At 53.1% G+C, this 118141-nt stretch overlaps 10 protein-coding genes across 15 annotated transcripts in view; 4 read left to right on the forward strand and 6 right to left on the reverse strand.

The window, feature by feature from the left end:
* The window catches only part of CD209 (CD209 molecule), a 2788-nt gene extending 1967 nt beyond the window's left edge, over positions 1–821 (forward strand). Inside the window, exons 7-8 of the mRNA XM_060092315.1 lie at positions 158–270; positions 680–821. Coding sequence (XP_059948298.1) covers positions 158–270; positions 680–821 — 255 coding nt within the window. The remainder of the gene's footprint in view (positions 1–157; positions 271–679) is intronic.
* Positions 822–5229: 4408 nt separating this feature from the next.
* CLEC4G (C-type lectin domain family 4 member G) lies at positions 5230–9093 on the forward strand. The gene is made up of 9 exons (XM_060092316.1): positions 5230–5284; positions 5627–5728; positions 6053–6106; positions 6297–6359; positions 6496–6600; positions 7991–8080; positions 8299–8447; positions 8554–8669; positions 8955–9093. The coding sequence occupies exons 1-9, from the start codon at positions 5230–5232 to the stop codon at positions 9091–9093; spliced, it is 873 nt and encodes a 290-aa protein (XP_059948299.1).
* Positions 9094–23623: 14530 nt separating this feature from the next.
* TRAPPC5 (trafficking protein particle complex subunit 5) lies at positions 23624–25841 on the reverse strand. 2 transcript variants are annotated; one of them, XM_060092318.1, is made up of 2 exons: positions 25798–25841; positions 23624–24244 (listed from the first exon to the last, which is right to left on the reverse strand). In XM_060092318.1, the coding sequence occupies exon 2, from the start codon at positions 24230–24232 to the stop codon at positions 23666–23668; it is 567 nt and encodes a 188-aa protein (XP_059948301.1). In that variant the 5' UTR covers positions 24233–24244; positions 25798–25841; the 3' UTR covers positions 23624–23665. The 2 variants fall into 2 exon arrangements, with proteins under 2 accessions (XP_059948301.1, XP_059948300.1); XM_060092317.1 differs by lacking the exon at positions 25798–25841 and adding an exon at positions 24371–24576.
* Positions 25794–29306, reverse strand: MCEMP1 (mast cell expressed membrane protein 1). The gene is made up of 9 exons (XM_060094484.1): positions 29234–29306; positions 28857–28940; positions 28218–28340; positions 28013–28063; positions 27811–27936; positions 27461–27529; positions 26144–26208; positions 25946–26025; positions 25794–25902 (listed from the first exon to the last, which is right to left on the reverse strand). Exons 1-9 carry the CDS (start codon positions 29304–29306, stop codon positions 25794–25796), a joined length of 780 nt encoding a protein of 259 aa, XP_059950467.1.
* A 6542-nt stretch (positions 29307–35848) lies between these two features.
* RETN (resistin) lies at positions 35849–37145 on the reverse strand. Its single transcript, XM_060094485.1, has 4 exons — positions 37009–37145; positions 36721–36848; positions 36287–36364; positions 35849–35988 (listed from the first exon to the last, which is right to left on the reverse strand). Exons 1-4 carry the CDS (start codon positions 37143–37145, stop codon positions 35849–35851), a joined length of 483 nt encoding a protein of 160 aa, XP_059950468.1.
* Positions 37146–49156: 12011 nt separating this feature from the next.
* On the reverse strand, positions 49157–57482 carry STXBP2 (syntaxin binding protein 2). Of its 4 annotated transcripts, none has more exons than XM_060094261.1 (19): positions 57382–57482; positions 56058–56107; positions 55698–55779; positions 55122–55198; positions 54917–54995; positions 54727–54830; positions 54171–54319; positions 53915–53999; positions 53697–53827; positions 53498–53605; positions 53154–53211; positions 52990–53055; positions 52813–52893; positions 52244–52382; positions 51646–51755; positions 50733–50828; positions 49904–49989; positions 49630–49787; positions 49157–49308 (listed from the first exon to the last, which is right to left on the reverse strand). In XM_060094261.1, the coding sequence occupies exons 1-19, from the start codon at positions 57416–57418 to the stop codon at positions 49223–49225; spliced, it is 1782 nt and encodes a 593-aa protein (XP_059950244.1). In that variant the 5' UTR covers positions 57419–57482; the 3' UTR covers positions 49157–49222. The 4 variants fall into 4 exon arrangements, with proteins under 4 accessions (XP_059950244.1, XP_059950245.1, XP_059950246.1 ...); XM_060094262.1 differs by lacking the exon at positions 57382–57482 and adding an exon at positions 56586–56649; XM_060094263.1 differs by lacking the exon at positions 52813–52893.
* Positions 57483–62352: 4870 nt separating this feature from the next.
* On the forward strand, positions 62353–64180 carry PCP2 (Purkinje cell protein 2). The gene is made up of 4 exons (XM_060094486.1): positions 62353–62400; positions 62970–63102; positions 63329–63453; positions 64061–64180. The coding sequence occupies exons 1-4, from the start codon at positions 62353–62355 to the stop codon at positions 64178–64180; spliced, it is 426 nt and encodes a 141-aa protein (XP_059950469.1).
* Positions 64181–64244: 64 nt separating this feature from the next.
* On the reverse strand, positions 64245–65826 carry LOC132486690 (protein PET100 homolog, mitochondrial). Its single transcript, XM_060094265.1, has 4 exons — positions 65727–65826; positions 64884–64970; positions 64700–64732; positions 64245–64394 (listed from the first exon to the last, which is right to left on the reverse strand). The coding sequence occupies exons 1-4, from the start codon at positions 65751–65753 to the stop codon at positions 64311–64313; spliced, it is 231 nt and encodes a 76-aa protein (XP_059950248.1). The 5' UTR covers positions 65754–65826; the 3' UTR covers positions 64245–64310.
* A 212-nt stretch (positions 65827–66038) lies between these two features.
* XAB2 (XPA binding protein 2) lies at positions 66039–75592 on the forward strand. The gene is made up of 19 exons (XM_060092319.1): positions 66039–66111; positions 67217–67365; positions 67666–67789; positions 68020–68217; positions 69142–69276; positions 69356–69520; positions 70820–70964; positions 71441–71592; positions 71679–71798; positions 71924–72055; positions 72161–72292; positions 72396–72509; positions 73752–73914; positions 74018–74208; positions 74429–74551; positions 74636–74807; positions 75020–75149; positions 75282–75385; positions 75480–75592. Exons 1-19 carry the CDS (start codon positions 66061–66063, stop codon positions 75539–75541), a joined length of 2562 nt encoding a protein of 853 aa, XP_059948302.1. The 5' UTR covers positions 66039–66060; the 3' UTR covers positions 75542–75592.
* Positions 75593–77047: 1455 nt separating this feature from the next.
* CAMSAP3 (calmodulin regulated spectrin associated protein family member 3) lies at positions 77048–91702 on the reverse strand. Of its 2 annotated transcripts, XM_060092320.1 has the most exons (19): positions 91555–91702; positions 85626–85879; positions 85204–85326; positions 85025–85120; positions 84808–84840; positions 83898–83945; positions 83496–83634; positions 82746–82885; positions 82567–82660; positions 82433–82487; positions 82209–82282; positions 81847–81916; positions 80306–81761; positions 78998–79137; positions 78610–78917; positions 78154–78253; positions 77639–77751; positions 77442–77560; positions 77048–77353 (listed from the first exon to the last, which is right to left on the reverse strand). In XM_060092320.1, the coding sequence occupies exons 1-19, from the start codon at positions 91700–91702 to the stop codon at positions 77048–77050; spliced, it is 3816 nt and encodes a 1271-aa protein (XP_059948303.1). The 2 variants fall into 2 exon arrangements, with proteins under 2 accessions (XP_059948303.1, XP_059948304.1); XM_060092321.1 differs by lacking the exons at positions 83898–83945; positions 84808–84840.
* Positions 91703–118141: the final 26439 nt, after the last annotated feature.

The raw sequence follows: 118141 nt of genomic DNA on the forward strand, positions 1-118141 counted from the left end.
ACATGTGAACACATACAACTGGAGTAGGGGCTACAGGCTAGGCTGTGAAAGGAACTTCCATGGGAGGCAGGGGACCACGGGAACGTGGGCAGACATGGGACGCGTGGCGTTCAGGGATCTTCCTCCTGATACCCCTCTCCCCCACTCCCACCCCCAGAAATTCCTGAGGATTTGGTATGTCAGATATAATAAACCCACCTGGATTGGCCTCAGTGACCACCACAATGAGGGTTCCTGGAAATGGGTGGACAACAGCCCCCTCCAACTCAGGTGACCTCCCAGTGACAATGGTCCGAGGGTGTGGGCAGGGACACCCCTCCTTCAAAGCAGGGTTTCTCAGACTCTGGGACTGGAAAGTCTCACCTGAGGAGCTTGGTGAAGATGCAGAGTCCTGCCTTCATTCTGGGGGTGGCAGTGGTAGTGGTGGGGGCCTCGGATTCTGTAAGCCTGGGTAAGGGCCCAAGAATCTGCATTTTAACTTTGCCAGAGCTGATGCTAATGGAGGTGGATTCTAACCCTAACCCACATTTCCAAAACCCTGCCTCCAAACTCCTCACCACCCTCTGGCTGGTTCTTGGCAATTTACTGCCAAAGCCCAGGGACCAGCTCCTCCAAAGGGGGGCCTGGGGGGTGGCCTCTGGGAGGAGTAGGGGGCTCAGAGCTCTCATGGGGTTCACAGCTTCTGGAAAGAAGGGGAACCCAACAACCACAAAGATGAGGACTGTGTGGAATTGTACAACGATGGCTGGAATGATGTCAAATGTAGCACACAAAACTCCTGGATCTGTGAGAAGCCCCCGGCTCCCTGCCCAGCCCTCTGAGGGTCACTGCCTCCCCCCCACCCCACCCTGTCCCAGTTTGCAGAGATCAGGCAACTGAGACATGTGGTCTGCTGGTTTCTCTCAGGCCCCACCTGTTTCTGTTTTTCCCTTTGGTGAATTCCCATCCCCCTCCTGTACGGAGGTCTTCGAGATCCTGAGGGAGATTCTGAGACCCCCTTATCCTCTAAGACCCATCCCACTGTAGGCTATAGACCATCTTTTTTCATCTGTTGATGGTCTCAGCCCCCCCTCGCCCCCCCCCATGACATCCCCTTAATAAAGTCATACATTGCATTATGTGTCCCATTGAACTTATTTTTGTTCCTTGCCACTGTTTGTTACTATAGTTTTTTTTTCCAGTTACTATAGTTTGATAATCTGTTTGATGTACATTAGGACATTGTCTTTTTTCAATATGTTTTTCTCTACTACTGTGCATTTTATTTCCCAGATACAGTTTTTTTGTGTGTGTGTGGTACGTGGGCCTCTCACTGTTGTGGCCTCTCCCGTTGCGGAGCACAGGCTCCAGACGCGCAGGCTCAGTGGCCATGGCTCATGGACCCAGCCGCTCCGCGGCATGTGGGATCTTCCTGGACCCGGGGCACGAACCCTCGTCTCCTGCATCGGCAGGTGGACTCTCAACCACTGTGCCACCAGGGAAGCCCCCAGATACAGTTTTGAATCAGTTTGTAATTTTGGTTGGGAAAGTACATATATACAATACATATAGGTATGTATGTGTCTGTCTAGCTATCTATGTGTTCATTGATTAATGAACCAATTATTTATTCAGGTACTTTATTTTTTGTTATTTATTAAAATTTTTTTAAAATTAATTAATTTACTTTTGGCTGTGTTGGGTTTTCATTTCTGTGCGAGGACTTTCTCTAGTTGTGGCAAGCGGGGGCCACTCTTCATCGCGGTGCGCGGGCTTCTCACTATCGCGGCCTCTCTTGTTGCGGAGCACAGGCTGGATGCGCAGGCTCAGTAGTTGTGGCTCACGGGCCTAGTTGCTCCGCGGCATGTGGGATCTTCCCAGACCAGGGCTCAAACCCACATCCCCTGCATTAGCAGGCAGATTCTCAACCACTGCACCACCAGGGAAGCCCCATGTGTTACTCTCGATTTCCTCTTTTAGAGCTGTTAGCAGTTGTCTTATGTACTGAGGTGCTCCTTTGTTGGGTGCATATATATTTATAATTGTTATAGCTTCCTCTTGGATTGATCCCTTGATCATTATGTAGTGTCCTTCCTTGTCTCTTGTAACATCCTTTATTTTAAAGTCTATTTTATCTGATATGAGTATTGCTACTCCAGCTTTCTTTTGATTTCCATTTGTATGGAATATCTTTTTCCATCCCCTCACTTTCAGTCTGTACGTGTCCCTAGGTCTGAAGTGGGTCTCTTGTAGACAGCATATAGATGGGTCTTGTTTTTGTTTCCATTCAGCAAGCCTGTGTCTTTTGTTTGGAGCATTTAATCCATTCATGTTTAAGGTAATTATCAATATGTATGTTCCTATGACCATTTTCTTAATTGTTTTGGGTTTGTTTTTGTAGGTCCTTTTCTTCTCTTGTGTTTCCCATTTAGAGAAGTTCCTTTAGCATTTGTTGTAGAGCTGGTTTGGTGGTGCTGAATTCTCTTAGCTTTTGCTTGTCTGTAAAACTTTTGATTTCTCCATCGAATCTGAATGAGATCCTTGCCTGGTAGAGTAATCTTAGTTGTAGGTTCTTCCTTTTCATCACTTTAAGTATATCATGCCACTCCCTTCTGGCTTGTAGAGTTTCTGCTGAGAAATCAGCTGTTAACTTTATGGGAGTTCCCTTGTATGTTATTTGTCGTTTTTCCCTTGTTGTTTTCAATAATTTTTCTTTGTCTTTAACTTTTGCCAATTTGATTACTATGTGTCTCAGCGTGTTTCTCCTTGGGCTTATCCTGTATGGGACTCTCTGTGCCTCCTGGACTTGGGTGGCTATTTCCTTTCCCATGTTAGGGAAATTTTCAACTATAATCCCTTCAAATATTTTCTTGGGTCCTTTCTCTCTCTCTTCTCCTTCTGGGACCCCTATAATGCGAATGTTGTTGCGTTTAATGTTGTCCCAGTGTTCTCTTAGGCTGTCTTCATTTCTTTTCATTCTTTTTCCTTTATTCTGTTCTGCAGCAGTGAATTCCACCATTCTGTCTTTCAGGTCACTTATCCGTTCTTCTGCCTCAGTTATTCTGCTATTGATTCCTTCTAGTGTAGTTTTCATTTCAGTTATTGTATTGTTCATCTCTGTTTGTTCTTTAATTCTTCTAGATCTTTGTTAAACATTTCTTGCATCTTCTCGATCTTTGCCTCCATTCTTTTTCCGAGGTCCTGGATCATCTTCACTATCATTATTCTGAATTCTTTTTTTGGAAGGTTGCCTATCTCCACTTCATTTAGTTGTTTTTCTGGGGTTTTATCTTGTTCCTTCATCTGGTACATAGCCCTCTGCCTTTTCATCTTGTCTATCTTTCTGTGAATGTGGTTTTTGTTCCACAGGCTGCAGGATTGTAGTTCTTCTTGCTTCTGTTGTCTGCCCTCTGGTGGATGAGGCTATCTAAGAGGCTTGTGGAAGTTTCCTGATGGGAGGGACTGGTGGTGGGTAGAGCTGGCTGTTGCTGTGGTGGGCAGAGCTCAGTAAAACTTTAATCCACTTGTCTGCTGATGGGTGAGGCTGGGTTCCCTCCCTGTTGGTTGTTTGGCCTAAGGCGACCCAACACTGGAGCCTACCTGGGCTCTTTGGTGGGGCTTATGGTGGACTCTGGGAGGGCTCACGCCAAGGAGTACTTCCCAGAACTTCTGCTGCCAGTGTCCTTGTCCGTTGGTGGGCCACAGCTGCCCCCCACCTCTGCAGGAGACTCTCCAACACTAGCAGGTAGGTTTGGTCAGTTTCCTGTGGGGTCACTGCTCTTTCCCCTGGGGCCCGACGTACACACTACTTTGTGTGTGCCCTCCAAGAGTGGAGTCTCTGATTTCCCCAGTCCTGTCGAAGTCCTGCAATCAAATCCCGCCAGGCTTCAAAGTCTGATTCTCTAGGAATTCCCCCTCCCATTGCCGGACCCCCAGATTGGGAAGCCTGACGTGGGGCTCAGAACCTTCAGTCCAGTGGGTGGACTTCTGTGGTATAAGTGTTCTCCAGTCTGTGAGTCACCCACCCAGCAGTTATGGGATTTGATTTTATTGTGATAGCGCCCCTCCTACCATCTCATTGTGGCTTCTCCTTTGTCTTTGGATGTGGGGTATCATTTTTGGTGAATTCCAGTGTCTTCCTGTCGATGATTGTTCAGCAGTTAGTTGTGATTCCGGTGTTCTCACAAGAGGGAGTGAGAGCACATCCTTCTACTCCGCCATCTTGAACCAATCTCGAACTTACCTTTTAATTATGTTCATTATTGACTGTCTGTCTCTCCCTACCCCCTACTGGAATGTTAACTCCAAGAAAAAAGGAATTTTCTTCTTTAGTTCATTGATGTATCCTCAGTTCCTTGATCGATGCCTGGCATGTGGTAGGTGTCCTATATTAGTTGAAAGAATGAATGACATTTGGAGGGTTTTGTGCTTGGGGATGGTGCCAAGGCTTGCCATGCATAACCTCATTTCTTTATCACAGCATCCCTTGGAGGGAGGCCTTGTCACTGTCCCCCTTTGCACAGAGGAGAAAAACAGAGGCTTCTAGAAGCTGCACATGGACACCCTACACACACACCCAACAGTAGAGTCCAGAAGCTTAGCTGGCCTCCATGGAACAACTGGCTGTGTTCTCCCTTCTAGTCGAAGAGGACTGAATGAAGGTCAGGGTCAAAGGTAGCTTCTGGCAGGCACCTGCAGGGGAGTGGAGGAGCCATGAGCAGCTGGCGTGGGGTTGGTGGGGGGGCACACTGGAAGGGGCTTTCTCAGGTACCCGCAGGGAGCCGCCTTGAACTTGGCTGGGTTCAGCCTGTCCCTCTCAGGAGGAAGGCAAACGCCAGACCTATAGGTGATGCGGACCGAGCTCCAAAGTGAAGCCCCAGCAGAGCCTGGAAATTGTTGCTGGAACACGTAGCTGGTGAGGGCCAGGGCTGGGGCTGGGCGCCCAAGAGGCTGGGAGCCCAAGAGGCTGGGACTACACACACACACACCCACACACACTTCACGTCCCCCATTCCTTCTACTCTCCCTCAACTCCCCTCAACTCCCCACTTCCCCTCCCCACCCCACCCTTACTGCAGCCCAGCCCAGCCCAGCTGAGCCCAGAAAGGGCCCATCGCTGTGATTGGTCAGTGGTTCTCTGTACCAGGAATTGAGACACAGGAGAAGGGAAGGAAGGAAGAGGGTGGGTGGGGCGGGGAGAGGGATGGGGCTACTTTTATATCTACTCCCAGAGCTGGGTGCCTGATCACCATGGACACTGCCGGGTACAGCAGGTGGGATGGCAGGCTGGAGGAGGTCTCAGGAGGTATGAGCAATGGGGCTGCCTCACAGGTCCCCTTGGGTCCCTCTCTGACCAGTGGTTTGGGGTTTGATGGGAGAATGGAGAGGATCAGCCAAGAGAAGGCCTAAGTAGTGAGTGCAGGAGAGACACCACAGGCCCTAGAGCCAGCTGGACCTGGATTCAAATTTCAACTCCGCCACTTAGGGGCTGTGTGACCACAGACAAGTTACCTTACCTCTCTGAATCTCAGTCTCCTGGGAGGAACCAAAGCATCCAGGGCTCAGTCCTCAGGGCCCAGGGATCCAGGGTGGTCCTGGTACCAGAGGAACTCAGAAGGAACTCAGGAATCCATCCGTGTTATCCCAGGGCACTGGGGACGCTGGGGACAGAGACCCCTCCTCCTGGCCGTGGCTGTCTTGGTGGTCACAATCCTGTGGGCCCTCGTTCTGAGCGTCCTGATTTCCAGGGGTGAGTGACTGGATGATGGGGGAGGTCATGTCCAGCCCCCCTGGGGACATAGACCTTTTCTCCGTCCCTGAGCACACCAGCCTGGTCCCAGGCCCTTGCCTGGGTCTGAGTGTGAGCACGAGTTTGTGTGCTTACCCTTCCCCCTCCCCATATCCTCAAGTCCACGTGTGTGCATATGTGCCTGTGAATGTGTTTGTCCTTTGTCGGTGTGTGTGCACATCACGTGCGCTGCACGCCTGTCCACCCACTCTGTGTGTCCGGTGATCAGGGTCCCTGCACCCCTCGGGCCGCGGGGAGAGTTCCCGAGTCCCCCTCTCTCCTCAGCCTCCACAGAGCGCGGGGCGCTGCTTGGCCAACAGAATCTGCTGAGGACAAACTGTACGTGCAGAACAGAGGGTCTTGGGTCCCCAAAGTTCGGGGGCAGAAGGGTCTTGGACCCTGGTGTCGGGATAGTGGGTGGGTCGGTGGGGACCTCACAGTCCGCAAGGCTGGCCCTGGAGTTGGGCAGGGTCCTGTGAGTCCCCGAGGGTGACCTGGAGTGTGTGGGGCGGACGGGGGATCGTTCCAGCCTCGAAGCAGACGGCGGTGCTGGGTGTCCTGAAGGAGGAGGTCCGAGCCTGCAATAGCTGCTGTGAGACTGGTGGACAGAGGGGGCGGGGCTTGTGGCCGGGATTGGAGGAGGCGAGTGGGAGCGGGGCTCCTGGCGCGTAGCGGGGGCGGTGGGCTGGTCTCAGATGTCCCGCCGCCATTCTCGCCCCCCTTCCCAGGCCTGGGGACTCAGGCGCAGCTGCAGACCGTGCGCACCAAGCTTAGAGAGGCACAGTCGAAGCTGATCCAGCAGGAGAGCACCCTGAAAGAACTGAGCGAGCGCGGTGAGGGCGGGACATTGCCATGATCCCTCACCCCTCACCCCGGCTGTTACCCTACCCTTGATTCACCTCCGGACCCCTCTGTGACCCCCACCTGTCCTGTGATCCTGACCATTGACCCCAGTCGTGTCCTCCATCCTGCCCCTGACCTCTGGACTCTGACCTTGACTGCAACTCCTAACCCCAACCACAACTGGACCCTACCCAGCTATAACAGTCCTTGACCGTCATGTCATTCTTTTTTTTTTTTTTAACATCTTTATTGGAGTATAATTGCTTTACAATGGTGTGTTAGTTTCTGCTTTATAACAAAGTGAATCAGTTATACATATACATATGTTCCCATATCTCTTCCCTTTTGCGTCTCCCTCCTTCCCACCCTCCCTATCCCACCCCTCTAGGTGGTCACAAAACACCAAGCTGATCTCCCTGTGCTTTGCGGCTGCTTCCCACTAGCCGTCTATTTTTGGTAGTGTATATATGTCCATGCCACTCTCTCACTTTGTCCCAGCTTACCCTTCCCCCTCCCCATATCCTCAAGTCCATTCTCTAGTACGTCTGTGTCTTTATTCCCGTCTTACTCCTAGGTTCTTCATGATCTTTTTTTTTTCTTAGATTCCATATATATGTGTTAGCATACGGTATTTGTTTTTCTCTTTCTGAGTTACTTCACTCTGTATGACAGACTCTAGGTCCATCCACCTCACTACAAATAACTCAATTTCATTTCTTTTTATGGCTGAGTAATATTCCATTGTATATATGTGCCACATCTTCTTTATCCATTCATATGTTGATGGACACTTACGTTGCTTCCATCTCCTGGCTATTGTAAATAGAGCTGCAATGAACATTGTGGTACATGACTCTTTTTGAATTATGGTTTTCTCAGGATATATGCCCAGTAGTGGGATTGCTGGGTCACATGGTAGTTCTATTTTTAGTTTTTTAAGGAACCTCCATACCGTTCTCCATAGTGGCTGTACCAATTCACATTCCCACCAGCAGTGCAAGAGGGTTCCCTTTTTTCCACACCCTCTCCAGCATTTATTGTTTCTAGATTTTTTGATGATGGCCATTCTGACTGGTGTGAGATGATATCTCATTGTAGTTTTGATTTGCATTTCTCTAATGATTAATGACGTTGAGCATTCTTTCATGTGTTTGTTGGCAGTCTGTATATCTTCTTTGGAGAAATGTCTATTTAGGTCTTCTGCCCATTCTTGGATTGGGTTGTTTGCTCAATAACAAAAACAAACAACCCAATCCAAAAATGGGTGATGTCATTCTTGACCTTGGCAATGACCACGGAAGTGGATGCTGACCTTAACTAATCATGACCTTATTATTGATGCTGAGCCTAGCTATAATCTGGACTCCTTTTACCTCGCAGTGACCCAGAGCTTGGCTGAAGCCGGTAGGGACCGTGAGAACATCCGCAGTGAGCTCTTCCGAGCGCTGGAAGGAGTCCGGCTCGGGAACAGTGAGTACGACCCGGAGGGGTGAAGGGGGGAGGCGAGGACAAGTGGATCCCGCCCTTGGGCCCCAGGGTTCCCTGATCCGCCTGGCCCCACCCTTTGACCTTGGCCTGGTCTCAGTGGCTCCGACTCTGAGCCCAGGGGTCCAACACTCCCCTCCCCAATCCTCACCATATGCTCCATTTGGGAGCAAATCACCTCTTTGATCCTCGCCACCCTGCAGGCTCCTGCGGGGAGTGCCCCAAGTCGTGGCTGCCATTCCAGGGCTCCTGTTACCTTTTCTCCACCCAACGGGCCACGTGGGTGGAGGCGCAGCGCCACTGCGAGGGCGCCAGAGCGCACCTGGTGATTGTCGGGGGCCTGGATGAGCAGGTGCGCAGCTCCGGCTTTGGGGGGCGGGGAGAAGGAGTTTACCTGAGGCGGCGTGGTTGGGGGCGGGGCGGGACGGACGCGTGGCTCAGTCTCCCCTCTTGCCCAGGGCTTCCTAAATCGGAACACTGGTGGCCGCGGTTACTGGCTGGGCCTGAGGGCCGTGCGCAGGGCGCGCAGGATCCAGGGCTACCAGTGGGTGGACGGAGTCCCGCTCAGCTTCAGGTGAGGGAAGGGACTTGGGGAGGCTGACAGTTCAGATCCTAGGAGAAGCGCTTCGGCCAGATCTCAGGGCCTCCTTAGGGATGGGCGGGCTACACCCCAGGAAGTGACTAGGGTTAAATTCTGGGGTTAGAAAGTTATATCTCAGGTGCGTGTGCTCAGGTTAGACCCTCAGGATGTCTAGGTTAGCCCCAAGTAATAAACAGGCTAGACCCCGGAAAGGAAGGCTGGACCCCATGGCCATCCTCAGCCTAGCCTCCCAGCAACACCTCCGCCAAACCATTGCAGCCACTGGAATCAGGGGGAGCCCAATGACTCGCTGGGGCGCGAGGACTGCATCATGATTCTCCGCACGGGGATGTGGAATGATGCACCGTGCGACAACAGAGACGACAGCTGGATCTGTGAGAAGAGGCTCAGCTGCTGACCTCCCCCAGTGCCCCAGAGTCACGCCCACTGGCACTTGTCCAATCGCCTGAGCCGCTCACCGTCCTGGCCCCGCCCACCACCATTAATTTCCCACCCCACCCACAACGTACGCCAGTAACCGCACTCTGAAACCTCCGCTCCAGCCTCACTGCAACCCTTCACCCATGGACCTCACCTAGTCTCCACCCGCTCCAAAATCTGAGCTCCCCAGCCCTGTGATCTGACCCTATTGCCCTCCCTAACCAAGATCAAGTAACTCAGGGATGGAGCTGTTTGATTTACTTGTATTTTACCATGCAGGTGGAAGGCCTCAAAGATAGGGATTTTGAGAGCTTTCTTCGCAGCCCGAGGGAGCATCAATAAATGAGAAATGAATCTTGGCTTCTGGCTCTGGTTAGCTGTTCTAAGCTTTATCTCAGAGACTCTGATGTCACCCATGTGAGTGACCCTGACCTCAGGGGCCTATGATGCCCCCCAAACCCAGTGGGTAACCTGCATTGGGCCAGGGGCTGTAGGGCACTGGGGACACAGGAATGAGTCTGACCCCCATCCCTACCCCTGGCACAATGTGACCAGTGACTCGATTGAGGAATACATGAAGGAGTGATATGATGCATTTGAAGGAGCCACCTGTGTCCCCAGGGAGAGGAACTCTGCTGAGATGCTGCAGTGCTGGCCCTGTTCCTTGAGGAGACTGTCACCCTATTGTGGAGACCACAGGCAGCCTGACACAAGGCCCTGAGACAGGTGGGAGAGGGGCTGCCTGGATCTGATGAGCATGTCCATTTCATCTCAGGCACCCAGGTTCTGTGGGATGTTCAGGAAATACACCCAGAGAAGATGGACTTTCCAAGAACAATGGGATTTCAGCACATGGAACTGGGAAGGGAGGGCTTTGCAGGCAGAGGGTGTTGGAAAGTGTAAGGTATGGCTGAACCCATTTTGGGGGTGTGGGGTGCACACAGCCTAGCTTTATCAACTGGAGACTTTTGATCTGAATTTACCCTGAACTCCCAAAGCTTCCTGCTCCCGTCTTGGGGACCTGGGGGCTCTCCCAGAATTTCCAGTGGAGACGGGTCCAACTGTCCAACTGAGGGGAGTGACAGGCTAGCAGCTTTTAGTTCTGTGCAGAGCTGAGTCCAGAACCAAAGCTGCTCAGAGCCCCCAAGCTGCCCAGCCCTGAGAGCATCCACTAAGCAGGAACAGGAGGGAACAGCACCTAAACTCCCTGGCCAGGCAGAATCTTTCAGTGCTGTAACCAGGAACCCCCCAACCCTTCTCTGAATCCTCTAAACTGCAGCCCAGGGGACTTCCCTGGCAGTCTAGTGGTTAAGACTCCACACTTCCACTGCAGGGGGTGCAGGCTCGATACCTGGTGGGGCAACTGAGATCCTACATGCCAAGTGGTGTGGCCATAAATAAATAAATAAACTCCAACCCAGAGCAAGGCACTGACCTTTCCCAGGAGCCATCTGACTTCTGGGCAGATAAAATACCTAGTAGACTGTTGACCAGACTGATGAATTTCCAGACAGTCAGCTTGGAAGAGTATGAGTTTCCTACTGCTGCTGTAACAAATGCCTACCAACTTGGTGGCTTGAAACAATATACAACTATTCTACAGTTGTGGAGGTCAGAAGTCCAAAATTAGTTTCATTGGGACTTTCCTGGCGGTCCAGTGGTTAAGACTCCATGCTTCCACTGCAGGGGGGCATGGGTTCGATCCCTGGTCGGGAAACTAAGATCCCACATGCTGTGCAGTGCAGCCAAAAAGAGAAAATAAAGAAACAAAATTAGTTTCACTGGACTGAAATCAAGGTCACGAGGATCAGGCTCCCCCCAGAAACTCCATGTGACCCAGCAATTCCACTTCTGGATAGATATCCAAAAGAACTGAAAGCAGGGTCTTGAAAAGATATTTGCATACCCATGGTCATAGCAGCATTATTCACAATAGCCAACAGGTAGAAGCAACCCAAGTGTCCATCAATGGATGAGTGGATAAACCAAACATACTCATCCATATAATGGAATATTATTCAGCCTTAAAAAGGAAGGAAATTCTGACACATATTACAGCATTATGCTGCGTGAAATAAACCAGTCACAAAAGGACAAATACTGTTGTTTAATGGGTACAGAGTTTCAGTGTTGCAAGATGAAACAATTCTGGAGATCTGTTGCAGAACGATGCAAATATACTTAACACTCCTGAACTGTCCACTTAAAAATGGTTAAGATGGTAAATTTTATGTTATGTTTATTTTACAACAGTTGAAAAAAAATTTTTATTTTAAATGCACTTATTTCAAGCTTACAATTTAACAAGTTTTGAGGAATGTATACAGCTGTGTAGCCACCACTGCACTGCAGATATAGAACATTTCCGTCACCTCCTAAAATTCCCTCTTGTCCCTTCCCAGTCAATCCTCACCTCCTCCCCTCCCCCAGGCCACCACTGACCTGCTTTCCATCACTATTGATGAGATTTTTCTTTTCTCAAATGCCATATACATTGAATCGTACAGTGTGTAGTGCTTTGTGCCTGGATTCTTTCTCTAGGCATATAGTGTTTTTGAGATTCACCCACGCTGTTGTAGTTTGTTCCTTTTCATTGCTGAATCAGCTACCATTGATTGGCTGGACCACCATCTGTGTATCCAGTCACCTGTTGACAGATGTTTGTGTTGTTTGAATGTGAGAATATGAATCAAGCTACTGTGAATCATCTCATACAGAACTTTTTATGGATTTCAGTTTTCACGTCTCTTGGGTAAATACCTGGGAGTGGGTCAGATAGTAGGTAAGTGATTAACTTTGTAAGAAACTGCCAAAGAGTTTTCCAAAGTGGTTGCACCCTTTTTTGCATCCCCAATACTCAGCGATGTCTCCAGGCTCTGGTTGCTCGGGGAGGGTATTTTTGACCCAAGAGAGGCTTTAGCAGTTCTAGAACCAGGTGGAGGTGCTTATCTAGAGAAGAGCAGGAGGGGCGGAAATGAGGCTGGAAATTGAAGCTGATATTGTGGGAGGGCAGGAAACACAGGTTTACACGTGCCTGATAGCACGTGTTTTCATGGGAAGATGAGACGGGGAAGGGGGCTGGGAAGCAGGAGGTTGGGGAGGGGTCTCTGCTATTTGGAACTACGGCCCCCTGAACAGAGACAAATAGAAGAGTTGTTGACTGCACCCCAAAGAGAGGCCTTCTGGGGGTGACAATAGTGGTGCTTCAGCAGACCAAGGGGGAGGCTGGCCAGAGAGAAGCTGGAGAGGGGGGAGCTGATGGGAGAGCAAGTCTCTGTGAACAAGGAGCAATTTCATTCATTCATTCGTTCATTCATTCAATGCAATCACTTTCTCACCCAGAAACATTTCTTGTGCACTTACTGCATGCCAGGCACTGGAGTTCCAGTGGAGAACAAGAGGTAAAAAACCTTAGACTGAGTGGAAGCAGCCACCCACAAAATCGTATATACGCTATGTACCCATTTATATGAAGTTCTAGAATAGGCAGAACTACTCAAGCTTGGAAAATTGTGGGCACAATGGTTCCCCAGGAGCAGAGGCAGAGACTTCCTGGGAAGGACCATGAAAGAACTTTCTGGAATGATGGAAACATTCTGTACCTTGATAGAAGTTTGGATTACACAGGTGAATGCATTTGTCAAAGCTCCAAGAAAACACTGCTGGAATTTGTGTATTTCATTCTAAGTTATTTTACTCAAAAGGGAAAAAAGGTAGGAGAGCAGCCAGTGAACTTTGACCTCTAGTTCACGGTCTGTGGGTTGGAGCATTTGGGGGGGGGGATTTAGTATTGATATTTAGGGGGCTGGAGTGGGCTAATGTCTGCACCTTACTTTGAAATGCATGAAAAATAAAATGGATTGAGGGGTGGATGGATGAACAGATTTGTAATCAAGCAAATATAGACAGTGTTGATTGTAGAATCTAGGGATGGATTTTCATTCTAAAACTCAACTTTTCTGTATGATTGAAAATTGTCATAATGAAATGTTGGGGTTCAGGTTGTGGTTGCTGCCTTCTTGGGGCTCACAGTCTGGCAGGTGATGAAGAGGAGGTGATGAGGAGAAATAGAAGGTGGTGTGCCCACGTGGTGAAATTGGAAGTGGAACATTCTGGAAAAGCAGTCCCCCTGCTCCCTGCACTCCTATCCTAAGGAGTGAGGTGGGGGAGGGAAAGCAGGGTCTGTCTTGGAGAGGCCAAAGGGGCTTGCGCTGGGAAGCAGGGGGTTGGGGGCAGAAGAGACCCCTTCCGGTCACCCTCTTACCCTTTCCCAGTATGTGTTCTTACCAACAGCCCCCTGAGTGACCACATGACCCCACTGTCTGGGGCTGAGTCAGCAAATCAAAGATGACCTTGGAGCCCAGCCAGGGTTTCCTGGATGGAACGGCCCTATCTGTCACCCCACTTTCCAAGGAAGTGAACTTGGGACAGAGTAGCTTGTCGTTTCCAACCTCCCGCATCCCTCCCCCCAATTCCAGGAACCCCCCTGGGATCCTGAGGCATCTTACTGGGTTGGCTGAGGTATCTGGGGAAGCCCTTAGGGTAGGACAGAACATACACTCCTCCTGTCCCCTTGGCAGCCCCTTTGCCATCCACCTCACCACCCCGCCCTCAACTCTTCCCTCTCCTATGTCCCCACGTCCACTCACAGATGGCTCAAATGGATGGATTTGGCAGATGCAGACAGAAGGACCACAGTCTAGAACCTGTGCTTGCCACTTACTCGATGGGTGAGCCTAGGCAAGTGACTTTGCCTCCCTGAGCCTCAGTTTTTGCATCTATCAAATGGGAACAATAATAACATCTACCTCCTCAGGTGCTGTGGTCAGCTGAAAGATGACCCCCAAAGATGTTTCCGTCCCAATCCCTGGAACCTGTGAATAGGCAACCTGACAGGGTGAAAGGGGCTTTGCAGGTGAGATTAAGTTAAGGATCTGGAGATGGGGAGACGACCGTGGACTACTCGGGTGAGCCCAGTGTTATCCCAAGAGCCCTTATAAGAGAAAGGCAGGAGGATCAGAGCCAGAGAAAGGTTGGAAGATGCTACACTGTTTGCTTTGAAGATGGAGGGAGGGACCACAGGCCATTGAAAGTGGGGGGCCTCTAGAAGCTGGAAAAGCTAAGAAAACATTCTCTCTAGAATGTCCAGGAAGAGGGCAACCCTGTCCAAGCCTTGATTTTAGCCAGTGAGACCTGTATTGGACTTCTGACCTCCAGAACTGTAAGATAATACACTTACATTGTTTAAAGCCAGCCAGTTTGAGGTAATTCCTTACAGCAGTCATTAAGAAACTCCTACAGATGCGATGCCTGTAAAGCACCTACTGTGTGCCTAGCCCTGAGCCACGGGCTGAGGACTCGGTGGTGACAACAGGCACTGCCCCTGCCCTTCTGGAACTCGTGTTCTAATGGGCACCATACAAGATATAAGCAAACCAGACACCTTCACAGGTGGGGATCATAGAGACCATTGACAGGGTGACTGAGGGGCTAGGGGCCGCTTTAGCCGGGACCACTTCTCTTGGAGGGCAGAGAACTGGAGGATGAGGAAGGGCCAGCCAGAGGGCTCAAAAAACAGAAAAGTGTGCAGATGTGGCTGGAGCTCAGCAAAGGAACAATGCAGGCAAGGAAGGTGCCAGCCACACAGGGCCCTGCTGGCTGCAGGGAGTTTTCTTCCAAGAGCCTTTGTGCTTTGTGGCGGGGGTGGTGGTGGTATTAATAATGGGAGATATGTGACAGCGATGTGTTTCGGGAAATAGTGCTAACAGCGCTCCCATTTGTTGCTGGCTTCTCTCTATCCTGTGGAAGAGACTTTTTTTAATTGTGCGGAAGGACTTATGCACACGACAACCTACGTGGGAGAATTGTGCATATCACCACTTTACAGATGAGGAAACTGAGGCCCACAGGAGAAGCAGGTGGAGCTGGGAATCCATGGCCTTCTCTCACCCACGCGGGTTGTGGGGAGTCACCCAGTCGGGGGAAGCAGTGACCAGGTATATCCAGAAGAGGGCAGCACTCCTACTGTCCTGACCAACCTAGGGAACCAGCCCGCCGAAGAGCCAGACGGAGCAGAAAAACCTCACTCACCATCCTAGCCCAAAGTCCTTAAGGTCTAGGGGCCTGGTCCCTGAGGGACTGAGGACCTGGGGTCCTGGATTTCTAGGTTCCTGAGGGTCAAGACTGGGATCTTGGGGGAATTCGCTGGTGGCCCAGTGGTTAGGATTTGGCGCTTTCACTGCCGTGGCTGGGATTCAATCCCTGGTCGCAAACTAAGATCCCGCAAGCCATGCAGCATGGCCAAAAAACTGGGAATAAACAAACAAACAAACAAACAAATAAATAAAACAAAACAGAGCCAGTGTTAAAAAAAAATTAGGGTCTTGGCTTCCTGGGTCCCTAAGGGGCTGGGGGCCTGGGGGCCTGGATTTCTGGGGTCCTGAAAGTCAGGACTGGGGTCCTGAAATCCTGGATCTCCAAAGGGCTAGGGGCCTGGGTCGCTGAGTGTGGGGCTTGGGGTCCTGGCTTCTTGGGTCCTTAAGGGTTTGGATTCCTGGGTCTCCAGGAAGGTCAGAGCATGGGTCCCTGATGGTGGAGCCTGGGGTCCAAGATTTCTGTATCTCAAGGGGGCTGGGAGCCATCCTCTAGCCTGGTCCCCACACAATATCTCATCCTCTCAGAGAACCATGGGCAATGTCAGAGAGAAACCCCCGAATCTCCCAGTGCAGTCCTGGAATGCTCTCAGGATTCCCAGGGTGGGCTGGCTCAGTTCCCTGGTCCCTGGTCCCCGGGGACGTGCTGGGGCCTGGAGGGGCTGGAGGGAGTGGGCATTGGGCCTGGGAGTCTCTCCAGAAGGAAGGATGTGGACAAGCCAGCCTCTGTGTCCCCCTCATCCTGAGCCCCCCCTCCAAGCCCTCCCCACCCAACAACAGCACAAAAAAACATCAGCCACGTGAGGCTCCAGGACGTGACGATGCAGAATCAGCCCCTTCCCATCCCACACGTGCCTTTCCTCTTCCTGCTGACCTGCTCTCTGCGTGGATGATGGTTGGGAAGGGGAGTAAGGAGGGGCGCATCTGCCTGTGAGCTCAGGGCCCCTCCAGGAAGGGTGCCCAGGTCCTACCCGCGGGGAACCCCGGGTCCCAGGAGAGGCCCACCTAACACAGATGGACTGGGTAAGGGGAATACAGAGGACTGTGGGGTCTCAGAGAAGACCCCCAGCCCGGCCTCTGAAGTCAGGGAGGCCTCCATGCAAACTGTCACTGCAGGCCAGCTTGGCACCCCAGGAGTGGGAGCTGCTAGTGCAAAGGCCCTGAGGTGTAAGAGTGCACCTGGGGAGTCTTGTAGGAAGTGGGGGTGGGGGAAGGTGTGGCTGGAGAAGCTGAGCAGCAGCAGGTAAAGCCCTTGAACTCCAGGCAGGGGAGGCATGGAGGGTTGGAAGCGGGGGGAAGATGTGGTCCTGTGGCTGATGGAGAGGGGGCTGCCACCATTGTCCAGGAGGGAAGATGATGACCGGGGATGGGGTCGTGGAAGAGGAGAGACAGGACCAGTCAAAGGATAAGGAATGTGGCTGATGGGGTGGGGAGGAGGCAGGTGGTGGTGGGCAATGCTGTGCTCAGCCCGGGGCAGAGGTCGCATCTGGGCTCACTCAGCTCATCAAGCCCGCCCCCCTAGATTTCCTCCAACAGACCCTGCTGCCCAGGGGATCCCCAGGCGTGTGCAGAAGGGGAAGGTGGCAGCTACACGGGGCCTTGCAGGCTCTTCTTTGCCCTTTGTACGTGCTGTTTCCCCTGCTGGGGATCCCTCCCTCTATCCATGAGCTGGGGTCTCATTTTCTGCAGGGGTTCCAGCTAAACATTACCCGCTCAGAGAGCTTTCCTGGATCACTATTTAAATAGTGCCTCTGACACCCCCTCCTCCTATCTCCTTTATGTCTCTGACATCCGTCACCATCTGACATTTGTCTGTCTCCCCGGATAGAACGTCAGCTCCAAGGGTAGAGTTTTTGTGTGTGTGTGTGTGGTACGTGGGCCTCTCACTGCTGTGGCCTCTCCCGTTGCGGAGCACAGGCTCCGGACACGCAGGCTCAGCGGCCATGGCTCACGGGCCCAGCCGCTCCGCAGCATGTGGGATCCTCCCGGACTGGGGCACGAACCCGTGTCCCCTGAATCAGCAGGTGGACTCTCAACCATTGCGCCACCCAGGGAAGCCCTAAGGGTAGAGTTTTTGTCCAGCTTGTTCGTGACATCAGCCCCAAGGGCCCATCATGGTGTCCAGTGTCTCACTGGATGCATGAATGAATGAATGAGTGAATGACAGTGATGAAATAAAAATTCACATTTTAAGGGGAGACAAGAAAAATTTAAACATAAAATCTTTCCTCTGCCCTTTGGTCTCCTCCCTCGCCCTCTTGTGTGCATCGTGCATCTGCATTAGGCGTGAACCAGACCTCCCCAACGGCAGAAATACCTGCTCAACCATAAAGATCAATTTTCTCCTTCTGGCGCCAGCCTTGTAACTCCTTAGACGGTGACATTCCTTCCACAATCTGTAAGGGGTCACGACGAGCCACCACTCGCCTTATAGGTGCAGACATCTTCGGTGAACTTTCCATACAATGCTAATATACCATTTTCTTTAAAGATAGAGATGGATGGGCTTCCCTGGTGGCGCAGTGGTTGAGAATCTGCCTGCCGATGCAGGGACACAGGTTCGAGCCCTGGTCTGGGAGGATCCCACATGCCATGGAGCAACTAGGCCCGTGAGCCACAACTACTGAGCCTGAGCATCTGGAGCCTGTGCTCTGAAACAGGAGAGGCCGCGACAGTGAGAGGCCCACACACCACGATGAAAAGTGGCCCCCGCTTGCCACAACTAGAGATAGCCCTTGCACAGAAACGAAGACCCAACACAGCAAAAATAAATAAATAAATTAATAAACTCCTACCCCCAACATCTTCTTTAAAAAAAAAAAAAGATAGAGATGGATGCAGAACAGACTGGTCAGACAACCTGGGGCGATCCTGGGCAGTACCTAATGGTAGTTCTCAGCTTAAATACTTACTTATGACCTTATTAATGCCACTACCTATATTACTTGTATTCTGCCTATTTTACCAGATTATTGTTTCTTTCATTACCAAATGTGTAATCGAGGGACTTCTCTGGTGGTGCAGTGGTTAAGAATCTACCTATTAATGCAGGGGACATGCTTCAAGCCCTGGTCTGGGAAGATCTCACATGCTGCACAGCAATTAAGCCCATGCACCACAACTACTGAGCCTGCGCTCTAGAGCCCACGAGCCACAACTACTGAGCCCATGTGCACAACTACTGAAGCCCACGTGCCTAGAGCCCATGCTCTGCAACAAGAGAAGCCACCGCAATGAGAAGCCCACGCACCACAGCAAAGAGTAGCCCCCACTCGCCGCAACTAGAGAAAGCCCATGTGCAGCAATAAAGACCCAACACAGCCAAAAATAAATAACTAAAATAAAATAAATAAATTTATTAAAAAGAAGACTTTAAAAAAATGTGTAATCGAGCCTCAGGTAGATTTAATCATGATTAGGTGACTTGAAACGGTTGATCAAATATATAGTCTTATAAGATCAGTGATTTTAATAGTGTAACTCTAGCTATGGGAAGAAGCAACAGAGGGAACCATTTCCTGGACCATAACGAGCTAGTAAGAGAGGTAGTCCAGAAGCTTTTGGCTACTGTAACAGTCCACTAATAGCACACTGAGTGCCTCTATCCATGAAATCTTTGCCAGACCTGGAATGAGCATTCCTAGCACCATGGGACAAATTGGTCACGAAATGCCTCCCAAACTTTGGTCAAAATTAAGACCGAAAGGGAGGGGATTGTAAAACAAAGAATGTTTATTGCCCACCATCCAGTTCTACAAGAATCAAGTCATTAGCCACTGCAGTTGCCGACCTACAACAAGAAATTCAGGGCGAAGATCAGGATGAGGCACTTTGTGCTGTAGCAAAATTGGCAGAACTGGCCATCGGATAGACAGAGATTTCCAGAAGACAGTTTTATGAACTCAGTTTCTTGCATCATCCCATCCTTAGGAAACCACTAAAACCATTAACTAAGATATCTGTTCGTCGAGAACAGCAGCAACCTTCTACCAAGATGAGTACTCAAATATGAAATATGAAAAAGAATATATATGTATAACTGAGTCACTTTGCTGTATAGCAGAAATTAACACAACATTGTAAATCAACTATACTTCAATAAAATTAAAAAAAAAAAAAGATGAGGGACTTCCCTGGTGGTCCAGTGGTTAAGACTCTGTGCTTCTAATGCAGGGGGTGTGGGTTCCATCCCTGGTTGGGGAACTAAAATCCCACATGCCACGTGGCACAGCCAAAAATAAAAAAATTAAAAAGTTAAAGTTAAAAAATTAATAAGAAGATGACTGCTCGATTGCACGAACCCTCCTTCTCCAAAATCACATCTATACTGGCCTCCCCCTTTACCTCTTCGGAACAGCCCTCAGAGCTCTCTGAGAGACTGTCTCCCAGGTTATAATCCTCAGGTTGGCTCCAATAAAATTCTCCGTTTCTTTCTTAGATTGACTATTGATGAGTTTTTTCGTCGCATGAACGAACGATGCACAGGAGATGCACGGGGCTGAACACAGAGATGTGGGAAGTAGCAAGGATTGGGGGTGACTGAAGCCGGGCGGTGGTACAGAGGTGGAGGGAGAGGTCCTAAGGGGAAACTGAGGCCTGTGGGGGATGGGGGGTGGGGAGAGGAGGGCCAAGTCCAGCCCTCCTCCCCTCCTCCAGCAGGAGGGCTGCTGGAGGAGGGCCCTGCTTCTGTCCATCAAGCCCTCTTTGGAAACAGTTCTGCAGAAGACCGGTAGAGGGCGTACGTGTGTGTCTGTATGACCGTGTACTTGCGCGTGTGCATGTGTGTTGCATATCTGTGGTGTGTCTCTATGTGCGTTTTGTGTGTGTATGTTTTGGTACATTGATATGTGCGTTTGTGTTTATGTGTGCATGTGATTACGCTGTGTGTATCTGTGTGCACATTGGGTGCGTCTATCTTGCATCTGTAGTCCCACTGTGTGTTGTCTCTGTGTGTTTGTGTGTGTGTTGTGTGTACCTCTGTGCATTTCTGTGTATTTGTCTGTGTCTGTGTATATCTAAGTGTATGCGTTGTGTACGTGTGTGGTTTGGTGATATCCTGTGGTCTGTATCTTTGTGTGTGTTGTGTAGATGCCTCTGGGTTGTGTCTGTGTGCACGTGGGGCATGTGCAGTTTTGCATTGTGTAGGTATCTGTGGTTGGATAGTGCTGTTTGTCCGTGTGTCTGAATCTTTTTTTTTTTTTCTTGCGGTACGCGGGCCTCTCACCGCTGTGGCCTCTCCTGTTGCGGAGCACAGGCTCCGGAAGTGCAGGCTCAGCAGCCATGGCTCACGGGCCTAGCGGCTCCGCGGCGTGTGGGATCTTCCTGGACCAGGGCACGAACCCATGTCCCCTGCATCGGCAGGCGGACTCTCAACCACTGCACCACCAGGGAAACCCTGTCTGAATCTTTGTATGTGTGTTGTGTGGATGTCTTTGCATGTCGATTTGTGCTTTTGTGGCGTGTGTGTGTGTTGTGTGGGTGTCTAAATTGAGTCTTGGCAGGAACCTAGCATCACGCAAGTCGTTGAGTCCCAGTTAGAACATGTAGGGCCACTGGGCACCAGTATGGCCTCGGGCTGGGGCGCCTGGGCCTGCAGAGTTGTTAGAAGCTCTGAAGCTCCAGATTCCATCACAGGCCCAGCCTCTATCCAGAACCCCATCCTGTGGCCTCCCCACAGCCCAGCAGGACTTGTTCCCAAACTTTCTCTCCTCCTTCCTGTGTCCTCACTGCCCAGCTGTCCACCCACACTGGTCATTTTCCATAGCATCTTCCAAGCACCCACCCCCACGTCCCTCCCATCATAAAGGCCATCTCATCTCAAACCGACCTGCTTCTCTCCATCCCCATTGCCACTGCCCCAGGCCACCTCCTCTGGCTCCTGGACCAGGTGACAGCCCCCCGCAGTGTCCCCACCCCCACCTGGCCTCCATGAAAGTCCCCCAGGGTCCCCACCTCCCAGGCCTCCTGCCATCTTTGCCCACCCAGTGGCCCCCAGTGACCTCTCTCTGTTGCCCACCTGACAACTTTCTCCCCTGCTAAAAATGTTCCTCGCCTGTCACCCAGCAAAACATGCAGTAGGTTCAGGTCCCCATAATTAGCCCTGATCAAGGTTGAGAGGGACATTTGGGGGCCCAGAATGAACAGCCTCAGGCCACCAGAGTCATTCATTCAGTAGACATGTACTGAGGGCTACCTGTCCTCAAGCTGGGGACACAGCATGACAGATGAGGTAACACGGTGCCTGCTCTCTTGGAGTGCACGGTCCGGGGACATTCCAGCCAGGCCCCTCCCTGCTCGGTGGACAGCCTGGCCTAGCCCTGGTTGGTAGGTGGAACATGGGGGCACAGGTGGACGTCTTCCTGAGAGGCAGAGTATCAACCCTGGAGTTGGAAAGCAGCCCGTCCAGGAGTTTGGCCCAGGGTGTCCCCCCGCTGAGAATCCCTGGGCGCAGTGATTGAGAGTCCACCTGCCGATGCAGGGGACGCGGGTTCGTGCCCCGGTCCGGGAGGATCCCACGTGCCGCAGAGCGGCTGGGCCCATGAGCAATGGCCACTGAGCCTGCGCGTCCGGAGCCTGTGCTCCGCAATGGGAGAGGCCGCAGCGGTGAGAGGTCCGCGAACCGCAAAAAAAGAAAACAAACAAAACACACTTGTTCAGGTCTTGGCCAAGGGCGTGAGGGGGGAAGCGAAAGTGTGAAGACATTTTCCCCTCCAAAGTCCTGAAGGGCTTTCATTGGGGTGGCGGGAAGTGTGAGGAGTGATCAAGAGACCAAGGGTGGTGGTCAAAAGGGCAGTTTGCCTGAAATGTAGTTACTTTCCTTTGTCAACAAGGAACGTGTGTTCAGGTAATGGGATCATGTGTTTAGAGATGAACCGCAAACTATTTTAAGCACCCAGATGACTTTCAAGTGAACCTGCCTGTTTCCCCTAGAGAACCAGGTCTCTCAGGCCAGGGTTCTCAAAGTGAGGCCCCTGGAGTTAACAAAAGTTCCTAGGAACTTGTTAGAGATGCAAATCCCCGGCTCACCCCAGATCTGCAGCATTGGAAACTCTTGGGGGGTGGAGGGGGGCAGTCGCCCCAGTTTGCACACAGGAATCCCCTGGGGACCTCGCTAAAATGCAGGCTCTGAGAGGGTAGTCTGGGGTGGGCCTGAGGGTCTGCATTTCCGACAGGCTCCTGGAGGATGCTGACACCGAGGCCCGGGACCACACTTTTGAGTAGCAAGGGTTTAAAAAAAAAAAAAAGGGTTGGGGACTTCCCTAGTGGTGCAGTGGTTAAGAATCCGCCTGCCAATTCAGGGTACACGGGTTCGAGCACTGGTCCAGGAAGATCCCACGTGCCGTGGAGAAACTAAGCCCGTGCGCCACAACTACTGAGTCCACGTGCCACAACTACTGAAGCCCGCGCGCCTAGAGCCCATGCTCTGCAACGAGAAGCCACCGCAATGAGAAGCCCGCCCACCGCAACGAAGAATAGCCCCTGCTCGCCACTAGAGAAAGCCCGTGTGCAGCAACGAAGACCCAACGCAGCCAAAAATAGAATAAATAATAAATTAAAAAAAAAAAAGGTGTGGAGGGTTGACAAACAACCACCCTCTGTCTGTTTTCTAGACACACAGCTACACCCACTCCTTAACCTACTGCTGTCTACAGTGCAAGTAGTTGGACAGAGGCTGCTGGGCGCAAACTATTCACCCTCTGGTCCTTTACAGAAAAAGTGTGCCAGCCCCTGGTCTAGAGAGTCTCCCTTGGCCTGATCTCTCCACCCTGATACTCCCCCCACACCCACCTCCTCAGCCGAGGGATGGCCTCCAGCTGCGATTCCGGAAGGTGCCAGCATTCTCCCTACTGCAGCCATACCAGCAACTCCTTGGGCCTGGTTTATCTTCCCTCTGCCCCCACCCCACCTCCCCATTGTACTATAAACACACTTGGGGGGTCTTCCCTGGTGGCCCAGTGGTTAAGACTCCGTGCTCCCAACGCAGGGGGCCCGGGTTCGATCCCTGGTCAGGGAACTAGATCCCGCATGCCGCAACTAAGACCCTGGAGCAGCCAAATAAATAAATAAAATATTTTTAAAGATAATAATAATAAATAAAAACGCTTGGGCCTTGGCATCCCTCAGCAGCCTGAGGCAGGGGCCTGGGTCAAGGTGGGTGTTTTCGTTTTGTTTGGCCACGCTACGGGGCTTGCGGGGTCTTAGTTCCCTGACCAGGGATTGAACCCGCACCCTCGGCAGTGAAAGTGCCAAAGCGCCGAGTCCTAATCATTGCACCGCCAGGGAATTCCCGGGTCAAGGTGTTGAGCGGATCTCTGAGGCCCTCACACAAGACACAAGACACGCTTGGGAAGGGGGCTATCTTCATCCTTTATAAGGATTGGGGGGGGGGGGGCGGAATCAGCGGCCCTCCAGGGCCCGGTCTCGGGCGATGACCGCCTCCTCGAACTTGATCATGAGCGTGGTGCCCTTGTGCCAGTGCGCCGTGACCTTGGCGGGGAAGCCACTGTGCGTGAGCACCGCCTCCACGATGCCAGCCGTGAAGCTGGCGCAGTTGAGCGTGCTGTTCTCCTTGGGCACGGAGATGTACGTGTTGATGAGCGGCTCCCGCTCGATGATGTAAAAGGTGCGGGCGTCGTCATTGGCCTGCTCCAGCTTGTCGGCCTCCTTGCCGAAGAGCGCCTTCCACACGGCGCCCTTAACGAAGAGCAGGGCGCCCAGCACCTTGGTTTCGCGCCGGGCGCCCTTTTCGCGAGCCACCAGCGCATCCAGAACGCGGGCGCCCACCTGGCGGCCTAGCGCGGCCAGGCGAGCCTGCAGCTCCGCCACAGAGAAGACGCGGCTCTGGCAGTGCTGCACCAGCTCGGAGAAGAGCAGCGCGAAGGCGCTCAGGCTCACCTCGGTGCGCGGCCGGGCCAGCGCGCGCTCCAGCAGCGCCGACTTCCCGCGCGTGAAGCGCGCCTCCATGCCGCCGCTGCCCTGCGGGGAGACGAGAAAACGTGGGTGTCAGAGGCGGGAAGGAGCCCCTCTCTACCACCTCCCTGTGCGCTCCATCAGTGATTTCCCACGTGGGAAGAGATGAGTAGAAGGAAAGGAGGTACCCACCTGAGCGTAAAGCATACCTCCGTTACGCCTAGCCAGCGACGGCCAAACGGGAGAGGGGGTAGGCTTGTACCTTAGGCGAGGAGAGGATTTGGGAGGGAGAGGGGTGGAGGGGGAAGGTGGGAGGAGAGACAAGAGGGGGACCAGAAGGGGGCGCTCGAAACCACCCCTCGAGTTCCAGGTGATCCTTGTGCGTTCAAAGCACCGTGCTAAGCCCTCCGCCGCCTGTACGAGTAACCAGAAAACTAGTGCGCGGGGAGGGGGGCGTCAAACCTAGGGCAGGAAGGGGACGAGGATGGGGGCCGTGAGAGTACACTTGCAACTATCCCTCCCCCCGCCATGCGCTCCAGCAGCAACAGCGCTGACTTCCCTGGGTGAAGAGAACTTCCCTGCCTCTCCCCTGCGGAAAGTCAGAGAAACTGGGAGAGAGGAGTAGCGGGTGTGTGGAGACCAACGGCCAGGAGGGTTGGGGGCTTGGGGAACAGGCAAGACACATGGGGCAAGCCAGGAGAGGATGCTGGGAACCCTTCCAAACCCGCACCCTCGGGCAGCACCAATTTGTCATGCACGAAGCATGCCTCTTTGAGTGGGCCTGCGTTTGTAAAAAGACTGGAGGGGCAGCCAGAGAAGGCGTTGGGAACCCCCCACCCGCGTGCTTTCCAGAAAGGTAGCTGCACCGTGGAAAGAGGGAGGGGGCAGACTGTCGGACCCGGGGGTTAGGGGAGCCAGGAAGGGGGGCAGTGATCCTCCCAACACAGGGCGTGAAGCCACGGCTGTCGGTGGCGAGAGACCCGGAAGGGGGTTGCTGGGAGAAAATCCCTAGTGGGTGCTGAGACCAAAAAAAAAAAAAAAAAAAAAAATAATGTGGATCAGCGATGGGAATGGCAGCGGATGGGGCGGGGCGGGGAATCCCAAGGTCTCTGAGACACACACACCCCTGCTAAGGGTGGGTTCGGCAGGGGTAACTGAGAACCCCGCCCCCACTACGCAGGCACCTGGCCAGAAGCCGGAAGGGTCTGGGGATGCTGAGAGGGCCCCAACCAGGTCTGCGTGGGGGATGAAAAGACCACGGGAGGGGAATCTCAAGAGCTCCAGGACGCCCCTGCCCCGGTGCGCAGCTGCCTACATGGGGACTGCCCAGCGCGCGAGAGGGGAGGGGGGAGTGTTGAGACCCCTCCACCCGCCTGCCATGGGGTTGGTGAGCTAAGCCGTGGAAAGACCGGGATCCCGCGACCCCGGCCCCGGCATGGACCAGGCAGAGGGATCGGGAAGGAGCCCACCCTCCTCATGGTCCCCCGGGGTGGGCCGAAGAGGGATTCCGGGGATCGTGGACGCCGAGACCCTGACCCAGGACCCAAAGACCCGCGGAGAGGGGTCGGGGAACGGACGCGGCACGGCGCCGGGAGGGGTGGTGACGGGCGGGGTCTCACCGGGACTTGCGGCAGCCAATTCGGCCGAGCTGCTTTACGGCGCCGTAAAAGTCCCGGCGTGCGCAGGCGCCGAGGCGGGACGGGCGGGGCGCGCTCTGTGATTCCCTAGAGTGGCCGCACGGGGGTGCGCGTGTCCGTGCGACCCTACAGAGGGGTGCGGCCCGGGCCGGGGGCCTGGTTGGCCTTGGTTGGCCCGTGATCAAGGGGACAGCGGCACGGGTCGTCCATCTGCTCAGGAGCACACATTTGATGATGGGCACACGTCTCTGTCTTAGGAACATGTGCGTCCTTGGGCATATGTCTACTTGTCTCGGGGGCACACGTATGCTCATGCACACACACTCACCTGTCTTAGGGACACACATATGTCCATGCGAACATGTCCACTTGTCTTAGGGTCCATACGCATGTCTGTGGGCACAAGTTCTCAGAGGACGTACATCCATGAGCCGTGGGCATAGTACACTTAAGGACATGTGCCCTCATGAATACATGCCCTGTGGACAGATACATTCACAAGCACAGTACATACTCAGGGGCTCATACATTCGTGGGCCCATGAACACTTAGGGAGACATTGGACATCTCAGGCCACAGACCCTCATGGGCACACACTCAGCGGCGCAGGGACTTAGTCGCTCCCAGGGTACACATTCATGGACACACTGGGACCCACTGCGGACATTGGTTCTCCTGCCCCCAGGGTTCCTGGCATTACGTCCACGTGTTCACCGTGTGACCTTTCTCATTCTCCGAGTCTGAACACTTACAGACCCTCCCTACCAGGTTCCAAAGCTCCCCAGCCACACCAATAACAGATCTGAAAGCCGCGTTGTTTCCCCTTGGCCTTTATCATCATGAATCGCGGAATGTGAGGGCAGAAACAAATGGACACATGCGGGTCCATGCTCTGAGCACCCTCAGTGGCATAATCAGGCACACTCGTGTTGACACACACCTGTTCAGGCCGGCACAGCGTGACAGGTGGGTGTGACAGGGCACACGCCCACAATTACAGTGATACATTCCCATGGTGTGCCCACCCCACCCACTCACACCTCCATCACACAACATCCCGCAGGACACACATGTGTTTATGCTGAAATGGGCACGTGTAACACGTGTCACCAACATGCACACCCACAGTGACACACTACTGTGGTCGCCACAGCCACCCACGGTGACATGCATTACACTCACAACACGCTGAAATACACATGTGCATCACATGTACAGTGACATAGGGGTGCACCCCATACTCGCTGTGACTCCCACCTTCAACATTCACCCATAACACCCTCCTGTGGGAAACACTGAAATACCCGCCCTCCGTGAAGTGCTAACCCCGACACACAAGCACATATGCACACACGCAACTCCACAACACATTCACCAAGACACATGATTTTCTACACGTGGGATGAAGCACAGCTTCAGACCAGGCTGGGGCCCCCATTTCCCATCTTGACTGAGAGGTGCTATCTTGTCCTCCGAGGTGTAGCCAGGGCTTTGATGTCTTTTCTTTTATTGAGGTGTGGGCTCTGCAGGGTGGGGGCGGGGGTGAACGGTGGAGACCCGAGGTCAGACAGATCCCACTCTTGAAAGAGAACCTGGGGCCAAATCCAAGGGGGCCCCTCATCCGCCTCCCCTGGGCCCAACTTACTTGGATTTGGCATCTTCAACATCTGGAGGATTTTCTGTAATGTAGCCTTGATTTCGTTTATGTTTGAGACTGGGGAGAGACAGGAAAAAGCTCAAGTGGGGCTTTCTTAGCTTTATTGGAAGCCTTCTCCCTGCCCAGCCCCCAACCTGGGGTGCCACACAGCCCATGTACTTGGAGTTCCCATGCATTTATATACTCCCCAAGTGACTTGGAGGGTGACATCCATCACCTCTCCAAACCTTGTGCTCTGGAAGGGCGGGACCCCTGCTGTCCCCTCCCCCGACTCCCCAGCACCCAGCCCAATATTGGGCATGGAGGCAAATTCGCCCAGTGGAGGTCTATAAGGGCACCTGTCGCCAGCGTCCTCAGTTTCTGGTTCCCTTCATGGACCTTGCTCTTGACCGTGTCAATGCCCTGCTCGACATCGCTCCAGCGCTTCTTCTCCTTGTCCTGGCACTCTCTCACTGAAAGGGAGACTGAGGGTGTGGATCAGGGTTGTCTGTGTCACCTCTGCTCTCCCTACCGCCACCCCGACCCAGGTCCTTCCCTCACCGTTCTGGAGCTCCCTTCTCAAGACCAGCAGCTCCTGGGACATCTCGGAATCTGTTCAGGATGGGGTGGGGAGGCAAGAAAACCTTAGAATCGCCTCAGGTCTGCAGTTGGGAGCAGCGCTGGACCGCCCCAGCTCCTGGGAACCCCTCCACACTGCCCCAGCCCCTTCCTCCACCACCAAAACAGAACAAAACACCTCACTCACTCTTCACCAGGACCAAGGCTAAGAGGACGATGCAGGACAGAGCGAGGAGAACATACAGACTCATCATGGCTCTAGGCAACCAATGGGGGACCTGGGCAGGGTTGGAGGGTGGCTTGGACTGGGCTGGAATGGGGTAGAGGCAGGACAGGTCATCTCCAGGGCCCAACACTGCCACTTAGACCATCAACACTGACTGTAGCACCAGCGACAGCTCTTCACCTACACCCACTGTTCCCGATACCATAAGCAGCTATGGCCATCAACAACACTGCCACCAACATGCCCCCCTTAACATCCCTGTCACCAACACCCACCAACATCAATACCCGTTGTTACCAGCATTGTTTCCATCACCAGGACCTCATCAGCACCCTCATCAGCTCTATCTAGGTGGTTCTGTCCCGATCCACTACGTGGTCCCCTACTCACTATCACCAACACCCAGACCTTCACCAGCACCCCCACCGGCACAATCACATCATCATTATCACCACCTCCTCAAAGCTACCCCCCACCGCTGTCACACACAAGCCTTGACGCCACCACACCCCACACCATTGACCCTGACCTCCACACACTGCCCCTTGTCCCTCCCATGGGCCCCTCCCAAGGCTGTGTGATGTGGGCTAGTGGGCTTACCCTTACTCTTGGGTGGTGAATGACTGCCCTTTGGCTGGTGCTGGGTTTTGAAGGTGATATTCTCATAGGCAGGGTCATCTGCACCTGTGGGCAGGTCAGTGAGAGTGATTGAAGAAAGCTGCCGAGAGCGCTGGGATGGGGGTGAGGGTGGGAGAGGGGCCTCAGACGTCTGGATTCATGGAGCCCTGCATGCAACAAGCTTCTGGGTGTACAGATAAGGAGTGGGGAACTAAGATCTACATCTTGATTAAGTGGAGAGGATGTGAGTGAACATTTGGGTGATAAACAGACACACACACACTCTGGGTGGGGGAAGGAACCCTCTGGCCCCCACTTTCAGCTCTTGACCTCTCCCCTCCCCACCCAAGGTGTCTAACCTTCTTTATTGGCTGGGGACCCCCATTTCTTGTCTTTGAAGGCCGCCGCCTGCATCTCGATCTCCTGGTTCATGTAGCTTTCCTCAGCCTCTGAAGTCCCCAGCCTACCAATTTGTCTACACACAACCCCACCCGCCAGAAAGCTTCTGGGCAGATGAGGAAGTCTCTGGGTTGGGGTGGAGGAGAGGAAGGAGAGGTCAGTCTCCTCTTTTCAGGGATGCAGGACCCTCCCACCCTGGGACATTCTCACCCCAACCCCGGCTAGAGAGGGATCTTAGGAGAGGTCTCAGGGAGGACCAGGAAGAGATGCCCATAGACCCAGAAACAGAATCGGATGGTCAGGAACTTGGGGTAGAGGTGTTAACTAATGCAATGGTGATCATCATATTGCAATATACAAATGTATCACATCAACATGTTGTACATCGTAAACTTATGCAATGTCCTATGTCAATTATAGTCAATAAAATAATTTTTTTTAAAAAGAGGATGGTCAGGAACTTTACAGGAAGCTGTGTGTGTGTCTACCTGGATAAACCTCATCTTCCCATCCCTCTTGCTCTCACGGGAGATGCTGTGGCTCCCCAGAGTCCCACTTTTGGGGGCAGGGGCATCCAGCCTTGGAGGCAGGATTCCTAGGTCCCCACACCTACCTTCCCGCTGCCCTAGTCCCAGCCCTCAGCTCCACCCTGAGAAGTTCTACTTCTTCAGGGCCCCTTGGAGGAGAGGAACGGATATGAGGCAATGGAACTAACCACTGGAACTCCACCCCTACATTTGGGACTGACGCCAGACATCACCTTGACCTAACCCCGGAAGTAGTTCATCCTCCACCTGGAGACCCCTGACAGAGAAACACTCAGAAACACACCCACCCGCATCCACACATCTGCTCGCCTACCCAGACCCACACACACACTTGCACACACACACTCCTGAATACCCCCAGTCGCATATCTGTTCACGTGTACACATGGCATGCTCATTTGCATGCTTATACATATTCATGCACTCACACTGTCTCCACTCTGTCTAGGTGTCTTAAATCTCTCTTTGTGTCTATCTGACCTTGAGAACTGGGGATTAAAATGAGACAAAGTATATAAGGAAGTTTTTCTTTAAGTCTAGAGCGGTGCCTTCTGATAGAGTATAATGTGGATTTTTGGCAGGGTTTTTAAAAATTGAAGTATAGTCAGTTTATAATATTATGTTAGTTTCAGGTGTACAGCATAGTGACTCAATATTTTTATAGACTATACTCCATGGCTATATTTCCCTGTGCTGTACCATATATCCTTGTTGCTTATCTACTTTATACATAGTAGTGTGTATCTCTTAATCCCTTAAGCGTACATTGTCCCTTCCCCTTCTCTCTCCCCACTAGTAACCACTAGTTTGTTCTCTATATCTGTGAGTCTGTTTCTGTTTTTTAATATACATTCATTAAAAAATTTTTTTTATATTCCACATACAAGTGATAACATACAGTATTTGTCTTTCTCTGTCTGGCTGATTTCACTAAACATAATACCCTCCAAGTCCATCCATGTTGTTGCAAATGGCAGAATTTCATCCTTTTTCATGGCTGAGTAATATTCCAGTGTGTGTATGTATGTGTGTATATATGTATATTTATATACATATATACACACATATATATCACATCCTCTTTATCCATTTGTCTGTTGATCGAAACTTGGGTTGCTTCCGTATCTCAGCTATTGTAAATAATGCTGCTGTGAACATTGGGGTACATTTATCATTTCAAATTAGTGTTTTCAATTTTTTGGATATATATCCAGGAGTGGAATTTCTGGATCATATATTAGTTCTATTTTTAGTTTTTTGAGGAACCACCATAATGTTTTGCATTGTAGCTGGACCAATTTACATTCCTACCAACAGTGTATAAGGGTTTTATTTTCTCCACATCCTTGCCAACATTTGTCATTTGTAGGCTTTTAAATAAAAGCCATTCTGATAAGTTGAGGGGATATCTCACTGTGGTTTTTTTTTTTTCACATTGATATTAGTTTTATTATTTATATCCAAAAGAAGTACAGGATGTGTGATATCAGAAAATGAACAAGACTAAATATTTAGGTCAATCACTCTAAGCCAGGCAGGGAGGGGAAGAGGCATCATAGTTCTAAGAAAAGAGTTATTTGAAAGACATAACATAATCATTTTATCTTTGCTGTAGATTAAAGTGAATATTACCCATGATAAGAGCAAGGCCTTTAGGAAACAGGACATTTTTATAGAAAACAAAGATAGGGCTGGGTAATCCTGAGGATTCTTTAATTTGCATTTCTTTAATAATTAGTGATGTTGAGCATCTTTTTATGTGCCCATTAGCCATCTGTATGTCTTCTTTGGAAAGATGTCTATTCAGGTTTTTGGACTATTTTTTAATCAGTTGTTTGTGAACCACATGTTTATTGAGACATTTTACCTTTTTTGGGGGGGGGTACTAAGTCTTCAAAACCAAACGTGTATTTACACTTAAGGCACATTTCAACTTGGACTGGCTACATTTCACTGCCATATTGGACAGTGCTGGTCTAGAATATTATAATTTTTTCCTGTTACTGAACTCAGGTTTGGCATATCACCACTCAAAAGCCGATACTCGAGAGACAAGTGTTGGTTGAAAAGAAAAGGTTGCTTTATTCAGGAGGCCAGCAACCTGGGAAGAAGGCAGACTCATGTCCAAAAGACATCTCCCAGCTGCCGATCAGGGGGCAAAAGCTTTTAAAGGGGAGTTTCAGGGGTGGATACATGGAGGGAGGGGGCTACATGCAGAAACAGTAGAGTCGGCTCTGACAATCACCTTGAAGTTGGTCATGCAGTGGTGTGATCAATGTCATCTGGATTGTTTTAAGTACAGTTAATCTTCAGTTCCAGGGTTGGTTTGTTCCCATTTCCTTGAGGCCAGTTCTCAAAATTGTGTAAGATGGGGCAGCTTATGTCATGGCTACAGTCTGGTCATCACATAGTTAACTTCCCCCACCTGGTAGGGGTTTTGGTATCCACTAAGCAGCTCAAAGCCTATGGCTCAGAATATTATCTATAGCCCTTGAGGAGGAACTAAAGGTCCTGACTTTGCTGAATGGCAAAACTATTCTTTTGTCCTGTTTGACTGTTCTTCTTTGCTTCTGCATGTTTTCATTTCTCTGATTAAATTTATTCTTTGGCTAAACTTTTTCTACAGACAAGAGGCAGGCAGAGGACATGGGGGGAGGTGGTGTCTGTCCTGGGAAGGCCCCGTAGGGTCCTGCTCTGTTACACTCCCTTTGGAAAAAATAAGTTTAAAACTTTCTATGTGTGGAAAGTGAGTATGTTTTAGGTTTAAAATATGTGATTAAATTCTAGATAACTTTGGAATGGTCCCTGAGATCTGGCTGGTGAGGATAATGTTCTCTTTCCTAAAGTATTGCCAATTTTGTCTGTTCAAGGACGATCAATTTAATAATGATTAGATGCCAGCTCCTCCATCTCCTCTTACAAAGAAGTCAGCCATTGAGAGATGTGACCCCGCCCCTGATGATGTAATAGCCACAGAAGAGATGGACCAATGGGGAACTGGCTCTGCTCTGGTGGACAGGCAAAGGGGGTGGGGCCGTGGCATTACACGTTTCCCTAGCTCCGATGAGGCTAAGACCAGGCTCCAGCCCTCTGGACTTTGAGAAAAAGGTAGCCCCAGAACTGGAAATCCACAAGCAACCATGTCATGGTGGCCTAAGAGGGCTCCATGGGGTTGCCTGACCAGATCCTTTCATGGAGCAACAGTTTCAATTTTCTTTTAAGAGAGAAAATGTGTCCTAACCAGGTATTGGTTTAGGGTGAGCACATGATCCAGGCCCAGCCAATCAAAGTCCAAAATTTGACAAAGGGGTGGGCAAAATGAGCCAGACTCAACCAATGAGACTCAGGCCGAAGGCTTTTGGGATTCTTTTGTTTGCTTGCTTATTTTGGTTGTGCCAGCATGCATGCGGGATCTAGTTTCCTGACCAGGGATTGAACCTGAGCCCCCTGCATTGGGAGCACGCAGTCTTACCCACTGGACCACCAGGGAAGTCCCCAAGCCTGAGGCTTTTATTGGGTTAACCAAGAAAAAGGGCATTCACTCTTTTTTCCCCTCTGTCAGACTGCCAGGATATAAGCCTGGTGCTGTGACAGGGGAGAACTTGCTTGAGAGTGAAGCCAACACTTAAGGAGAGCAGACCTGACAGGGAGTCGGGTCCTGGAGACATTATCTGAGACCCTAGATCCAGCCATACCTGAGTCTGTTGTTCTAACCCTGAGCCTCTCAGTTACATAATCCAGAAATGTCCTTCCACTTTTGCTCGAGCTAGCTTGACGGGGGGGGTCTGCGGCACCTGCAACTAGCACAGTCTTGGCTACTACAGGGGGCTGGGCAGTTGGCAAATGAAGAAAGAGGCTTAAGAAGGGGCTTTGCCTGTCAAAGTCTGCACTCTGAGACAGGAGGATGACTGTGTTGGAACTGAGACCTCTAAAGAGGCTCTTCTTGGGGTCCAGATACAGGGGGACAATTGTGGGTCTTGGAGACAAAGAGGCACTCGCATCAGGGTCAGGGGACAGTGAGGGAGCGGGATGGACAAGGTACTACACTCGCCCTCTCTGGTCCTTAACACTCTTCTGACTCAGTGGTCCCACTCCAACCCCATGGCCAAGGTGGGGTGAGGAGGGAGGACCTGGGAGGGGAATCCCTGGATTGGGGTCTGGTGGGCTCCATGGGCACCAGAAGTGTTTGTGTGATCTCAGCTCATGACTACCATGATCAGACAGATGGGTGTACCATCATAGGGGGTGGTTGTCAGTGGGAAGAGAGTCCAAAACATCCTGAAAACCACAAACCCACCCTGTCACCCATTCTTCAGCCTCTGGAGTGTGCTGCTGGGGTCTGTGACATTTAAGTCTTGGGTCCCTCTTAAGACTGGGTACTGGGGCTTCCCTGGTGGTGCAGTGGTTAAGAATCTGCCTGCCAATTCAGGGGACATGGGTTCGAGCCCTGGCCCGGGAAGATCCCACATGCCGTGGAGCAACTAAGCCCGTGTGCCACAACTACTTGAGATTGAGCTCTAGAGCCCACGAGCCACAACTACTGAGCCCACGTGCCACAACTACTGAAGCCTGTGCACCTAGAACCCGTGCTCCATAACAAGAGAAGCCAGGACAGTGAGAAGCCCGCCCACCGCAACGAATAGTAGCCCCCGCTCACTGCAACTAGAGAAAGCCCGTGCACAGCAACGAAGATCCAACACAGTCATAAATAAATAAATAAATAAATAAATAAATAAATTTAAAAAATGACTGGGCACTAAGTGTTCTGAAGTCTCTGTCTGCATCTCTCAGGGGCTGGATTTTGAGACTCCTGGGTTAAGATTCTCAGGAAACCGGACGTTGAATCACCTGGATTTGTGCCCACAGCAATGCTGAGGATTTGCCTTCTAGGGCTTTGACTCCAGACTGAGACCAATGTCATCCAAGCTGGGGTGGGGACTTGATGTTGGAAGTACGAGTGTCTGTCTAAGGCATACATGTGTCTATGTGTCCCTAGGTCCTTCTCCACAGTGGGCATGTGTGTCTGTGGGCGCAGTGTCTTTGTGTGACAGTGGTAACTGGGTTGTGTACTGTGTGTGCACATGGCCATGTGTAACTGTGTACATAGGTGTAGTGTGTGTACCTAGGTGGTGTATTCACCTATGTGTGTGGTTATTTATTCAAGACATTTTCCTGAGCACCTACTATGTGCCATGCTCTCTTCTAAGCGCCAGGATACACCAAAGAGCAAACAAGTCCCCTGCCCTGTGTTTTCATATTTGAGTGTTCATGAGGGGTACGAATGTCCCTTGATGCAGGTGGGGAGTGAGGGATGGCGCTCAGGACTCTGGACTCAGCAATGGATTCAGGGATGCACCCTGACCCTGGGGCTGCTGGTGGCTTGAGGCCCTGGAGTGTATGTGGGGTAGGGGGCGGGGGGGTTCCTGTCCTGTACAGACCCAGATCCCGATGAGGCTTCATTGTGAGCAGTGGGGGAGAATGGCCCAGCAACTTCCCAGGAGGCCCGAGACCCTAGGGTGACCGTCAAGGTGGCCTCAAAGGTAACACTCTCGGGACCTCCCCGCTGGTCCAGTGGTTAAGACTCCACGCTTCCAATGCAGGGAGCACGGGTTCGATTCCTGGTCGGGGAACTAAGATCCCACATGCCCACCCGGTGTAGCCAAAAATAAGTAAATAAACATTACACTCCCTTCCCCTCCTGAAGAAGGCCATGAGCCTTGGGTGTGGTTGTCATTACAGGAAGTTAAGGCCCCATTTTCGGAAGTAGAAGTGGCGGACAAGGGAGGGGGGGGGAATGGGGCGGAAGAAAGTCACGGCTGTCCCCCACCCCCCTCCCTCTGGCGCCTTGCTCTTTTTGAAGATGCCGGTTCAGTCACCCGCACCCCACAGAAGACAACAGCACAGGGACCGGGCTTTCTCCATCATCTTCTCGGAGGTTTATTTCCAGCCCCGCCCCTCTGAGACAGGACCCCGCCCCTCCGAGGCCTGGCCACGCCCCCAGGCCCGCGCCCTTCCGCAAGCGCAACCTTAGGCTATTCCGGCCCGCAGGCGACAGCAGCGAGCTCCGGTCCAGTCCATGCCGGCGCACTGACAGTGGCACGTGGTCTCGGCGCGCACGTCCCACGAGCCACAGGCAGAGCCACAGGTGCAGGCGGTGACGGCGAAACCTGCGAGGGGGAGCGAGAAGGAGAGAGCTTGGACTCTGAGCCAGAGGCTGCGGGCCTGGGGTTCCAGGGGGCTGGCAGCGTGGGCGGCGGGGAGGCTGGGGGCCTGGACACCAGTGTCCTGAGGAAATGGGGTCCGGGAGTTGGGGGAAGGGGCAAGGCTGGGAGTGCAGACCAGGACATTACAGAAGTAGAGGCTGAGACTCTGTGGTCCTAGAGAAATAGAGGCTGGACGTAGGGGAGGGGGTTTTGGGGTACTGAGAACAGAACTGAGAGCCTGGACCACGGGTTCTGTACTCACCTGAGGGGCAAGTGACCAGGTGCCCCCTGGAGGTGACACTCCGGCAGTCCAGGCCAATGTCCCTTACTGCCTCAGGAACTATGGAAGGAGTGACCGAGGTAACTGTGAAACCGAGCTGCCCCTCCTCCAATCTCATGCTGCCCAGGCCCTGGTGGTTTGGAGGTGGGCAGGGGGCTCAAGAAAACGCCCCTGGGGAAGGCCCAGGGGGTCGGGAGCTCATCACCTCCCAAGATTCTGCTTTGAGGTGGGTGTTTTGGAGGGAGGAGGGTTTGGAGCTGTTGTTAAAGGTGGAGCTGGGTGGGAAATGGCGTTGGGTTGGGTTGGGGTTGAGATTTGGTTGGGGTTGGAGTTGGGGTTGGCTTGATGTTCGCTCCATGTCAGGGATCAGAGGGGCCCCTGAGGCCCCTGCCGAGGTTGGATGCGAGGGTGCTCACTTAGGGAACTGATGAATTCCTGGATCTTCTCACTGATGGCTTTATCCATGGGACACAGCAACTTGCCACACACCAGCAGCCCCAGGACTGGGAGGAGGAGGACAGAGAGAGCCTTCATCCTGTAGGTGCTGCAAGAGGGAACCGAGAGACCCCAGCTGCGTCAGCCCCTCTCCAACCTGGGAAGGGTCAGGCCCACAGAATGTGTGCAATCGGGAACCCTGGGTCCCCACGGGGGACGGGGCTGGAGGCCTAGCTTTGCCCTTAAAGGCGGGAGCAACTGTCACTTACCCTCTCCGTGGACTCAGCAGGCCCAATTTTGGACACGAATGACGTGCCTCTGCCTCAGCTCTCTCTTTAAGGCCTCCGAGTGTGGGGCTTCCTGTCTTGGCTAAGACCCCTGGCATCCTGGGCCTCCCTTCCCACATCCGGGGCTAAAAGGAAGCCCCCAGGGTAGAGTCCAGGGACCTAGTGGTGCCACAGCCTCTCCTTCGAGAGCCTTCCCTTCCCACATCCAGGCTGGGACTGGTCCAGAGGGTAGAACCTGGGGGATAATTCCAGGAACCATAGTCAACGGGGCAGGGAGAGATACAGGAGCTTGCACGGAGGGCAGGGGGCACACAAATGTGACCAAAATAATGTCCTTGTTTGAGAACTGCATGCCATGTTCATTCCCAAAAAGCTATCACCATAGAAGAGATAGATAAAATCATGGTTTATTCCTTTGATAGAATAATCGACAACTGAAGTGTGCAAACTATGGCCCATGGGCCAGATCTAGCCCACCATCTTTTTTTTTTTTTGGCCACACTGAGCATCATGCAGGATCTTAGTTCCCCAACCAGGGATCGAACACCCATGCCCCCTGCAGTGGAAGCACGGAGTCTTAACCACTGGACTGCCAGGGAAGTCCTGCCTACCATCTATTTTTGTATGACTCATGAGCTAAGAATGTTTTTCACATTGTTTGGGTTTGTTTTGTTTCCAATATGGATGGATTTTTTTTAAAATTGTGGTAAAACACATGTAAAATAAAATGTACCATTTTAACCATTTTCAAGTGTAAATTCAGCAGCATTAAGGCAGTGTGACCACCGAGGCAGACACTGGAATGCTGTGGCCACAAGCCAAGGAATGCCAGAAGCCACCAGAAGCTGGAAGAAGCAAAGAACCGACTTTTCCCTAGTCTTTAGAGGGAGTATGGCTTGATTTCAGACATACAGTGTTGTGTAATCATCACCCCTGTCCATTTCCAGAACTTTCTTTTTATCATCCTAAACTGAAACCTTACCTATTAAACACTAAGTCCTACTTCCTCTTCTTGAAGCCCCTGGTAATCTCTAATCTAGTTTCTATTTCTATGAATTTGCCTATTCATATAGCAAATAAGTGGAATCATACAATATTTATCATTTTGTGCCTGCCTTATTTCACCGAGCATAACATTTTAAGATTCATCCATGTTGTAGCATGGATCAGAACCTCATTCCTTTTTAAGGCTAATATTCAATTTTATGTCCATACTGCATTTCGTGTATCATCTGTTGATGGACAGTTGGGTTGTTCTCACCTTTTGGCTATTGTGAAGGATGCTGCTATGAACCTAGGGGTGGCACAGGATAAAGACACAGACGTAGAGATGGAGTTGAGGACACAGGGAGGGGGAAGAGTAAGCTGGGGCGAAGTGAGAGAGTAACATTGACATATATATTCACTACCAACTGTAAAATAGATAGCTAGTGGGAAGCAGCTGCAGAGCACAGGGAGATCAGCTCACTGCTTTGCGACCACCTAGAGGGGTGGGATAAGGAGGGTGGGAGGGAGACGCAAGAGGGAGGGGATATGGGGATATACGTATGCATATAGCTGATTCACTTTGTTATACAGCAGAAACTAACACAACACTGTAAAGCAATTATACTCCAATAAATATGTTAAAACTTTTTAAAAAAATAGCTTTTGAAGGATGCAAAAGAAGTGGGCAGCTCTAACTACAGGCAGGGTGAAAAGCAGAGAGAATGTGTGGAACCCCCTGGGGCTCCCCAGGGACTCAGTTTGAAAACCCTTAGTTCAGTAGCAGGAAAGAGTTATATATGGCCTGATAAAGAAATGTTCACATATTGAGGTCTGGGGAAGTCATTCTGGCTTATACATGAGTTAACGTGAATTTTGTGCTAGCTAAAACAGCCTGCTTGTGGCCTATGAAAACTACATTGTGCATCTGCTTTAATTATTAAAGAAAAGGGCACACTGACCAGACGTCAAGAATGTCCATGTTCAAAATAAAGATTAAAGCCCCTCTTCCTGGGATGCCAGGGCTGGTCCTCCTTTGATGATAAGACTCCCTTCCAGGTGCCAAGGTCATACTGACTTGCTGTGTACATGTTGGTCTGTTTTTCTGAAACCTTGAAGGAGTGTGTCCCTGACTTGTTTGATGTTCTTTGTTCTTAGAAGATATAAAACTGTGCTGAAGACCCTGCTTCTCCGGAGCAGTTTCTCAGAGTTTTCCTCTGAGAAGCTGTCTTCTGGGCTATAGTCCTCAGTTTGGCTAAAATAAAACTCTTTCTATTGCTATTATTGATTGTTTATTGATTATTGTCATCGATAGCCCCTTAATTCTCTTTAAAAAATCCCTTTATTCTCCCTGATTTCTACCAGCAAAACTGAGCTCTAGTGACCTTTTACATCTAATACTACTTAATACAATTCTAGAACCAGGTCTTTAAAAAGTACAATAGGGCAATCACATACCTACAATTTTTAAAAATCAATCTTATTGAGGTATAATTTCCATATAATAAAATGCATCTATCTTAAGTGTTCAGTTGGATACATTTTGACAAGTCTATATACCTGCATACTGCATGAATGTTCTGTTTTTCCCAAGTATTGCTTTTAAAAAAATCAGGTATAATTTACATACGACAAAATTCGCCCTTTTTACTGAGTTCTATGAGTTTTGACAAATGCATACAGTTGTGTAACCACTGCCACCAAATACTTATAATTTAAATTATAATTGAAAAAAAAAAGAAGTTTCCCAAAGATCTGAAGGAAAACTGTCCTGAAGTCACAGAGAAGGAGATTTTTCTACCCATACAACTGGTTTTCCTGTGCACTGCAGATCTTGTGAATATTCATAAGTGTTACCAGCTTGTTCTTACCTCTGTTAATATACATCTGTCCTTGAACTAATTCTGAACAAAGAGGCCTGTATCACTCAGAGGACTGGAAACTGTTACCACTTCTTGTGAAACTGACTTCTAGAGGCAACCTACGCTTCTGATTGGTTGCCTTGCTACATAACTTGGCCTAGTGATGATGTCGTAATGACAGGTAGCTCTGCCAATCAGAAGAGAATCATTGACACCTGCTTCCTGTCCCACAAGAATGACAGAAAATAAAAGTAAAAGCCTTGATAATTATTAGAGAAATGCTATCAAAACCACAATGAGGTACCACCTCACACTGCTCAGAATGGCCATCATTAAAAAGTACAAACAATAAATACCATATATATATATATGAACACTGTATCACTGTGTTGTACACCTGAAGCTAACATGACATTGTAAATCAACTGTACTTCAATAATAAAAAACAGAATAAAATTTAAAAAACTGTTGGTGGGATGTAAATTGATACAGCCACTATGGAGGAAAGTATGGAGGTTTCTTAAAAAACTAAAAATAAAACTACCATATGACCAAGCAATCACACTACTGGGCATATACCCTGAGAAAACCATAATTCAAAAAGAGTCATGTACCACAATGTTCATTGCAGCTCTATTTACAATAGCCAGGACATGGAAGCAACCTAAGTGTCCATCGACAGATGAATGGATGAAGAAGATGTAGCACATATATACAGTGGAATATTACTCAGCCATAAAAAGAAACGAAATTGAGTTATTTGTAGTTAGGTGGATGGAACTAGAGTCTGTCATACAGAGTGAAGTAAGTCAGAAACAGAAAAACAAGTACCATATGCTAACACATATATATGGAATCTAAAAAAAAAAAGGTTCTGAAGAACCTGGGGGCAGGACAGGAATAAAGACACAGACGTAGAGAATGGACTTGAGGACACGGGGAGTGGGAAGGGTAAGCTGGGACGAAATGAGAGAGTGGCATGGACATATATACACTACCAAATGTAAACTGGATAGCTGGTGGGAAGCAGCCACATAGCACAGGGAGATCAGCTCGGTGCTTTGTGACCACCTAGAGGGGTGGGATAAGGAGGGTGCGAGGGAGACGCAAGAAGGAGGAGATATGGGGATATATGTATATGTATAGCTGATTCACTTTGCTATAAAGCAGAAACTAACACACCATTGTAAAGCAATTATACTCCAATAAAGATGTTAAAAAAATTTAAAAAAAAGGGGAATAGTGTGGAGGCGGGAGGGAGAGTCTGACCACAGCTTCCTGACAGCCTCCACCTCGTGCCCCATGTCACAGATGGGAAAACTGATGTTGGGTGAGGTTGAGTCACTCCCGAAGGGGAGATTTCAGATCCAGATTTGTTGGATGCCGAAGTCCTTATTTATTTATTTATTTATTTATTTATTTATTTATTTATTTATTTGGCCGCAGGTCTTGGCTTGTAGGATCTTACTTCCCGGACCAGGGATTGATCCTGGGCCCCCAGCAGTGAAAGCACTGAGTCCTAACCACTGGACCGCCAGGGAAGTTCCTCAAAGTCCTTACTTTTAACCAAGGCATTTTTCCACCCGTACCATGAGGTGGGGGGTACATGGAGTAGGCAGGGTGCTGGGGGAGAACACATGGAGGGTAAAGTAAGGGGCAGGTAGGAACAGTTTCCTAGAACCCCTTCTGACCAGCCCAGCTCTTGGGGCCCTGCCCACCCAGGATGAGCTGTCTCCCCAGCCCCTTCCTGTGGTACCTGCCCACTCTCCCCTGCCCAGCATATCCAAGCAACAAGAGCAGATGCAAAGGAGCTTCAGAGATGCTCTGGTGGTGATGCCACGGAGGCTGCAGCCCCCTTCCTGGGAGTCCCAGCTCAGCCACTGACTAGCTGCATGACTTTGAGCAAGTGGCTAAAGCACGTCTGGGCCTCAGTTTCCCCATCTGTAAAATGGGATTATTCTCAGTGATTACCTCATGGGGCCTGGGTGACAATTAAGTGAGTACTCCCACCCCCGCAGCTTTATTGAGACACAGCTGACATATAACACTGTGTGCGTTTAAGGTGTATTACGTGACGATCTGATACATGTGTTATGTTGAAACATGATTACCACATAAGGTTAGATAACATCTCCATCACCTCATATAAGTACCTCTTTGCGTGTGTGGTGAGAACACTGAAGATCTACTCTCTTATCAACTTTCCAGTACACAATACAGTGTTACCTGTAATCACCATGCTGTCCATTAGGTCCCCAGAATTCATTCATCATCTAACTGAAATTTTGTCTCCTTTGACAAACATCTCCCCCACCTCCCAGGCCCTGGTCACCACCATTCTGTTCTCTGCTTCTATAGCTCAGCTTTTTTAGATTTCACATATAAATCTTAAAAACAAAAACCGATAAAACAAACCAAACTCACAGAAACAGAGATTGGCAGTTGCCAGGGTCTGGGAGGTCGGAGAAATGGGTGAAGGTGGTCGAAAGGTACAAACTTCCAGTTATAAGAGGAATAAATTCTGGGGGTGTAATGTACAACATAATGACGATGGTTAACAATACTGTATATTGTGTATTGAAAAGTTGCTGAGAGAGAATTTAAAAGTTCTCACCACATGCACACGGCAACCATATGAGGGGATGGATCTACTATCTAACTTCATTGTGGTTGTCATTTTGTAATGTATTGTCGACGAAAATAATAAACTATAATAGGAATAGAAAAGAGGGGATTTTTTGTTTTTGTTTTTTTTTTTGGGCCGTGCCACAAGGCTTGTGGGATCTTAGTTCCCCGACCAGAGATCAAACCCGGGCCCACAGTAGTGAAAGCGCCAAGTCTTAACCACTGGACTACTAGGGAAGTCCCAGAAAAGAGTTTTATTTGAGCCAAACTGAGGACTATAGCCTGGAAGACGGCCTCTCTGATAACTCTGAGGAACTGCCCCAGAGACGCATGGTTTTCAGCGCAGTTTTATATCTTGTCAGAACAAAGAACATCAAACAAGTCATGGAGACACTCCTTCAAGGTTTCAAAAAAAAAAAAAAAGAAAAACAGATCAGCATGTACACAGCGAGTCGGTATGACCTCGGCGCCTGGGAAGGGAGTCTTATCATCAAAGGAGGACCAGCATTGGCATCCCAGGAAGGGAGGCATTTAATCTTGATTTTGAACATGGACATTCTTGACTTCTGGTCATTGTGCCCTTTTCTTTAATAATTAAAGCAGATGTACAATGTAGTTTTCATAGGCGACAAACAGGCTGTTAGCATAAAATTCAAGTTAACTCATGTATAAGCCAGAATGACTTTCCCTATATCTCAGTGTGAACATTTCTTTGATCAGTATATATGTATTAAATCACTACGTTGTACACCTTAAGCTTATCTCAACGAAGCTGGGGGAAAACCAGATTCCACATTTAAGTATTTGCCTGTCTCCATCTGACTTATTTCATCCAGCAAGTACTTTATGTAAATCTATGTAGACGATACAGAATGAGGCACGGTATGTAGTGGATGCTTCAAACGTCGCTTTTTTGGGGGAGGGGGATCAATATTTCCCAGAATTTCCCCAGCCACAGACAGGGATCAAGGCTCTGAGTGGTCACTCAATGTGGAGGGGCCACCAGCCAGGACTTCCTCTTCCTGTCCTGTCCCCTCAATACCTCAGCCCTGGGGACCCCATCTCAGCCCAACAGGAACAGAACTTTGCCACTTTCAGGGCTATTTCCTCACCTCCAGGAGCCTTTTCACAATATTCTTGGCAGTAGCTGTTGGTTAACTTGTGTTTTCACATTTTGAGCAACTTTACAGAAAAAAAAAGTGGGGGGGAAGCTTGCCTTGCTTCCTTGACATCTGCTGGGTTCCCTGGGGCCACTCAGCCCCTCCCCCAGAGGCCTCAGGCAATTCTTGCTTTGCTAGGGTCCTGGGGATTTCACCATCCCACCTCCACCCCTCTCTGCCCAGCCGGCAGCTCCACCATGTCTGGGACCCTCATTTTTTCATTCTTTTTTAAAGCAGCTTTATTGAAGTATAATTTACATACCACATTCATCCATTTCAATTGTACAACTCAATGATCTGTAGTAAGTTTCACAGGGTTGCACAGCCATTACCACAATCCAATTCTGGAAATTTTCTATCGCCCCTGAAAGGAATGTTGTGCTCCTTTGCAGTCACTCTCTATTCCCACCCCCACCCCTAGGCAACCACTTTCTGTCTGTAAATTTGCTTATTCTGGACATTTCCTATAAATGGAATCGTACACCATGTGGTCTCTTGCATCAAGCTTTTTTACTTAGCATAGTGTTTTGAGGTTCATTAATGTCATAACATGTATTTTGGTCCTTGACTGAGCTGCATTCCATCGCCTGGATGTACCACACTGATTTCCATTCACCGGTTGATGGGCATTTGGATTGTTTCCACCTTTTGGCTATTATGAATAATGCCATGAACATTCCTGGACACGTCTTTGTGTGGATGCATATTTTCCTTTCTCTTGGGTGAGTTCTTTTTAATGCAGGGTCAGTTTCCATTGTCTAAATGTACCGTAAAGTATTTAAACTTTTTTTAGTTTTTTTTCTAAAAACTGAAGTAGAGGGCTTCTTTGGTGGCGCAGTGGTTGAGAGTCTGCCTGCCGATGCAGGGGACACGGGTTCGTGCCCCGGTCCGGGAAGATCCCACATGCCGCGGAGCGGCTGGGCCCGTGAGCCATGGCCGCTGAGCCTGCGCGTCCAGAGCCTGTGCTCCGCAACGGGAGAGGCCACAACAGTGAGAGGCCCACGTACCGCAAAAAAAAAAAAAAAAAAACCAAAAAACTGAAGTAGAGTTGATTTACAATGCTGTGTTAGTTTCAAGTGTACAGCAAAGTGATTCAGTTATACACACACATATATATACATATATATTCTTCTTCAGATTCTTTTCCATTATAGGTTATTACAAGATACTGAGTATAGTTCCCTGTGCTATACAGTACGTCCTTGCTGTTTACCTATTTTATATATAGTCGTGTGTCTATGTTAATTCCAAACTCCTGGGAATTCCCTGGTGGTTCAGTGGTTAGGACTCAGCACTTTCATTGCCGTGGGCCCGGGGTTCCATCCCTGGTAGGGGAACAAAGATCTGCACAGTGCAGAAAAAAAAAAAATCAAAAAAACCCCCAGAAATCCAAACTCCTAATTTATCTCCCCCGCTCACTTTTATTTTTTAGAGCAAATTCAAGACCACAAACCTTTCCCTCCTGTTAACTTGGATGAGATATTGCTCTAGAAGAGCCCCCTGCCCTGCACAGCACGGGCTGAGAACTCTCTCTGGTATGATGTGTCCCCATGTCCCCATGTCCCCACAACCAAGAGCATCAGTGCTCACCCCAGGGGTGCCCTCCTGACCTTCCAAAGCCCTGATGCTGACCTGAGGAATCCTTTTTTCTCACTTTGTGGAGTCCTCCTTCTTGGCACATCCTGAGAACCACCGCCCAGCCGGAGCCAGACCGTCTTACAGTATTAAATAATAATGATGTATTATTGTATTAATACTATACTATCGTGGTATATATTAATATATTATTATTGTGCCAGTCAGTGGTTCCTGGATGTTGCCTCTAAGCTTATACCATGACCACCGGTGACTCTGGGGTCTGTTCCCACCCCAGGCCTCCCCTATGAGCTCATGTGTCCAGCTGCTTCCCGGGGATTGAGCGACCTAATCCACACCCACAGTAACACGTAACAAAACGCGCTAGGTTGTAACTTTCCATACGAACCAACTTCAGTAGTTGCTGAGAGTCCTTTCAAGAAGGATCCCAGCTGATTCCAGTGGGAGGAATGACAAGTTTGAAAATAATCTTCAAGAGATATTGGCAATAAATAAATAGGTAAAATTTTAAAGTACAGAAAAAAAAATTGGGGAATTCCCTGGCAGTCCAGTCGTTAGGACTCCGCGCTTTCACTGCGGTGGCCTGGGTTCAATCCCTCGTTGGGGGACTAAGATGCCACAAGCCTCGCAGCGTCGGGGAAAAAAATAATAAAATTAAGTTTAAAAAAAGGGGGGGGGAGAGATCGGAAGGAATCCATGGCTGTTAAAACCTTTATGTGGAGAGTTGTTGGAAACCAGGGACACCTCCCGCCCGCCCCCAACCCACCGACCAATCGTAGGGGAAATGACATCATGGAGCTCCTGACGTGAGGCTTCACAGGACGCAGAGAGAGGGTGGATTTTACCCTCACACGAGGGTTTTGAGAATTCTGTGTAATGCATGTGGAGGGCTTGGCAGGATGCCTGGGACGTGGTCAGGGCCTGACACTACCGGCTGCTGTGGCCCATTTTCGGGGGCGGGGATGGGGGTGGTCCGTGAATATTTGTAGAATCAAAATGTCCCGAGGTGGGAGACTTTACAACATCATCTACGTACAAATAAGGGCCAGAGGCCGAGGCGATTTAAGCAACAGGGTTTCGCTGGCGCTGAGACGAGTAACTTTTATTATGAGTTATTGAGTAACTCATGACCTACTCCCTCTCCCCCGCCCCCGCCGTCTCTAATTAGGGTCACCCAAGCTCGGGTTACATACGCTAAAGATCAAAGCAGCTGGCAAATTCAGCCACAGCGCCCCCTGGCGCTCGGAGCGCTGATCTACCTAAGCGGGTCCCGGAGGAAAACCGCGGCTTCCCAAGGAGGAGCGTTTAAAAGTTAAACTTTTTAAAAAATTAATTAATTGATTGATTTTTGGCTGCGTTGGGTCTTCTTTGCTGCGCGTGGGGGCGTGGCAGCTACTCTTCGTTGCGGTGCGCGGGCTTCTCATTGCGGTGGTTTCTCTTGTTGCGGAGCACCGGCTCTAGGCGTGTGGGCTCAGTAGTTGTGGCTCACGGGCTTAATTGCTCCGTGGCAGGTGGGATCTTCCCCCACCACGGATCGAAACCGTGTCCCCTGCATTGACAGGCGGATTCTTAACCACTGTGCCACCAGGGAAGTCCCTAAAAGTTAAACTTTTAAAACCATCTCCCTCCCACTCCGTCTCCCAGTCGAAAGGCTTCCCTGCCAAGGCCGTGGCGGGTGTGGGGGGGTGGCATCCAGGGCCGGCCGTCTCAGTGGTCTGAGATGACCCACTTTCTCCCCTGCACTTCATCTACTCGACAGACTTGCACGTCCATCTTTCTGCCCTATTACGCGTTTCGCATAAATCTTAGTAGAATTGCTGAATCGCAGGGGTTTTTGCTTCTCCAAGGCCCTGCCTACAAAACCGTCCGTGCGATTTTTCTGGGAAGAGTGTCTTTAGATTTCTCTGAATTCTCAAAAGGATAGGTGACCTCAAAATCAGGGCCAAGTCTTCCGTGGGCAGGGAAGGAGGGCCTCAATTGTCCTGTGTCCGCCCACGCCCCCCTGGTCCCAGTCTTGGAGGGGCCACAACTCCAGAGGTGACAGGATGGAAATGAGTAGCGCTCCACTGGGGGGCGCTATACCCAATTTACCCGCCCACCAGGGTCCCCTCCCCAGGCACTCATCCCAGTTGAGCCCCATCGCCAACATTAGACTTGGGGCCCCCACCTGACCCTGTTCAGATCCTTTCTGTAGTTTCCTATCACCCCAGCAGGGGCCAAATCCTCACTCAGGCCCCAGGTGGCTCTCAGACCTTGTCGTCCCTCAAGACCTTTCCCTCTGGCTCCATTCCGCTCTCTTGCCTTTGCCTTCACTGTGCCCTCCCCTCCCTTCCCAGACCCCTCTTCACTTTCATTCTCTTAAGTGCCACCTCGTCCAGGAAGCCTTCCCAGGCTGCCCCTGACTGAGTGGATTATCGTGTTCTTGGGGCTCCCACAGCCACCTGTGCCACAGACTGCCGGCCTGGCTGTGTGTCTGTGCCCCAGGGAGAAGGGCCTTCATCTATCTTATTCAGGCTGTGAGATTCACATCTCACTTTAGCTGAGTGTTATGGGCGGAACTGTGTCCCCAGAAAATTCATATGCTGAAATCCTAACCCCCATGCTTCAGAATGTGACTGTATTTGGAGACAAGATTTTTAAAAGATAATTAAGTCAAAATGAGGTCATTAGTGTAGACTTTAAGCCAATATGACTGGTATCCTTATAAGAAGAGGAGATTAGGGGCTTCCCTGGTGGCGCAGTGGTTGAGAATCTGCCTGCCAATGCAGGGGACACGGGTTTGAGCCCTGGTCCAGGAAGATCCCACATGCCGCCGAGCAACTAAGCCCGTGCACCACAACTACTGAAGCCCATGCGCCACAACTACTGAAGCCCATGCACCACAACTACTGAAGCCTGCACGCCTAGAGCCCATGCTCCACCACAAGAGAAGCCACCGCAATGAGAAGCCCGCACACCTCAACGACGGGTAGCCCCTGCTCGCTGCAACTAGAGAAAGCACGCGTGCAGCAATGAAGACCCAATACAGCCAAAAATAAAATAAAATAAATAAATTTTCAAAAAAGAAGAAGAAGAGATTAGGACACAGACACACACAGAGGGAAGAGCATGTGAGGACACAGGGAGAAGACGGCCATCTACAAGCCAAGGAAAGAGGCCTTAGAAGAAATGAACCCCACCAACACCTTGATCTTGGACTCCGGGTCTCCAGAACTGTGAGAGAATAATCTCTGTTGTGTAGGTCACCCGGAATGTGGCACTTTGTTATGGCAGCCTTAGCAAACTAACACACCCAGTGAAGGGTCTGATAAGTCCTGCAGTTAGGAGCCCCTGTGAACAGCCTGGAGAAAGTGGGGGCGGGGAGGAGGATAAGCAGGGAGAGTTCTAACTCTCTGGGGTGGGAACTGGGCATCGTTTGCTGTGATCCTGTCCTCACACAAATGCAGATTCTGATCCTAGGAGCCTGAGAAGACCCCTGGCCTTGTGTGGCCCCAGGCCCCACTGAGACAGTTCCTGAAGGGCTGGGGGTGCTGGGATACAGGGCCTGTTCTGCTTGTTAATACTACTACTGATGGTCCCATCGGAGCAGCCGAGATAACCCTAGTACCAGTAGAGGAGGAGCTGCTGTCATTTTCCCGTGCCATCAGCTTTCGGCGCCATTTCACCTCCTCTGCAAAGCCACTGCCGTCATTGGCCCCCCGTGTTTTTGGAAGGGGGACCCAAGAAGTTGGCCAAAACCTAGCAGCTAGTAGATCTTGGAGCCAATATTCAAATTAGGGCTTGGGATGCCCTCTGGAAGGACAACAGGGTGGGGTGGGGCCTGAGGCACAGGTCAGGGAATGGGACCCAAGGGTGGCAGTCCCCGTCTAGCTCCCATGGAAGGAAAGTGAGGTGGGTGCAAGCTGGCAGAAAGATGGGAGTTTATTTCTCTGAAAAGGGCGGGGGGCAGGGCAGGCGGGGGCAGGAGGGTCAGGGCAGGGAAATGTCCTCCAGCTTCTGGTCCAGCGTCTTGAGGTCATCCAGGAAGCGGGTCGGGGTGAGGATGTGTGAGGAGCCTGGGTAGGAGGATGGGGCTGGGGGAGCGGCCTCGGCCCCTGACACCCCCCAGGTGGGGTGCTCGGGAAACCAGGCCCTGACCCTAAGGGCTCAGAAGGCTCACCCCTCGGAAAGAGAGGGGTCCACTCCTAGGTGACCCCTTCCCTGGGAAGCCAAGCCCTAGCCCCTCAGGTATCCGGTATCCTCTCACCCAGGCCCTGCGGAGGCTCTAGGCTTTGGGGACCCAGAAGGCACGCAGCTGTCAGTCCCCCAGGGACCCACACACAGGGGCAGGCTCCCGGCCCCACCCCAGCCCAGGGGCCCCAGTCCTGGCCACTCACCAATAAGTACCTCCCACTTGCCATCAGTGGCCCTGGTCACCTCATAGGCGGCCCGCATCTCTGACATCGCCACACCGCCCATGATGTAGATGATAAGCCGGGGCCCTGCCCGTGCCTCCACGCCCGTCTTGTTCTTGTGCCAGTGGCCGAAGCGGGCGCTGTCCGGGGGAGACAGGGAAAGGTCAGTCTCAACAGCAGACCACCACCCCTATACCCAAGCCTCACCTCCCACAGGCCTGGGCACAGCTGGGGCGGGGGTATCCCTGGGCCTCACCTGACGGCAGCCTGGGAGCTGGGCGTGGGCGCAGGGTCAGACACAAAGGGCCACAGCTTCCGGTCCAGCCGGTCCTCCACGGCATCCTGGGGCCAGAGGAGGAGGCTGAAGAGAGGGGCCCGGGCGACGGGGCCCAGGGTCTGGAGCCCCCTCCACAGGGTGTGTACATGGTCCAAGATCCTGGCAGACAGGAGCCACCATCTGTGTCTCCAGCCCCTTGGCGACCCAGGACCCTGGGCCCCGAGCTTCTTAAGGACCCTGCTCCTCCTCAGCCCCTCAGAGACCCAGGAGTGTGGACCCACAGACCCTTGGGAACCCAGGATTCTGAGCTCCCTGCCCCTCAGGTACCCAGGAGTCTCAGCATCGAGTCCATGGGGATACGGGGGCCAAGGTCACTGGCCTCCAAGCAGGCGGAGGTGCCAGGACTCCACACAGACGGCAGGAAGCCAGGAAGCCAGGTCCCTGGCCTGGTCCTTTGTGTTGCTGCTGCTTTTGGTTCCCAGAATGGGCAGGGACTGGCATGGGGAGGACAAAGGGGGACCCAGGGGGCTTTCTGGGGGGCAGGAGCGAATAGAGGGGGACAGAGGAGGGGATCAGCAGGTGGAGAGGAAATGAAGCTCCCCTACGAGGGACCTCTGACACCCCACTTCCTCCAGTGTGGGCTTGGGATGCCCCCATGACAGCGCAAATTGGATGCCACAGGGATGCCCATAATGAAGGATTTCCCCTTAAGCCTGGGGGCTTAGGACGGTGAGCAGGAAGAGGGCTGAGCATTGCCTGGATAGGGGCGGGGGGTGGGGGTCAGGCCCCAACCCCCCAGCAGCGGTACCTCCATCACATCCTTGATGATCGGGGTCCAGCGGGACAGCTGATAGGTGGGCTCCGAGCGCTCCCTCCGCTCCAGCCGGCTTGCGGTCCCACAGCCCTAAAGGCGGGGCGGGCCGGGCTGGGGTCAGTGGGGGAATCAGGGAGAAGGAGGCGGGTCATAAATGGGGCTGGGGGCTTGTCGGACTTGGGAAGGTTGCAGACAAAGATGGAGAAAGGGCACAGAGAACCAGAGAGAAAGATAGAAGGAGGGAGGGAGACAGAGAGAGACAGACACAGAGAGAGCGAGGAAGGGAAAATGAGAGAGAGGGAGGAAGAAATAGAGAGGCAGTTAGACAAAGATGCGACAAAGAGAAAGATCAGGGCTAAGAGAGAAAGATGGAGACAGATGTGGGAGGACGCAGAAACAAGGGAACTGAGAGGTGGCGGACAGGGCGACAGACAGGGCGCCTGGGAGAGAGACGGAGGACCAAGTGGCGAGGCGAGAACATGAGAGATGCGCGTGGCCAGAGGCGGAGGCAGTGTCAGGGGAAGCGGGATGTGTGGAGATCAGAGCACAGGAAGCTGCCATGTGTGTCCCGCCCAGGTTGGTGGCCCTCAGACCTCGGGGAGCCCAGGGTCAACTGTGTGCCCCATGCTGATGACCCGGCTATCCGCCCCCGGGACTCGGACCGCATGGACTGGGGCTCTGACTATGCCTCGCCCGCCCTGTTTCTATGACCGCCGAGGCTGGGGACAGCCCTGGTGCCCCCCGGTCCCCAGACCCCACTCAAGCCTCCAACACATCATGCCCTGCATATCCCTGCCCTGGTGAGGTGCCCTCCGCCCCCAGTCACTGCCCTCTGACTCAGTGCCTGCTCCCCAGGCAGCCCCACCCCCATATCCGCCTCCCCCTCCCAGTCTCTGACCCAGCATACCCCGGGGTTGGTGACAGTGCCCCCCAGCTGCTCCAGGTTCTGAATGAGGCTGCTGTGTGCCTGCACGTTGGCGTGCTGGATCAGCTTGGCCAGGTTCTCCTCGCTCACACCTGGAGGAGGCCGATGGGTGGGCTGACGTGGATGGGATGCTCACAGGGTGGGGGGGGAGGGGAGGGGGGGAGGACAGAGGTGGCCATGCACGCTTCTGGGTTGAGGGGCTTGCGGTGGGGTGAGGAGGTGCCAGAACCATGACAGGAGCAGCCTACAGTTCAGAGGCCCTCGGGACCAGGGGAGCCACCCAGGCTGGCGCGGGGGGGTTCCTGATGTTAGAATTCTGGATGTGAATCCCAGAGCGGGTAGTAGACTGGGGGATCCTCTGGAATCAGTTGAGGGGACCAAATTTGGAGACGTCATAGATTTGCAGCCTCTCCATGCCAACGGAGGCCAATGGAGGGAGGCCCAGGGTCCAGAGTGGTATCTGTGGGGTTTGGGGGTCATCCCGAGGACAGGGCAACTGTGGGGTTTAGAGAGTCCCAGGATCACTGGAGACTGCGGTGAGTGGCAGTACACCAAGGCCCCCCCCTTGCCCCCTACCCACCATTCCGTAGAAGAATGTAGAGCAACAGAACCCGGATCTTGTCGTAGGCTGGCACCGCAGCGTCCAGAAGCACCGGCACGATCAGCTTCATGGCGTCCTTGATCTTCTCGCCCTCTGCGTCAGAGCCCATGGCTAAGTCCTGTGGGGCATGGGGGTCAGCCACTCTGTGGGGGCACGGGCCAGGGCAGGGCCATCCCAGGGGCCTAGGCAAGACCTTTGGGCTTCATTTCATCGGACCACCAGGTCTCTGAAGGTTCTACACGTGTTTGCAGAGAGACCCCACCCCTCACACAGGCCCGTCCTCTCCACAGGCTCCACCCCCTCGCAGCCCCAGCCTCTTCCTCACGGGCCCCACCCCTCACACAGGCCACACCTCTCCGTAGGCCCCGCCCCTTATGCTGGTCCTACCTTTCCATGGGCCTGGCACCCCCACAAGCCATACTCTACTCCAGAAAACGCCCCTCCACAGGCCCCGCCTCCCTCGCAGGCCCCGCCTCCCCCATAGACCCCGCCCCCACATGCCCAGCCTCCCCTCCACAGACCCCACCCCTGCCCCAGGCTCACCCCACCTGCTCCACACTGCACAGCTTCTCCACACAGCCCTTGAAGTGCTTCATGCAGTCATCGGCTAAATGCAGGTGTGTAGAATACTGAGGGGCAGGGGTGGGAATTGGGGTAACAGAGGCTGAGCCAGGGTGGAGAGGGGGTGGCAGTTGGAGGGGGGTGGGTTCCCAGCCCCCGCTCACCTTGTTCAGCTCCTTCTGGTATTGTGGCATCTTTTTCAGGATGTGGGACAGGTCTTTGATGTTGGCCTGGGGAGAGGGAGGAGCGTGAGCCAGGCCCTGCCTACCAGAGGCCAGGGATCCATCTTGGGGGGGGCGTGGCGTTCCTCCCAAGCTGCCCACTCTACCTTGTCTGTGGTCAGCCTCTTGCTCTCACAGAATGTCTTCAGGAGCTCCGTGACCTTCCTGGCAGTGAGAGTGGGCAGGGGGGAGGGTGGGGACCAGTGCCAAGACCGTAGTTTGACAGCAGAATGGGGGGGCATCACATGGCCAGGGGATGGGAGACAGGAGACACAGGCCACGTGCGAGCCCACACTGGGGCCGCACCGGGGAGGCCAGCGGAGGGGTGTGGCTCGTGGAGGGGCGCTCACCCAGAGCGGGAGGCCACGTACCCGGTCCACAAAGGGGTGGGAGGGGGTGGGGACCACGCGCGGAAGGGCCCACAGCCCCAGCGCCCACCACGTGCCCGTACTTGGACACATCTGCGATGTGCATGTGCCGCAGGTCCACCCACAGGTCATCGTCCTCGTCCAGCAGCACGGCCTTCTCCCGGGCCTCGCTGAGCCCCGTGGTTTCATACCTGGGGGAGCGGGAGACATGAGGGTCGGGAGCACTGGCTGAGGACCCAGGTCCGCAGTGATGGCAGATGGCGAGTCCCGGGGTCCACCCACCTGTACGTGTCCTGCTCGATGTCCAGCAGGTCATAGGCCATGGCCTGGAAGGTGAGCTCATGCAACAGTGGGGACACGGGGTCGGCCGCCCGGTCCATGATGAGTAGCTGTGAGCGACTTTTCTCAGGGCCCTGGGGTGGAGGGGGTGGGCAGGAATGAGGACATTGACCCTGACCCTGGCTGGGCCCACCCCCCACCTCCCCAGAAAGCCCCCTCACCTCGCCCAGACTGGGAGTGTCTGCCTTGAAGGCGTTCAGCTTGGCTAGGACGGCGTGGGCCAGCTGGGCCGTGTCCTCTGGGCCCCTGGGGGTGGGGTGGGCAGATGTAGGGGGGGGCTCAGGGTATGGGGTTGGGGAGGGCCAGGCGCAGACTGGGGGTCGGGGATGGGGTTAGGGACCAGGGTGAGGACTGGGGCTGGGGTTGGAAACAGGATGGGGTCAAGGTCGGAGGGTGGCATCCAGGTGGGGTCCCCACTTGTGGTAGCGGATGGCCGGGTACTCTTGCAGTGTGGCGCACAGGGTGGCGATCTGCTGGGCCAACGCTTCGAGCTGCCGTGCCCGCTCGCCGGCCCGGAAGGGGCAGTAGAGATTGTAGGTGCTGTGCGGGGCATCCAAGGAGAACACCTGGGAGGGCACAGAGCCGCCGCTGGAGGTGTACCCCTGCCCAACTCCAGCAGCCGCCATCTGCCACTCCCTGGGGCTTCCTCTGGTCTCTGGAGCCTGCTCTGCCATCTAGGAGGCAGGCCTGGGGCAGCCCCCAACTCCTGTCTAGAGGAGGAGGTGGAGAAATACCTCAGCCCCCTCCAACTTGGGTGGGACGACGCTGAGGTGAGCTCTATGCTGCCCCCTGCCGTTGCCCAGTGGGACAGTACTCCGGGTGCCACAGCGCTACGAGCTCATTCCGCCCGGTGTTGGCTCCTTTGCTTTCTGATTCAGTGTCCCCTTTACTTGTCTCGGTGCCTGTTTCTGAGGGAACCTGGGACGTTTGGTGACAGACCCCCACCCCTTCCCAGGACTAGGCTGGGCTGTACCTGAGCCTCGTATGGGAGGAAGGCAAGATGGATCTCTTTCAGCGTCTTCACCACCTTCGCCAGCCGGGAGCGGCCCAGCTCACAGAACAGGGGCTCGGGGCAGGCTGGGGTGGGCAAGAGGGGGCATCAGGCCAGGGCAGCCCACACACCGCCTCGCCCTGACCCCCACCCCACTGATGTCCTCACTCACTGTCGGTGAAGAAGACGTGTGCCGCTTTGTAGGTGAAGGTCGGGGTCCCCTGGAAGTCTGCGATCAGGGCCTGCACCGACTGAAGAATGCGGATCACTCTCCAGGCCTGGCCCCTAGACTGACCATCCCCTGCCCCAGCCTCCAGCCAGCTGCCTGTCCCCCATACACTGCAGACATGCGCACACACACCCGCTCACATAGGCACCTTCTCCGTGGGGCTCAGCAGATAAATGGCCTCCAGACTGGGGATGGGTTCTCGCCGTTTGTTGATGTCCTCCACAACTAGCAGGAACAGAGGAAGGGGCACATGTGGATGGCAGTGGGGCCAGGGCACATGGGGAGTCTCTGACTCAGGGAGCGGGACACTTGGGAAGGAGGGTCAGATCCTGGGGTGAAGCAGGGGGACTGCACTCCCTAAGGGTCCGAAGCAGGAGGTGCACACCCATGGGTCACACGGCTAAGAGCTACATGGGCAGGGTCCTGCACATTGGGGGGTCACATAGTCATACCCCTCGGGGATCGCCTGTAGAAAGCCATCCATTCTGGACATCATGCACTGAGAGTCCTACATGGGGTTCCACACACAGGGGCTGCACAGCCAGGGAGGCTGACCCCTTAGGGATCACAGCCAGGGAGCCCTGCATGGGCAGTCTGCCTATCATGGGCGCCCAAATCAGGGCTGTCTGTGCAGTAAGCTGCATATTTGGGAGTTCTGGAGAATTTGAGGGGATCCCACACTCAGGTCCCATCTGGGCAGCATGGGGAGGGTCTGTCCACTCACTGGTGATGCCCTCAGCCAGGATGTCTGACATCTTGCAGCAGGACGACAAGATGCGCATACTCGGGTGGTCCATGATGAGCACCTGTCCAGATGGATGGACAGATGGACCGGTGGACAGACATGAGGGCGGGAGAGGCTGAAGCTGTCTCTGAGGAGGGGCTGGGGCAGTGGGCAGGCCTGACAGCTTCAAGAGCTGGTTGAACACGAGGACCCAGGACACCATCCCCAACCCACCCCATCCCAGACTGGCCCACCTGACCCCACCTCTTTGGACTAGCAACCTCCTTAAGGAGTTAGAGGGAGTCCCACATTCAGGGCCCCCCACATGGGTTTGGACAAGGCATTCGGTCTCACCCCTACCTTCCACTCCCCATCCTTCTTGACGCTCCGAATGACTCCACTCAAAATTTCTGCAGGGAAGTGAGGGGCAGGCTCAGGATGCCAGGTGCTCTGGCCCCACCGTGCCCCCAAACCTTCTGGGTCCCGGGCTGGACCTCCATCTGAACTCACATTTACTCCTCCCCACCCCCGTCCTGTGAGGTAGCTCCTATAAATTGGAGCAATTTATAGACAGGGCCACTGAGGTTCAGAGAAGAGAAGTAAGTTGCATAAGCACCCTCAGCACTTAAGTGGCGGGTGCCTGAGGCATAAGTAGCCACTGGATAACTATGCTTTAGATAAACGAGTAACTGGAAAGCCAAGACTCACATAACAGGTCTACCTGCCTCCAGAGCTGGGCTCTCAGCCTCCCTATCTGCTACTCAAGTACTCCTGGCCTGTATATTTCAGCCACACCCTCATTCCACCTCCATCAGTTTCCCCTGGACCAGAACACAGGACCCCTGGATCCCTGGTCTGAGGCATGCCTGGCTGTGGTCATCCCATTACCCAACATCCAGCCTCAGTTTCCTCATCTGTAAAATGGAATCAGCGATTCTCCTGTCTCCCCATTAACTCCTATGTAGGAGGCACCTTTTTCAGCTGGGGTTTTGGGGGTTTGAGCCACACTGGGCCCTGCCTAGTGGAGGGAGTAGATAGGCAGCCCCGCCCAGCAAGAGTGTCGTGTCCACAGTTATCATGACGGCCAGGGCGGAAGGAGCCGCTGAGGCCGGAACTACCGGAGGTGGGGGAGGGGGCGACCTCCACCCCTCCCCCAAGAACCCAGCCTGCGGGGCCTGGATGCCTGGGTCCTCACTGCATGGGGCTCTTAGCGACCGGGCAAGGAGGAATGCGTCCCCCATCCATGGACCTGGATAGGGGCCCGGACGCGTCCCCTGAGCACTCTCACCACCTGGGGTCGCTGACCAGCGCACCCAGGCCCGGCCCCCGTCCGCACCAAGGGCCCCAAGAGTCCAGCTCGCCGGACTTTGCCTGGCTCAGAGATCCGGGAGTCTGGATGTCCAGCTGTGCCCTCCCCCCGCTGGCACCCAAGGGGGCCCAGGAGTCCCTGCCCAGCGCCTGTCTACGCCACCCTTAGTCTGATTCCTTTGGGTCCCCGGCGTTCTGTCTCCCAACTTTGTTCCGCTCCCTCAAGGGAGAGACGGGACATCCAGCTGAGGCTAAGTCTCCGTCCTCCCCCTCGAGCGTCAGGTGCTCGACGCCCAGCCAGGCCCCCAGCTCCCCGCCGCTTGGGACCCAGAGTCCGTGCGCACCCGGCCCCCCGCCCCCAGGGGGTGGCACTCACTTTCCCCCACCACCGCCTTCAGCCCCGAGGGCGCCATTTTCCCCTAGGGGCGCCGCCGCTTCCGGGTCTGTCCCAAGGTGGGGGCGTGGCCCTGAGCGTCATCCACGTGGACTCCGCCCCGCGGGGCCTGGCTCCCGCCCCCTGCGCACCTGGCCCCGCCCCGCCGTCGGTTTTCAGAGTGGAAGATGGGTTCCGTGTGGAGCCGACCCGCGAATGAGTCCACGCAGACGCGCACGAAGTCACCGGACGACGCACTCACAGACGTGAGCTCAGACACACTTCCCTAGCTTGTGTGCAGCGAGAAAGTGGGATCGCAAGGCAGTAATAACCTCTTCATCTTCCTCAGGCACAGCTCCACCCTGCCCGAAGTTTCTCTCTGAAAGATACTGTGTGCCCACCCGGAGCCGCGGGGCCACAAACCCGTGACCCACTTATCTAATGTACCCGAGTTTAGCAGCAGCAGCGGGCTTAGGCAACACTTGATAAACTGGGGAGGAGGCCTGGAGGGATGGTTGAAGCTAAGCCTGCACCTACTGTGTGCTAAGGACCCGTGCCAGGTTCTCAGTCGATCCTGCCAGAGACCCTGACGGGAGATGCGGGATAGACAATGAAACAGCGGCTCGGCCGGACCCTTGTCCAAGGCCACGTGATGAGTAGGCCTATTGCAATCTGAAACACGAGTCTGTCCCGGGAGGTATGCTGGTCATGGCCTTGCTGATACGCACGTGGATTCAGTGGCGTGCTCAACCGCTTGCATACTCTCTCTCTCTCTCTCACACACACACACACCTCAATTCAAGCTCGACTAGAAATTTCAGGGCCTGCCCCTGCTGTGCACCAGCAAAGAGCTGACACCTTGTCATGCAAAGGGCCTAGTCCAGCAGCACCTCATCCTTTAAATGAGGATTTAAAGTGTGACACACGTGTGTGAATGCAGAGTCCTAAGCTGGTTCAGTCCCGAACCCATGCTTTTATTTGGCCATGTTTCTTAAGAGTCGGCCAGGTGCCAGGTCCTCTGCCACTTTCATGGGACAGGCATGGGACTGACCACAGTGAATAAGACCAGAAAGCCTGCCAAGCAGCACTTAAAGTTGAATGGAGGAGGAGGGGATAGAAAATAATCGGTTCTGCCTTAAGGAAATAAACAGTGACCTGATAACAAGTGCCACGGTGGGGGGCGCTTTATTGAGGGTGGTGCCAGAGGGGTACCCTATGGGTGTGGCCTTTAGGCTTAACCCTGAATGACATCAGGGAGCAACCATGCAGAGAGAAGGGAGGGATGAGCTCAGAGGAGTGGCTGGAGTGAGGTGAGGTTGGAGGGGCCACGGAGGCCAGACCTCTGTGGGACGTGGTAGGACTAACCCGATTTGCCTTGGATTGAGCGGTTCACAGGACCCAGGACTTTCAGTGCTAAAACTGCGACAGTCCTGGGCAAACCAGGATGGCTGTTCTCTCTGTGTAGGAGTTTGGGGGTTTCTTTCCTTTTTCCTTTTATTTCTTTCTCTTTCTCTTTCTTGCTCACCTTCTCTTTCTCTCTCCCCCTCCCTCCCATCCTCGCCTTTTCCTTTTCTTTCATAGTTTTATTGCAATATAATTCACATACCATACAATTTGATCACCGAGAGCATACAATTTAATGGCTTTTACCATATTCACAGTTATGTATCCATCACCAGTCAATTGTTTTTTTAAATTTATTTTATTGACATATAGTTGATATACAATGTTAATTTCTGCTGTACAGCAAAGTGATTCTGAGAGTATACATATATGTGTATATATATATATTTTATTTTATTTATTTATTTTATTTTATTATTTTTTTTTTTTGTGGTATGTGGGCCTCTCACTGTTGTGGCCCCTCCCATTGCGGAGCACAGGCTCCGGACGCGCAGGCTCAACGGCCATGGCTCACGGGCCCAGCCGCTCCGCGGCATGTGGGATCCTCCCGGACCGGGGCACAAACCCGTGTCCCCTGCATCAGCAGGCGGACTCCCAACCACTGCGCCATCAGGGAAGCCCCCTATATATATATTTTTAAAAATTATTTATTTTTGGCTGTGTTGGGTCTTCCTTACTGCACACAGGCTTTCTCTAGTTGCGGCGAGTGGGGGGCTAATCTTCATTGCCATGCACGGACTTCTCATTGCGGTGGCCTCTTATTGCAGAGCAGGGCTCTGGGCGTGCTGGTTTCAGTAGTTCTGGCTCATGGGCTCAGTAGCTGTGGCTCACGGGCTTAGTTGCCCCATGGAATGTGGGATCTTCCTGGAGCAGGGCTCAAACCCGTGTCCCCTGCATTGGCAGGCAGATTCTTTTTTTTTTTTTTTGCGGTACGTGGGCCTCTCACTGTTGCGGCCTCTCCCATTGCGGAGCACAGGCTCCGGACGCGCAGGCTCAGTGGCCATGGCTCACGGGCCCAGCCGCTCCGCAGCATGTGGGATCTTCCCGGACCGGGGCACGAACCTGCGTCCCCTGCATCGGCAGGCGGACTCTCAACCACTGCGCCACCAGGGAAGCCCTGGCAGGCGGATCCTTAACCACTGCGCCACCAGGGGAGTCCCTATGTATGTATTCTTTTCCATTATGGTTTATCACAGGATATGGAATATAGTTCCTTGTGCTGTGCAGTAGGACTTTGTCGTTTATCCATTCTATGTATAATAGTTTGCATCTGCTAATCCCAAACTCCCAATCCATCCCCCATTCCCCCCCCCCAACTTTGGCAACCACAAGTCTGTTCTCTATGTCTGTGAGTCCATTTTTGTTTTGTAGATAAGTTCATTTGTGTCATATTTTAGATTTCACATATAAATGATATATGGTATTTGTCTTTCTCTTTCTGACTTACTTCACTTAGTATGATAATCTCTAGGTCCATCCATGTTGCTGCAAACGGCATTATTTTGTTCTTTTTCATGACTAATATTCCATTGTATATATTTATCACATCTTCTTTATCCATTCCTCTGTCAACGGATATTTAGATTGCTTCCATGTCTTTGACTATTGTAAACAATGCTGCAATGAACACTGGGTATATCTTTTCATGTATCTTTTCAAATTATAGTTTTGTCTAGGTATATGCCCAGGAATGGGATTGCTGGCTCATAATGTAGTTCTATTTTTAGTTTTTTGAGGAAACTCCACACTGTTTTCCATAGTGACTGCACCAATTTACATCCCTACCAATGGTGTAGGAGGGTTCCCTTTTCTCCACACCCTCACTAGCATTTGTTATTTGTAGATTTTTAAATGATGGCCGGCATAACCAGTCAAGTTTAGAACATTCCCATGATCCCAAGGTGCTCGGGTTTTCTCCTGAGGACAATGGGGGCCAAGAGAGAGAGTTCTGAGCAGGGGAAGGAGGGGACCCTTGCAGCTCCTGGGAGGAAGGTTGGATTGCAGGGGCAAAGGAGGGAGCTGGGAGACCCTGAGGAAGCTGGGACCACCTCTAGCTTCTCAGCCTGTCCCCTGGTGGTGAGGCTCTGTAGGGTCTGCCACCTCTCATTATACTCAGTGAGGATGACCAAGGTCTTCTGCTGTTATGGGCTCAAGGCTGCTCACAGAACAAAAAAGTGTGTTGAAGTCCTAACCCCCAGAACCTTAGAACGTGCCCTTATTTGGAAATAGGGTTTCTGCAGGTGCAATTAGTAAAGATGAGGTCGTGCTGCAGGAGGATGAATCCCTACATTAACGTGACTGGTGTCCATGTCTTATGACAGCCATGTGAAGGACACAAGGGGGACATCTTTGACAACAGAGGCAGAGACTGAAGTCCTGCTGCTACAAGCCAAGGGACACCAAGGACTGCCGGCAACCACAAGAACCCAGCGAGAGGCAAGGAAAGACCCTCTCTTCCATGCTACAGTATAGCCTTGCCAACACCTCGATTCTGTACTTCCGGCCTCCAGAACTATATGACAATAAACGTCTGTTGCTCTAAGCTACCCAGTTTGGGACACTTGGTTAAGGCAGCCTGGGAAACTAATATGTCCGGGGAGGAGCAGGACATCACGTTGGCATCCAAGTCTTGGGGCCATGGAGAGGGTGTGAATGGGGGCTCCGGATGGTGGAGGGCTGCCTGGGGAGGAGGACCAAGCTTTTCATTTGAGCAGAGGTGATGAGAGCGTGGCCCACGTATTCCGAGAAGAAACTTTAACTGGTTTCCAGAAAGGCATCCTGGGGATGGGGTGGGGTGCAGATGGGATCCTCCCAGCAGCATCCTCTCCTGGGGCACTGAGGGAGAGCCATAGCTGCTCAGCGGAGGGGGCAGGGGCTTTCCTCCCCAGGAGTCTAGCCTCCAGTCCCTAGGCCGGGCTGGGGGGAAAGATCAGAGGAGACAGACCAACCTGGCATTGGCGGTGGGGAGACAGGAGCTACCAGATCTTCCTGTTTTGGGAGTAGGGGGTGGACAACCAGACCAGGGGACAGTGAGTAGAGGAAGGGTGGCCAGGAGACAGAGGCCAGCCGGCGGGGCCTCAGGGGTCCTCGGGCCCAGCTTCCCCTCCTCCCACCACCTGCGGATGGCAACTGCCTTTCTGGCAGATATCGGTGGGCAAGCTGGGTAGCTTCAGACCTCACCTCAGCTGCCCTATGGCCCTGTCCTCTCCCTATGGGACCCAGCCAGCCCAAGCTCCCCACTGTGGGGGCGCTGCTTTGGCCAACTGCTGCACCCCACCTGAGAGTCCTTGGGGCCCAGCGAGTCCTGCTGGGCCAACCATGTCCGAACCCAGGTCACCCTGCCTCCTACCCCCCAAGGCAGCCCCGGCCTCACGCTGCAAAAACAATTATCTGGATCATCTTTATGGGGCTTAAGCTTGGGTGAGAGCAGATGGGGCGTGAGCTGGGGATTTGGGGCTGGGTATCCACTCCCCGCCATGTCCCAGTCTCTTAAAAAGCCTTCTCTGGCACGGGGCCAGGGCAGAGGCCAGTGGAGAGGTGGACAGGACCCAGGTGAGGGGAGCAGGGACAATGATGGACCAGGAAGAGAAGGATGGGGGCTTGGCCTCCTGCGACAAGGTGAGCAGGCCCCACCGCCCCCCCACACCGCCAACTCAAGGACCCGTGAATGACAAGGCTAATTAGTTTGTAGGGCACCTAATTAGCAACTGAGTCTCCTGGGACCCCCGACCCAGTTGCCGCCCAAGAAGGTGCTAGTGGGCGGGAGGGTCCGAGTGCCTAACCCAGCCCCAGGGCAGAGGTCAGGGCTCTTAGTGCTGACCCCCTGTGAGGTGAGGGACGCTGGGATTTAGGAGCTGTCAGGGGGACGTTCCCCTGGCTCGTGTCCCAGCCCCCGGGCCACCCCGCAGTCAGGCCCCAATCTAGGACGGTGGCCCTCTCCCTTGGGGCAGCACCACGTGACACGGCACTGCTGGTGGAGCCCCTGGGGCGGGGGCCGGGATTGAGAAGGAGACTCATGTCTCATTTGGAGCAGCTCTGCAGAGCAGCACATCAGCGGGCACCATGGTGAGAGCCACAGAAGGGGCAGGGCAGGCCCGGGGATCGGGGGGGAAGCTGGCCGGCCAGGAGGGGAGTTGAGGGTTCCTCCAGCTGAAGAGCCGGCCGGACTGAGTGTGTCTGTCCCCCAGGCGGGCTCCCCAGACCAGGAGGGCTTCTTCAATCTGCTGAGCCACGTGCAGGGCGGCCGGATGGAGGAGCAGCGCTGCTCACTGCAGGCGGGGCCGGGCCCAGACTCCGAGGGCCGTGAGAGTGGGCAGGGAGGTGTGCGGAAGTGGGCGTGATGGGGGGGCGTGAATGGGGCAAGTGGCCATCTGGGGGACCAGTGGGCAAGGGTCTGAGAAAGTCAGCAGGCAAGTGGGGACAGAGATGCCTGTGGGTTGGGGGCAGATGTGAGCATGCTTCCTGGAGAATGTGAGTGGGGATGGAGGGATGGGTTGGGGGCCTCCAGCTGGGCTGAGTTCTTCCCCACGGCCTCTGCTTCATGCAGAGAGTGGCCCTGCACCCGAGATGGACAGTCTCATGGACATGCTGGCCAGTACCCAGGGCCGCCGCATGGATGACCAGCGTGTGACAGTCAGCGCCTTGCCTGGCTTCCAGCCTTTGGGCCCCAAGGTAGGTGATATTCTGCCAGGGCTGAGGAGAGACCAGCCACACTGATCCCTCTAACCCTGCCTCCCACCCCCACCCCTAGTCACCATCTGCCCCTGGGGACGAGCGCCTGGTAGGAGCGCCCACCCTGCGCACTTGCCAGTCACAAGACCCCGGCCAATCCAATACCCCAGTTCAGAGGTAGGACAAAGGCCCAGACAGGGCTGGGAAGAGATCAAGGTCATGCAGGGGGCGTGTTAAAGTCAGAGCTGTGGCCAGAACTTGTGGCTCCTGCTCCCAAGTCTGAGAACTTCAAGGAGGCGAGAGAGAATAGACCCGCTCCTGGGAAGACACCTTGAGGGTGGAGAGCACGCGAGATCATGCCCAGGACACATCCAGACACCCATGTATCCATGTCACACGTACTCACCCACAGCTTGGCTTCTGATCAAGATCCCAGGGACGTCCCCAAGACCCACCAGCTCCCAAATACCACCCTAAATGTTGAATAACTGAGGAGTGGAGATGCTCAGGGATGGTGGGGGCAGATGGGGGGAGGTGGGACTCTGGTTGCCACCTGCACTGGCCAGCACTGCCCTTGGCCCTCTGGCTGACCCCTCTGCATCCACAGGATGGAGTACAGAAACGAGCCGGGACTCTCAGCCCCCAACCCCTCCTCACCCCTCAGGACCCAACTGCACTCAGCTTCCGTCGAAACAGCAGCCCCCAGCCCCAGACACAAGCCCCATGAGGGCCTGAGGCGTCCTGGGCCCCACTTGGCCCCCAAAAGCAGACAATAAAACACTTCCACAAGCAACGAAGAACCGTGTCTGTGTGTCATTCTGTGAGTGGAGAGGCAGGGATTCAGGCACTTGGAGGCCTCAGGACCTCTGCTGGGCAGCACGAAGGAGCTTTTCCTCCCGCTGCTTCCGTATCCTTTCTTTGAATTCTTCTAGCTCTCGGCGCTGGGTAAGGGAGTGAGATGGAAAGGAAGGAGGGGCGTACACACCTCAGGGCCTGGACCTCTTTCTCAGCACCCCTCCCCTTAATCCCCCAGACCACCACTTCACAGTTCAGTGACTACACTGGAAGCCTGTGCCAATTATAACCCAAGTCCAAGTAGGGTGAGCTTCAACCTTCAGGGAGAGGGCGGTAAGGAAATCACGTGTCCCTCCACTCTCGGTTCCCTGCCCATGACTGAGGGTCCCATCATGGCCACAGGAACCCACACTCTTCCTTCCTCTGGTGGGAGGAAAAGGAGGTTGCTTACCTTGTCTTCCTTCTCAGGGGGCCACAGCTCCCTCTGTAGGGACAAAGTCACAGCTGGATACACAAGCCAGGAGCCTCCAGAGCCCAACACCCAGGGCAGGGTTGGCTCAGGGGAGGCAGACACTGGTCCCCATCAGGTTGGTGCCCCATACCCTCCCCCACCCCCGGAATGAACCTGTGCCCACCTTGCGCTGTATGACATAGTCCTCAAACCACTCGGCCTGATTGGCAATCCAGAACATAGCCACAGGGAAAGTGAGGTAGATGGTCATCTGGAAGGGCAGGGGCGAGATAAGAAGAGCCAGGAGTCACCTCCACCACCCCAAAACTGTGCAGAGGCTGCTTAGAGCCTGGAGGACCATCCCCTGACAGAGACCAGTGGTGCTTCCCCAGCGCCCCCAGAACCCCCAAACTCCCATCAAGGGTACAGAAGCCACACACCTTAAAGTCTAGCCTCCATAATCCAAGAGTCCCTTCCAAAAGCCCCCTCCGAGTCCGGGAGACTCCCTCTCAAAGAAAGAAAGACACACACACACACACACACACACACACACACACACACACACACACACACACACACACACACACAGTCGCCCCAGGAACAGAAAAGCTCGTACTACAGTAAAGGTATCTCTTTGAGACCTCATTATCCCACCCCCAGTTAGATCCCGGAGCACACCCAGACCCAGGCCTCATTCTTCAGATTCTACTCCCCTAACTCTAGGAGTATGTCTACGAGAAAGACGCACACCCACTATGACCCCGAGAGCTCCCCCAGAACCTGAAGCCTTCCTTCTTAGAGCCCACTCCCCAGATCACCCTTCTCAGAAGGCTTTCCTCACACCAGCCCTCCCAGAGCCCCGAACCCTGTGCCCCCTTCTCTGGGGTTCCAAACGTAAAGGTCCCTCTCAAATCTCAGGAGCTTTCGCTCCAGAGCCACCTCTCTCAGAGGTCCCCCTTTTCAGAGCCTCCTCCTCAACCAGGAAGACCCCGCGCCCAGACCTGCAACCGCTCCATTGCTCACTGACCCGAAACACCTCCAGCTTCACCCCCATCTCGCTCTTCTCAGGCTTCAAAGCCGCTTCCGCCCAAAGCCAACCATCCAGCAAGACAGCAGCTCACTGGGAGTCCGAGGGTTCCACTGCTGAACCTGATTGGTCCGATGAGCATCGTGACAACGTCATATTCGGGCGCTTCTTCTCTGCTTCCGGTAGCTGGACGTCTACGTGAAAGTCAACAACGCAGGGCGCGCAATCGGGAAAGGTTCAACCAATAGGAAGTGGGCCTGGTCCGAGGGGGCGGGCCTTCAGCAGGAGACATCATTATAACGCGACTCCTGCGCGTACCTGGAGTGCCAGGAAAATGGTGGTGATGGCGCGCCTCTCGAGGCCCGAGCGGCCGGATCTTGTCTTCGTGAGTCCGCGGCGGGCCCGGGGGTGGCCTGCCTGGGGGCACTGGGGCTTAGATACCTCAGGAGATTCGGACCTGGCAGCCCGGGGGGTCTAGGCCAAAGTTATGCCGGTCTGAGGGCAGGAGGACCCTTACGGGCCAGAGACCGGATCATGATGTACGGACCAGGCTGGTCAGAAGCAAAGGTCTGGTGGTAGAGCCCAGGTGACCTGAGCAAAGAGCAGGTGGTTGACGTTAAGGGCCTGGCGTCCCGGGCCTGGGGCGGAAATGGGAGTGGGCGAGAAGGGAGACTCGCGTAGCTCAATCTTGAGAGGCCTGGTGTTTGAAGTAAAGGCATGACGACCAGTCCACGTTTCTGGTTTCAGTGGTAAAATCTTGGTGTCTTGGGTAACGGTCTAGGTTTGGTCCTGAGCGTTATAGTTTTTGGGATAAGGGCATGGTGTCTGGACCGGGAGAACCCTGGAATCAGAAGTAAAGACCGGGTGATGTGGAGCTGATCAGACGATGGCCCGTGGAGTCCTGAAGAGTCAAAGGCTTGGTGTTTGAAGTAGAAGCCTGGCATCTTCACTAGATTCTTGGTGTCTCGAGTTAAAGGCTAGGCATCTTGTACATACCTTTTTTTCTGAGATAAGGGTCTAGCTTCCAAGTTCTGGGGCAGAGTTGAGCTAGACTCTGGCTAGTGGGGGCCTGAGGTGCCAGACGTCTCGTGTCTGGGAAGAGGCATGTTGTGAGGAGGTGACACTTGACGTCTAGGGCAGAGGCCTGGCGTCGGACCAGGGTCTTGGTGGCAAAAGAGTGTGGTGATCTGGGCCAGAAAGTGGATAGCTTGATTAGGAAGGCCAAAAGAGTGATGTCTGGCTGACAGTCTCATATCTGGCCTAGAACGCTATGACCAAGGAGTCTGATGGTCTGGGTCAGATTGTAGGCAGTAGATATTATTCTGAAGGGTCTGGACCAGATTCCTGGTATCTGGGTGTCTGGTGACTGGGCTCCCGATGGTGGGGAGTGGGATCTGGGACCTGGGAGGGGTCTGGAGTTTGGAGTGGAGTGGTGCTGCACAAGGCTCTGAGAACAGGTCTGTCTTCTCCCCGTACCCCGGCCCTGGCAGGAGGAGGAGGACCTCCCCTATGAGGAGGAAATCATGCGGAACCAGTTCTCCGTCAAATGCTGGCTCCGCTACATTGAGTTTAAGCAGGGTGCCCCGAAGCCCAGACTTAATCAACTGTATGAGCGGGCGCTGAAGCTGCTGCCCTGCAGGTGAGATTGGTTGCAGCTACCCTGCCTGCCCCAGCTCCACACCCACCCCACCTTATCCAATCACCCCAGAACTAGCTAGTAGGTCCCACGTGACTATGTGTTGTGTCGCCGAATATACATCCCCTGATCAGTGAGCACACCTTCCCTGACGTCCCCGCCATCCCCCCTTCGCAGAGACTTGTCACCCCTCCCTGGGCCCCTTCTCCAAGTACTTGTCTCGTGGGGCAGAGTGAAGGGTCCTGAGGTCCATAAAGCTGACCAATCACTGTCTGCCCCTCCCGTCTCCCCCCACCCCCCCAGCTACAAACTCTGGTACCGCTACCTGAAGGCACGCCGGGCGCAGGTGAAGCATCGCTGTGTGACCGACCCTGCCTATGAAGATGTCAACAACTGCCACGAGAGAGCCTTTGTGTTCATGCACAAGGTGGGGAGGGGGCCTGGCTGGGCCAGGGGATGAGTGGGGAGGTGGGGCTCAGTCCACGGAGGTGGACAGAGCAGGGGGTTGGAGTCCTGTGGCCTCTGTGCACTCAGGGTTGATCGAGACTTGGTTCCGGGGGACGGGAGTTCCGGGTCCTGCTGCAATGGACATCTGGTGTCTTTATGGCCTGGTGGTGGTGCTGGCAGCTCAGACCCTGCCTCTCCCCACACCTCCAGATGCCCCGGCTGTGGCTAGATTACTGCCAGTTCCTGATGGACCAGGGACGCGTCACACACACGCGCCGCACTTTCGACCGTGCCCTCCGAGCGTTGCCCATCACACAGCACTCTCGTATTTGGCCCTTGTACCTGCGCTTCCTGCGCTCACACTCCCTGCCTGAGACCGCTGTGCGGGGCTACCGGCGCTTCCTCAAGGTAAGCCCCTCAAGAGGGCGAGATGGTGCCAGGCTCAGGCAGGTGGGCCAGTTCCCCCAGGTCAAGGCTTTATAGAAACCGGCTCATTGGGACACTGTCTGCCCTAACAGACAGAATGTGGAAACATGTCAGGTATTAAGACAGGTGTCGGGGACAGTGTGGCTAAGACAGTTGCTGCCTCCATGGAGCTTTCAGTCTAACTTTGCAGACAGATACATATTACTTGACTGCATAAATCAAAGTAAAACTGCAACCATGGGAGGGCAGGGAATAGGAGATAAATGACTAGGGAAACAAATAACAGCCAGGGCTGAGGGTCGAGGTGCAAATAGTGGGGAAGCATTGTGCAGTTTTCCTGAACTTATAATGTCTCTTATGTGTCGTGAAATGCTTAGCATAGTGCTGTTAAGGGGCTTGTGATGAAAGCAAGTCTTGGCCTGTGCAGGCTAGACCACTGATGTCTAAGCTAGACCAGTCAGGACTGAGACTGGACCAGTGAGGTCCAGGCTGGACCAGTCAGGACTGAGACTGGACCAGTGAGGTCCAGGCTGGACCAGTCAGGACTGAGACTGGACCACTGGGGCCCAGGCTGGACCAGTCAGGACTGAGACTGGAGCAGTTGGGACCCAGGCTGGACCAGTCAGGGCTGGGGGTGGACCAGTGAGGCTCAGGCTGGAACAGTCAGGGCCCAGGCTGGACTAGTGAGGGCTGAGGCTGGACCAGTCAGGGCCCAGAGTGGACCAATCAGGGCTGGGGGTGGACCAGTGAGGCCCAGGCTGGACAGGTGTAGCTATGACTGGGTGTGCAGGGCGAGCTCTTGTCCGGGACAGTGGTGGGTGGCTGACAGAAAACCCAGAGTGGGAGGGGGCACGGTGGCATGGCCTTGTGGCCCCACTGACAGCTGGCGGGTGGGTGGGTGCCCAGCTGAGCCCCGAGAGTGCCGAGGAGTACATCGAGTACCTCAAGTCGAGCGACCGGCTGGACGAGGCCGCACAGCGCCTGGCCACCGTGGTGAACGACGAGCGCTTCGTGTCCAAGGCCGGCAAGTCCAACTACCAGGTGGGCCCCGGGGTGACGGCTGGGCGGGAGGGCTCACCCTCTCAGGGACAAGGCTGACGCTCCCTCCCGTGCCTTGCAGCTATGGCACGAGCTCTGCGACCTCATCTCCCAGAACCCAGACAAGGTGCAGTCTCTCAGCGTGGATGCCATCATCCGCGGGGGCCTCACCCGCTTCACCGACCAACTGGGCAAGCTCTGGTGCTCGCTGGCCGACTACTACATCCGCAGTGGTCACTTCGAGAAGGTGCTTGAGCATGCGGGGCTCCGGGAGCGGGGCAGGGTCTCCTTCCAGCACATAGTATTGGGGGATGCCTGAGGACACGCGTGTGAGCAGAAGACGTGCACATGGACCGCTTGGGCACACGTGTGCGTGTGCGCGCCGCGCACATTTGCCTTTCTGAAGGTGGGGAGAGGCAGGAATCACGGCCCTGCCGGCAAGTGCACCCACCTCAGGCCAGCCAGACCTGGATCTCTCTGCTCTGGCCTTGGACCTGCTTCAGCTTGGGTGTCCTCATTTGCAAAATGAGAGTGACAGTCACTTCCTTGCCTACTGGGGCTCAGGCACCGAGCGGATGTCCGGTGTGAGGGTCCCTCTCGAGGTGTTGGTGTTTCTGTCCATGTCCACGTTGGCTGTTCTCCTCATTGGGCCATGGAGTGGCGAGCTTGGGGCTGGGGAGGGGGCGGGGCGTGGAGCTCTGAGAGGTCCCCAGGGGGGCTGGCTTGTGACTGGCTGGTGGGGGGGGCCAGAGGGAGCAGAGTGGGAGGGAGGAGCTGCAGTTGGGGCTCAGAGGGGGTGGTGAAGGACTAGGGAAAGGGGATCCCTGCAGGCTGAGGAGGGGCCGGCTGTGTCCTGCTGCGGGGAGCCGCCAGCCAGCCAGCCGTGAGCAGGACATAGGCCTGACCAGGTGTGTGTCTTACAGAGACCCTTCAGGCTGACACTTTGCGTGGAATGCACTGGCCGAGGCTGGCAGCAGGAGACCGGCCAGGAGGCTGCTGGAGCCAGCGGCCAGGCAGAGGCAGAGGGGCAGGATCAGCCAGGGACAGGGGTGGAGCGACGGGCCCGCCCTCCGTGGGGATGCGCCTCGCCCATGCCAGCACTTTCCTTTCATGCTGCCCTCGGGGGTTGGTGGGAGGGTGACGGGGAGAATGTGAGCTGCAGAAGGGGGGTCGGGCAGGCGTGAGGGGTACTTTGTAGCAACGATTGAGCACTCCGTGGCAGGCTGAGGTTAGGGTCCCTGCAGGGTGGCTGGTCACCTATTGGGTCTCACTGGGGCCAGACCCTTTATGCATCTCACTCGCGCCCCGCAGTGACTCTGCGTGAGGGACTGTCACTGTCGGTTTACTGCTGAGGAGCTGAGGCCCCCAGCTCACTCTGGCAGAGGAGGGGAGGGGAGCTCCAACCGTGGCTGTGCGCTGACGGAGCTGGGCAAGCCTGGGGAAGGCCCTGCGGGGGTTCCGATTTGGGACTGGTGCTGCCGGATGCCCTGTGTGCACACGGTGGGCACACGTGCCTCTGCTACCAGCACTTTCCCCATCCCCACAGGCTCGGGACGTGTACGAGGAGGCCATCCGGACCGTGATGACCGTGCGGGACTTCACCCAGGTGTTCGACAGCTATGCCCAGTTCGAGGAGAGCATGATCGCGGCGAAGATGGAGACGGCCTCGGAGCTGGGGCGGGAGGAGGAGGGTGAGCAGCAGGGGTGGACCGCAGGGCTTGGAGGTGTCCCGACTGGCTGGGTCAGGGGAGATGTGGGTCTTGGAGTCAGAGGCCAGCAGGGAGGGAGTCTGAATGGGCAGTGCGGGTGGGATCTCAGCGGGTAGCCAGGTCTGGGAACACATCTCAGTGGGCCTTGGGCCGGCCACTGGTGGGAAGAGAGAGCTGGGTGGACAGCAGGGGTGGGGAGGGTGGCCTGGGCCAGAGCTTGGCAGGGAAGAAGGGCTGCGGGGAATGGTGGGGATTGGAGGGGGTTCCAGAGTAGCCTGGCCCCGGGGCAAGTGTGAGGTCAGGGTGGCCCTGGGGCAGCTCAGGGAAGGAGTGCCCAGATGGACAGTGGTGGGGAGCTGGGGGCTGAAGGGAGGAGAGAGAGCTGAGAGACGGAGGTGGCCAGGGGGCCGCGTGCTGAGGCCTCCCCCGCTGCTCCCGGCTTTTCCCACGGGTCCCAGATGACGTGGACCTGGAGCTGCGCCTGGCTCGCTTTGAGCAGCTCATCAGCCGGCGGCCCCTGCTCCTCAACAGCGTCCTGCTGCGCCAGAACCCGCACCACGTGCACGAGTGGCACAAGCGCGTGGCCCTGCACGAGGGTCGCCCGAGGGAGGTATGTGGCGGCCCCGCCCCCCGTCCCCAGGCCCCGCCCTCCCTGACCAGGGCCCCGCCCAGCCTGACCCAACCCTTCCTGCCCAGATCATTAACACGTACACGGAGGCCGTGCAGACGGTGGACCCCTTCAAGGCCACCGGCAAGCCCCACACCCTGTGGGTTGCGTTCGCCAAGTTTTACGAGGACAACGGGCAGCTGGATGACGTGAGTGTCGTGTCGCCTGTGTGTGTCGCCTGTGCGTGTTGCTTGTACGAGTACTTACAGGTCCTCCTCCCCGCGCCCACAGGCGGGCGGGCGGGGTCTCAGCCTGGCCTCTGCCCGCCCCACAGGCCCGCGTCATCCTGGAGAAAGCCACCAAGGTGAGCTTCAAGCAGGTGGACGACCTGGCCAGTGTGTGGTGCGAGTGTGGCGAGCTGGAGCTCCGGCACGAGAACTACGACCAGGCCTTGCGGCTGCTGCGAGTAAACACAAGCCGGGGGTGGGGGTGGGGGTGGGGGAGCCTCAGGGTGTGTGATCTGGTCCTGGACACACCCCTGGCTTTCCCCCTGCTGGCGCTGCCCGTGCAGAAGGCGACGGCGCTGCCCGCCCGCCGTGCCGAGTACTTCGACGGCTCGGAGCCCGTGCAGAACCGCGTATACAAGTCTCTGAAGGTGTGGTCAATGCTGGCCGACCTGGAGGAGAGCCTCGGCACCTTCCAGGTGAGCTGCCAGGATGGGATGGGGGCATGGGATGGGACACGCCCTGCAGGGGGCCGCTGACTCCACCCCTGGGACACGCTCTGACTGGCCCCCTGCCCAACAGTCCACCAAAGCCGTCTATGACCGCATCCTGGACCTGCGCATCGCCACGCCCCAGATCGTCATTAACTACGCCATGTTCCTGGAGGAGCACAAGTACTTTGAAGAGAGCTTCAAGGTGAGGGGACCCCGGATGGCACTGTCCCCACCCGGGCTGCCGTCACCGCCGATTGGGAGTCTTAAACAACAGAGGTGTGCTTTCTCAGTCCTGAAGGTCGGAAGCCCGAGATCAAGGTGTCGGCAGGGCTGGTGTCCTCGGAGGCCCCTCTCCTTGGCTTGTAGAGGCTGCCTTCTCACTGTGTCTTCACATGGACACCTTTCTGTGTGTTTCTGGTGTCTCTCCTGTGCCCAGATCTGCTTTTGTGAGGCTGTCAGTTGTATTGGAATGAAATTTACCCTAATGATCTTTTTTTTAAAAAATTTATTTATTTTTGGCCGCGTTGGGTCTTCGTTGCTGCACGCGGGCTTTCTCTAGTTGTGGCGAGCGGGGGCTGCTCTTCGTTGTGGTGCGCGGGCTTCTCATTGCGCTGGCTTCTCGTTGCGGAGCACGGGCTCTAGGTGCATGGGCTTCAGTAGTTGTGGCGCACGGGCTTCAGTAGTTGTGGCGCATGGGCTTAGCTGCCCTGCGGCATGTGGGATCTTCCTGGAAGGGCTCAAACCTGTGTCCCCTGTTTTGGCAGGCAGATTCTTAACCACTGTGCCACCAGGGAAGTCCTCTCAGTTTAACTTAGTTGCTTCTTTAAAGATCTTATCTCAGGACACAAGTCTCGTTCTGAGGTACGGGGAGTTAGAATTTCAACTTGAATTTGGGGGGACACAGGTCAGCCTGTCACAGGCACGGAGTTCTGCCTGTGTGTGCGGGGGTGTCCCTGCCTTGCTGCTCAGGTGATGGGTTTTAGGCACATGGGGTGTTTTCCATGTGCATGTGTACGTGTGGCGGGGCTTTGCCCCACTGTCTGAAGTTTTGTCGTGTATGTGGAGACTGCACACATACATGGACGGGGAGGTCATACACGCATGCGAGTGCCCCCTCTGCCTCAGTGGCAGGCCCCGCCCCTCTGCCTGGGTGGTGAACCTTCTTCCAGGACACCGGGCTCCAGTGTCTGCCGAGCTGAGGTTCCACCCTCCTCTTCAGCCATAAAGTCACTGACTGATCTTAGTGAGTCCTAGTCTAGCTCTGTCTTTGGGGTCCTTGCAGTCTGTCCAGGGAGACAGGCAGCGCACAGACCCTCTTGGCTGGGCTTTGATTGCGTGATCACAGGGAGAAGTGGGATGGGGAGAGGTGGGCAGACAAGGGGCCCACTTGCTGAGCCCTAAGGAGTCTCCCCCTGCGGACTCACACGACTCCCCCTTGGGGCAGGCGTACGAGCGCGGCATCTCGCTGTTCAAGTGGCCCAACGTGTCCGACATCTGGAGTACCTACCTGACCAAGTTCATTGCCCGCTACGGGGGCCAGAAGCTGGAGCGGGCACGGGACCTGTTTGAGCAGGCGCTGGATGGCTGCCCTCCCAAATACGCAAAGAGTGAGGAGGGCCAGGCGGGCTTGGTCGGGGGGGGTTGGAGGGGGCATCACGGGCCCAGCCACTGACCTCTGACACCTCCACCCACCGCTGCATCCTGTCACAGCCCTGTACCTGTTGTACGCGCAGCTGGAGGAGGAATGGGGCTTGGCCCGGCACGCCATGGCTGTGTACGAGCGCGCCACCAGGGCCGTGGAGCCCGCCCAGCAATACGACATGTTCAACATCTACATCAAGCGGGCGGCCGAGATCTATGGGGTCACCCACACCCGCAGTATCTATCAGAAGGCCATCGAGGTGCCCGCCACAGGGGGTGGGGTGGGGAGCTGGGGATAGGGAGGGGGAAGAAGGGGTCCTGTAGGCAGGGTATCCGAGCGAGCCTGCGCGTGGCGTCTGTGGGGAGGCCCACCCGCCCAGGGGCCGGCCTGGTGTGCTGGGAACCACCGGGGCTCCCCCAGAGGGGCAGCCCCCTCCGCCTCACATCCCACTCTCCCTGATCCCTCCCGACCCCGCCCAGGTGCTGTCAGACGAGCACGCCCGGGAGATGTGCCTGCGGTTCGCGGACATGGAGTGCAAGCTCGGGGAGATCGACCGCGCCCGGGCCATCTACAGCTTCTGCTCGCAGATCTGTGACCCCCGGGTAGGGATGAGTCCCGGGCCCGTGGGTGTGGGAGTCTGCGGCTGAGCCAGCCGGCTCATGTCCCCCGGCCCCGCCCCTCTGCAGACGACCGGGGCCTTCTGGCAGACGTGGAAGGAGTTCGAGGTCCGGCACGGCAACGAGGACACCATCCGGGAGATGCTGCGGATCCGCCGCAGCGTGCAGGCCACGTACAACACTCAGGTCAACTTCATGGCCTCCCAGATGCTCAAGGTGTCAGGCAGCGCCACGGGCACTGGTGAGCAGCTGCGGCCCAGTGGTGGTCTCCCGGGTCTGGGAGCATCAGGGTCTCCTCTTCCTCCCCTGCCTCAGGCTGGGAGCTCCTCGAGGGCTGGGGCCTCAGGCCCAGGTCGGGGGGCGCCCAGCAGCACCCAGACCAAGGCAGGCACCTAAGGCCGTGGTTGAGGACAGCCTGCCCACGGCATCTGACCCCCACGCTTCCCCCCGCAGTGTCCGACCTGGCCCCCGGGCAGAGTGGCATGGATGACATGAAGCTGCTGGAACAGCGGGCCGAGCAGCTGGCGGCTGAGGCTGAGCAGGACCAGCCCTCGCGGGCCCAGAGCAAGATCCTGTTTGTGAGGTGAGGGCGGGGCGGTGGAGCTGGGGCTGGGAGGGAGCCAGCTCTGCAGGAGGGGAGGGGCAGGGAGGTTGGGGGGCTGCCGGGCCCAGCTGAGCAGTGTGGCCCCCTCCCCCGGCCGCCTGCCTTCCCCAGGAGTGACGCCTCCCGGGAGGAGCTGGCCGAGCTGGCCCAGCAGGCCAACCCAGAGGAGATCGAGCTGGGCGAGGACGAGGACGAGATGGACCTGGAGCCCAACGGTAAGAGGCCGGCTGGCCAGGCGGGCTGGTGGGCGGAGGCGGGGGCGGGACCCCCTCCTGGAAGGTGACCGAGTCCTCCTCGCCTCACCCCCAGAGGTGCGTCTGGAGCAGCAGAGCGTGCCGGCCGCCGTGTTCGGGAGCCTGAAGGAAGACTGACTCCCATCCCCTACCCCCTGCACCACTCCCCCAGTGAAGCTTGTGTTTGTACGTTCTGGTCTGAGCCTCCTTCCTCCCCGACCTCTCCTACTGCCTCGGTGCCCGTGGGGATTGCCAGCTCAGTGCCGCCCTGCCCCCCACCCCACCCCCCAGATTGGCCGGTGTGGGGAGGTGGGGCAGCTGGGCTTCGGGCCAGGGCACACGCTCCACCCTAACCCCGCAGAGCCAGTTCTGGGCTCTGAGAGGCCAGTCTCTGCTGCCTGAGGCCCTGAGCCTGCAGGGGGCCCCTGTCCCCCTCCCTCTCAGCAGGTAGAGATACTCAGCCTCCCCACCACCAACCCTTTTTCCCTGGGTGAGGGCACCCCCCTCCCCTTGGGAAGAGACTGGGCTGAGAGCTCCGGAGGCAGGCGGGCCCCAACCAGCTCTGTGATCTTAGCAAGGCGCTTCTCTCCCTGGACAGCTGCCAGGAGCCAGACCTCAGCCATGGGCCGTGGCCTAGGTGCGGTCCTTAGTCCTAAGCTCTGGGAAGCCATTAGCGGGCTCTAAGCTAGGAAAGGATTTTAAGCATTCGGGGACTTAATCAGATTTGTGCCCTGAACAGGCCAGGCAGGCTGCTGTGGGGACCGGCCTGTGGCAGGAGGTGACTGGGGCTGCAGTCACGGGGACAGAGAGAGGCGAGCGAGACAGAGAGGCCCTCGGGAGGTGAATGTGCGGGATCCGGTGGCGTTGGAGAGGCTGAGCTGCAGGGAGACCCGAGCTCCGCCCGCTCGAGCTTGTGATGTAGCTCCTCCACCTGAGACGTCCAGCGGCCGTGCCAAGGCGGCAACCAGACCCTTGGACGTGGAGCTCAGAGGAGAGAAACAGGAACCCCTGGCCAGAGGTGGTCACGGAGCCTAGAAACGTAGGCAGGCAGCTGGAGGAGAGATCACGTTTAGCCGTTGGCCAAGGACCAAATGCCAGGAGGGGCCCATAATAGCAGCCACGCTGAGGAGAAAAGTGAAGTGAGCGGGGGCGGGGAGGGCTGGCCAGAAGCCTCAGGTGCCCAGGAAGTCAGTTAAGAGGCAGCTGGGAAGTGGCCACGGGGCCCTGGGGGCCGGGTCATGTTGAGGGGGGCAGAGGAGAGGCTGGAGCAGGTTCAAGAGGGAACGGGAGGCAGGGAACAGCCGGCAAGTGTGGGAAACCGTCTCGGGCGGAGATGTCACCGGGCACCCCAGCCAGCCTCGGGGAGGCGCCAGCAGTCGAGCTCTCTTTAAATTACTTTATTCGAGAAGGTGGGGAGGACAGACCGGGGACTGAGCTGAGCCCTGAGTCCCTGAACCTCCCAGCTCAGCCCCCACAGCAGGACAGGACCAAAGTAAGGGGGTGGGGACTCCAGCCCCACCCAGGTGAGGTCACAGGGGGACAGCCAGGACCTGGGCATACCAATGGCCTGTCCCCTGGGCTGTCCCCCAGGAGGGCGGTGGCCAGAGCACGTGGGGCCCGGCCTGCGGACCACCCGGGATGGGGCTATTTGGGGGTGCTGCTGCCCTTCTTGGGAGTGGTGGGCTTCTTGCTCTGCCAGAGGTGCCCCTGGATGGTGAAGGCATCCACACTCATGGACATGGTCTTGGCGGGGATCTGGGTGAAGCGCTTTCGGTCCGAGTTGTACTTGTAGATGCCCTCCACCATGGCGGGCGTCACCGTCCGGGGGCCGTAGCCTGTCAGCCGCGACAGCTCCTCCGTCTCCCCGGACAGCGTGTACAGGGCCCGGAACTGGCAGCTTGAGTCGCGGAAGAGGATCAGGAAGTGGTTGGCCTTGCTCTTCTCGATCTCCTGGGTGGGGGGCGGAAGCAGTTAGCCAGGCCAGCAGGGCCCCTGCAACCCGCCCGCCATCAGTCCCCCAGCCCCGGCCCGGGCCCACCTCAATAATGCGGTTCTTCTGCGGCTCGTTCACCTTGCCCGCCAGGCAGCAGTGTGACAGGGCGTTGTGGATGATGAACTTGTTGGACTTGGCGCTCGGCTCCTTGTACAGCCGCGGGCCTAGGGGGCAGGGCGGTCAGCAGGGACGACTGGGGGCGCCGGTGGGGCCCGGTGCTCACCCCCCGAAGTCCCACCTACCCGTGTACTCGGGCACTGAGGCCGGGGAGGAGGCGTTGCTGCCGTTCTCCCACTCACGTTCTCGGCTGCCAGGCAGGCGGCTTGGGGACATGAGGCTGGATGGAGATGGAGCCCTGCGGGGGGAGGGGTGGGGTGGGGTGCGGTCAGCAGTGGACGAAGCCTCCCAATCAGTGTGCGGTGGGACCTGGGAAGGGCGAGCCCAGGACACAGCCGAGCAGGCAGGACGCATCCACTGACAGCATCTGGGCTCCCAAGTCCACGCAGGGCCCTCTTCCGGCCCCAGACACGTTGAACACGGGAACAGAGAGGCAAGACCTCGGGTCCTGTCTGTCAGGTGTGCAGCCTTGCATCTTTGGTGGCAGATGCACACCCTCGTGCCACCTCACCCTCCTAAGGTGCGCTCTCTCCCTCTCTCCCTCTCTCCCTCTCTCTCTCCCCCTCTCCCTCCCTCCCTCTCTCCTCTCTCTGAGAGGCCACCTGGAACACAAACGCTTGCCCGCCTAGGCTAAACTCACCGAGACGTGGGCCTCTTCACGCCGAGGTTATTGGGGGCCTCGTTGGCCACGGTGGACAGAGACAGGGTGGACTGGGAGTAGACTTTGCTGAGCCGAGAGCCTGGGAGCAGAGGGTGTCGGGTCAGACCCCACCCGAAGTCCCCTTGCCTCCACATATGCCCAGGGGACCTTAGTTGGCTGGCTGGGGAGGGAATGTGTGGTCAGTCCTGTCCAAGACCCTCGCCCTGCGCAGCCTCGCTGGACAATGACCTCCCCACCTCACCCTACCACGCCAGGCTGTGGGAAGTGGCCCGTCACCTGTTAAGCTGTGGAGAGAACCCCAGGCCAGCTCTGCCCACGGCTCTTACCCAGCTGCAGCCCCACATCCTTGTGGAAGCCTTGACCCCTGTGAGCCCACGCTTCGGCCCTGCGGACGTACCATGCACCGCCCGCCCCACATACCCACGGGGGCCTCACCCAGCAGGCCGCGGGCTGGGCTCCGCGCCAGGGCCGAGTCATCACAGCAACCAGAGCGTGGCCGGGGGGCCCTCCGACCGCCCCGGCCTGGCCCCCCGCTCCCCGTCGCCCGGGGCCGCAGCACCTTGTCGAGGTCATCCATCAGCTTCAGCTGGGCCCGGCGTTCATACTCGAGCCGCGTGAAGTCCCCCCGCCGGGGGCCCACCTCTTCCTCGGCTGGGGCCCGGGCGGCAGGGGCTGCGGTTGAGGCAGGGGCCGCAGGAGTTGCGGGGGCCAGCGGCCCGGGGGCTGCTTCCTCCTGGGCCAGCCTGCAGGTTGAGAGGATCGAAGCCGTCAGGTTGTGGGGACGCCAGTGGCAGGAGGCTCCCCAGGCTGGGCCCAGCCTCACCTCGCAGCCTCCTCCCGCCGCTGCTCCTTCTCGGCCTCCTGCCACTGTTTCCGCCGCCGTGCGTCCTCTACCCGCCGCTGCTGACGCTCCAGCAGGCTGGCCCTCTTCTGGGCCATCTCGTCCTCGTGCTTGTCTTCATCCTGGGGGCAGGCACCAAGTGTAGCTGGCTGTCCCTCCCCTGGTTCGGCTGGAGTCTGATCTTGTGTTGACCCAGCCGCTCGCCTGTCCTTGAGTGTTTGTAATTGGTCTGAAGGCACTTGGTGGGCACCTGCTGTGCGCACAGCCCCATGCTGGGTTCTGGGCACACCAAGCGCTTAACCCAGCGAGGAAGGCAATCAGGTATCACACCAACACTGGTGGACACCAGCAGAGGCTGCTGTCAGTCTACACTGTGGGGAGGGACCTATCCTGGCCTGGGGACACCGAGAGGGGCCTCCCGGAGGAAGCAGCCTCGAATGATGATGAGGACTGAACTGGGTGGGGGTGAGTGGTGAGGAGAGCATTCTGGGCAGCGCAAATAGCAAGTGCAAAGGCCCTGAGGCCAGAACAAGCCTAGCAGGTGTGGAACAGCAGGGAGGCCAGTGTGGCTGGGATGCAGAGCTGGGGAGGATGCCATAGGATGAGGTCAGGGGTGAGCAGAGCCTGCGGCAATGGGAAAGACTTTTATTCTAAGAGCAAAGAGGACCTACAGAAGGGTTTTAAATAAGGGGGTGACAAGGTCCAATTTACATTTTAAATAAATTTTGCTGACTGCTCAGTTGAAAATGGCCAGGGATTGGTGTATGGTGAGGGGTGGGCAGTGGAAACCAATCAGGACGTGACTGCAGGTGTCCAGGTAAGAGGTGGTGGCCCAGGCTGGGGATGCCAACAGGAAGAAGAGTGATTGGATATGGAAGAGTTCAGGAAGGGAAGCCAGTAGGGGATGAAGGAGGGAGCAGGAGGGAGGGGATACCATAGAGGACCCTAGCCCCATCTAATACTCCTGTCCATCTGTCCGTCACCCACCCATCCATCCATCCACCCAGCCCTGTCCAACTGTCTACTACCTGCTCTCCCTCTGTCTATCCACCCACCCCATCTATGTGTCCATCTGGACATACACACCTTGTCTGTCTGCCAGCTGCCACCTGGCTAACCACCCATCCACCTCTGTTCCCCCCCAGCTCCGTTTGTCCATCCATTGGGAAAGCCCTATCCATGCGATCAACTGTCTACCCATCCGCCTGTCTACCCACCCACCCACCCACCCCTGACCATCCATCCATCTACCCACCTGGCCCCTCCCCCACCTGCTCAGGTAACTCTAACCTTATAGAAGAATCCCAGCCCGGTCCGGGGCTCTCCCTCTGAAGATGCCTCATCTTCTAAGGAATCCTCAGCACCAGGGGGGCTCCCATCTCCCTCATCCTCAGCCATGGGCTCTTCCAGGCTGCTCAGCGGGATCTCAACGAGGCCAGGCCGGGCCGCGGGCTCCTCGGGAGACGGCCTCTCCGCCAGAAGGATAGAGGAGCGCGTCTGCATGGGCACCTGGCTCGGCGAGAACTTGCGCAGGTGGGGGAGGCTGTCCACATCGTGGGGAGGCGTGAGCACCCTCGTCAGGGGCGCTAGCCGCAGCTCCGCCGGCCGCGCGTGCTTCGGGCTCCGGGGTGTGGGGCTGGGGCCAGGCCCGGGGCTGCGCCGGGCAGCTGGAGCGCGCCGGGCGGGGCTGGGGGACGCGGCTTTGGGGCCCGTCGTGGGACCAGGGATGACCCACGCTGCGGGAGGCGGGGCAGGCCCGGAGGGCTCTGGCGGGGCCAGGAGCCGCTGCTGCTGGTCCGTGAGCCTCTGCATGTCCCGTTGCAGCGAGTTCAGCGCTGCACTCAGCTTGCTGACCGCCCGGTTATAGTCCCCCAGCCCTTCGGGGGGCACCGGGCCCAGTTCCGGCGAGAAGGTCACTGCCTTCGGCCGTGGCGATGGCTCACCCTGGCCCTCGCCTGCCGGCCGCTCCCCACCAGGGGCCAGGCCTGCCTCCACCTCTGCTTCCCCGCCGGCCTCCCGCGGCTGCACCTGCAGGAATGCGCTCTTGCCCAGTCGCTGGCGGTGCTTGGCAAAGATGGCCTCGATACGTCGCTTCTGAGCCTCTATGGCCCGGCGTTTCTCCTCTAGTCGGGCTCCAAGCTCACTCATCTCTGAGCTCAGGGCCTCTGGTACCACTGGGGTGGCTGCCGGGGACCCTGCCTCAGCCTCGGCCTTCACCAGCTGCTTCTTGCGTTCAGCAAAGCTGGTCATCTTCACTTCAGAGTTGTTGGCCACTGGGGACGAAGCCGCCGCCTTCGGGGAGCCCTCAGACAGGGCTGGCGGTTTCGATACCTCCCCCGCTGGGCAGGGACACGGTTTTGAGAGGCCCTCGGGGAGGGGCGAGTAGGTGGGTGCTTTGGTGGGCCCGTCGGGCAGTGGTTTTGAGGCCCCCTCGGGTGGGTAGGGGGAAGCCAGTGGCAGTTTGGAGGACCCCTCGGGAGAGTGGAGGTAGAAGCTGCCGTCGGCAGCCCCATCCGGGAGCAGCCGGGGCTCGGCACTGTGGATGATCTGCAGGGCCTCCTCGATGGTAGGCAGGTCGCCAGTCTCCGGGGCTGGTTGGGTGGGGGTCCGGGCTGGCACAGAGCGCGGGGGACCCAGGCTGTCTGAGCTGACGGAGCGGAGTAGGACGGGGTCTCCCATGACAACATCCACATCGCTGTCCAGGCCAAAGGGAGTGCTGAACGACACGGCCTGGGAAAGGGGACGGCTGGGCGGCCGGAGGGAGGGGTCAGCCCCTGGGACAAGCCTGTGCCCCACCCGCTCCACTGCCCGGGCCCTTGCGATGCGCTCACCTGAGCTGACGGTTCCAGGCTTTGCCGAGGGCCTCCACGTGGGACATGGATGGGGAGGACTTCAGTGAGCCTGGGGAGGGGCAGTGAGTGGTCACTCAGTGCTCACTCTGGGGGCCACTGGGGACCCTCCACGGGTTGTCAGTGGGTGAGTCACTGATGGGTCATTATGTGGATGGTGGGTGGTGTCACTACGGGGTCCTGTTGAGCCACTGGGGAGGTCACTGGGGGAACAATGAGTGTCACCAAGGAGTCACTCGGGTGCCAGAGGGACCCAATGGAGGGATCTAGAGGGACAACATGAGGTCAGCTGGGGTGGTCTTTGGATGGGGGCCTCCAGTGAGAAGCCATCTCCCTGCCCTCACCTGTGGATCCTCGGAGTGGGGACTGGGGGCCGCCGGGTGACAGGAGTGGATGGCGGAAGTTGAAGACAGGAGAACTGCCAAGAGATGCGCATCAGCCAAGGGGCCCCCTCTCCCCCTCCCTCGCCCCTCCCGGGAGTAGAGACCAGATCATCTCCCTTCCCCGTCCCCGCAGGAGGAGGAGCCCATTGTGGCTGTGTAGTCTCAACCCAACAGGGGAGTGGTACCTGCTGCCGCTGTTGTTCTGAGATGGGGAGGCCTCCGTGGCCCTGTGGGAGGCGGCTGCAGCACAGAGCGCAGGGTTAGGCAGGGCTCGGCCTCCCCCGCCCCCCTGCCCCCCGGACCCAGGGTCGGGCCTCACCGTGACCATCAGGCAGATCCTTGACCTGCACGAAGTCGGGTTTCAGCACCTCAAAGCACATGAACAACTCCGCTAGCAGCACCATCAGGTTGATCTGGAGGTGGAAAGCAGGGTCAGCCAACCAGGCGCACGGCCCCCGACACCCCCCCTCTGCCCACAAGGCCCCGAGATGGCCTTACCTTGAGGGGCGGTGGGACATAAAGCAGGTCCTCAAGAGAGAGCGGGCAGCCCCGAGGAAGGCGGGAGGCGCAGAAATCCTGCACCAGCTGAAGGTTGTACAGGCTGTCCGCCACAGACATGGGGTCCTTGAGGCACACCTCTGTAAGGACAGGATGCCTGCATCCCCAGCTCTAAGGGAAGGAGGATGGGGCCCCGGGGAAGCGGGGGCCCAGCAGCCAACATGCACGGAGGACCTCTGACGAGCCAGGCTAGGCCCCCTTCACAAGGTGTGTACCGTGACAGGCTGTTCCTCAGGCCTTTGCATCTGCTGTTCCCACCCCCTGGAGTGCTAGTCCCCCAAGAACTCAACTCAGAAAGCTTATCCTGACTACCCAGTGCCCTTCAGAGCACCTAGCATCTGGAACATTCCTCTCGATGAACTTATTGTCTTTCTCTCCCAACTAGGATGTGAGCCGCCTGAGGTCAGGAACGTGTCTGTATTGTTCTGGCTGGATCTCTGGCACCTAAAACAGGATCTGGCAGTTTGTACTCTATCAGTATTTGCTGCAGGAGTGAATTGTATAAAGCGCAGAGAGGTTTAGACACTTGTGCAAGGTCACGCAGCTCATTACGGGAAGAGAGAGGTTCAAACCCAGGTCTGCCAATTCTGGGAGCTGCACTTATAATCGCTGCACTACTCTGGGGACAGACGCCAATGCCTGGGTGCCAGGCTTGCAAGGATGGGGTCTGGCTCAGGCACATTCACTCACCCTCGAGTCGCAAGAGCTGGGGACAATAGCAGTGGATCGTGGCGGCCAGCGCAGCCCCACTTGCCAGGTCCTGGAGGCTGGTCACGGTCGGAAAGCAGGGGGCACGTCGGGCCACGGCGCGGTCCTTGCGATATCGGATCTGTGGGTGGGAGCCGGGTCAGGTCAGAGGTCAAGCTGGCCCCCTCCGAGGTCAGCAGTCATGCAGGCTGGGCGGGGAGGCCTGGGGTTTCCGCCACGAGGGGGCGTGAAGCCGGGGGTCCCAGAGCCAGAGTGGTGGGGGGGCCAGCCTGGAGCAGGGGAAGGGCAGCAGCAAGAGGCAGAGGAGGTGTCTGCGAGCAGCCAGGCCAGCAGCGGGGGCTGGGGACAGGGACTCCTGGGACCCTGGGGTGGGGGATACGTTACCATGGGGGGTTTGCTCCCCGACTCCTTCAAACAGAAGGCAATTGCGTGCTGGGGGGAGAGGAGCAGCTGTCAGCGGGGCGGGAGGGGTGCTGACTTGCTGGGCCCCCAAGCACACCTCCGGCGGGGGAGGAGACAGCCCTGACCCCTGTCCTGAGCCCTGGCCATCCAGCTCCCTGACTGCGCCCTGGCCGGCTTTGGGGACCCCAGCTCCTCCCAGCCAGGAGGGACCCCACAGAGCAGCCACTCATGCAGGGAATCCTCTCCCCCCAACAAAAGACCCAGGTCCCAGCTGGGGGAGGGGATGCAGAGGAAGCAGGAAGGCAGGAGAGGAACCCCCAACCCAGGCCCTAGTGTTGGGGGAAGGAGACCCTGAAGTGAGCAAAGGCAGGGACTTCAGCCCAAAACCTCCCCCCGCCACCTGTAGTGGTCACTTTCCCCTTGTACTTCAGGGATGGACACCCCACTGCCCCCAAAACTGAGACCAGGGAGCTGTCCTTAGGGAAGCTGGAGTCTCAGTTAGGAAGGTTCTTCTACCCTCTTTGGGTTTGAGGATCTTTCTCTTGGCTAGAGGGGTCTTCTCCATGTGCCCTGCCTGTTGGGGTCAGGATCCATGTGTCTGATGGGCTGGGGTCCTCCCTCTCCCCACCTTGGCTCAAGTGGACAAGCCTCTTGATTACTGGGAGGTGAGTCATGTACCGGGGAGAAGTCTGTCCTTTCAGGAACAGCAGAGATTCCCCCCTTCCCTTGGTTCCCAAAGGGTTTCTCTCTGTCCCCCCAGGGCTGGGGTCCTACTTCCTTTGCTCATATCTGGGGAGAGACAGGAGAGGGAGCAGGACAGGCAGGCAGAAACAGACACACAGACAGCGACAAGCAGGGCAGGCAGACGGGGCAGAGAGACAGCCCCACTTACAGGAACCAGCTTCCAGTACCAGCGTGTGGGACACTGATGCCAGAGAGGCAGAGAGGAGAGTGGCAGGGGCGGCAGAGGGGAGAGGGCAGAGAGAGAGAGAGTCACCTCCAGCCCCCCCCAGTGCAGGAATGGCCTCGAGGCACAGCTCCAACCTGCCCACCCAGCCCTCGAGGGGCCGCCCTTCCTTCCTCCCTTCCATCCATCGCCCCAGGCTCACCGAAGCCTGCGCTGGGGCCACCCCATCGGCAGGGGCCGCGGGAGATGCTCTCTGGGCAGCTTCCTGCTCCGTCTTCTCCTGCAGCCGCCGGATGGTCTGGGGAGCAGGGAGAGGTCAGTGCTCCAGTCACTGGGTGATCCTGGCCCCCGCCAGCCCACCTTAGCCCAAGCCCCACCTACCGTGTCCACCCAGAAAAGAAGCTTGTGCTCCAAGCTGGCCAGGGCCAAGGGACCAGGCAGTGTCTTTGTCCACTCAAAGGCGAAGGCAACCATGAGGGCATCAATGACAGCTAGGTGGGCTCCCTATGGAGGCAAGAGCTGAAGGGTGAGACCAGAGCGCCTCCCAGGGAGAAGAAAGAGGAAGAACCTGGAGGTGGGAGGGGCTCGAAGTGGGAGGGGCTTGGGAGGCAGTCCAAGCTTTGAGGTCACAAACTAGGCCTTAGGGATCTGGTGGGCCGGGTAGGCAAGTCCTCAGGAGCCAGAGTTAGCGCCTTTTGGGAGGCGCTAGGCTTGGTAGGAGGAGCCTGGCCTGGTGGGAGCAGCCATGAGGGGAGGAGCCAGGCCTGGTGGGCGGGACCTAACGAGGTAGGGGCGTGGCCTACCATGAGGATAGGCTGGTGCCTCAGGTCGGCCTCCTGCACCGGGCGCTCGGGCAGCGCGGGCACCATGCCCTTCCGCGCCAGCAGGGCCAGTAGCGCAGAGGGGTTGGGGGGCGTCTCGAGCTGTGGCAGCGCCTGGCGCCAGGCCCGGCAGTAGAGCTCAGCCGAGAGCAGCAGCCGCGTCACCGGGGGCTTCACGTGCTCCTGCGCATACTGGTCGGTGTAGAAGGGCTCCCACAGCTCCGAGGGCACATGCTCTGCCGGGGCGAGGAGGGGGGAGTGGATCATGGCGGGTCAGGGCCACCGGACATAACCCCTCCGCATACATACAATTACATGGACCCAATTAAAGAGGGGGGGTCGTTGCGGGTCTGGACCAGGGAGGATGGCACCGGGACGGGAAAATAGGGCACCTGGGCTGAGACACGAGGCGCAGGTGTGGGGGAGTTTGCCAGAGGAAGGGGTGACGGTGTTCCAGGTAGGGGGTCTGCATACAAAGGCGAGGAGGTGGGAGAGAGCACGTGCCAGGGGAGATGGCGGGCTCTTGGACCCGGAGGAGAGGGGGCGGAGGCCAGATGGGCGGGGTCTTGTAGCCACCCCTCTCGCCCTCACCTAAGGACTGCAGGACAATGTGACTTAATCGATCTCCCTGGGTGCCCTACACCACCCCACGGGACTCGCTTTGCCTTAAGACAACCCTAGGAAGAAGCAGCCAGGGCACACGTGGTAACTCCGCTTTACAGATGAGGAAACCTAGGCACCAAGAAGGCCACACAGCTCTGGACTGGGATTCAAACCCAGGCCTTAAGCAGGGGGTGGGATGAGCTGTGGAGTGGGGGGCTGGCTGGCAGGGCATGCAATGGGGGAGGGGGACAGACTGCAAACACTTTGTGGGGGGGGTGAATGGCCTGAACTTGGTGACTGAAGGGGAGGAGGGGAGAGGCACCCAGGGCCCCATTGGGAGTGAGGGGGAAGAGAGACAGAGAGAGGCGGAAGGCAAGAGAAAGAGGGTGGTGGCTGAGATGGGGGTACAGGAGGGGCTGGAGCTTAAAGGCAGCCACAAAAACCCTGAAAGAGAGGGGCAGGGTAGGAAGAGGCTTGAGGAAGCCGCATGTGGAGGGAGGAGGGGTGGCAGAGCCCCAACCAAGTGGGACCCAAGGGTGGGGAGGAGAAAGATCAGAATAAGCCGCCAGGAAGATCTGGGAGGTAGACAGGAGGCAACCGAGGCCAACGCGGTTGGATGTGCCCTTATGGGTCTTCCAGGGAGGCCCCAACTCATCCCAATCAGAGCTGATGCTTTGTATACTGGGCTTCTGCGTGTTTGAAAGGATGGGAGGGGGCAAGATTCTATTGCTTAAAAACATTTGAACGTGTCGTACCAGGCCTTCCTCAGGTGCCTGAATTCACAGCGATGCTCTCCAGAGGCCCCTACCCTCACCTACAAGGACCCAGGCACCCTGGCTTTCAGCCCCTCCCTGCCCCCCCCACTCTTTCCCCACCCCCTAAACTCACACTTGACCTTCCTACTTAATACCCAAACCCTGTGTAGAGTTGGGCCATCTCTCTGCCCCTTGAACGAAGAGTTCTCCAGACCTAGAGATTATCATATTATGTGAAGTCAGTCAAGGACAAATATCATATGATATCACTTATATGTGGAATCTAAAAGAAATGATACAAATGAACTTATTTACAAAACAGAAATAGACCCACAGACATAGAAAACAAACTTAGGGTTACCAAAAATGATAGGCGGGGGAGATAAATTAGGAGTTTGGGTTAACATATACACACTACCATATATAAAACAGGTAAACAACAAGGACCTACTGTATAGCACAGGGAACTATACTCATTATCTTGTAATAACCTATACTGGAAAAGAATCTGAAAAAGAATATATATATGTATAACTGAATCACTTTGCTGTACCCTTGAAACTAACACATTGTAAATTAACTACATTTCAATTAAAAAAAAAAAAAAAGAGTTCTCCAGGTTTTCGTTCCTTCCAGCCTTCCCCTGTCCCAACCTCCCTGATCTGCCCTTGCCCTCCTAGCTCCTGGCCTCCCCAAGGCCAGCAGTGGCCTTCCAACGCCCACTATCTTGCCTGGGCTCTCTGCCGACTACCTCCTTCTTCGGGAAAACTTCCTCCCCCTGGCATCTTTTTCTCTCTCTCCCACCACTCAAGCCAGGCCACCTCCTGACATGCCTCTTTGATGCTGGGCTCCCAGTAGCTCTGTCTGAGCAGCCCTGTCAACGGACTTCCCCCGCTACTATGATGGCTTTCATGGCCATCTGAGCACTGCCACCTGCTGCAGCCCAGGCAGCGCCCATCATGCTCAGCGTCTTACTCCAAACGTGCTCCCTCTCTCTGTCCCCATCACAGTGAGAGATCACCATCTCTCCTTCTCTCTCCCCGCTCAACATCCAATCAGTCATCTGGTTTCAGCTCCTGGCATCCCCTGAAGCCAAACCCTCCTCCCGCTCTCTCCAGCGCCCGGTTGCTTCCTGCTCCCATCAGCAAAATTAAAGTTTCTTTCCTGCAGGGCTTGTCAGGGCCTTGAAGATGACAACTTGAGCTAGAGCTACCGATAGCTAATGTTTATCATGTCCTTACTTTACACCAGTCTGTCTCCACCTCGGCACCACTGGCATTTGGGGCTGGATGATTTTGTGTTTAGTGGGGCTGAGGCGTGGGGAACTGGGGCAGGGGGTGCTGTGCTGTGCATTGTTAAGATGTTTAGCAGAATCCCTGGTCTTGCCTCACTGGATGCCAAGAGCACTGTCCTCTCAAGTAGCAACAGCCAGAAATGTCTGCAGACACTGCCAAATGTCCCTTAAGTGACAAACTCATCTTTGGTTGAGAACCACCGCTCTATACTATATATAAAGTGTTCTATTGAGCATTTACTGTAGAGCAGTCCTGTCTGATAGGAATAGAATGTGAGCCACACAGGAAGTTTAAAATTTCCTAGTCGCTACATTAAAAAAGTAGCGGGGCTTCCCTGGTGGCGCGGTGGTTGAGAGTCCGCCTGACCATGCAGGGGACACAGGTTCGTGTCCCGGTCCGGGAAGATCCCGCATGCCGCGAAGCGGCTGGGCCCGTGAGCCGTGGCCACTGGGACTGCGCGTCCGGAGCCTGTGCTCCGCAATGGGAGAGGCCACAGCAGTGAGAGGCCCGTGTACCGCAAAAAAAAAAAAAAAAAAAGTAGCAACAAGTAACATTAACTTAGTAATATATTTCACCCAATATATATATCCACAATATTATCACGTCAACACGTCATCAATATAAAAACATAATTAACGAGATATTTTACTTTTTTTTTTTTTTTTTTTGGTACGAAGTCTTCCAAAGCCACTGTGTATTTTACATTTACAGCACAATTCAGACCGGCCACATGCTGCTCGTGGCTACCACCCTGGACAGTACAGCTAAAGCGCAGCTAGCCCTTGGACCACCATCGCCTCCTCGTGTGCATTTGCTCATTGCATTATTCCGAGACTTATTTTTATCTGTTGTACAGATAAGAAAACCGAGGCCCAGAGAGCTAAGATGACTTGGCCAAGATCACAGAGCTAGTAAAGGGCAGAGCCAATGGGACCCTAGTTCCCTAAGCATCACCTGGAGGTTCTGGCGGCCTAAGGGACTGCATGTGGTGTTTCCCAAACTTGCATAAAGATGCCACCCTTCCTTATCTCTGAGCTTGAGTTCTGTGGAGCCCACTAGCCTGCATTCCTGCCCAGCCTCTTCACGCCGGTACCCTGGGGCCATCAGAACTACCCCTTCCCCCAGCCGTTATTCCCCCGGGGCAACTGCATATCTGATCTCATCTGGTCAGTCCCCAAACACCTTCCATGGCTCCCCAGGGCCCTCAGATTCCCCATCCATGGCCTGAGAGGCCCTCATCACTTGCACCAGACTCCCTCATCTCCCTGGCCACTCCTGGCCACCACTGGGACCTGTACAGTCTTCTCGGAGAACTCGCTGTTGGTCTCCTCCCCCTGGCAAACTCCTACACATCCTTCAAGGTTCAAATGCCCCCTCCTCTTGGGAGCCTTCCTTTCTCCTCCCCTCCCTGGAAGATTCCAGGGATTTCCTCCCCCAGCCTGCTCGCTGGAAGGCCCGCAGCACGCCTCGACATTAACTGGACTTCACTCTACACTCTTCACTCTTTATCACTCTAAGCGGCAATGATCTGGTTTCAAGTCTCATCCCCCTCTCTCCATCCTGAGCACCCAGCACTGGCCTGGCACCCAACAGGCATCAGTAAAGAGCCCCAGAGTTCATGAACCAAGCAGGGCTCTGCTCCCCACTTCCCGTTCAGAGCCTGGGGTCCCACCTTCCTCAGTCCCCCTCTGTTTAGAGAACGTGGGTGGGGGGCAGATTCAACGTGACCTTCGGGGAGGATGTCACACAACACAGGGGAGCTGGGTCAGTGAGAACAGAACCGGGTGAGTCAGGGCGTCCCCCAGGGACCTGACTTTTCTTTCTGGGAAATGGAACAGTAATTTCTCTGCTGTCCCTGGCCAGATGATGAATAATATTATCATTAATAAAAATACCACTGGTCACGGTAGCAGGAATAGCAACATCCACTTAGTGTGTACTGTGCGCCAGAAACAGAATAATCCAGTGGTCAGTCTCTCTCACCTTGTGAAAGGAGGAACTGGGACCCCAGTCACCCCAGCACTGCCCTGGCACTTAGTGGGTGCCCCGCAGACATTTGTGAAATGGATAACAAAGTGAACAAATGCCTTCTTTTATAGAGGACTAAACAGAAGCTTAGAGAATTGGGTTAATTCGTTCACATTCTGGTGGACTGTGGGACTCAAAGCCAGTTCTGATTCCCAAAGTTGAGTCCTCTGTGGCCTCACAACCTGGGATGCGAGGGGCTGGGGCAGACCTGGGTCTCTCCCCGCCAACCATCCCCCCACCCCCCACGCCCTTTCTCAAGCAGATCCCTGTGGGTGGTGAGCCCCAGAGTGGGCCCTGCTTGGGAGGGTGCAGAGAAAGAGACTGGGAGAAAGACAGGCTCAGGCGGAACCAGGAGACTGGACAGCTGTCACCAAGACCCACACCCAGAACAGGTTGATCTGGGAAGGCCACTGAAGGTATGATGGGCTGTGCTCAGCTGGTGCCAAGACCAGTGGGCAGGACCAGTGGGAGGGCAGGGCGTCCCCCCAGAAGGCCCAGACCTTAATTAACTCGTCTTCCCCACGGCCAGGCCCTGACTCTCAGCTCTGGCATGGGGCCATTACTGAGCCTTCCCTGGGCCGCAAATCCTAGGGACCCATTCGCATCCTCCCCGGTGGGGTGGCCTGAGTTCTTCACACACGTGAACCGGGGGGAGGAAGTGGGAGAAGCCCTGCACCTGGGCCCCCACCCCCGGCGATCTTGGATAAGCCATTTCCCTTCTGCTGGGCTCGGCCTCCTCCTAAGCAAAATGGGGCAATAAGTCACAGCTGCCAGCCGCCGGCCGGGGCCGTGGAGGCGAAACAGGGGCTTCCCGCTCCCCTCACCGCCCGCAGAGCAGGCAGGGCCGACGCGGGGTGTGCGTCCGGACTGGACGGGGGCGGGGGTCCTCGCGGGCGCACGATGTGAGTGTGTAAAGGGGGGGAGGGCAGCCAGGCGAGGCCCGCAGTAGGAGACAACACTCGGCCCGCAGACCCTGCCCGGGTCACCTGGGGGCCGGGACGCCCGGGTCCCGGCGCGGAGCTGGGCCGCCGGCCCCACCCCCACCGCGCTCCCGCAGCCGGCCGGGCAAAGTCCACCGCCTGGGCCGAGCAGGAAGCCCAGAGGCCCGGCGCGCAGGGGCCCGGGCCCGGGGACCCCCGGCGACCGGCGCTATTGTTCCCACGGCCCCGGCCTCCCCGGCGCGGCGCCCCGCCCCCCGCACCTGCCGAGCCCTCTCCCCCGGCCTGGTACCTGCGCCCCCGAACGCGGCCCGCAGCACCCACGCCAGGCTGGCCGCCGCCTTGGCCCGCGAGAAATCGTACTGGTCCAGCGATTTGATCTCGGGTACAAGGAAGGTCCTCCGCAGCGGCCCGGGCCCGGGGGGCGCCGCCTCCACCATGGCGGCGCCGGGGCTGCGGGCACCGGCTCCGCGCTCGCTCGCTCGGGCTGAGCTGGGCTGGGCTGCGCCGCGCTAGCACCCGGGCCGGGCCCGCCGTCACCACCACCGTCACCGCCGCGGCCGCAGGCGAGCCAGGTGCGGCCGCTCGCGCTCACGTCGCTGCGTCGGCCCCGCCCCGGGGCGGAGCCCAGGTGCGCCCCGCCCCCGGGCCTGGCCCCCGACCCTGTCCCCTCGCCTCTCCCGGCCCCTCGCCGCCGCAGGGTGGGGCGGGCCCAGACTGCGGTGGTGGCGGGGGAGGCTGCGGAGGAGTGTGTGTGCGCGCGCGCGCCTGTGTGCGCGCGCGCGCCGGGGAGGACGAGGGACCCTCTGCTTGCGGGTGCGTGTGCCTGCCCAAGTGTGTTTCCTTAGCTGTGAGCGTGAGCTTGTCATTCCCGGCCTGGAGGCAGCGCGCGCGTGTGTGCACCTGTTTCTCATTGTGTCTTGTGAGCGTCCAAGAACGTGTGTCTCTATTCGTATCAGTGTGTGGATCTCTGGATGTGTTTGGGTGGTGAAAGGAGGGTGTTGAGTGTGTTTGAGGGTGTCTGCGTGTCCGTATCTGTGCGAATGTGACAACGTGCGAGTTTGTGTGTCCTTGTTTTTCATGTGTGTTGTGTGTACAAGGATCTGTGCTGTGTAGGTGTTGGTGTCCTGAGGATTCAGGAGTGTGTGTGTATTTGTGTTTTGTCAGTGCATTTGTGAGTTTGCCTATTTGTGAGCATCTAAATGTACTCTTTTGTGTCAGGGTGTGATGAATGTCAGTGAAGGAGTATGTGCGACAAATGGAGAGTGTGTGTAATTATGCAGGAGTGTGACTGCTTGTATATGTGAGTGTGGCTGAATGGCTGTTACTGGGTATATTTGCAAATGTCTGTGTGTGCATTTGTGGTATCAACAGAATTTTGGGGGGGCCGGGCTCCAATTGTGTGTAAATGAGGGTGATGTATTTGTATCTAAGTGCATTTGTATATGAGTTTATGAGTATGATTGTGTGCACAGGGGTGTGTGTATGGGGGTAGCAATTGTGGAATGTGTTTTGCACATATATGTGTATTTACATGTGAGTGTATTTGTGGGTGACTGTGTTTGGGTATATGGTGTGAGCTAAGGTGGTATGACAGGGTGTGTAAACAGTGGAAGTGGGTATAATTGTGGAAGAATGTCCATTTCTGGATGCATTTATGAGAGTGCAAGTGTGCCTATTTCTCTAGGAACTGCATATTTGTGTGAGCAAATCTATGTGTGGTATGAGCTTGATTGTGTACGTCAGTATGAGGGGTATGTGTGTGAGAGAGAATATATTTGTGTGTGTGTGAACGCAGATATTTGTGTACATGATACAACTGTGTGGATGTTACCTGGTATACTTGTAAATGTCTGAGCCTCTATTTGTGGATATTCAATATTTGCTTGTGTGTTCCATGGTGTTTTTTTGTCAAGATATCTACTGTGTGCCTCTTAACTGTGTGTAATTGTGAATGCACAAGTGTTTGTGAGTGTAGGTCTTTGTGTATGTCCCGATGTGTATACCTGAGTGTAGTTTCATGTGTATAATAAGTGTACGTATGTGTTTGGGTTTATATGTTATCTGTTTATTTGTTGACATGTATCGCTGAGTGTATTTTGTGTATTTGTGTGTGTGAAGCTGGTGTTTACATCTGTGTGGATTTGTGAATATTTGCACGGATCTGTGAGTGTGAGTTTGACGAGGTGCACATGTATGAGTGTGTGTATCTGGTTTCTGAATGTAAACTGAGTATCTGAATGTATCTCTTTATGTGTAAGTGCATTTATGGGTGCCTGGTTGTGAACATATGGCTGTAGTGTGTGAGTAGGTGTACATGTGTAAGGAGTTGTGTTTTGAATGGCTTTGTGGGTGTGTAAGGGTATTTGTGTGCATCTAGATGCACTTGTTTGTCATATATAAGTGAGACCAGGTGGGTGAATTTTTACAACTACGGCAGGGGTTTCAATCTATACACACACACAAAAAACAGTGTTTTCTTGACTGTATAAAATTCTATGAGAGGAGGGCTTCCCTGGTGGCGCAGTGGTTAAGAATCTGCCTGCCAATGCAGGGCACACGGGTTCGAGCCCTGGTCCAGGAAGATCCCACGTGCCATGAAGCAATCAAGCCTGCGAGCCACAACTACTGAATCCCACGCGCCTAGAGCCCGTGCTCTGCAACAAGAGAAGCCACCGCAATGAGAAGCCTGTGCACCGCAACAAAGAGCAGCCCCCGCTCGCCACAACTAGAGAAAGCCCACGCGCAGCAACGAAGACCCAACGCAGCCAAAAATAAATAAATAATTTAAGAAAGAAAGTAAATGAAAAAAAATTTTTTTTATGAGATGAGAAATCACTACAGCAAGTCAGGCTCCTGAGTGCCTCCCCCGCCACCCATGGTGGTCCCTGAGCCCCAGCCTTTGTAGAAATTCCCCATCCCCTTAACATGCATTGCACAGGCGTGTTTGAGGCGTGGGTGTCATGGTGCGGGGCAGTGGGTGGGTGTGCCTAAAGGAGGGGAGCTGGGGTGTGGGCCCTCCTGTCTGGATGTGCCCGTGCAGGAGCAGGTGTGGGCGCACACACCACGGGGCCAGTGTAGATGTGTTTGAGCGCACGTGTGGGATGTGCGTTGTGCGTGTGCCCTGGCCCGTGTCCCAGCGCCCCCCGCGAAAGACCTGGAAAGTCCTTTTCGCACTGGGCTTCTGTGTCCCCAGCTGCGGCTCTGTCGGGGGATCTGGGGCTCAGGGCATGGGGAGGCGACCTGGCGGGGAAGGGCATGACTTCGTGCCCATCCCCTCCTGGGAGCGTGGAGTGTCCTGCCGGCGCACACGTGTGTTTGCTTTCCCTGGGGAGATTCTCGTGACCTTTGTGGACCCCAAGGGCAAACATGGGTGAAGACGGTGCCTGCCGCTTGCTGGCACACTCTGCTGGGGGACGCGCTGTGAGCACGCAGGCAAAGGTTTTCCCGCCTTGGGAGGCGCCCTGCAGGCACTCAGGCGTCCTCGGAGGCGAGAGCCATGGGGGCTTCCGGCGGCGTCAGAGCAGGAGCCGGGGGGGGGGGGGGGGGGGGGGCTCCTGGAGCCCAGCCCCACACCAGCCGGACTGGAATGCCTTGCTAGGCTGGACCGCCCCACCCATGCCTGCTGGAATCGAGGTCCCACCTCTCCCCGGGGGCCTGTTCCTGGGGCCCAGGCTGCTCCGGACACACTGGCTCCCCTGTGTGCACCGGGTGGCCCCCTCCCCGCCGTCCCCTTTCGTCCTCCCGGCATCTTTGCTTCCAGCCTCCTCGCTCACCCGGGGCCTGGCTCTCAAGCCTCCTAACTCATTCGATGGGCCCTGGTTTTATTAAGCTGGGGGTGGGGATGACTTAGAGGCTTTATAGGTCAAGTGTTCAGGACTAGGTTTAGGGAACTGTATGAACCCCAAAAAAGTCACCTGCAAAATTCTGCACATGTGTGCACTTCACGGATCATGCCAACAGGTAACAATTTTCGAGAGTATTATATGCCCAGCACAATCTCATCTAATCCTCACCACCCCCCAGCATAGTGAGTATTATACCCATTTTATAGACAGAAGAACTGAAGCCAAGAGCCCGGAAGTCACATGGCAAGGAGAATGGAAGGAGGCTTTGAGCCCAAGTCACCTGGATCCAAGTTCCACCAGCTGAAACTTCCATCCCGAGGCTGGCACACCTTCTCTAAATATCTATGACCTTCAGATGGGGTTGGGTGAGGCCTGTAGTTGTGGGGATCTCAGAGCAGAGGAGGAGGGTTGGGGTCCCCTCTCTGTGCCTCTAGCCCAAAGCAAGCTGTGGTGATGGGATTCAGGTATGGCCACTGTTTCTGTCCTCCTCACCCTGACAGTGTCGCATGGTGGCCCTTCTGAAGGTTGGCCAGAGTAGAGGGAGATTATTATCAGACCCCCAGGGACCTCAGGGAAACATTTCTAAAATATTTCGAAATAATGTTTTTAAAAACGAAAACACTATTGTGCATGCCCAGGGGTGTCCCTGTCCTCATGACACTCCCATTTAGAGGCAATAAACAAATACCTCAAAGACATCATTTCAGAAAGGGACAAACTATTGGGATCGTAACAAAACAAAGTGAGTGTACTGGAGATAACCAGGGCGGGGCTGCTTTAGTTTGGAACAAGGAGGCTTCTTTGAGGAGAGGGAGATGGGCAGAGACAGGAATGATGACCTGGAACAGTTGGAGGGAGAGCATTCCAGGCAGAGAGAGCTGCCAGGGCAAAGGCTCTGGGGCAGGCACAAGCTTGGTGCTCGGATGGGTCATTGTAGCTGGGTTGAGTGAAGGATATAGAGGAAGATGCTGGAAGGTTTTGGAGTGCTTCTCAAATTCTTGCCAGTGCAGACCAATTTTTTCCCCCAATCCCTAAAATGCAATAAAAATGAATTTCAATAGGAAAATAAGATTGAAAAAGGCATGCATGGGACTTCCCTGGTGGTCCAGTAATTAGGACTCCACGCTTCCACTGCAGAGGGCATGTGTTCAATCCCTGGTCGGGGAACTAAGATCCTGCAAGCGGCGCAGTGAGGCCAAATAAGAAAAAGACATGCATAGTGCCAGAAACCAAGGAACAACTGACAAGGATCAAGGATGGGGATATATTGTGGGTCCACAAGAGCCAACTGAAAGTTACCGATGGCCAAAGCCAGAGCCATGTGAACAAAAAAATTAATACAGTATTGGATTATAACTCCAGGAATAAAATAAATGTCCATGAGTTTGCACTGATACAAAGAAATGATTGAATACATTAACAAATGAAGGACAGGTATGGAAGGTTTCCAGATAATTTATGGAGGTGCTTCACCCTGAGGGATGGTTAGAACTGCACACAATGATTTCCTTCCAAAAGAAACAGTGAGTAAAGAGGGCGGGATGTGGGGGGAAGAATAATTTTTCAGTGGAGAAAACTGCCAAACACACTACATCACCTGGCTGGGTGATTAAGGTCAACACCAAAGTCATAATTAGGTTGAGAATATGTACTCTTGAGATGTTGTGATGAAAATGGCACTTTACCTCTGTGATCTTTCTCCCCCCAAACCCATAACCCTAGTCTAAACATGAGGGAAATATCAAAAAAAAAAAATCCAGTTGAGAGATATCCTCCTGTATACCTGACCATAACCCTCAAAACTCTCAAGGTCATCAAAGACAAGGGAAGCTCAAGAAACTGTTCCAGCCAAGAGAAACCTAAGGAGACGTGTCAACTAAATGTCACGTGCGATCCTGTACCAGAAAGAGGACATTCGGGGAAAATCGAAGGAATATGAATAACGTGTGAACTTTAGTTAATAATAATGTATTAATATTGGTTCACTAGTCCCAGACTAGTGTAAGATGTTACTAATAGGGGAAACTGTATGTGTGTGTGTTGGGGGAGAGGCTATATGGAAACTGTACTATTTGCTCAATTTTTCTGTAAATTTAAATTTGTTCTAGAAAAGTCTATTAATTAAAAAAAGAATTTACATGGAAAAGAAATCTGAAAAAGAATATACATATATACACACATGAAACTAACACAACATTGTAAATTAAATATACTTCAATTTAAAAAATGGTTAAAGGGGACTTCCCTGGAGGTCCAGTGGTTAAGACTTCACCTTCCAATGCAGGGGGTGAGGGTTTAATCCCTGGTCGGGAAGCTAAGATCCCACATGGTTCACGGCCAAAAAACCAAAACATAAAACAGAAGCAATATTGTAACAAAATTTAGTAAAGACTTGTAAAAAAAAATGGTCCACATAAAAAAAATCTTAAAAACATAAAAAATGGTTAAAAAAAGGAATTTATAAAACATGCAAATCACAAGCCCAATAGTCCATAAATGACGAGACCAAGTTACTAGAAAGTTTCTAAACGCTTATTATTTTCTGTACTCTCTTATCTGGATGGGTAATCAGCTGGATGGGACCAGCACTGGTCTATGGATTGATCTGAGTGGTTCTAGGACAGTGTTTCTCACCCTCGGCTCTATTGACATTTCGGGACAGATCATTCTTTGCTGTGGGAAGCCATGCTGTGCATTGTAGGATGTTTAGCAGCATCCCTGACCTCTACACACTAGATGCCAGTAGCAGCCACCCTCCAATTATGACAACCAGAAATGTCTCCAGACATTGTCAAATGTCCCCAGCAGCCTGAATTAATCACTCTCCCATTGAAAACCATGCAGGTGTGCAGGTGATGAGGTCAAATCTGGAAACTTAGTCCAGAAAGATGTAGGCATGTCTGCGAGACTCAAGGCTGCCTTTGAGGGGCTTGGGATCTCCAAAACAATCCTACCCATGCCAGGTGGACCACAGAAGCGTGCATGGCTTAGGAGGCCAATCCTAGGGTGTGGATTTGGGACTAGAGAGAAAGCAAGGATTCACAATGTGTTTAAGAGAAAGAATTGGGGAATTCCCTGGTGGTCCAGTGGTTAGGACTTGGTGCTTTCACTGCCGAGGGCCCGGGTTCAATCCCTAGTCGGAAACTAAGATCCTGCATGAGGCCAGGCCAAAAAAAAAAAAAAGAGAGAGAGAATTGACAGGACTTGCTGATTGATTGGTGGCGGCGGGGTGGGGTGGGGGAGTTTTGGAAGATGCCCAGATCTCTCTCTTTCACAACTGGGTAGACAGTGGAGTCATGGGCTGAGATGGGGACATGGGATGAGAGGCCGGGTTGGGTGAGGGAGGGGAGGATGATGAGTTTCATCTTGGACAGGTTGAGTTTCAGGTCCCAGGGGGATGTAAGGAAGGCAGAGTTCATAATCGTTTACAGATCAAGATGGGTGATGCCCCCTGTGCTTCCACGAATGTAAAATAGTCTCAAAGGGATAATTTGGCCCGTTTTGTCCCTCACACAAAAACACAGCAGAGCTTTTTTTTTTTTTAATTTGGTTGCAACAGCCATGCTCCTTAGTTGCGGCATGCATGTAGGATCTAGTTTCCTGACCAGGGATCAAACCTGGTGCCCCCTGCATTGGGACCGTGGAGTCTTAACCACTCCACCACCAGGGAAGTCCCACAACAGGGTTTGAAAGTCACTAAAATGCTCTTCAGCAGGATAAATAAACTGTGGGACATTCAGACAATGGAATGTTATTTGGTGCTAAAAAGAAATGAGCTATCAGGTCATGAAAGAGATGGAGGAACTTTGAAAAATGCACATGACTAAGTGAAAGAAGCCAATCTGAAAAGGCTGTATGATACAGACTGTATGATTCCAACTTGAGGACAGTTTGGAAAAAGCAAAGCTATGGAGACAGTAAAAGGATCAGTGGTTGCCAGGGGTTGTGGGGGAAGGAGGGATGAATAGGTGGAGCACAGAGGATTTTTAGGGCAGTGAAAGCACCCTGTGTGATATTATAATGACAGATACATGTCATTATACATTTGTCCAAACCCATAGAATGTACAACACCAAGAGTGAACCCTAATGTCAACTATGGACTCTGGGTGATGTTGACGTGTTAGTGTAGGTTCGTCAGTTGTAGCAAATGTACCATCTGGAGGCCTATGTTGATAACGGGGAAGGCTGTGCATGGGAGTGGGAGGGGGTGTATGGGAATTCTGTATTTTATGCTCAATTTTGCTGTGAACTTAAACTGCTCTAAAAATTAGTCTATAATAAACACATGCAATGGGACACATATATAAATACTAAATAAATATCCATAAATACATACTTGGACATTTAAAATATACCTAATGGGAAACATGCGGGGAGGGGAGGATAAATCAGGAGCTTGGGATCAACATACACACACTACTATATATAAAATAGATAACCGACAGGGAACTCTACTCAATATTCTGTAATAGGGAATTCCCTGGTGGTTCAGTGGTTACAACTCTGTGCTTCCAATGCAGCGGTTGCGGGTTTGATCCCTGGTTGGGGAACTAAGATTCCACATGCCCATGCAGTGCAGCCAAAAAAAAAAAAATCTGTAATAACCTATACGGGGAAAGAATCTGAAAAAGAATGAATGTATGTATATGTATAATTGAATCACTATGTTGTAAACTGAAACTAACACAACACTGTAAATCAACTATACTCCAATAAAATTTTAAAAAATACTCAATAATACCCACATGATCACACTCATGAAGGCAAGTATCTGTACATGCACACACACACACACACACACACACTCATGCACATACTCGTTACTGATGTAGGTCAAGGGAAAGAGATTATCTCAAGTGTGCCTTCTGTCCCCTGCATGTCCTTGATGAGAAGAAATTTTCTATCCACTTCATTCCTTTCTCTCTTTCCCTCCTCTGGTAGGAGGAGGTCTGTGGGCAGACAGAAGGGAGGAAGTGACTTTGCAGGTTAGAAAAGCAAAGTCTAAGGTGATCGTAGGGGAAGGAGGAAGAGGGGGAGAGAGAAGGGGGCTCTGATTGCTCTTTGGACATTGGTGAAGCCTGTGGGGATTCGACACAAATGAAGGTTCTGTTATCATCCTCTGAATTCACTGCTGTGCCCACCCACCCTTTTCAACTCTAAGGGCACAGCTAAGGGACACACTGGAGAAAGCAAATCACACAAACTTTGGGGTCTTGTGATGGCCCCATCTGTATGATCCCATGGCGTGCGAGCTGCTCAAGAGTCATGGTCAGGGCTGGGGATACCCTGTGGAGTCAGAGAAATTGAAGCCCCAAAGAAACTGAGACACAGCCTGAGGACAAAGCAGGTGAGAGCTTCTGGAAGGTGAGAGGGATCCCCAGTGTTCAGGGCTGGCTTGGAGGGTCCACGGGAGAAGGAGTGAGCAGTCACAAGGAGATACAAGGACGTAGCAATCAATGGTGACCTTGGGGAAAGTGGTCTCAAGGGTATCTGTGTGAGGAGGCCCAAGGGAGGGAGTCAGATGAAGCGAGATGAGAGAGAGTGGAAACTTCACCTAGAATTCTGCAGCCACCATCCATGCCTATGCTCTGCTCTCCCCAAAGCTGTTCTCCCCCCACAGTTCCATCCTTCCTCCTCCTAGCGTCCTCCCTTGTACTCCTTTTCCACTTCCTATCATTCCCCAAACTTAATCCCTGCAGCAGAACTGTAGACTATTAGAAACCGAAGAGGTGCAAAATTCTGTACCTCATGTAATGTACAACATGAGAAATGTAATTACCACTGCTGTATGTTACATATGAGAGTTATTAAGAGAATAAGTCCTGGGGCTTCCCTGGTGGCACAGTGGTTGAGAGTCCGCCTGCCGATGCAGGCGACACAGGTTCGTGCCCCGGTCCGGGAAGATCCCACATGCCGCGGAGCGGCTGGGCCCGTGAGCCACGGCCGCTGAGCCTGTGCGTCCGGAGCCTGTGCTCTGCAACGGGAGAGGCCGTAGCAGTGAGAGGCCCGCATACTGAAAAAAAAAAAAAAAGTGGGGTGGGGGGTGGGATATCACTATAGGCCCTTCAGACACTAAAAGGATAATGAGGGGATTTTTATGAACAGATTTATGTTGATAAATTTGACAGTTTACATGGCATAAACAAATTCCTTGAAATGCAAAACTACCAAAGCTTACTTAAGAAGAAATACATAGGGAGATTGGCGGAGTAGAAGGACGTGCCCTCACTCCCTCTTGTGAGAACACCAGAATCACAACTAACTGCTGAACAGTCGTCGACAGGAAGACACTGGAACTCACCAAAAAAGATACGCCACATCCAAAGACAAAGCGGAAGCCACAATGAGACGGTAGGAGGGGCGCAATCACAATAAAATCAAATCCCATAACTGCTGGGTGGGTGACCCACAAACTGGAGAACACTTATACCACAGAAGTCCACCCACTGGAGTGAAGGTTCTGAGCCCCACATCAGGCTTCCAAACCTGGGCGTCCGGCAATGGGGGGAGGAATTCCTAGAGAATCAGACTTTGAAGGCTAGCGGGATTTGATTTCAGGACCTCTACAGGACTGGGGGAAACAGAGACTCCACTCTTGGAGGGCACACACAAAGTAGTGTGTGCATCGGGACCCAGGGGAAGGAGCAGTGACCCCACAGGAGACTGAACCAGACCTACCTGCTAGTGTTGGAGGGTTTCCTGCAGAGGTGGGGGGTGGCTGTGGCCCACCAACGGACAAGGACACTGGCAGCAGAAGTTCTGGGAAGTACTCCTTGGCGTGAGCCCTCCCAGAGTCCGCCATTAGCCCCACCAAAGAGCCCAGGTAGGCTCCAGTGTTGGGTCGCCTCAGGCCAAACAACCAACAGGGAGGGAACCCAGCCCCACCCATGAGCAGACAAGCGGATTAAAGTTTTACTGAGCTCTGCCCACTAGAGCAACAGCCAGCTCTACACACCACCAGTCCCTCCCATCAGGAAACTTCCACAAGCCTCTTAGATAGTCTCATCCACCAGAGGGCAGACAGCAGAAGCAAGAAGAACTACAATCCTGCAGCCTGTGGAACAAAAACCACATTCGCAGAAAGATAGACAAGATGAAAAGGCAGAAGGCTATGTACCAGATGAAGGAACAAGATAAAACGCCAGAAAAGCAGCTAAATGAAGTGGAGATAGGCAACCTTCCAGAAAAAGAATTCAGAATAACGATAGTGAAGATGATCCAGGACCTCAGAAAAAGAACGGAGGCAAAGATCGAGAAGATGCAAGAAATGTTTAACAAAGATCTAGAAGAATTAAAGAACAAACAGAGATGAACAATACAATAACTGAAATGAAAACTACACTAGAAGGAATCAATAGCAGAATAACTGAGGCAGAAAAATGGATAAGTGACCTGAAAGACAGAATGGTGGAATTCACTGCTGCAGAACAGAATAAAGGAAAAAGAATGAAAAGAAATGAAGACAGCCTAAGAGAACACTGAGACAACATTAAACACAACAACATTCGCATTATAGGGATCCCAGAAGGAGAAGAGAGAGAGAAAGGACCCTCACACCAGTCAGAATGGGCATCATCAGAAAATCTACAAACAACAAATGTTGGAGAGGGTGTGGAGAAAAGGGAACCCTCCTGCACTGTTGGTGGGAATGTAAATTGATACAGCCACTATGGAGAACAGTATGGAGGTTCCTTAAAGAACTAAAAATAGAATTACCATATGACCCAGCAATCCCTCTACTGGGCATATACCCAGAGAAAACCATAATTCAAAAAGACACATGCACCCCAATGTTCATTGCTGCACTATTTACAATAGCCAGGTCATAGAAGCAACCTAAATGCCCATCGACAGACAAATGGATAAAGAAGATGTGGCACATATATACAATGGAATATTACTCAGCCATAAAAAGGAATGAAATTGGGTCATTCGTGGAGACGTGGATGAATCTAGAGACTGTTATACAGGGTGAAGTAAGTCAGAAAGAGAAAAATATCATATATTAACGCATATATATGGAACCTAGAAAAATGGTACAGATGAACCAGTTTGCAGGGCAGAAATAGAGACACAGATGTAGAGAACAAACGTATGGACACCAAGGGGGGAAGCAGCAGGGGGTGGGGGTGGGGGTGTGATGAATTGGGAGATTGGGATTGACATGTATACACTGATGTGTATAAAATGGATGACTAATAAGAACCTGCTGTATAAAAAAATAAATAAAATAAAATTCAAAAAAGAAAAGAAAAGCAGTATGCAGAAAAGTGTGACTAATATGACCCTGTTTTTGTAAAACTAACAACATAAAAATATTTCATGTACATGTATATACATGTGCGTATATTAAAAAAAGAAGAAATAGATAACCTAAATAGGTCTGTGTCTATTAAAAAATAGAATTTGTGATTAAATACCTTCCCATAAAGAAAACTTCATGTCCAGATTGCTTAACCAGTGAATTCTACAAAAGTGAAAGAAAGAAATAATACTGATTTTAAACAAACTCTTACAGAAAAAGAAGAGGAGGGAATGCTTCCCAGTTAATTCTATGAGGGTAGCATTATCCTGATACCATAACCAGATACGGATATTACAAGAAAAAAAAATCCTACAGACCAATATCTTTCATGAATATGGACACAGACAACTTTAAAAAAATATTAGCGAATAGAGTCCAGCAATATATTAAAAAGAAAACACATCATGATCAAGTGGGGTTTATCTCAGCAATGCAAGGCTGGTTTGGCATTAGAAAATCAATGTAATATGTCATATCAAGAAATTAAAAAGGAAAAATCATATGGCAATCATCATCTCAATAGCCCAGCTTACCTACCATACCTGTCAATGCACATTACAGAGGGTCGGTCAATTTAACACTCTTTCCTGATAAAAACTCTGAAATCAAAGTCAACACCATGTTCAAGGTGAGTTCTCACAAAAATTTAAAAGAAATGAAGATGGCCAATATCACCGGTATTGTTCAGCTTTATTTCTAACAGTGCTAGCCAATGCAACAAGGCAGGAATCAGAAATGACATGCAATTAATAGGAAACAGAGACAATCCATCATTGACATGATTGTCTACTTAGACAACTAACTGAAAATTATTAGAACTAATGAAAGTGGCCAGTTACAAAATAAAAATAGGAAACAATAGCTTTTCTTTTTTTAATTAAAAAAAATTTTTTAAATGCCTTCCAGGCATACCTGGATTAATACTATATAAATGTATTAAAGTTAACTCCATGTAATACACTTTAGAAAGACTGTCATCCAGATTTCCCCATAATTTATTCCAAGGGATTAATGTGAGCAGATTGGGAGTTCGTTATTACATCACCCAAGTGCCTGTGTTTGTTTTTTTTTTTAACATCTTTATTGGAGTGTAATTGCTTTACAATGGTGTATTAGTTTCTGCTTTATAACAAAGTGAATCAGCTATACATATACATATAGCCCCATATCTCCTCCCTTCAATAGCTTTCCTAAATGCCAGAGATGATCAACTTATAAAAATATACATTCATTCACAATAATAATAAAAATTAAGATAAAACCAACAAGAAATGTGCAGGACAAGTGAGATATAACTCAAGAGGGCTTGAATTAAATGGAGAACTAAAACCTATTCCTGAATGGGGAACTTGATGTTATAAGGTTGCTGACATTCTCTGCATTGACTTATAGGTTTAAAAAACTTACAAATAAACATTCCAGTGGGCTTGGGGGAAGCCACTTGGGAAAAGACCTTGAAGACTGACCTAGAATATATCTGGGAGAATAAATAGGCAAGAATATCACAATAAAATTTTGGAAAAGAAGAATGAAACCTACTATAAAATGACAACAATGTAAATAGTGTGGTACTATTATAAGAATAAATAAACATTAACAGAAAAGAATAGACTCTAGTTTTCAACTGTCTATATATCTCTCTTCTTATCTACAAAATGTTGCATAGGGCTTCTCTGGTGGTGCAGTGGTTAAGAATCCGCCTGCCAATGCAGGAGACATGGGTTCGAGCCCTGGTCCGGGAAGATCCCACATGCCGCGGAGCAGCTAAGCCCGTGCGCCACCACTACTGAGCCTGAGCTCTAGAGCTCGCGTGTCACAGCTACTGAAGCTCACGCGCCTAGAGCCTGTGCTCCACAACGAGAAGCCACCACAATGAGAAGCTTGCGCACCGCAACAAAGAGTAGCCCCTGCTTGTGACAACTAGAGAAAGCCCACGCGCAGCAACGAAGACCAAACGCAGCCCCAAAAATAAATAAATTAATTAATTAAATAAATTTTTTTAAATGTAGCATAATTTATTTTAAAAATATTCAATAATAATTCATAATAAAGATGGCATTTCAGATTGGTGGGGAAAGGATGGAATATTCGATAGATGTAACTTAGACAACTGGTTTACCATTTAGGAAAGAAATTTAGTTCAAACCTTACCATACATCATGCGACAAAATGAATTTCAGATCAATATAAGAATTAAGAGTTAAAAAATGAAGCCATAAGGGACTTCCCTGGTGGTCCAGTGGTTAAGAGTCTGCACTTCCACTGCAGGGGGTGCGGGTTCGATCCCTGGTCTGGGAATTAAGATCCCACATGCTGTGTGTCATGGCAAAAAAAAAAAAAGCCATAAAATAAGTTGGTATAAAATATTTGCAACATTAATTACAATGGGTTGATATCTTCGGTTTATGTGAACATCTAAAACAGGGGTAGGCATTGGGAACTCCCTGGTGGTCCAGTGGTTAGGAATCCGTGCTTTCACTTCTCTGGGCCTGGGTTCGATCCTCGGTCAGGCAACTAAGACCCTGCAGGGTGCGCCGCCGTTCAAAAAATAAATCAATAAAAATAAATAAATAAATAAAACAGGGTTGGGCAAACTATGGCTCACTTGCCAGAACTGGCCCACTGCATGTGTTTGTATGGCCTGCAGGCTCAGAATGATTTTGACATTTTAAAATGGTTTTTTAAAAATCAAAAGAAGGGGCTTCCCTGGTGGCGCAGTGGTTGAGAGCCCACCTGCCGATGCAGGGGACACGGGTTCGTGCCCCGGTCCGGGAAGATCCCACATGCCGCCGAGCAGCTGGGCCCATGAGCCATGGCCGCTGAGCCTGCGCGTCTGGAGCCTGTGCTCCGCAACGGGAGAGGCCACAACAGTGAGAGGCCCGCGTACTGCCAAAAAAAAAAAAAAAAAATCAAAAGAAGACTATTTGACAATACCTGAACATTATAGGAAATTCAAATTTCATGTGTCCACAAATAAGTTCTATCGCAGCCTAGCCACGTCCACTCATAGACATCTTGTCTTATTGCTTTCGAGTTACAAGGGCAGAGTGGAGTAGTCATGACGTAAACTATGGTCTGTAAAGCTGAAAATCGTTACTAACTTACCATTTGCAAAAAAAGTTAAGATTGCATTGATATTAGAAAAGGCATGAACACAGAACCTTAAGCCATTCTGGTTAGAGGTTCAACTTTCAACTCTGGGCTTCTTACTCAAAAACTCAGACCGCTGACCAAGTCACTCCATCCTCCTGTTGCCTCAGTTTAAAGTAAGGGGCAAAGTCAGATTGTTGCAAGGAATAAATCAAAAAGTGATTTATGGGGCTTCCCTGGTGGCGCAGTGGTTGAGAGTCCGCCTGCCGATTCAGGGGACACGGGTTCGTGCTCCGGTCCAGGAAGATCCCACATGCTGCAGAGCGGCTGGGCCCATGAGCCATGGCTGCTGAGCCTGCCGGTCCGGAGCCTGTGCTCCACAACGGGAGAGGCCACAGCAGTGAGAGGCCCGTGTACCACAAAAAAAAAAAAAGTGATTTATGAAAGGCTTAAAACAGATCCTGGCACACTACATGGATGTGAGCTATTCGGTTTTCAATTGCATCATTAGATATTTTAAAATTGTGATCCTGTCCTATGTCTTCAAGTGTTCTACAGAGTGAGATTTTTCCTCCTCTGCTGGTGGTGAGGATCATTTTTTCCAAGGCCACTTGGCAAAATGCATCAAGAACTTTAACAAAACCACTTATTTTTATTATTTTTAAATTTTTTCTTTATTTTTTTGGCTGCGCAGCACAGGTTGTGGGATCTTAGTTTGCCTGACCAGGATTGAACCTGTACCCTCAGCAGTGAAAGCGTGGAGTCCTAACCACTGGACTGCCAGGGAATTCCCCAACCACTTACTTTGAATCCAGTATTTCCACATCTGGGATTATTTTCCCTAAGAGCATAAGCAAAGAAACAATGAATATGTGTTGCCTATTTATTTCTTCACTAATGAATCAGGAGTAGCATAAAGAAATCATCACAGAAGCAAAGAAATATGAACATACAAGGATATTCATCCCAATTTCATTTATAACAGTGAAAAGTTAGAACCAACTTAAATGCCCAGCAGGAAAGAACTGGTTAAATAATTTTGCAGCCATGGTGGCAGGGGAGAGGAGGAGGAGTCCCGTTTTAGAGGAATATTTAACAAGTTATCTTCTGGGGGCTTTAAAAATTATCGAAATAGTACAATCTCATTGTAAAAAGGGTCAAACAATACAAAAAGTGAAGATACAGAAGTTCCCCCTTTAACTGTCACCCTGCCACTTCTTCCAAAGAGGGAACCACTGTCAATTATTTGGAATAGATTCCCAGGGCATCTTATGCATGTACATACTTGTGTATCATTTGTGTTCTTTAATATAAATGCAATCAGACTGTATACAATGTTATGTGTTTTTTTTTCCCCACTGAGCAATATACCAGTAATATACACAGGGATTTTTCCATGTCAGTAATATAGGTCTGTCTCATTCTTTTTAATGGCTGTGCTGTGTTCCCACAGTCTGCTGTGCCCTGATTTGTCTAACTATGCCCCTATTGTCAGTCATCAAGACTGTTTTCCATGTTTTGCTTTTACGAGCAATGACATCATTGCAAGCAAGTCTTCGATGAGCACACATCTTTGGGAACGTATATTCATGGGATCAGTTGTTGGCTGTAGAGTGGCCAGAACAAAGGTGATGTGCTTTAAATATTCTGTTCGACCACAGTCAAATTCCCTTCCAAAAAATTTGCAATAATTTACATTTCCCTCTCCTGACAGTGTGGCAATGATTATTATTCATCCAATTCTCCATAAGACTTGATGCTTGCAATATTTTTAATGTTGGCCAAGTTAAAGAATGAGGACTAAAATTTGTCTGATTACTAGTGACACAGAGCATGTTGCTGTCTTCTTTTTCTTTTTTCTGCTATTTATATTTCTAGCCTGCTTACACAGTCCAGATGATGTAGGGGTTAGGAGTATGGACCCCACAGCCTAGCTGCTTTGAATCAAGCTCAGCTGTTTACTGGCTGTGTGACCTTGGGCAAGTTACTTAACCTCTCTGTTTCTTATCTGTGAAATAGAGATAATAATAGTATCCATCTCACAGGGTTGAGGATTAAATTACTTTGTATATATAAAGCACCTAGAACAGTATCCAGTATGCAGTGAGCAGTTAATAAAACATTAGCAATTATTGCCCTTTTGCCTATCATTTATGTTGCAAGTATTTCCTTCCAGGCTGCTGCTTTGTTGGCCCTTTTGTCTTTGTTCAGCGTGTTTCCATATCATCAAATCTGTCTGTCTTTTCATTCATGGCTCTGAGTTTCAATAAAAGCAAAACTGGGACATTTAAATTGAACATAGAGTAAGAAACTGGGAAAAGAGAAGAAAATATTAGCAGTATTCACCTCTGGGTGATAGAATTCAGATGACTTATGCTCCTTTTTTATACACCATGTTTTCTGAATGTTCTAATGAGCATATATCATGAGTATATATTTCTAAATGAACACATATTACCTTTATTTTTATGCTTTATCTGTTTTAAAATTTTATACTAAGCACACTGGTAATCATTTTATAGTGAGAAAAAGCACACCCCTGCCCCTGCCCAATAAATGTTGTTTACCTTAAAGGACAAAACAAAAAAGGAGGCAGTTAGCTTGGGACTCCACACTTAACCCCACCAATAGCCACCAGAGGAAAGCTCCACCCCTGAGGGCTCCAGTCCTGGGACCAGACGGCCAAACATTATAGCAGGACCGCCCCCTCGTGGCAAAGAGATGAGTTGATCCAAGAGGGGTGTGTGTGTGTGTGTGTGTGTGTGTGTGTGTGTGTGTGTGTGTGTGTGTGTGTGTGTGTGTACACAGGCGCATCCTCCTGTAATGAGCTCTGTTCCATTCAACTTAAATCACAAAGCAACCCTTTGAGTTGGGGACTAAAATTATGTAAAAGACACAGGTGAGAAATCTGAGTCACCCAGCTGGCAAGGGGCAGCTCCCCACCGCACTTGGAGAAATGTCCAGGTCCCTGTTTTTTGTGTGTTTGTTTTGATTTTTGGTCGCACCACATGGCTTGTGGGATCTTGATTCCCTAAACAGGGATCGAATCCGTGCCCCCTACAGTGGAAGCGCAGAGTCCTAACCACTGGACCACCAGGGAATTCCCCCCAGGCCCCTGTTTTGTTTTTTTTTTTTTTTTTTTTGCGGTACGCGGGCCTCTCACTGTTGTGGCCCCTCCCGTTGCGGAGCACAGGCTCCGGACGCGCAGGCTCAGCGGCCATGGCTCACGGGCCCAGCCGCTCCGCAGCATGTGGGATCTTCCCCGACCGGGGCACGAACCTGTGTCCCCTGCACCGGCAGGCAGACTCTCAACCACTGCGCCACCAGGGAAGCCCAGGCCCCTGTTTTTAACCACCAAGTCCTCTGCTCCCAAAGGGTCCCTGCCCTGTCTGTGGATCTAATTCACATACCATACAATTCACCAATTGAAAGTGTACAATTCAGTGGGTTTTAGTGTATTCCCAGAGTTGTGCAACCATCGTACTGTCAATCTGAAAACATTTCCATCACAGAATACAGAGAAATGGGAAACCTTGTGCACTGTTGGTGCGAATGTAAATCGGTACAGCCACTATGGAAAACAGTATAAAATTTCCACAAGAAATTAAAAACAGAACTATCATATGGTCCAGTGATCCCACTTCTGGATATACATCCAAAGGAAATGAAATCCTTATCTAGAAGAGATATTTGCACTCCTATTTCGTAGCAGCATTATTCACAATAGCCAAGGTATGAAGACAACCTAAGTGTTCCTTGATGGATGAATGGATAAAGAAACTGTGAGATACATATATATACTCATTCCACTGTATATGTGATGGAATATTATCAGCCTTTAAAAAGAATGAGGGAGGGGCTTCCCTGGTGGCGCAGTGGTTGAGAGTCCGCCTGCCGATGCAGGGGATGCGGGTTCGTGCCCCGGTCCGGGAAGATCCCACATGCCGCCGAGCAGCTGGGCCCATGAGCCATGGCCGCTGAGCCTGCGCGTCTGGAGCCTGTGCTCCGCAACGGGAGAGGCCACAACAGTGAGAGGCCCGCGTACCGCCAAAAAAAAAAAAAAAAAAAACCAGAATGAGGGAGGGCTTCCCTGGTGTCTCAGTGGTTGAGAGTCCGCCTGCCGATGCAGGGGACGTGGGTGCGTGCCCCGGTCCGGGAAGATCCCACATGCTGTGGAGCAGCTGGGCCCATGAGCCATGGCTGCTGAGCCTGCGCGTCCGGAGCCTGTGCTCCGCAACGGGAGGGGCCACAACAGTGAGAGGCCCGCGTACCGAGAAAAAAAAAAAAAGAATGAGGGAACTTCTCTGGCGGTCCACTGGTTCAGACTTCGCCTTCCAATGCAGGGGGTGTGGGCTCGATCCCTGGTCAGGGAACTAAGATCCCACGTGCCTTGGGGCCAGAAAACCAAAACATAAAACAGAAGCAATAATGTAATAAATTCAGTAAAGACTTTAAAAAATGGTCCACATCAAAAAAAAAATCTTAAAAAAATTAAAAAATAAAAAGAATGAAAAAAATTAAATATATAATAATATATATATTTTTTATTTGGCTGCATCGGGTCTTAGTTGCGGCACGTGGGCTTCTCTCTAGTTTTGGCGTGTGGGCTCCGGAGTGTGAAGGTTCAGAAGTTGCTTAGTTGCCCCGAAGCATGTGTGATCTTAGTTCCCCGACCAAGGATCGAACCCGTGTCCCCTGAATTGGAAGGCAGATTCTTAACCACTGGACCACCAGGGAAGTCCCAAGAATGAAATTCTGTCATTTGCAACAACATGGATGAAGCTGGAGGGCATTCTGCTAAGTGAAATAAGCCAGAGAAAGACAAATATTGCAATCACTTGTACGTGGAATCTAAAAGAAAAAAGTAGAACTCATAGGGCTTCCCTGGTGGCGCAGAGGTTGAGAGTCTGCCTGCCAATGCAGGGGACACGGGTTCGAGCCCTGGTCTGGGAGGATCCCACATGCCGTGGAGCAACTGGGCCCGTGAGCCACAACTACTGAGCCTGCGCATCTGGAGCCTGTGCTCCACAACAAGAGAGGCCGTGACAGTGAGAGGCCCGCGCACTGCGATGAAGAGTGGCCCCCGCTTGCCACAACTAGAGAAAGCCCTCGCACAGAAACGAAGACCCAACACAGCCAAATAAATAAATAAAATAGTCACAAAGCATTAAAAAAAAAAAGAAGGTAGAACTCATAGAAACTGAGAGAAGAAAAGAGGTTGCCAAAGGCTGGGGGTGGGAGAAATAGGGAGAGGTTGGTAAAGAGTACAAACTTTCAGTTAGAAGACAAATAAGGTCTGAGGATTTAATGTATAACATGGTGACTACAGTTAATCACACTGTATTGCATAATTGAAATTGACTAAGAGAGTAGAATTTAAGTGTTCTCACAGAGAGAGAGGGAGAGAAAGAGAGACAGGGAAAGGTAAGCATGTGAGGTGATGGATGTGTTAATGAACTAGTTGGGGAGGCATCCTTTCCCACTGTGTCCATTATCAAATCACCACACTGGACACTTTAAATATCTTACAATTTTGTCAATTATACCTCGATAAAAAGAGAACATTTCCATTACCCCAGAAAGAAACCCTGTGCTCCTTAGCAATCATTCCACATTTCCCCCTCCCACCAGCCCCTGACAACCACTAATCTGTCTTTCTCTAGGGATTTGCCTGTTCTAGATATTTCATATTAATGGAAGCAGTCACACAAATGGGATAATACAGCATGTGGCCTTTTGTATCTGGCTTCTTTCATTTAGCATAATGTTTTCAAGTTTCATCCACATTGTAACATGTATCAGTACTTCATTATTTTTAGGTCCAAATAATGTCCCATTGTATGGATATGCCACAATCTGTTCATCTACTCATCAGTTGATGGACATCTGACTGGCTGTTAGGAAGAGTGTTGTTATGAAATTTCATGTACAAAATTTTGGTGGACATATATTTTCATAGGAGTGGTATTGCTGGGTCGTATATATATATATATATATTTTTTTTTTTTTGCGGTACGCGGGTCTCTCACTGCTGTGGCCTCTCCCGTTGTGGAGCACAGGCTCCGGATGCACAGGCTTAGCGGCCATGGCTCACGGGCCCAGCCACTCCACGGCATGTGGGATCCTCTTGGACCGGGGCATGAACCTGCGTCCCCTGCACTGGCAGGCGGACTCTCAACCACTGTGCCACCAGGGGAGCCCTGGGTCATATTTTAACTCTATGTATAAGAGGTCTTTTAACTCAGCTTTGCAGATGTCTTGGGGTCCAACATTGTTGTCACTTCCCTGTCTGATCTCTATATGGCCATTTCCAGAGACCTGGCCACACACACACACACACACACACACCCCTCTTGTGAGCCTGGTTTCATCAGCTTCCTCTGACTCCACTCTTGTCCAGCTCCTGTGGGCTGCAGAGCAGACCCTCAACCCAGAGCCCAGGCCCTCACTGGAACCCCAAGATTTCTTAGCATTAGCTAAGTCTCAGAGAGAAGTAGTCTGAAGTTCCATTGAAAGCCCAACTAACTCTGTTAGTCATGAATGTTCACCAAATGTTTCCAGTGCTCTCTCTTCTGAGAGAACATGGTAGGGCTGTTCTGTCCTGCCCCCTCTTGGTTGGGTAGGACCATGTGACTCGTTCTGACCAATAAGGAGTGAGCAGAAATGCTGTGTCATTCCTGGGCCAGAGTATTTAACTGCTGGTGCGAGGCCCGCCAGAGAGTTTCCTCAGCTATGGTGACCTGCAACATTCCAGATAGTTGCTGCTTCATCACCTGGGTCATGGAGTGTGGCACATGGGAAAGAATCCCCAGGTGACCTGTGATGGATATGTCCTGGGAGTGAGAAATTAATTTTGTATTGTTTTAGGCCCACAGGTTAGCATAATCTAAATTATCCTGACTGATACACCAACCCATCTACATCATGGTACCTGGGTCCAGCCAAGGGCTCTCTATTAGTTTAAAAGGGCTGTCATAGCAAAGGACCACAGACTGGGTAGTTTAAACAACAACTTTTATTGTCTCTGGAGGCTAGAAGTTCTGGAGGCTAGAAGTCCAAGATCAAAGTGTTAACAGGGTTGGTGCCTTCTGAGGGCTGTGAGGGAGAATCTGCTCTGTGCCTCTCTCCTAGCTTCTTAAAGTCTCGGGTGTTCCTTGGCTTTGTAGATGATGTTCTCCCTGTGTCTCCACATCGTTGTCCCTCTATGTTTGTCTGGATTCAAATTCCCCCTTTTATAAGGACACCAGTCATTGTGGATGAGGACCCATCTGAATTACCTCCTTTTAACTTTATTATCTCTTAGAGACCCTATCTCCCAATAAAGTCCCATTCTGAGGTATTGGGGATGAGGGTTTCAATATATGAATTTGGGGGGATGCAATTCAGCCCATAACAAGCTCCATTCCAACTCCAAGGTGCCAGGGGTCCCAGCCTTCCAAGCATCAGTGAGAGAAGGTAGGAGACATTGATGCTGTGTGACCAGGGGGCTCCTTCTAGATCCATGGAAGACTTCTTTCCTGAGGATCAAGTGCTGTCCACAGGAATGCAGCCTAGCATGGAAACCTCAATAAATCCACTTCCCAGGGAGATAGCATAGGGTGGTGGGTAAGCTAATGAATATGAATCCTGGCTGCATCTCTTAGCCACTGTGTAACTTAACCCCCTCTTTGACCCTCAGTTATCTCTTCTGTGAAATGGGATAATAATAATATGTCCTCCATAGAGCTATTGTGAGAATTCAGAGAGAGAATATGCATGCATCAGCATGAGGCCTGATATATGGCAATCTCTCCAAAAATGAATTATTATTGTTATTGCTGCTGGTGGAGCTTATATGTGTTTAAGGGAAAGAGGACATTATGTGGCTTCAGGACGGGGGGTCTCGAGATTCCTAGAGAGTGGGAGACATCACAGGTATCTTTGCTTTACCTTCAGAGCTTGACCTCATTTGACAAACATTACGGAGCACCTACTATGGGCCAGAAGCTCTTCTACACAAGGTTCTTCCAGTGCTGGAACTTATATTCAGTCATGTCTCAAAGAGACAGATGATAAACAAGTGAAGCAACTGTGGTTAGTGAGCATGATTAAAAGGCAAGAAAGGGACTTCCCTGGTAGCACAGTGGTTAAGAACCCGCCTGCCAATGCAGGGGACACGGGTTTGAGCCCTGGTCCAGGAAGATACCACATGCTGTGGAGCAACGAAGCCCGTGAGCCACAACTACTGAGCCTGTGCTCTAGAGTCCACAAACTACAACTACTGAGCCTGTGTGCTACAACTACTGAAGCCCGCGTGCCTAGAGCCCGTGCTCTGCAGCAAGAGAAGCCACCGCAATGAGAAACCCAGGCACCACAACGAAGAGTAGCCCCCACTCACCACAACTAGAGAAAGCCTGCACGCAGCAACGAAGACCCAAAGCAGCCAAAAATAAATAAATAAAAATTTAAAAAAATAATAAAAAATAAAAGGCAAGAAAACGGGGCAGTGGGAGTGGGGAAAATGCTTTAAACAGTAGCTTCAGACAATCTGAAGGCGGGATATTTGAGAACAAACATTTCAGCTACACAGAATGAAGAGCAAAGGGCTCCAAGGCAGGAATCTATGGAGAGTTGAGTAACAGAAGAAATGCTAATGGAATTGAGGGGCAAGTGAGGGTGCAGTGGGAGGCAGTTAGGGTGGAGACGTCAACAGGGGGTACACTTGGGCTGAATTTTCAGCTTAATGTGCCCCCCAGAATCTGGAAGGGGCAGGGATGTCGTGGGCTCGGAGGGGGAGGTAGAGAGGGGTGGGCTTAAGCAGCACCTTGGATAGCGCCCTCGCTGTCCGTGGTGCTGACATCCTGAGACCTGTTTCTCCAGAAGGAAGACGCCATTGATTCAACAATGGAGACCTACCCTCGAGGTGCTGAAGTTCCAGGTACAGATAGTCAGAACATCAGTAATGACCAGCTGATCATCCTAGTAACAACCGTTAATTCATGGAGAGTCTCCTACTGGCTCAGCCCCTGAACTTGGGAGGGAGCTGTGATTGGCAAAATAATGTCTACTCCCCTCCAAATAGGTATGTGTACTAATCCCTGGAACCTGTGAATGTGTCACCTTACATAGAAAATGGGCTTTAACCCACGCACCTATGGTCAATTAATCTATGACAAAGGAGGCGAGAATATACAATGGAGAAAAGACAGTCTCTTCAGTAAGTGGTGCTGGGAAAACTGAACAGCTACATGTAAAAGAATGAAATTAGAACATTCCATAACACCATACACAAAAATAAACTCACATAACACCATACACAAAAATAAACTCACAATGGATTAAAGACCTAAATGTAAGACTGGATACTATAAAATTCCTAGAGGAAAACATAGGGAGGACACTCTCTGACATAAATCACAGCAATGTCTTTTTGGACCAGTCTCCTAGGATAATGGAAATAAAAATGAAAATAAGGAAATGGGACCTAACTAAACTTAAAAGCTTTTGCACAGCAAAGGAAACCATAAACAAAATGAAAAGACAACCTACAGAATGGGAGAAAATACTTGCAAACGATGCAACCGACAAGGGATTGATCTCCAAAATATACAAACAGCTCATACAGCTCAATATCCACAAACAACCTAATCATAGAAAAGGGGCTTTGCAGATATGATCTTGAGATGGGAGATGATCCTGGATTACCCAGGGGGACCCAATGCTGTCACGAGATCCTTATATGATGGAAGCAGGAAGGTCAGAGTCAGAGAGGGAGATGGGGTAATGGAAGCAGAGGTCAGAGTGATGCAGGATGAGAAAGATTCAGCCAGCCATTGCTGGCTTTGAAGGTGGAGGAAGGGGCCATGAACCAAGAAATGCAAGTGGCCTCTCGAAGCTGGAAAACGCCAGGAAACAGGTTCTCCCTCAGAGCCTCCAGAAGGGAACTCAGCCCAGCTGACACCTTGGTTTCAGCCCAGTGGAACCCATTTCAGATTTCTGACCTCCAGAATTGTAAGATAATAAATGTGTGTTGGTTTAAGCCACCAAGTTTATGGTAATCAGTTACAGAAGCAGTAGGGGACTCATGAAGGGGCCAAAGTTTGGAAAAGCCAGGTCTTTTCCTCTCAAAATCTAGGAATTGGAAGGAATGGGAATTCGAACCAGGTGGTCTGACTCCAGGCCTATGTCCTTCACTGCCCCACCATGCTGACAATATCTTCCCAGGTGTTATGGATTGAACTGTGGCCCCCTCCCTTCCAAATTCGTATGTTGAAGTTCTAATCCCCATGCGGTGAACTGAAGGTTTGTGCCCCCCCCAATCCAGTTCATACACTGAAATTGTAACCCCTAATGTGATGGTATCAGATGGGGCCTTTGGAAGGGAATTAGGTCATGACAGTGGAGCCCTCATGAATGGGATTAGTGCCCTTATAAGAGAGACCCCAGAGGGCTCTCCTGTCCCCTTTCCACCAAGTCAGCAGTCTGTAACCCAGAAAAGGGCCTTCTCCAGAACCCTGATCTTGGACTTCTGGCCTGCAGAAGTGCAAGAAACAAATTTCCGTTGTTTATATTACTTTACAGTCAGAAGGAACAAGGTACTGATCCATGTTGCAATATGGATGAACATCAAAAACAAGTTGCTAAGTGACAGAAGCCAGATATAAAAGATTATATTTTATAGGATTCTGCTTATATGAAATACCCCCGCAAAAGACAAATTTGTAGAGGAAAGCAGGGTAGGTGGCAGGAGTGGCAGGGTTGGGGGAGAGACAAGCGGCTGCAATGAGCTTGAGGGAATTTGGGGGGTGATGAAAATGTTCTAAAACTTGATTGCACTGATGGTTGTACAACCTTAGACTTTTTTTTTTTTGGCTGCATTGGGTCTTCATTGTGGCATGCGGGATTTTTCATTGCGGCGCACGGGCTCTTCACTGTGGTGCGTGGGCTTCTCTCTAGTTGTGGCATGCGGGTCTTCTCTCTCTAGCTGTGGAACGGGCTTAGTTGCCCCGCGGCATGTGGGATCTTAGTTCCCCGACCAGGGATCGAACCCTCATCCCCTACACCGGAAGGCGGATTCTTTACCACTGGACCGCCAGGGAAATTCCTATGGTACTTTGTTATAGCAGCTTGAATGGACTAAGACACCCCAGTAACTCAGAATGTGAGTGTTTTTAGAGAAAGGACCTTTAAAGAGGCAATTCAGTTAAAATGAGGTCAGTGGGGTGGGCCCTAATTCAAGTGACTGGTGTCCCTATAAGAAGAGATCAGGACACAGATGCACACAGAGGGGGACCATGTGAGGACACAGGGAGAAGACAGTCATCTATAAGCCAAGGAGAGAGGGCTCAGAAGGAACCAACCCTGCTGACACCTTGGTCTCTGACTTCTAATTCTCCAAAACTGTGAGAAATGTCTGTTGTTTAAGCCCATCAGTCTGGGGTACTTTGTTACGGCAGCCCCAGCAAAGCAACATACCTGGGGACTCTGGGAAGCTGCACCCCATCTCTGGCCTAACCTAAGCCCCCCTGAAGAGTAGCACCGCCCAAATCCACAGAGGCACCAGAATTAGGATGCTAGATCCATCCCAGCTGGTTCAAATCATGAGCTAATTCGAGGTGAGAAGGGGACTTCAGAGGACCATCTAGAGTCAGGACA

The sequence above is a fragment of the Mesoplodon densirostris genome, chromosome 3 (genome assembly GCF_025265405.1).
Source record: "Mesoplodon densirostris isolate mMesDen1 chromosome 3, mMesDen1 primary haplotype, whole genome shotgun sequence".
Lineage (NCBI taxonomy): Eukaryota > Metazoa > Chordata > Mammalia > Artiodactyla > Ziphiidae > Mesoplodon > Mesoplodon densirostris.

Excerpts from the sequence above, each read along its gene's own strand:
- CLEC4G (XM_060092316.1), top strand. The coding sequence starts at position 5,230 with ATGGACACTGCCGGGTACAGCAGGTGGGATGGCAGGCTGGAGGAGGTC. Across the intron at positions 5,285-5,626 it reads GCTGGAGGAGGTCTCAGGAG|GGCACTGGGGACGCTGGGGA; the intron begins GTATGAGCAATG and ends GTGTTATCCCAG. Across the intron at positions 8,670-8,954 it reads GGAGTCCCGCTCAGCTTCAG|CCACTGGAATCAGGGGGAGC; the intron begins GTGAGGGAAGGG and ends AAACCATTGCAG.
- MCEMP1 (XM_060094484.1), bottom strand. The coding sequence starts at position 29,306 with ATGAACCAGGAGATCGAGATGCAGGCGGCGGCCTTCAAAGACAAGAAA. Across the intron at positions 28,341-28,856 it reads TTCACCACCCAAGAGTAAGG|CCCAGTCCAAGCCACCCTCC; the intron begins GTAAGCCCACTA and ends ACCCCATTCCAG. Across the intron at positions 26,026-26,143 it reads TATGTGTGTCCCTAAGACAG|ATGGACGACCCGTGCCGCTG; the intron begins GTGAGTGTGTGT and ends GCTCCTGAGCAG.
- RETN (XM_060094485.1), bottom strand. The coding sequence starts at position 37,145 with ATGTGGGAAGGGAGGCCCAGGATGCCAGGGGTCTTAGCCAAGACAGGA. Across the intron at positions 36,849-37,008 it reads CTGCTGAGTCCACGGAGAGG|CACCTACAGGATGAAGGCTC; the intron begins GTAAGTGACAGT and ends TCCCTCTTGCAG. Across the intron at positions 36,365-36,720 it reads GGAATTCATCAGTTCCCTAA|TTCCTGAGGCAGTAAGGGAC; the intron begins GTGAGCACCCTC and ends CTCCTTCCATAG.
- STXBP2 (XM_060094261.1), bottom strand. The coding sequence starts at position 57,418 with ATGGCGCCCTCGGGGCTGAAGGCGGTGGTGGGGGAAA. Across the intron at positions 54,996-55,121 it reads TGCTGAGCCCCACGGAGAAG|TCGGTGCAGGCCCTGATCGC; the intron begins GTGCCTATGTGA and ends CGCATTCTTCAG. Across the intron at positions 49,309-49,629 it reads CAAGTGGGAGGTACTTATTG|GCTCCTCACACATCCTCACC; the intron begins GTGAGTGGCCAG and ends CCTCCTACCCAG.
- PCP2 (XM_060094486.1), top strand. The coding sequence starts at position 62,353 with ATGATGGACCAGGAAGAGAAGGATGGGGGCTTGGCCTCCTGCGACAAG. Across the intron at positions 62,401-62,969 it reads GCTTGGCCTCCTGCGACAAG|GCGGGCTCCCCAGACCAGGA; the intron begins GTGAGCAGGCCC and ends TCTGTCCCCCAG. Across the intron at positions 63,454-64,060 it reads TCCAGCCTTTGGGCCCCAAG|GATGGAGTACAGAAACGAGC; the intron begins GTAGGTGATATT and ends CTGCATCCACAG.
- LOC132486690 (XM_060094265.1), bottom strand. The coding sequence starts at position 65,753 with ATGGGGGTGAAGCTGGAGGTGTTTCGG. Across the intron at positions 64,971-65,726 it reads TGAAGCTGGAGGTGTTTCGG|ATGACCATCTACCTCACTTT; the intron begins GTCAGTGAGCAA and ends CTGCCCTTCCAG. Across the intron at positions 64,733-64,883 it reads ACTATGTCATACAGCGCAAG|AGGGAGCTGTGGCCCCCTGA; the intron begins GTGGGCACAGGT and ends TTGTCCCTACAG.
- XAB2 (XM_060092319.1), top strand. The coding sequence starts at position 66,061 with ATGGTGGTGATGGCGCGCCTCTCGAGGCCCGAGCGGCCGGATCTTGTC. Across the intron at positions 74,808-75,019 it reads AGGCAGCGCCACGGGCACTG|TGTCCGACCTGGCCCCCGGG; the intron begins GTGAGCAGCTGC and ends TTCCCCCCGCAG. Across the intron at positions 75,150-75,281 it reads AGCAAGATCCTGTTTGTGAG|GAGTGACGCCTCCCGGGAGG; the intron begins GTGAGGGCGGGG and ends TGCCTTCCCCAG.
- CAMSAP3 (XM_060092320.1), bottom strand. The coding sequence starts at position 91,702 with ATGGTGGAGGCGGCGCCCCCCGGGCCCGGGCCGCTGCGGAGGACCTTC. Across the intron at positions 83,946-84,807 it reads GGTACTGGAAGCTGGTTCCT|CACGCAATTGCCTTCTGTTT; the intron begins GTAAGTGGGGCT and ends CTCTCCCCCCAG. Across the intron at positions 83,635-83,897 it reads CGGGGAGCAAACCCCCCATG|ATCCGATATCGCAAGGACCG; the intron begins GTAACGTATCCC and ends TCCCACCCACAG.